Genomic DNA, 137,051 nt, shown 5'->3' on the forward strand with positions numbered 1-137,051 from the left:
GTATAAATATCCATCATTTTATATACACTGAGCTCGTAAAAACAGCCACATTATTATTCAGCTTTGATTCAAAACAGGCATTTATATCAAAAAGTTTTTTGTGGTCATGTGACCTGGCCTTCCTCCTTGAAGATTATTGTTCATAGTTTAAGGTTTTAATAATTGACTGGGTAAATCTTAACCCAATTACCTTCCTTTCAACTATTTCTTTAATCATTGTGTCTTGATGTCGACCAATAATTTGACCCTTCTGAAACATCTTTGCCTGCTGAGACTAAAGAAAAACTCTGAAGAGTCCTCCATAGCCTTATTTGCCATACTTGCAGGAGTTTGGCTCCGCCCACCCCAGTTAATTAAAAAAAACCCAGGAAAAATAGGCAGAACCAAAAGTCCAACGACAAATTGGAACCCACTCAGATAATCTCAGTCATCATAATCCAGCTATTTCATCTTTACTTAGCTCATACTAAGTGATGCTGCTAACTAGCGTTACATTACACTCATTCTGGATACGTCTGTACGAATGCCGTCATTTCTGATGGTGCAACCAAAATAAAACCTAAATACAGGACTGTCTCAGAAAATTAGAATATTGTGATAAAGTCCTTTATTTTCTGTAATGCAAAAATGTCATACATTCTGGATTCATTACAAATCAAACTGAAATATTGCAAGCCTTTTATTATTTTAATATTGCTGATCATGGCTTACAGCTTAAGAAAACTCGAATATCCTATCTCAAAAAATTAGAATATTCTGGGAATATTAATCTTAAACTGTAAACCATAATCAGCAATATTAAAATAATAAAAGGCTTGCAATATTTCAGTTGATTTGTAATGAATCCAGAATGTATGACATTTTTGCATTACAGAAAAATAAAGGACTTTTATCACAATATTCAAATTTTCTGAGACAGTCCTGTTGAGTAGTAGTAGTGGAACTAAAACAAGGCCCGCTGGAGCTCCAACAGGGCCCGGTTAGTCCAACTGAAGGTCCAGGCCAGCTGGAAGAGTCCTGTAAAGTACTTTATGTTGCACAAACTGGATTTTCTTTATTTATGCTGTAAAGTTGGACCTTTTAACATGATGGTCAGCAAAGTCACTGCCTCTAGTGGTCAATGGAGGAACTACACAAACCCGAAGTTTCCCCCTGATTGAGACTTAAAAATCGCTGCAGTACCCTTCTGATAGGAGGCTTTCAACTATTTGCTTAAATAAATCGAGGTGATCAGTTAAGGCTTTCCTTGGGGAGGGGGTGAAAAAATATGGATACAGCTGCCCACATGAACACAGCTGTAGAGTATATTATCCCTTCCCTGAGTGGCCAAATGTCTGAATTAATAGAAGTATATCATAGAATACATTGATTACCTAACACATTATGCAAATCCCTTATCTAAAGCAGTATTGTTAAAGAGGGAGGCCATGGCACGACACATTTACAATGCAAAGACACACTGGAGAGAGCAGTGATGACTCATTTACATCACCGTCATCGGCATACAGGGAAATAAGTTTAAGGTGGTTTCTATTTCCACACTAGACCTGCTCCAAGAAGCGGCGTGGTCAAGGACGACCAGTCCTGGACAACAATGCTTCGAGAGGACTAAATACTGACTGATGTTACTTAAAGCTCATGAAAAAGGGGTTTTCATCTGTGAGAAACGACTAAAAAAAGATCTTTGATCATATTTAAATGAAAACCTCTGGCTTAGTCATTCTTCCTTGAGGAGGCCGTGCGATGGCGGCACGACATCTGAATAAATCACCGAGATGAAAAACAAGAAAAGAAATGCATTCATCGCGCCGAGTGCTTTGGCAGCTAATTAAAGTGACGGCATAATTAATGCTAATTGGGAGAGACGTTACAGCAACACGGGATGGTTTGTAAATGGTTTTTATTAGCAAAATAAGGGAGATGAGTCTACAAAGATCCTCCTTCCATGGAGAAGGTACACATAGGTTGACAGTGGCGGTTTCTTTACATGAACAGATCCGGGACCACGCGTGACGCCGCTATCGTTGGCTACGCAGCGGTCGACAGACCCGACTACCCTCCCGTCATGTAAAGGAAAAACCTTAATCCATCATAAAGCAGTTCCTCTGATCCCAGTTTATCTTAAATCATCTCAGACCCATTCTCAACTTTACAACTTACTTACTTTAGTTTTTTCCTTTCTTCTCTCTCCTTTAAAACACCAAAAACTCCACGACCTCTCCTCCAAATACATTAAAATATACAGTAAAATGTGCCAGATCTGGTCTCGAGTATATTAGAAGCTCAGTGCCTTGACTAACCTCTCTCTGGATGGAATGGGAATGACTCGGACTTTTTACACCGTTTTAAAAACCAGAACCCCCCAGATTTGTGGGGCGACTGTAACAATATACATCTCGGTATTGTACTGTGAGAGCGGTCGGTGCGGCCCTCCATCATCGCCGTGGCGGGGCGGGGCGGAGGGGGCGGGGTTAGGGGGCTGTGGAGGCTACATGTTGGTCGCCATGGAGACCCATGCACCTGTTAGACCAGAGGGGGAAGCTCCTCCCGATAGCTCCTGATTAGCTCCTGTTTAGCTCAGTGTTGTGCACAGAGAAGATAGAAGAGAGACTAACGTCTGAAAACAGTTGAGCTCTTTTTAAAGTCTAGAAACACTTCAGCAGGCAACAGAACAAGCGTCGGGACTACGGCCGCAGGAAAATGCATGCGAAGGCACGGGTACCAACAAACCGGAGTCACAGTCGTGCCCCATCTTCTTCCTGTTGTGATTTATGCTCGGAAGAAAAAAGGAGCTTTTTTTTCCACCGACGGCGAAAAGTTTCCTATTCCAGAAACCGCGGCACGAGGAACAGGAAAAATATTGTGATCTTCTCCTCGAAAAATGAAAAACAACGACAAAAAAAAAACAAAGATTTAAAAAAAAAAGAAAAAAGTGAACTCTGTCTGTGAAGCTTTCTCAATTATACAAACATCCTACACAAATGTGGTAACAATTTCAAAATGTTCAGAGACAAAAACATAAATAAAGCTGTTAAAAGTGGCATATAGTACAGCACTGGTCCGTCGTTGATCCTCCCCTCTCCTCATCCTCCCCTTCCAAGTTGCTCGTGAAGCTAGCTCTGCTGCCTGAGGAGACAAGAAAAAAGGGCACACATGAAAAAGAGAGCAGGCAGACGGAGCGATAGAGGCGACCTTCCCTTTATCCACACGCATCAAAATGCAGCTGAAAATGAGTTGGTTTTTGATGATTAATTAAGCCGCCCTTTTGTAGTCGGCCGCAGCTCTGAACTGCGGGAAAATAAATCATTTAGAGCCGATTCTTTCCCCCCGCTCTCACCGAGAAAACGTGTCGTCTTCGTCGTCGCCTCCCCCCCTTCAAAAAAGACCGCAATCTTTCAGGTTGTTCTTGATGATGACGTCGGTGACGGCGTCGAACACGAACTGCACGTTCTTGGTGTCGGTGGCGCACGTGAAGTGGGTGTAAATCTCCTTGGTGTCCTTCCTCTTGTTCAGGTCCTCGAACTGACACTGGATGTAGGCAGCTGCTTCCTCGTACGTGTTGGAGCCTGGAAAAGACAAGTGGGGAGGAAGTTGAGGAGGCAGGAAGGCACCGCAATGGGGAAAATTAAAAACTGTAATCCAGGTTGAAACAAAGAGAGGATGCCAACTAGGAGCTTTAAATGTGCCAGTAAATGCATTTGTGTGGCTGTGGAGGCCTCAGGTTCACTGACGGCAGCCCAAACGAATGCCACAACAATAATGATGATAATAATAATCAGGGCTGGGGATCGATTCAAATATCAAGAATCGATTCGATTCCAATTCTTAAGATTCAGAATCGATTATCAAGATTTGATCCGAATCTGATATTGATTTGGGTTAGTGTTATTAAAACTGTTTTTTGAGCTGTTGCATGAATTATATGACTGTAGTTATGCAACATATTACTACTAGTATTATATTGAGATTCAACAGCAAGTATTGGAAGCTAATGATGCTGTAAGGACCAATCAGCTCCCAGAATGCTGATAGAACTGCTTTCAGAAACATCATGTGGGTCAGAATTACCAAACAGATCCAGGGCAGCAAACGTATGAAATCGGTTTTATTTTTTAACACATTCCGTTTTAATATTTTCCATGTAACCCCCAAACAGTCTATAAAGTAATAAAATATAGACAATTTATGCAATTATAACTGAAAACTTTGTTTTCATACCTTTAAAGATATTTAAAGGCAAAATCATTGTGTCCAACAAAACATTCTATTTTTGGGCATAAACAAAAAAATACCAAAAGTTGGAATGTAATGATGGGAAAAAAAATAAAAAATAAAAAAAAAAAATCGATGTTTGGAGATACAAATTGATTTTTAGGAATCAATGAGAATCGATTTAGAATCGGAAAATCGATTTTTTTCAACGTACATAATAATACTAATGATTTTCAGGTAACAGAAAGCTGCTCGGTGCACGTCGTACCAGCGTATTCTGGGTAGCAGATGGTGAGAGGACTCTTCTTGATCTTCTCCTCAAACAGGTCCTTCTTGTTGAGGAAGAGGATGATGGAGGTGTCCGTGAACCACTTGTTGTTGCAGATGCTGTCGAACAGCTTCATGCTCTCGTGCATCCGGTTCTGATTGGGGAAGGAAAAGGGGAGTGGCTGATTTAGCTTTTCTCCGTTAAAGCTTCTCATATCGCGCGAGGGATAAAGGCGGCCCGCTCACCATCTCTTCGTCCTCGGCCAGAACCAGGTCGTAGTCGCTCAGGGCCACGCAGAAGATGATGGCGGTCACGCCCTCAAAGCAATGGATCCACTTCTTCCTCTCGGACCGCTGACCGCCGACGTCAAACATCCTGGGAGGACAAAAGCAGACGTGAGAGTGTCGTTCAGCAGTGATTCTGAGGCTGATGAGAAGCTGCTCGCTGCAGCGTTTCACCATGACGCACAAAGCAAACAGAACTTCAGCCATGAGGACAGAACAGAGCATCCAACCAGCTCACATCTCATCAGTAAATTATTTAAAAAGCAAACTACCGCAGCTTCGGGTCTCAAATTAATCAACACTGAAGATGGAGAGCCCACTTCCTTCTGGAGCTGCAGCCTCTCTGGACTTTACTGGGTTTCTCTGAACAATGGCAGCAACGTTGGGCTGAAACTGAGCGGGGCGTACGCCAGGTCACATCTTTTTTTTTTTTCTGCATATATATTAGTGGTTAATACCAAGTTGGTAAAAACCAAAGGCATATATATGCATTTTTAATATATATTTTATATACACAGGACTGTCTCAGAAAATTTGAATATTGTGATAAAGTTCTTTATTTTCTGTAATGCAATTAAAAAAACAAAAATGTCATACATTCTGGATTCAGTACAAATCAACTGAAATATTGCAAGCCTTTTATTATTTTAATATAGCTGATGATGGCTTACAGTTTAAGATTAAGATTCACAGAATATTCTAATTTTTTGAGATAGGATATTTGAGTTTTCTTAAGCTGTAAGCCATGATCAGCAATATTAAAATAATAAAAGGCTTGCAATATTTCAGTTGATTTGTAATGAATCCAGAATGTATGATATTTTTGCATTACAGAAAATAAAGGACTTTATCACAATATTCTAATTTTCTGAGACAGTCCTGTATATATACATTTTTTTTTTATGTGAAGGGGGGGGGGGGGGGGGGGGGGGGTCGGGGTGGGGGGTGACATCCGCTGTTAGTCTAAAACAAGAAAAACACAGGGAAAAGCAACAACGGGCACACAAGCCTTTGAAATCTGTACAGACACGAGAACAGGCAGAGACACAAGCAGCAAACATTTCAGGTCCCTGAGACTAAATCAAAGCTAGGCTACTGCGATTATCTGTCCCCCAAAACTGCGGAGTGAGCACCCCGTCACATCTAAATGATGCAGCCAAGTTTTGAATAATTTACAGCGTGACTTCCTCCTCCCGCTGAGAAAGTTTGCTGTTGTGACATCTGCATTTCTGCAAATGACACGTTCAGTCAGGCTTGACATTTGGGCGTTTCTGAAGTCATGTGTGCAGTCGCAGCTTTTTACTTATTTTAAACTGCTACTTAGTCTGGCCCGCCATGACCTTTCACTCCACAACTTGTCTGGTGAAGCAGATGTGGTACTATTCTGCTGGTACAGAACGTACCGAGAACATAACAAAAGGGCAAGGGGGCAGGTTTTACGTTTCATTCTTGTGTTTGAAGCCTGTTCACGGCTTTTGCCCTTTTGAACTCTACAAGTTCCCTTTGTGTCCGACAAAGAGGCATCATATTTGCCCACTTCAACGCGTTTAACGCCAGATCGAGCTTCATCAAACCTGCACCGGCAGGAGCTTTAAACGCAGCCACTTTCATATAAACAGGAATAAAAAGCAAACACCCAGTGATTATACATCCGAACAGGAAACACCGCTGCATTTTCCTAATTATGATGGAAAAAACTGCACACGCTAAAAGAAAATCGGTTTTGCTGCTTTTAGTAAAATAAGTGCTGAAAGATGTTTTCTGAAACGTTGATCTCCTTTTCTTTTTGTTTAACTGGTGTTATATTTCCTGCTTTGTTGAAGTGTTGTGTTATATTTATATTGGATAGGGGGGGGAACCTTTAAGAGGCCGAGCTGAAGCGGGTCAGCTGCTGCTGCTCAACTGTAAACCGACGACTTCTCCCCATGACTCACTCCTGAATTACATAAACCGAAGGCCACGGCGTCGACGCGGCCGGTTCGTGCCTTTCTATCTTTTTTATTTAATCTGTGATGCTGAATTAAGCTAAAAGAGCCAGCGCGGTGACATCACAGCAGCTACTGCCTCCACTTCCTGTCTGCGTTGTGCAGGCAACACAACTGAGTCACGGCTGATGTGCGCTACACCCTCGCAGACGGTGTCACAACCGACGGTTGCTCAGAGAGCTTTCTATGGGGGGGGAGTGAGTCAGTGGCAGGAAGGAAAGCTCATTAAACAACAAAACAACAAGAAAGACAGCTGTTTCAGGGGAGACATTCTCACTTGAAGTGCAGGTCCTTGAAGGTGAAGTGCGTCTCCACGATGCCGGTGGTCTTGACTCGGGTCCTCAGGACGTCCTGCTGGGTGGGGATGTAGGTGGCCTGGGATATCCTGTCCAGGTCGTTCAGGTAGCTGCGAGGGGGACACAGGGAGGGCGGCGTGAGGACGGGGGACGACACATGAACAGAGGTGTCAAGTAACGAAGTACAAATACTTTGTTACCTTACTTAAGTAGAAATTTTGGTTATCTATACTTCACTGGAGTAATTATTTTTCAGACGACTTTTTACTTTTACTCCTTACATTTTCACGCAATTATCTGTACTTTTTACTCCTTACATTTTAAAAACAGCCTTGTTACTCTATTTCATTTCGGCCTTTAAAAAAAACTATCCAGTTAAATTGCTCCATCCGGATAGAGTGAATTTGGTTGTGGTTGTTTCAGATGTTCTTGTCCAGTTTTGTTCTTACATCCGTTCCCTCAGATTCCTGCAACTAAACTTGGATGTACATTCCAATAAAGTTTAGGATAAATGATAACATGCCTCTGAAGTTTGACTTTTTGCACCATTACAATACTTATAGGCAACTAGTCATCATATCTCCTGCTCTCTGAAACACATGTTAATGCTCAATAGTACACATATATGGTTCTTTTATATATTTGCATTATACTAAGATGCATTCATTTTCAATTCCCAATTCAATTCCCCCTTACATTATTTTTACTTTTACACTTTAAGTAGTTTTGAAACCAGTACTTTTATACTTTTACTTGAGTAAAAAACTTGAGTTGATACTTCAACTTCTACAGGAGTATTTTTAAACTCTAGTATCTATACTTCTATCTGAGTAATGAATGTGAATACTTTTGACACCTCTGCACATGAACGCATGCGCTTACTTTGTGCCACCAACGCCCGTTGTCGTAACGACGGGCGGCTGCAACAGGAACTTTAAAGAGCAGAACTGAGGGAAGCTGCAGATGATCAAATAAAATCATCTCCGTCTGCAGAACCCGAGTCTCTCAGGGAGGGGCTTCGATGACATCACTGGTTCTAGTAAATCGAGGAAAGTTTTGTGGCTCGCCAGGCCTCGTGCTGTGTTCAAAGACTATTTTCTCAGTGGGGTCAAAACAAGTTCCTGCTGGAAGTTTCGTCACTCATTTGATTTCTTCCTCTCCACTGTCGCCTCGAGTTTCTTCAGGGTCATTAGCCTGTTTTTTCTTCTTTTTAATTAAAGTGGAAACGTGTTGGACTTAATAATTTGACTGAAACCCACGGATTTTGTTGGTTTTCTGTTAAAAGATTGAAAGAAAGAAAAGTCTTGATTTATATTTGTTTTAAATAAATAGGGGCTTAAAAAAAATGAGATAATGGGGGCACTTTTATGAATGTCATGGGGTCAAACCTCCACGTGTGGACGTATTTTCTCGTGACACGGCGAGCGCGGCGGAGGCTTTCCTGGAAGCGTCCGTGTTTGTTTTCCAACGCGAGTACTCGGAGAGCAGCTGAAACACTTTTGACCTGAATTACGGCGCCTTCCTCCCACCTCCCACTCGCTTTTCTTTGGCGTTTGGAAAAGCGACTAATTAAAACGTCGCCACTTTGACTTCTAAGATCCAATTAAGAAGCTGCGAACATTACAAACTGTTGCAGCTGCCCAGATTTACGGCTCTGGGAACCTTTTGTTTGGCTGTTTTATTGATATCTATTATGACACAAACAAAAAGGACTAAAACAGATCGGGAACACTTTTTTAGGACACCGTCCCAGACAGATGCTCAACCTGTCATCAATCTGGATTCCCCTCTATTTAAGTATAAAGTGTTAAAAAAAGAAAAAAGCCTGGTTCCTTTATTGATTGTACCTTTAAAATCCTAGAAAATAAATATAGATGTCATTAAAGCTTTGAGAAAAACAAAAAAGGAATGCCTAAGACTTTTACACATAAGGTTTCGGCGGCCTTTAGGAGCATAGCGACGACTAAACTAGTGTAAATGGGCACCGATCTCGTGTCTGACGGGCTGCACGTGTTGTGTTTGTCGTGTTTAAAAACGATCCAACAATATTGTGACTTCTTATCAAAGAAATGAGCAAACCAGATGCAGGGAAACTGACTCCTCTGCTCTGCTGGGCTTCTGTGGCAAATGGTCGACGTTTACAGCCCCGTTAATCACGTTTAAGGCCCACGAAGCTCTTTTACAACTTTCACCCGTTCACACAAGCACTTAAACACATTCTGTTCCTCTCATTTTCGCTCGCTGCTCTTTGTTACATTTAGACAATGCCACGGCGGCTTGGCGGTCGCAGCAAACGGGCCCCGGGGCTTTAACCCGAGCCCCGGTCTCTTCAGCGGGGAGTGGAACGTCTCTGCGGTTGGTGGGATCCCAGCGGGGGCTCCGGCACCTCCCACAACCATGTGCTGCTGAGCTCCGTGTGAGGCCTGTGACGGCCCGGCCATCTGTGTGGGTATCGGCCAAAAAGGTATCAGGACATACCTGGTTATTAATGTTTTTAATATATATTTATTATTAAATAGTTTTATAATTGTATTTAACAACTGTATTTAACAATACAGACAGTTGATGTGTTTATAGTTTAAGATATTGCTTTTGGGCGGCGCCGGCGGCTGGAGGAGACGTTTGTGCTGGAGCTGGAAAGAAGCGTGGCTAACAGAAAGCTAACAACAGCTAGCCTACGCTCAGATAAACGGAGATAATGTCTGAAAGTTTTCAAAAGAAAGAAAAGCTGTCGGAGAGAAGTGACTGTAGTGTTATATAAATGATTAACTGTTACTCGTTAATCATCTTTTGGTCCACTTTATTGACTCTCTGGGATGACGAACTGCTATTTTGCGTGCTGGCGTTACGGTTAAAGGGTCCGTCTCTGAACAACCACACTTGGTTCCTACGCTCTGCGTGACATCATTACAACACAGTGACAGAAAACAGCTGTGATGAATATCTGCTGCTATTCCTTTCATGCTGTTGAGAATTCTGCACTAAGATTAAGCCAAAATGGTTAAGCCAAAATGTGTTTTTTCTTATTGATTGTGAGTTTTACTGGATGTCATTCAACTTTTGAACCTAGGAGGTAAACTACATCTTTTGAAGTGAACTTAATTAGGGCCCGAGCACTTATAGTGCGAAGGCCCTATTGTATCTGTAGGAATTTTTCTTCTTTCTTTCTTCCAACGAAATGAGGGCCTTTTTGCCCCCCTAAACGTGCCCCAAAAGTCACCAAATTTTGCATGCAAGCCAGACCTGGTGAAAAATGTGATATTTAATGGTTTGCATTAATGGGCATGGCCTAATGGCTCAATAGCGCCCCCTAGAAAACTTCGTGCCTTAAGCCCCACAATACGGTTTGACGTACATGCACAAAAATCGGTACACCGTAACATGCACCCAGGTGTGTTATACATCAAAATGTGCGTCTCCATCCTGCGACAACGCGCATTACTTTTCTCAGTCAAACGCGTTACCGTGGCGACGCTAGATGCCAAAAAGCGCACCCCCACTTCATCTGGTTGTTCCATAAGTGATAGTTCCTACTTTCTGCCATAACTTTTGAACGGGTTGTGATAAAGACTTGTGGGTGGTGTCATCGGACTCGGTATTGAGTACTTGACCGTCATTGGTATGAATTAGCCCCTCCCTTTCTTCTGTTTGATCGATATCTGATAGTTCCTACTTTCTGCCATAACTTTTGAATGGTTTGATATGAGTCGTGGGTGGTGTCATCCGCTAAATGTCCAGGCCTGAAGAATCTACATTCAAGTCATACAAGCGCTTCCACTGCAGCACGCCTGAACGTGCACAAGGGTGCGAGGGCCCGTTCATCGCTGCTTGCAGCTTTAAATTATTTTTGTTATTGCACTATTCTGCACTTTTTGTTTTAGTTTACAATTTCATGTTTATACATTTTGTGGCACCAGTGCTGATGAGCTTTGTTTTGATCTAGTGATGCAGATGCCGACTCTGGATCTGGATCAGCCTCGTGACCCTCCACAGCATCGCCCTCCCCTCCCAAAACAAATAAAACCAACCCAGGATCTGCCTTGTGACGATATAATGTGCCACGGGCTCCAGCGCAATACGTGCCACATCAATAAAAACAAAAAACAATGAAAAATTAAAGCTGCAAGCAGCGATGAACGGGCCCTCGCACCCACGGCCACCTCCCCCCATAAGCATATCAGAAATGACACCACCCATGACTTCCTATGTCAAACCATTCAAAGGTTATAGCAGAAAAAAGGGACAACCAATCAGAAGAAGGGGCGGGGCTAATTCAGGCCAATGAAGGTCAAGGACTCCATAAAGAATCTGATGACCCCACCCACGACTCCCTATGTCAAACCATTCAAAAGTTATAGCAGAAAATCGGGACAACCAATCAGAATAAGGGGCGGGGCTAATTAAGGCCAACGAAGCTTAATGGCTCATTACAGAGTCCCATGACACCACCCACGACTCTCTATGTCAAACCATTCAAAAGTTATAGCAGAAAAAAGGGACAACCAATCAGAAGAAGGGGCGGGGCTAATTCAGGCCAATGAAGGTCAAGGACTCCATACAGAATCTTATGACACCACCCACGACTCTGTATGTCAAACCACTCAAAAGTTATGGCAGAGAAAAGTATTCTAGGGGGCGCTGTTGAGCCGTTAGGCCACGCCCATTAATGCAAACCATGAAATATCAAATTTATCGCCAAGTCTGGCTTGCATGCAAAATTTGGTGACTTTTGGAGAACTATCAAATATGGACCAATCACATGAAGGGGGGGCGCGCCTTTTGGCGTCTAGCGTCGCCACGGTAACACTTTTGAAAGAGAAAAGTAATGCGTGGTGTCGCAGGATGTAGACGCACATTTTGATGTATAACACACCTGGGGGCACGTTACGGTTCGGGCTGAATTAACTTCTGAAGGAATGGCATAAATTTCGCCAAAATGACACAATGTATTCAAAATGGCCGACATCCTGTTCGGTTTCGGCCATGGCTCCAAGAGACTTTTCTTTAAGTTGTGCCATGATACAGGTGTGTAGCGATTTTCGTGCATGTACGTCAAACCGTATTGTGGGGCTTGAGGCACAAAGTTTTCCGGGGGGCGCTGTTGAGCCATTTTGCCACGCCCATTAATGCGTGGCAAAATATCATGAAATATCAAATTTATCGCCAGGCCTGTCTTACATGCCAAATTTGGTGCCTTTTGGGGAACTATCAAATATGGACCAATCAGATGAAGGGGGGGTGCGCTTGTTGGCGTCTAGCGTCGCCACGGTAACACTTTTGAAAGAGAAAAGTAATGCGTGTAGTCGCAGGATGGAGACGCACATTTTGATGTATAACACATCTGGGTTCACGATACGGTTCGGGCTGAATTAACTCTCGAAGGAATGGCATATATTGCTCCAAAATTACGCAATTAATTCAGAATGTTCAAAATGGCCGACTTCCTGTTCGGTTTCGGCCATGGCGCCAAGAGACTTTTCTTTTAGTTGCGACATGATACAGGTGTGTACTGATTTTCGTTCATGTACGTCAAACCGTATTATGGGGCTTGAGGCACAAAGTTTTTTCTGTCGAACCAATCAGATGAAGGGTGGGCGCGCTTTTTGGCGTCTAGCGTCGCCACGGTAACGCTTTTGAAAGAGAAAAGTAATGCGTGTTGTCGCAGGATGGAGACGCACATTTTGATGTATAACACACTTGGGGGCACGTTACGGTTCGGGCTGAATTAACTTTCGAAGGAATGGCATAAATTTCGCCAAAATGACACGACTAATTCAAAATGGCCGACATCCTGTTCGGTTTCGGGCATGACCCCAAGAGACTTTTGTTTAAGTTGTCCCATGATACAGGTGTGTACCGATTTTCGTGCATGTACGTCAAACCGTATCGTGGGGCTTGAGGCACAAAGTTTTCAAGGGGGCGCTGTTGAGCCATTTTGCCACGCCCATTAATACAAACCTTTAAATATCAAATTTTTCGCCAGGCCTGACTAGGGTGCAAAATTTGGTGACTTTTTGGGCATGTTAAGGGGGGCAAAAAGGCCTTCACTTTGTCAGGAAAATAATAATAATAATTAAAGCTGCAAGCAGCGATGAACGGGCCCTCGCACTCACGACCACCGCCCCCCCATAAGCATATCAGAAACAACACCACCCACGACTTCCTATGTCAAACCATTCAAAAGTTATAGCAGAAAAAAGGGACAACCAATCAGAAGAAGGGGCGGGGCTAATTCAGGCCAATGAAGGTCAAGGACTCCATACAGAATCTGATGACACCACCCACGACTCTCTATGTCAAACCATTCCAAAGTTATAGCAGAAAAAAGGGACAACCAATCAGAAGAAGGGGCGGGGCTAATTCAGGCCAATGAAGGTCAAGGACTCCATAAAGAATCTGATGACCCCACCCACAACTCCATATGTCAAACCATTCCAAAGTTATAGCAGAAAATCGGGACAACCAATCAGAAGAAGGGGCGGGGCTAATTAAAGCCAACTAAGCTTAAGGACTCATTACAGAGTCCCATGACACCACCCACGACTCTCTATGTTAAACCATTCCAAAGTTATAGCAGAAAATCGGGACAACCAATCAGAAGAAGGGGCGGGGCTAATTAAGGCCAACGAAGCTTAAGAACTCAGTACAAAGTCCCATGACACCACCCACGACTTCCTATGTCAAACCATTAAAAAGTTATAGCAGAAAAAAGGGACAACCAATCAGAAGAAGGGGCGGGGCTAATTCTGGCCAATGAAGGTCAAGGACTCCATAAAGAATCTGATGACACCACCCACGACTCTCTATGTCAAACCATTCCAATGTTATAGCAGGAAATCGGGACAACCAATCAGAAGAAGGGGCGGGGCTAATTAAGGCCAACAAAGCTTAAGGACTCATTACAGAGTCCCATGACACCACCCACGACTTCCTATGTCAAACCATTCAAAAGTTATGGCAGATAAAAGTATTCTAGGGGGCGCTGTTGAGCCGTTAGGCCACGCCCATTAATGCAAACCATGAAATATAAAATTTATCGCCAAGTCTGGCTTGCATGCAAAATTTGGAGAACTATCAAATATGGACCAATCAGATGAAGGGTGGGCACGCCTTTTGGCGTCTAGCGTCGCCACGGTAACACTTTTGAAAGAGAAAAGTAATGCGTGGTGTCGCAGGATGTAGACGCACATTTTGATGTATAACACACCTGGGTGCACGTTACGGTTCGGGCTGAATTAACTGCCGAAGGAATGGCATAAATTTCGCCAAAATGACACAATTTATTCAAAATGGCCGACTTCCTGTTCGGTTTCGGCCATGGCGCCAAGAGACTTTTCTTTTAGTTGTGACATGATACAGGTGTGTAGCGATTTTCGTGCATGTACGTCAAACCGTATTGTGGGGCTTGAGGCACAAAGTTTTCCGGGGGGCGCTGTTGAGCCATTTTGCCACGCCCATTAATGCAAACCATGAAAGATCAAATTTATCGCCAGGCCTGGCTTGCATGCCAAATTTGGTGCCTTTTGGGGAACTATCAAATATGGACCAATCAGATGAAGGGGGGGTCCGCTTGTTGGCGTCTAGCGTCGCCACGGTAACACTTTTGAAAGAGAAAAGTAATGCGTGTAGTCGCAGGATGGAGACGCACATTTTGATGTATAACACATCTGGGTTCACGATACGGTTCGGGCTGAATTAACTCTCGAAGGAATGGCATATATTGCTCCAAAATTACGCAATTAATTCAGAATGTTCAAAATGGCCGACTTTCTGTTCGGTTTCGGCAATGGCGCCAAGAGACTTTTCTTTTAGTTGCGACATGATACAGGAGTGTACCAATTTTCGTTCATGTACGTCAAACCGTATTATGGGGCTTGAGGCGCAAAGTTTTTTCTGTCTGAACCAACCAGATGAAGGGTGGTCGCGCTTTTTGGCGTCTAGCGTCGCCACGGTAACGCTTTTGAAAGAGAAAAGTAATGCGTGTAGTCGCAGGATGGAGACGCACATTTTGATGTATAACACACTTGGGTGCACGTTACGGTTCGGGCTGAATTAACTTTCGAAGGAATGGCATAAATTTCGCCAAAATGACACAACTAATTCAAAATGGCCGACTTCCTGTTCGGTTTCGGGCATGACGCCAAGAGACTTTTCTTTCAGTTGCGCCATGATACAGGTGTGTACCGATTTTCGTGCGTGTACGACATACCGCATTCTGGGGCTTGAGGCACAAAGTTTTCCGGGGGGCGCTGTTGAGCCATTTTGCCACGCCCATTAATGCAAACCATTAAATATCAAATTTTTCGCCAGGCCTGACTTGCATGCAAAATTTGGTGACTTTTTGGGCACGTTTAGGGGGGCAAAAAGGCCCTCCTTTTGTCAGAAGAAAAAAGAAAGAAAAAAAAAAAAAAAAAAAATTCCTACAGATACAATAGGGCCTTCGCACTGAAGGTGCTCGGGCCCTAAAAATTCCTGCAAATACAATAGGGCCTTCGCTCTGAAGGTGCTCGGGCCCTAATAAGTCAGCAGTTCAGCTGACTTACAATTTCTTTGTGTGATTATTTAAAGCAAATGTTCCCGAACCTGAAGTGTGAGGTCAGCGAATAAACAGGCCTTCAATCCGTCCCCCGTTCCTCCGTCGAGGAAGGCAAATATTGACAGTCTAAAGGTCCAGACAGATGTGTGGCCGGCTGCTCCCCCGGCGCGGCTAAAGGTTGGAGCAGCCCGTGTTTGGCCGGTTGCAACAACACGCTGTGCGTTTGCGCTGGAATGGCAGTCATTTGACAGAAACTGGTGTGTTTCTCTCTGGGGGTGACTCACGGCGCGGGCCGAGCCTGCGATCACCGAGCCGGCGGTTGTGTGCGTGACTCACTATGCCGCCGAGTCGTTGAGCTGGTACTCGCGCGAGCGGCTGAAGCAGGCCTGCACGCCTCCGTCCTTCCACAGCCGCTTGATGACGCCGGCCAGCTCGGTGGTCATGAAGCCCTCCTCCGCCGAGCCCGCCAGCACAAACAGCTGCCGCGCGTCGTCCTGGGAGACGGGGGGGGGGGGAATGGGGGTCGGGAGGAGAGCCGGGGGGTCAAGACAAACATCATCAATCAGCCATCAAAGAAGCGACCTCGGCGCGGTACCAGCACCGAGCTGAAACGCGAGCCGCCTGCTCGTAATGACATTTAAAGACCCAGTAAAGAGCTCTGACATCACACATGCACACAATTATAGGCATTTCTTATCTTTAAAGCATTTGATATCATGCTGACCGACATACAACAAAGACTTTCATCAAGACTCAGGAAATAATCTATGTCCGATGCTTCATGCAGAGTAAATAAATTGGCCTCCGCGGTCGCAGCTACCTCCACATCTAAGACTACCTCCCCGAGAGTAGCAATTACAGGACCTGTTTACTGACAGGGTTCCCTAAACCCGAGTTTAACTCCAGGTTTCTACTGGAAACCGCCCAAATGACTCGCCGTCAGCCGCCACTCACCGCTCTGGCCGCGTCGCCGAAGTCGATCTTGAGGCGTCCCATGGCTCTGATGATGGCGATGATGGACTGGATGGTGTTGCTGTAGACCACGGCCTTGTACTGCTTACATTCCTCTTCTGAGTAGCCGGCCTCGTGGATGATCCTGCAGGGAGAGGACAAGATCGCTACCATCAGATGTGCCAAAGGTATTGTCACTGGACCGAACCACATACCCCGTTTTCTCATCCTGACCCATTCTTAAGAGACTCACAACGTTCACGGTAAAGTTAAAAGTAGGTCACAGCGGCCTTGACCAGGCTGCACCTTCTGATTCAGGTAAGGAAGCCTTTTTATTTCCAAATACAGCTTTACTTGGTGGACAAAAGCTTGAAGCTCCAACAGAAATTCTGTTTCAACCACTATGAAGCTGTTCTGTACTAGGCCTGTGTTGAAAAAATCGATTTCCCAATTCTAAATCGATTCTCATATGAATTCCTAAAAATCGATTCATATGTCTGAAGATCGATTTTTTTTATTTGAGTTTTTTTTTTTTTTTTTTTTTAATTTATTTATGTATTTTTTTTTCATCATTACATTACAACTTGGTTATTTTTTTGTTTATCCCCAAAAAAGGAATGTTTTGTTGGACACGAGAATAACTGGTGCCATGTTTTTGCCTTTAAATATGTTTAAAGGTATGAAAACATTAAAGTGTTAGGTTATAAATTGCATAAATTGTCTATATTTCATTACTTTATATACTGTCTTGGGGTTACATTTGCAAAAAATGCTAAAAACCAAATGCTCAAAAATTAAAAACCAAAATAGACCGAAAATGGAACAAATAAAAACGGAATGTGGGAAAAAATAAAACCGATTTCATCCGTCTCTGTTTCCTCCCTGGATCTGTTTGGTAATTCTGATACACACGATGTTTCTGAAAGCAGTTCTATCAGCATTCTGGGAGCTGATTGGTCCTTACAGCATCATTAGCTGCCAATACTTGCTGTTTAATCTCAATATAATACTAGTATTAATATGTTGCAGAACTACAGTCATATAATTCATGCAAAAGCTCAAAAAACTGTTTTAATAACACTAACCCAAATCAATATCGGAATCTAATCGGATCGAATCAAATCTTGATAATCGATTCTGAATCTTAAGAATCGGAATCGAATCTTGACATTTGAATCAATCCCCAGCCCTATTCTGTACATTTGTCACCATTATAACACACAACCACCAATGTTTTGTATTATTTTAAGTAGATTTAAATTCTAACTCTGTAATTGGCTTATACAGCAGGTCCAAGCCCATTATTTTCTGTTGAAGACGCAAACAAGTTTTTCTTAATTCGAGCACCGTGTTTGTTGTAATGAAGGAAAAACTGGCAGTGACGGATCCCAGTAGTAACTGTCAGATTGAAGTAGAGCTGCAACAACGTACCGACGTAATCGGTTAATTTAATATGTCGACCTGCATCGAGTGTGCCGCAGGCTGCATGAACAACGCCCTGACAACGGCGAGTACAAGTAGCAGACATTCATTGAATTAAACTTCTATCTCTAAAAACCAGATTCAAGCATCAAGTTTAAGACTTTTTCAGAGAGAAACCCAACAGAATGTTGCACTGTACGCTCAGTAAAATCTAAATAGCGAATAACAGCAGCACAACCGCCGTGCGTGAGAATCTCAACAGAAAACATTCTGTGGTTCTCAAACCTTAAAGTGAAAACAATATTAGCATTTACGCATTAATTCTAGTTTTTTATTTTATAGTTTTTACACCCAAGTCGTAGCTTGATCATTTTCTGGTGTAAAAAAATTAAGCAATGAAGCTAACAGCTTACTTTTAAAGTAGGTAAGCCATTAGCTTCATCATTTTCTTTTTTGAGCACTTAAAACTAAAGAATTTGGCAATATTGATTTCTATTGAAGTCATGTTTGTGCTGTCTGTCAATATAACAGTTGGCAGTTATACCTCCCTCTCAGTGCCATCACCTGGTATAACATCATTAAGATTAAAAAAGAAACATATTCAAGGCTTGTGATGGAAAATCATTCAGACTTACAACTTTGGGCAGAATTGATGTTAGAATTATGGACTTTTACACAAAGTCAAATCTTAAACAGTGTTTCCACTTTTTGGGCTTTGAATAAGTTATTTTAGATTTATGGAGATTGTTCTGAATAAACCAAATGATGACCTGAGACACTTTTGCTTTGATTTATATATCAATTTTTTTTTCAAAAGTAAAAAGTTGTGAGAATGGTAAAATGTTTTATTTGTTGACATTTATCAAAAAGTGAAAAAAAAAAAATCATCATAAGATGAATCTAAAAAAAATAATCATTGGTGGCAGCCTTACATTGAGGCAGTTTTTTTTTGTGTTTTTATAATCGTGATCAAGAGTATCTTTTTGGTTTGGTCCAGTAAAAGGTGATTCCTCAAAGACGTCACACCTGTTGACGTTTGCTGCCCCGATCTAACCTGTCGTTTTCAGAGCCTGGGCGGAAATGGACCTTTATAATTTACCCTTTTTTGTTTCATTTTTTTAAACCGCGCAGCCATGAAACGGGCAGCTGACAGATGATGAACAGATGTTTACTGATGTTAGGGTTACTACTCATGTAGAGCCACTAATCACTCGGTGACCCACCGTTACAGAGAAGCAGCAGGTCTGTACAACAGGCCAAAACCAGTCAACTTTAGCATTTGTGTGCAGAAACACAACACGACTTTGGAGTTAGGAGACTGGGCTCTTTGCATTTAACAGCCGAATCATTGTTTCTGTTTTTCAGGACACTAAATCTCCCAGCTGCCTCGTCTGTGCTGGATGTGTCCTCTTCGTTCCACAACAATTTTGTGATTATTTTTTTCCTTGTGTCGAGGTTCTCTGGGCAGCCCTGCAGCACATGTTATCTGCACTTGTTTATTCGTTTGGCCAGCGCTTTATGTCTGAAAGACCCAGGTGATTCCCGCGGGTCCTTCAGCTCGCTGGTGTCGTCTCGCTCCTTATTCCCACTCCTCTGCTCGCTCTCTGTTGCACTTCTGGCCACTGATTCATACTTGATGTGTGTCCCTAATCAATTTTTACTTGTTAATTAAACCAGTTGCTGATTTGGTCCTCTACTGGGATTTGGCAGGATCCAGTACAACGTGAGGCACCTTCAACTCAAGGTTGTGAGAAGAGTCAAGATCTTTGTGCTACAACCGACTCAGCCTCGATGGGGGGGCCTAGGGCTGGGCGATATATCGTGATTTTAATAAATATCGATATATTTTCAAACGCGTTATGGTACGAGACAATATCGTTTATATCGATTATTTTAAAAAAAAGATATATATATATATATTTTTTTTTTTTACAATTTTGATATAGCTTATTTTGTGACAAAGTGACTTGAATGTTTTATTTGAGATTTGCACAAATGTTTTGTCATTTGCACAACTGTCAACCTCAGTGGAAAAGTCTGCCTGTTACTGTCTACATTGTATTAATTGCATTGTATTTTAATTTAATTGTTATGCAGGAAAGGGATATTTGTTTTATTTTATTCAAGAAGCATTTTTATTCTATATATGCAGGCAGTTTATTTTTATTTCATTTGTTTTATACATTTTGATATTGTGCAGACCTCTGTTAATAAAGGTACGTGTGACATTTGGCACAAGGCTTTGTATTAAAACTGACTGTTTTTTTAAGGGTTTGCCTCAGAAAAAAATGAAGCTAACAAAGATGCTATGCTATAATGCTTTGGGGGAAACCCCAATTATGGCACAGAAAAAATATCGATATATATCGAGTATCACCAATCAGCTAGAAAATATCGAGATATGACTTTTGGTCCATATCGCCCAGCCCTAGTGTGGCCTGATATGTTTTAGACCCAAGAGACACGCCCATCAAAATAAAAACATTTAGAGATAGCGCACAGTTAAGTGGTAACTTAAGGAAGTTGTACTTCCTTAAGCTAGCTCCCCAACACCACTGAGAAAAAATGGACGTTGAACGCTGAGTTGTGGGTCGCTGCTTCAAGAATTCCAAGGAAGGTTTGTGCTTAGAGTCTGCACCGTTTCAGGATGCATTTGCTTTCTCCTGTGTTTTTCAGACGTGTCATAAGAGACAATCTTTCTCAACTTCTGAGGAGACCAGAGTGTTTCCAGCTCCACTTGAAGCGTAGCGCTCTTTCCAAGTGTGGTAGAGGCCGATTAATCTGTTTTTCAATTAATTGGACCCAGTGCTGGAAACTTCTTAAAGTGGCCTTCGGATGGTTTATCCATCTGCATCAGCTCCTCATCGATCACCTGAAACAGTAAACCTTCCTGAACATGAGATGTTTGGCTTAAGTGTCTTCTAATCGGCTGAATATTCTGAGGCTCGTAAGTTTCTCCCGACCAGACAAATCCTCAGCAAGCTTTCCGTGAGGAGCGGTTGAGCCAACGAAGCTTTGGGGAGGTTATGTACATCCTGGTCAATGGTGTATGCAGAAACTCATCACACACACGTTTGGGCCAGAATCTGGTGTGGAGTAAGAAACGAAGACGGTAACGTCTGTGAACGCTGAGTCGTCTCAAACAAAAGTACATTTCATCCATGTAACAAAACCAAAAGCCGAAGCTCATCACTCGAACGCAACGTCCAAACACAGGACGACTTCATTCTGGATCCGTTTACATCGATGAAGGTACACGACCTCTTTAGTCCATGCAGGAATCGTAAAACTTCAAATAATAGTCGAGTCCCAATTATCCGCCGGGTGTAGCAAAATATTTTTTATATTAAATGCCCATCCCAAATAAAGGCCGGGTCAAACATGTTTTTTCTGGTGGCCCAAAAATATTCTACCATATGCAAATATAGCTGACCTAAACACAAACAAATTGAAAAGTGTGTGACTATTTATAGAATTTTAGATTGACCTGACTGGCGTGTTATGAAGTTGAGCGCTTCGTTCATCAAAGAGAGAGAAAGAGGTGAGCTCGTACCCTCTACCTCTTTGCTCACCTCTTTTCCCCTACTTTTTTGCCTCTCTCTTTTCTCTTAAAGGAGCTTGAGGCTCCTTTTAAGAAAATGAGACTCTCTAGCGCCACCCTTCACCACGACGGCCGTCGGGGGTACTGCAGCCAACAGTGAAGCCGGCACGGGAGAACGGGGAGAACGTGCATGCAGCGTCATGTGACGTCACATCCACAGGACAGCGCGGGAAATTCAGGCCTGCGGGCGCGGGAAATTGCAGCACATTTTGCAGCACACAGCCTCAAGGCAACAGAGAGATACACTAGAGGGCTCATTCTTTTTGGTTTGGAACGCTTCATCTGACATTATTACTAGAAAACTTAAAACGTATACGAATTTTTTTCATAAATCCTGCCTCAAGCTCCTTTAATTTGGATACTCCACAGGCTAACCAGCCACCAGCGTGAGTAGTAGAAGATTATAGGAGTGAAGGGAAGAGTTGTATCAGACCAAAGCTGACAACGAGAAGCCGTTGGCGGCTAGTGCTAGCTGGCTGGATCATTTCCTGAAGAGGAACGGCTTCAGTGTCCAAAGTACGATAAGTTTTGGCATGAATGGAGACACACAATTAATAAAGGGAGGTCCCAAATAAACGCCTGTTTGAATTGAGCAATTAAGCAAATAAAACACCCGGGCCTTTATTTGGTGTTTTACAGTAATGATGTCATTAACTGAAGTCCCAACAGTCTTGAACCACTGCAGCTCAGAGGAAACGTGGCGTTTATGACCTCATGTGTGCGTCTGATGACCGTATACCAAAGAAGAAGTTAATGTTTTATTTATTTGGAATACAATTGTAGGGATTGTGGATGAAGTAACGGGGAGGGGTCTGGTCTGAGGTTTTTTGGGGGGGGTATCCTCGTGTTCCTTGCACCTCAAAGCCCTTAAACATCCCCAAAAGAACGGCCACAAAAGCATGTTGACACTCTGTTTTGTGGAAAATGAAAACTCCTGCTGTGTCATCATGCTTATCTGATCAGAGACGTCAGCAGGGGAAAAAACAAGAAGAAAAAAGCTCTTTTAATTTCTGAGTGTGAAGAAAAAAGTGATGTTTGCAGCAGTGCGACATGAACTCACTTCATCTGCTTGACGATCGTGCTTTTCCCCGATTCTCCAGCACCTGAAAGACAAGAAGAAACAGTTTATCAGAGCGTGTAAACGCTTAAGTCAGCTGTGGTTAAATCCGCGGCGCGCCCCATCTCCGTCCTCGCGTGAACCCGTCCTCTCGCCACATCCGTGTCACTGTGTTTGACTTTTTCACAAGTCATCGGAACGCTTGCTCAACGGCACTAGGCGTCGATGACCTTTTCTAGAGGTGAAGCATCTTCTCGTTTCAGCGTTGAACCAAACTGACTCTGGAATTTTATCAGCGACGGCAGGTCGCGCTGTTTGGGTGCGAGGGGTCTCGGTGGACTTCCAAAACTAAGAGGGGGGCTGATTATTGACAGAAACGTGAACTCCAGGGGAGGAGTGATGTCAGTTCATCAGACCTACGGCTGTTAACTCCCTAAACGGCTCACGTTTCAAGTATTTGACCTCATGGCGACTGTTCTGGTTGGAGTGTAAATGTTTCCAGCACAAAGTCACCACTCATTCACCATCATGACCGTCTACATCTTATTCGTCATGGGGACTGCAGTGAAATTACTTAAAAGATGCTTTTTCTCTCGGGTGGCGAGCACTCGCCCTCCCTCCTCCACTATAGTTACAGTTCAGGTAGAGCATCGTTCGCTCACTCACCTACATACTCACTCCGCAGTTTTGGGGGACAGATAATCGCAGTAGCCTAGCTTTGATTCAGTCTCATTTCCTCTTACAGATCTCAAAGGCTTGTGTGACCGTTGTGCGTTTCCCTGTGTTTTTCTAGTTTCAGACTAGCAGGGGATGTCACCCCCCCCTTCCCATTAAAAAAAAAAAAAAAAAAAAATATATATATATAAAATAATAATAATATATATATATATATATATATATATATATATATATATATATATATATATATATATATATATATATTTATTAATATATATATTTATTAATACAATAAATAAATATATATATATGATATATTAAAATATAATATATTTATTATATGTTACAAATGCATAAAGGACCGTCGCAGAAAATGTGAATATTGTGATAAAGTTCTTTATTTTCTGTAATGCAATTAAAAAAACTAAAATGTCATACATTCTGGATTCATTACAAATCAACTGAAATATTGCAAGCCTTTTATTATTTTAATATTGCTGATTATGGCTTACAGCTTAAGATTCCCAGAATATTCAATTTTTTTGAGATAGGATATTTGAGTTTTCTTAAACTGTAAGCCATGATCAGCAATATTAAAATAATAAAAGCCTTGCAATATTTCAGTTGATTTGTAATGAATCCAGAATGTATGACATTTTTGTTTGTGTAATTGCATTACAGAAAATCCCAATATTCAAATTTTCTGAGACAGTCCTGTATATGCCTTAGGTTTTTACCAATTTGGGATTAACCATTAATATATATGCAGACGAAAAAAAAAAAATGCTCTTTTATACTGTCAGGGTTCACTAAACAGTCTTACTAAGAATGGATCATGTTGAAGTGATGATGCTTTAATATTTGTGGCGCCCGGGCGATTCCTCGCGGCTGTTGTGCCACCGCGGTTGGCCGTTTCCCTGCAGCTGCATATTTGGCAGACGGCCTTCGTCCCGTCATCGCTCAGTTTTAAAGTGTCACACCGCTGAGCTCTTTGGCCTGTTGTCTTTCGTTTAACACCTAAAGGCCCCGCAGCGCGACCGTGGGTGGCGTGCACGGCCGCAGTCTGCTTATGGCCAGCCAGAGACTGTATTCAATTATTATTCCCACCTCAACAACAACAACAAAAAAAGGCAACACATTTATTTTTCCAGCAGACTATCTGGACACCGAAACAGAAAAACCAGAGGCTCAGCTCATGAACAGTACCTGCTGCTCTTTTTCTCCTACTGTATTTGGTGCCTGCAGCATCGGGCGCTCGGCGGCACCCGCTGATCGAAAATAGCTTGTTAACTTATAAAAGCCATCAGTGATTTCCTCATGAACCACATTCATTAGCCGCACTCTCTGACGGGCACGGCCATCATCTGCATTACGGCTTCTAATTTGCAGTGGACGTCCTCATATTACAAGTAGCGGAGACTCGTTTCCTGCTAATGCCCCACTCCCACTAGAAGGGAGCCGTTGGGCTACTCGTGAGTGGGCTCTTCTCCCAGAGATAAAAAACCCCCCCCAGAAAAGTAACGGCGGCTTCTCTCTCAGATCCAGACACAGAACTGGGGAAGTGGAATAGTATCATGACATCTACCACGTTTGCCACCTCGTGATCCTGTCAAGAGACAGGATGGCTGGTGCTCTTGCACAACGAATTGTCCACCTAGCCCAGTTCCTCTTTCTCCCGTGGGTTCAAGAAACAGAAATACAGACAGACAGAGAGAGAGAAAGAGAGAGAGAAAGAGGCCCTTTGACACAAGTCTCTTCTTGTTGAGACTTGGACCGGGTCCAGCAGAGTCTTGTTTCGTTGAAAGAACCGACAAAACTGAACAGAAAATGAGTGAGAAAGGTTCACTTCTGCGAAACTCACCTGAGAGCACATTATTGTAATTACACTTCCCTGCTCGGGAGGTCGGCGGCCCCTACTCTGGCAGCTCCCTGAGCTCCGAGGCCAAACGCCTGGGCGCCGCCCCCCCCCAGCGGGGCTTGTGCTGCTCAACGAGGCATGGCTTTGCAGTTGCACCTCTCGGCATGTCCCCAAGCCACTCTCTCACTGCCACAGACACTTTGCATACCGAGACGGAGCCTCTCGGTGTGTGAAGGAACTTCCACTCCAGACAGTGTACTTCTAGTCATCTAGTCAAGAAGTTGAAGCTGAAAATTGGGTTTTTATTTTAGAAATAAGGCTTGTTTTTCCTTTTATTCCAAAAACAGACTTGTTGAATCAACTTTTATGTCTGTGCTTGACTATGGCGATGTCCTTTATATGCATTCATCTGCTCAATGTCTTCATGCATTGGATACTGTCTACAATGGAACACTGAGATTTATCACAAATTTTAGATCTCTTACTCACACTGTTCTTTGTTAGGGCTGCAACGATTCGTCGACGTTGTCGACAAAAATCGATAATCAAAATTGTCGACAATGAATTCCATTGTCGACAATTGTCGCCAGACGTGTTTTTCCCAATGGAGTGAGGCGTCTCACTTCAATACAATCTCTGTCGAGTCGCGCATGCACAACAACGTCTCAGCGCAGCTGCGGGTAATAAAACTTTGATAAAAAATAAAATAAAAAGTTTGGGAGTATTTTAGCCTCGATACGGTGAATAAAAAGATGACTTGCAAGGTTTGCAAAGCCGACGTTGCTTTTCACGGGAGCACGTCGGTAATGCATTTGAAGAGAAAGCAAGTCGGAGTGCTGAACGAAACAGACTCGCCTTGGTAAGATTTTAAGCGTATTGTGGCTTTAAAAGAAAGCTTTAACGTTATGCCTGACAAAGTATTAAATTAAGTCAGATATTTAGAGAAACTGCATTTAGTGTCTGTGGCGCATCTTGGAAGAGAGACGCACGGGACCGCAGTCGGTCAGCAGCTTCTCTCCCTCCACAGCAATGTAATGGCCAAGCGATTCATTTGTTAAATTAATTCGTTTCATTCTAAACTTTGTTTACTTTATGTTATTTATTAGTATTATTTGAGCCACTCACAGCTACTCTCGTTATAACCTCAATCACATAATTGATGCAGCGCGAAAGGCGAAAAAAGGCTTGTGCGATGATGACAATGATGGATTTGCATCTAAATTTCAGTCAAGTGACCTATGAACTGTCAATTATCCATCAAACTCCACATGTTAACATTAAATCAGATAGATTTGTCTGGACTTTTCTCTTGCGGGACGCGAGAAGACACTAAATCAATGCATCTCTATTATTGTGCGCCGTGCGGGCATGAATTCATGAGTTTTGCGGGAGTGTAACACACATGTTGCGGGCGGTAATGGTCAGAAATGCAGCGGGAGCAGGATGAAGAAAACAGTCACGCTATAGCAGGGCTCTTGTGCCATCTTTCTTGTGTTTATTATCATTTGCCACCTAATTAATGCAACCTCATACTAAATAAAAAAAAAAAAAGACTAATTATCCGATTAGTCGACTAATCGTTTCAATAGTCGGTGACTAGGGCTGTTCGATTTTGCCCAAAAATAAAATCTCGATTTTTTTCTCTCAAAATCCGATTTTCAATTACGATTACGATTATTTTGTGAATTGACAAAAGGCAAAGAAATGATTTCAAATATGCTGTTTTTTTATTGAACATTTGCCCCATTGGGCTTTAAGTGCAAACTTTGCACTTATTAAACCAAAAATGAATGAATAAAGTGCAAAACTCTGTAAAATAAGTTGAAAAAAAGTTTTAAAAAATATAATAAAATATAAAGTTTTATCTCTGAAAAAAAAAAAAAAAATCAGCAAATCAGCACTTGCAAACATACAGTAAGTTATATTTCCAATTAAATAAAACAAGACATTTTCTAATTAAACTAAACTGGGTCTTTGCATGCTAAATAATAATGCAACCCATGAAGGAGGTAGAGGTGTGTAATGTCAGTCATTACATTTGCTATTCACATTTGCAAGTTTTTTGCAAGGAACACGAGCCGGTCTACCCGGTGGCATGTTACAACGCCCCCTCCTACACTAAAGAGCCTCTCCGATGGGGCACTTGTCGCAGGTATTGAGAGGTATTTCCATCAATCATTAATATGTGTGCAGACAAGGTAAAAAAAAGAAGAAAAAAAGTGAAAAATCGATCTTATGAGTTCCACGTTTTAACATCGTTCTAATTACATAATCGCGATTACGATTTAAAATCGATTAATCGAACAGCCCTATCGGTGACTAGTCGACTATTAAAATAGTCGTTAGTTGCAGCCCTATTCTTTGTATGCCCAGGTCGGATGGTCTGCTCTGGCCACCCATAATAATAATAATATATAATAATAAACTTTATTTATTGGCACCTTTCTTAACAAAGTTAGAAAGTGCTTCCCAAGAACAATAAAATACATCAAGATAAAAATACAGTGCATAGTCGACAGCAATAACAGCAATAACCAAGTCTTAAATTAATAGCAATATTCACACCACAATAAAAGCTTTTCTAAAAAGGAATGTTTTTAGTAAAGATTTAGAAGCAGTGGGGGATTTAGCCGACCTGATCTCAGCAGTTCTAAAGTTTGGGGGCCCGGACCTCAATAGCTCGATCAGCTTTGGTCACAAGCCGGGCCCTGCGACTAGACTTACCATTGGCATGTCTTTGTTTATAAGGCCATTCTTGGCCTGATTCCAGCTTATTTGGGGAGGTATCTCTCTCAAAAAAGCCCTGGGAGTCAGAATCTTCGGTCGCAGACTAATTTCTATTGACTGTACCAAGGGTCTGCACTGGACAAGGTAGTAGGGCTTCCGGCTATGCTGCCCCCTCTGCTTGGAATGAGTTGCAGAAAATCTTAAAATGGAATAATCTGGTGTCACTTGATGCTTTTGAGGTTCTTCTGAAAGACTTGGAAGCAAGTACAACTGGCTGTAGATGCTTCGACTGCTGATTTTGTTTGTGTTTCTGTATTTCTGATTTGTTTTTAACTGTCTTGTTATTGTTTATTTGTGCAACTGTGTTTGTGCTGCTGCCTGTCTTTGCCAGGACTCTCTTGTAAAAGAGATTTTTAATCTCAACAAGACTTTTTTCCTGGTTAAATAAAGGTTATAATAATAATAACTTGCAAGAACCATCAGCACAGACGCACGTACAGGTTTTTTTGTTTTCACCGTCAGCAAGCCCGGCTGCCAAATCTAAGCAGCTCATAGGCTAGAATTTGAAAATAAATAAACGTAAAAAAAAAAAATAGAATTAAATTTAGTGCTTTAGTTACTATAAGATGTCTCAAGGAGATTAAAGTGACTTTTCTCTGATCTCACAAACAGCCGTGACATCATTTGGGTGTGGTTTTTTTCAGGTTTTTTTTGGTCACAGCCTGGAGGGTTGACGAAGACTAAATGCGGCCGCACTGATTTCCACTCTCGAGCTTCTTAAGAGTTACACGGGACCGCAGTCCTGAACTATCAGGCCCTGTGCAGAGTCATGTTACACACCCACCGCTTTGATACACCCAACCCCAAAACTGCCTTCACAAAAAAAGCCCCAGAACCACCGCAGCAGCTGGTTCCTGTTTCTAGCGGTTTAAACTATTTTCGGAAAATTCAAGCTCACCCTTGCAGTGAAATGTGTGTTTTTGTCTCTCCCTGTTCTCCCAAAGAGAACAGAGCTGCTTCTATCTATCCACGGAAAAAACTCATCCAGCGGTTCTTCTCTGAATGGGAGGGATGAGGAGGAATGTTTTTATGGCAAATGTGCTTAAACATGAAACATTTTTTAATTGTGCTCACACACATCCATATATAAACGCTACTTGGCCTTGTCTTGCATAATATGCAGCAATACAGCTGCCATCTTTGGGGTGGGAGCACAAGGCAAGAAGATATATGTGTGAGGGCGGTTAACGGAGTCCTCCCTGCCACATCCACTTTTTGGTAACCGCTCCAAGGATGTGCTGAACACATTAGCAATGCCACAGTAGCAGCACCAGGGCCATCGACCCCTTCCCCCTGCTTAGTTTTCCACTCTCACTCAGCTGCAAACACCCCCTCTTCTTTTGCGTTCTCTCAACGCCCTACTATCATTTTCCCTTTATGATTTACTGTTCCTCTCACTCAATATCCAATTCCTCTCTCTCTCACTTTCTTAACTCTCTCTCTTCATCTCCCTCGGGGCGGATTTAAGTGTGAGTCACTCATGAAGAAATTCCAGGAGTTGCAGAGTGGTGCTACCCACCAGAGGAAATGACCACGGTTAATCACAGTGATCGATGTGCCAAAAAGCTAAATTGACCACAGTAAGATTGTTTCCACATACAAACACACACACACACACACACGGAAAAGTCTAATGACAGTAAAAGGAAGGCACGTGAGCAATTCAGCTACTTTGTCTTTGCCTGTGATTAACACGAGAGGCCCGCCGTCAGTAGCAGCACAGTTGTCGAGAATGGACGCCAAGTTGGAACCGGACAAGTTCGAACTAGGCGTGCAACGATCAGTCGACGTTGTCGGCAAAAATGGATGATAAAAATAGTTACTGACTATTTTTGGCAAAAAAAAAAAATTAACAAAAATCAACAGAGTGAGGCATCCCTCTCCCTTTCTATCTCCGAGTTGCACATGTGCAGTAGAGTACGGTGACGGGTAAACAAGTTGGCGGCAGCCGATGAGACGCCGCTGCGACTGGCAGCAAAGTTCAATAAAAAGATGTATTTTTGAATTAAGTGTCCATCTTTCTTATCTTTTATTGTTAATCAGCACATCGTTTAAACAACCTCAAGCAAAATCTAAAAGCTGAGTAAGAGCCACTTAACTATTATGAGATTCATCATCTGATTAGCAGACTAATTGATCAGAAGAGTTAGTTCCAGACCGAGTCAGAGTCGAAGAACCACGACCGTCTGTTTACACAACCCCCCCTTTGCATAGAAATCATTGATTATGTTTGGTTCCTCTATTCTGCACGGAAGACTTCTGATTCTCTTTAAGCAGGAAAAACCCACCAGATTCAGTTTTAGTTTAAGAAATATTTGATTCGTTTTAAAGGGTAATCTGTAAAAAACCACCCAAAGTAAGTTTGGACCCCTACAGCATCTGTCTATCTCCATCCAACGCCTTCAACAGCACTGAACTAGCTCGAGGAGCTTCAGAGGACATTATGGCAGAGGAGACTCAAACTGAAAAAGTAACAAAGGAAGAGAAAATGAAATAATAACTAACAAAGACACTGAAGAAGACCAAATCTCAGAAGGCATCTTCAAACTGCAAAGGGACTCCCCGAGCTAAAATCTGCACAAAAGGACCTTTGTTAGAACTACAACCAAGAGCAAAGAAAACCTTATTCAAGGGTGAAAGATAGCAGAGGCTGCAGGTCAACAACAACAAAGAGTAAGGGGTGAATTAAGTTTGTAGTCCTAAACAATGTTGTGTAACTGTTCTTCCATGAGTTCTTTTCACCTTTCACGTTGTCATTTGCCCAAATACCATTTTTTGGGCTTCGGTGCTTGTGCAAAAGATTAAAATGCTTTCTGACAGATGGGGGGGTCAACGTATTGAGGGATCCTGAGATTACAAAGGTGCTACAACAGCACGTTTTTTGACCACATCCCCTTTACATTTACAGAATGTAGCAAATGTGCCTGAAACCGAGATGAAAGCGGAAATGTTCCCGTGCGGAGCCGTACTACACTCGGTGGAAAGTAAACTTGTTTGCCAAAAAAACAAAAAATATCTTTTCTATCAATAAAAGTGATGGGGAAGGAGTTTATTTTCAAAATTAAAGGTCAATTATTGCTGCATGTGTTCGCAACAGCAGTAATGTGGAAGTTAATAAAATATAATCCAGATATACAGACTTGCGCCAACTTGCACCCTTTGATGAATACAGCAGAAAGTTACAGAAGCTGCACCAAGTTTGTCGTGAAAGGTAGTCGAGGAATGCTCTGTAGCTATTAGTTTAAAACTTACGAATAAAAATTCGGCTTTGACGAGGATCATTCGTTTTGCTTCTGATGAACATTTCCAGTTGCATGGAGACCATGCGGAAATGTGATGCAGTATTTTGGTGCTTTGTGTACTACAGAAATGTCGTGTATGTCTGTATTCTTAAAACAATTGCATCTGAAGCAGCAGCAGACGACGACGAGACGAACCTTGTGAGCAACAGATCTCAGGTCAGTACAATCGTATTACCAATGAGCTCAAGATACGATACACATCACAAACTTTTTTTTCATCACATACTTGAGTTACAATACAATATTGCGATATCCAAATTTTGCTATATATTGTGATGTTGTACATAGTTGGCTGAAAACTGTGAAAAGCATTATGCGTCTTAAAATCTGAGTTGCATGTACATCAGATTATAGGGATAATTCATGGGACAAACTGAGTCAAAACAATGTAATTCAAATGATCCATGCCGTTTAATTGTAACTATACAAGCTAAAGTTACAACATATTTGCATACGTTATTCATATAATTTACATAATATGAAATTAACTGACATTATTTAACCCCATGTATACAATAAAGTCGTACTGAACCGTCTGAAACATGATTTATTATTTGAAAGGAATAAAATAAATCGATTTTCAAATTTTGAATATTGAATAGCCCATAAAAGTATCGCAATATATATTGCCAATATTATATATCAATATTATTGACCACCCCTATTGTGAAAACTCGGTGAAATGACAGGAAACGGATGTCTGAGGTTACGTGAATGACTTGAATGACACACTGGGGATTCCTTCAGTCATGCTACCCTCTAGGTTTTTACCCAAATCAAATCACAATTACATGACAAAAAAAAGGTTACTAAAAAAAAAATCAATCTAGTTTGTTTCATAACTGTTGAAACTTCCACATATTTGCATTATTACATGCAGTCTCTCCACGTCTCGCTTTAAAGTACAGAGGGAACTTTCACTATGAGTCAGAACTGATATCAACAAGCAGCGTGGTTAATGATGGCGCTATTGATAAAACTCCAATGACACATGTCTGACAGAACAATTACTTCAATACACGCCGGTCGCATCAAATACAGAAATAACTGAAACAGGAGCAATGACATAACTCAAAAGATTATTAATACATCTTTTTCCCAACAGCTGTTTGACAGCTATAGAAAGAGTAATTAGGCTGAGGGAGATTGTAATCTATTTTAACATGTGGATATGAATAGGAGGATAATTGGGTCCTGGAGATGATGGGAATTAAATGAGCCAAATGAAGACGAGAGCTTAATGAAAAATATATTCAGTTTTTAGAGGAAAGACCAACTGTTTGAAAGACGCTGTGTCCAGCCTCGACATGCGTAATCACATCCCTTTCTAGGTAAACGTGGACTTTTGTGCCATGACATTAACCTATTATTTATTATGTACCACGCACAACAACACTGCATCAGATCTAGTAACTGGACATTTTGAAACTCTGATCCCAGGACAGGTATGCACATGTAAAACACACATTTATATGAAGGAAGTTAATATGTTTATACAGAGAACACACAGATGTACGCCTCCTGTTCAGTTTGGAAAACCTCCCATAAACTTGGACAGTTTTAAGACCTAACTGGACGGACACTTGTATGGCCACCAGCCTCCCTACGTCGCTGCTCTCCCTTGACACACGGACACACAGACCTGACCAAAGTATGTTGGACCCCACCGTGAGAGGTGGTGATGGTATTTGCTGTAAACTTGTTAATATCGAGCTTTTTAGGTCAACTCGCCAAAACGACAGGTAAATATCAGCAAGGATGTGTTTATTCCCTTCCTCCTGCTGACAGGAAGGAACAGCAGCGAGTGTTAAACTAAACACACTTGAAGCTTCGTACATTTTGTTCATCCTGAAATCCATCCCTCCTCACGCCTTCATTTCTCGTTTTTTCCTCCTTCTCTGCATTTCCTCTCTCCAGTTCTTCCCCATCAAAGCCCGGGGCAGGAGCTGGAGAGCCCCGGCCCCGGGCCATCGCTGTGCCTGACAGTCTGTGGATTCTTTTATTGACTAATCGACACGTCAACGATTACTTCTGCCATGCCCTCCACAGCGCTGCTGAAAAACGGTCCCGGCTGACACATGCCACTCCCCACCAGCACGTGGACCACAGAGGATCTGGGAACAAGATCCCTGATGCAGCCGGGAACCGCAGCAGTGAGATCATAATCATACCAACATAATCACACAGGTCGCTGCAAAGCAACAGGACACCTGCCAATTAGGAGACAACGTTCATTTGCTCGCTCCCTCATTCCCCGTTTACATTTATCCTCTTCTTTAGCGAGCTACCCACTACCCTCCGCACTTCCTGCTGAGACATACAACAACTGAATGACCCCTCTGAGCGGTCAAGAAAGACCCGTCTGTCCATGACGTTAAACTATATGATGTGTTGATACTAAATTAAACGTTGAATTGTGATGACTGACTACCTTGACTGTAACAACTGCTTCAGCAGCATCCCGATAAACACAGACTGTATAAAAAAGTCTGGACAAAACCTCTGTGATGTCACCTGTAGGTTTCAAAAAGAGTGGGGTTTTTTTCTGTTTTTTTTCCCGTTGGCAGGAAGTGACGCTGCCCAACCTCAGCTTAAAAAAGAAAAATGGATAAACAGCTAAAACGTAGCCACCATTAGCTTGGCTTCCACAGTTTAGCTATTTTAGCTTGGCTGGCTTATCTCAAGCAGACCTACGATGCTAACGATGTTATCTCACATTCACTCTGATCAAATCTGGCCATAAATCCTCATTTTAGATGTTGCTACTAAAACGACATCCTAAACAACTTCTGCCACACCTAAATGGAGGACTAGCGGTGCTTTGATGGGAACCGCAGTCGCTCGGCCGCTCACGACGGGCCGAGACCCGTCTAAGAGACCTGAACAGGTGCACAAGTTTGATCATGAGAAGTTCAGTTTACTTCAATTTCAGTCACATCAACACGTTTATGTGCATTTTAAAACTACAATTTCAGTCAGAGTATTGCAACAACAAGGTGATTCAAAAGTACAGTTGACTTTTATTTATTTTTAAGGCTTTTATTTCAAAAGATTCCACACTATCGAAAGTTGTTTTTTTTTTAGACCATTTTTTCTTGATTTATTATTTATTATCAGTTCATGTCTCAATCTTTGCCACAGGCTTTTAATGTTTCCTGTTGCCTGCTTATTAATGTCCACCAGATGTCCAAAATTATTAATTAATGTCCAAGAAAAATATCCAAAACTGCATTGATATCGTGCTTGTGACAGGAGGAAGAGCCAGCACTACTAAGGACGGCGCTCATGTACAAGGACGTGTAACATAGAGGCCGCCGTGACAACATACACATACATCTTCTTCACACGCTGCAACCGCTTGTAAATCAGCAACCTCAAAAAAAAAAAAACTATCTGCGTGGTAAAACAACAACAAAAGGCCTGGCTCTGTCCGTCCTGCTTCGCTCCCGTTGGACTTTTTCATTTTTAATGTCCGAGTCATTAGCCGCGTTCTCATCTTACAGCGTCCTTCTACCTCTCTGCATGCTTGCCAATCCATCTGCATGACGCTCGGGGCAGTAACCTGAACAGGCCGAGCGGGTTACCTGGCGACCACGCCGCACGGATCAAACACGAGTCCGAGCCACACGAGCCGGCACAAAAACATCACGACTGACGGACGGTTTTTTCTTCTCCTTCCTTGGACGGAGGGGTTAAGCAACGAGGCATGGTTTCTGTCAAAGCGACGGCTGATGAAAACGCATTTTCCAGCCTTCAGGAACCATAGAGAAACTTGACCTAACTTGTTTGCTTCCAATCAACAAGCCCCATCTGGCCTCAGAGCACACGAGGAATGCATTTACAGTGCCACTCGTAAGAGGATATCTGCATTCTTGCTCAAACATAACAATAAAAGCATCTCTAATAAAACCACCTCCCCTTGAAATGACATTAAACTATTGCAACAATTATATGTTTGCAGAGCTGTGCAAAAAAAAGAAAAAAAAAGAGGAAATGCTGTTTATCCTTCCCTGGCTTACAATTATGTCCAAAGAAAAAAACACGCTACACAAAGCTCTTATTATGCGCCTTGTGTCAGGTGTTTGCCCGCTACTGGTGCAGGCCTCACACTCTGTGTACTGGTAACCCACATGCCGTGTGTGCATGTCAACATTTCTGAAAAGTTAGCCACCTACGGGCCAAGTGGAAAAGTTTCACCTGTGTCCTTTATTTACAAGCATTCCTGTGTTTTAATACTTCATCTGAAGTCGCACGACTCGTTTTTTAAATGCACGAAATTCACTGGAAAAGCTGACAAGTAGGAGCAAGAAATGACAAAAACAAGGAAATGAAAGCAGAAAATCACAAGGAAGGGCATTTAGTGGATTAAAATTATACCTGTTAAGTTCATTTTAAAAAGGATATACTGTATGTATGTGTATATATATATACACATATATAAAAAATATATATACACACACACACACACACACACATACATATATATATATATAATATATATATATATATTTTTTTTTTTTTTATTTATTTATTTATTTATTTTTTTCAAACGGTCTACTTTAAAGTTTTTCTTATCCTGAAAAAGACTTCCCTCATGAAAGGTCTGATACCCCTCCCATGCATAGCCATTTCCACTGGTACAGAACGTACTGATCCAATTGCAACGAGGCAGGTTTATACAATGTCTCACATGAGAGCACGCAAAAGCCACTATTACAACTACCAAGACGGCTGCAGGGTTCAACTCAACTAGCTTTCAGTGCAAAACCGGCATCCATCGTTCGCCAGGGTTCCTCCTCTTTTACAGTTACTAGTATGGTTGTCGCTCTGTCATGTCTCTGATTGGTTACACGCCTCTCTGCACCTCTTGGGAATCGAACTCAAATCTGCAGAAAACGGGACTCATTCTTTGCATTGAAGAGGAAAAAGGACGGCTCACCGCGTCACCGGGCTTTCTGCAGGCGGAATTCAAACGGTCTGAAAAGCGGTTTGGATACACAAAGGCCACTCTAAATTGGCTATTGCTGAGAGTAATGGAAGGTCATGAGGGGACTTTATCTACATCAGAGTGTGATGTCACACCACAGTTTGGTTCATTCGAGTTACATAATGTTAATCTGGTTTCCATACTCCTATTTCTGTGACTTGTAACTAAATCAGGCTTTAATTTGACCATGTCATGAAGGTAATTTGTGACATTTGTTGCACAATATGCCCTTTTTGGGCAACATTTCTTTCCATATGTTGTTAAACCTACTTGAGATTTGAGTAAAAGAGAGAAGCAGGGTATTTAATCTTCAACCCTTCGAGTTTATCTCGTAACAGAAATAAAAGAAGCCGAGGCGGCAGACACATTTGGGCCTTATCAGCTACTTTTGCCACCTGTGGCTCACTTTGCTATGCGGCCAGGTCAGGTGTGTCCTAAAATCCATGAAATGGGCCAAACTTGGGTTGTTGTATGAGCCAGATGTGGCCTACGAGGAATTGAGCTATGATTGGTGGGTATGTGGCCAGGTTTAAGCAGACACACTCACCCCGGGACTAGGCAGTCAGTAAAAGCCCAAAATGCTGACTGAAGAAAAACTGCCAACATGGGCCGGGTTTGGGCCAAACATTCTTTGCCATCAGTGCTGGCGCTGAACCGTGAAGCAAGCACACACAACAAAAAAATGATTGGAGGAAACAGTTTTTAGTCCGAATGAATCAGGCTTGGGCCCCTAATGAGCCATGGGCCTGCACAAGGAAATGTGCCATTGTTGAAAGATTAAGGCTGATTTATGGTTCCGCGTTACACCAACGCAGAGCCTACGGCGTAGGGTGCGCGTCGCCGCGTACCCTACGCCGCAGTCTCTGCGTCGATTTAACGCAGAACCATAATTCAGGCTTTAGGCAAGACAAACGCTCAGCTGAGGGAGAGAAAGGGAGAGATAGAGAGAGAGAGAAACTAACCAGTGGAAAAGGACAAAAAAAAACTTGATGCTAATCCAATTCAAAGCCATATGGCCCCTCTGTTAATCTAAAATTACACTTAAATTGACATAAAGTGATTATAGTTAATGGTTATTAACGTTAAGTATAAATTTTGAAAGACATGTTGCATTCACTGACCCGAGTTTATCTGAAGTATCACAGATGGACACAGACAAACAAAAAAACTGCCATTTAAACTTATCCGTTTTTAAAAATGAAAATCCAAAAAGCTATCCCGGGGTGTGTTTTTGGTTTTTCTGGCAGGGTTGGGGCAGGTTTGTGCAGGTTTGGCAGGTTCTCACCCAGCAGCAGCAGCTTGACCTCCCGGGCCGCCTTCTCCCCGTCGTCCCGCAGGTTCCTGTCGATCATCTTGCTGCGCTCCACCGCAGCCTTGTCCTCGGTGCTCAGCGTGCATCCCATCCTCCAGGTGGTACAGTCGGAATACAAATAAATTAATAAATATGTGGATCAATCTAAAACACCGTGTGTGCCCACATCAATTGGTTACAACTGCCTTCACCCCCCAATCACACACGCCCTTTTTTCATATGACTGGGGAAAAGGAAGCGAGTCGACTTGAGAGAAAAATTATTCTTTTTTGTAAATTTATATTAAAAAAAATTTAAAAAAATCTCCAGTTTCCTTCACTCGAATGAAATGAGGTCGAGTTCAAATCCTTGGAGCATCTGTGGGAGAGTTAATTGAACAGTGACAAAGATCCTCGGCGGTGTCCATCCGTTGCGGTGACTGCGTGATCTGCGCGGCTGAGAGCAGCTCAGCTGCTGGAGACGCACCGCCGCTTCCGGTCCGGCTCTTCACAATAAAAGCCGCAATGTTTTCATTCACGTCAATGTTAACTCAAAATTATGATGTTTTTTCTTTTTTTGCAGATTCAGAAACAGTTTCTTCCCCCAAACTGTCTGATGAACTCTCTTCACTCAAAGAGTCTCAGAGTAACACTGTGCAATAATACAAATAATTAAAGCTGCAAGCAGCGATGAACGGGCCCTCGCGCGTGCAATTTTCACCTATAGAGGTCAAGGACTCAAAACCGAGTCCGATGACACCACCCATGACTCTTTATGTCAAACTATTCAAAAGTTATGGCAGAAAATAGGGACTATCAAATATCGACCAATCAGAAGAAGGTGCGGGGCTAATTTGCACCAATTAAGGTCAAGGACTGAAAACTAAGTCCGATGACACCACCCATGACTCTTTATGTCAAACCAGGAACTATCAAATATGGCCCAATCAGATGAAGGGGTGCGCGCTTTTTGGCGTCTATCGTCGCCACGGTAACGCTTAACTGAAAAAAGTAATGCCCATCGTCGCAGGATCTAGACACACATTTTGATGTATAACACACCTGGGTGCACGATACGGTTCGGGCGAAGAAGCGGCCGTAGAAATGGCATAAATTGCGCCAAAATTACACGATTAATTCAAAATGGCCACTTCCTGTTCGGTTTCGGCCATGGCGCCAAGAGACTTTTCCTTAAGTTGCGACATGATACAGGTGTGTACCGATTTTCGTGCGTGTACATCAAACCGTATTGTGGGGCTTGAGGCACAAAGTTTTCTAGGGGGCGCTGTTGAGCCATTAGGCCACGCCCATTAATGCAAACCATTAAATATCAAATTTTTCGCCAGGCCTGGCTTGCGTGCAAAATTTGGTGACTTTTGGGGCACGTTTAGGGGGGCAAAAAGGCCCTCATTTCGTCGGAAAAATAAAAACGAGGAAAATAAAAACGAGAATGAGAACAATTCCTACAGATACAATAGGGCCTTCGCACTGTAAGTGCTTGGGCCCTAATAATAATAACCACAATCATATACTGTAACAATGAATCTTTCAATAACCATGTCTACCTCATACTGCTGCACCTTTCACTTAAAAAAAATGTATATATGTTAATAAGAGCTGTCATTTGACTATTTACTGTCCATCCATCCATCCATCCATCCATCCATCCATCCATCCATCTTCCAACGCTTATCCGTTCCCGGGTCGCGGGGGCAGCAGCCTCAACAGAGATGCCCAGACTTCCCTCACCCCAGACACTTCCTCCAGCTCTTTCGAGGGGAGTAGGGTCGCCAACCGTCCCTTTAAAAACGGAATCGTCCTGTATATATTAACTAAAACTGAAAAGGGACGCACTTTGTCCCGTATTACTGTGGGAGTCAGAAAATAGTAATAAAATGCCAATGGAAAATGGCATTGAGCTGTGAAGTTCAGAAGTTATTTTTTCTGTTTTGCTACAACTGTAGCCTACAGTCATGGCCTTGGAGGCACAAATATGTTTACAAGTTTTCTACAGACTTTCTGTTTTTACTTTTGTTATAGCACTAAAAATGTGCAGAACAGAATGGATGTGCAGTTACAGAATGGATGTTCTGCTTTCTTTCTATGGTTTTATATTAATTTATACAATTTTAAGTTAAGCAGGACAGGTTTCTGTTTAAGAAAGATACTTATTTTATTCAGTTCATTTTGTTATTTTGTATTAAAGTGAATTGCTGGATAATAATGTGTTTTCCCTGTGCAGAACAGAGGGGCTGTGGGGCGTCAGTCAGTGTACAATAACTGTGCAATAACCAGGACAGTGCAATAACTTGTGATATATTACACTTTTTCTATCCATATAATTCTTTTTATGGTACTGCACTTTTTATTTTTATTTTTACCTTTTATTTCTATTTTTATCTTTAATGTTTTTTTTTTTTTTTTAATCTTTATATGGCTGTTTGGCTTTTGGGGTGTTTGATTTGTAAATGACAGTGCTGTGTGGGTGAGATGTAGATGTCAATTTCCCCGAGGGAACCTCCCAAAGGGATTAATAAAGTCATCTGAATCTGAATCTGAATGTATATGGCTGGTCAGGCTACATTTACACTACACGTTAGTACTAAAAGTAGATTTTCATGCAATAATACTCGATTACTGGTCTGTTTATGTTTCAAACCTCAACTATGGTTGTGAGCTGTAGGCAACTGAAAGAATGAGACCCCGGATACAGCAGAAAAGAATTTCCTCCGTAGGGTAGCTAGACTCTCCAGAGATGTGGTGACAAGCTCTTCAACATTTGGCACCTCCACATAGAAAGGGAGCAAGTTGAGGGAGTTCAGACATCTGGTTAATTCCTCCTGGACTCCTCCCTTGTGAGGTATTTTGGGCCCAACTGGATGGACACGGCCAGTACATCTCCTGGCTGGCTTGGGAGAACCACAGTATTCCTTTCCATTACATTACATTTATAAGATGCTTTTATACAAGCTGGTGTCCAACCAAGAAGAGAAACAAACATTAAATTGCAGAGTAAGTGCAGTTAAAAGATAATCTAAGTGTGTTTTAAAGAGTTAAAGAGACAAGGTTATTTAGGACAGGAGACTCTCTCAGAAAAGGAGGGTTTTCACCAGCTTCCCAGTGAGCGACGGCTCTGCTCATCTGGGAACTAGTATCCTATTCCAGTATTGCAGAACCATGAGAAACAGTTCTGACTGAGATTGCCTTTGTGTGAAGTGAGGGCAAGACCAGTTGATGTTTTTGTGTTGAGTGCACCACCCAGGGAGGGGTATTAGCTGTTACAATTGAGTTTAAATAAGCAAAGCCACTTTCTAGATGGGTGTCAGCAACCTCTTTGATTGCCCTGGAAAACATGGGGGAATTAGTTGAGAAAAGGGGGGTCTAGACCTCTTTGCTTAGGCTGCTGACCCTGCGACCTGAAATATGATAAGTAGAAGTTAAGGGATGGATGGATGGATAAAAGAAGTTGTGTAAAAAGAAAAGACAGAAAATAACTATATAAAGTAAAAAAAAAAACATCATTCATTAATCATCACTAACCAATAGTCATAATCCCAACTCGCCATCATTTGTACTAAAAGTGTATCTTCAAGTTCTCATAAGTTCAAACATGACTAAAATACTAAGGCTTGCATAATGGTCTGATACTTTTATTTTGAAGGTAGACACTCTAACCGGAAATGTCTTGATAGGGGGTGCATTATTAACCAGCACACCTATTGCCTGCTGCTGTTCCGAAGCTCATAATTTTAACAATTTACACTGTGCTTTTTGACAGTTGCTCACAGCAGTAAATAACCCAGCCCCCCCCCCCCACACACACACACACACTTGTTAATATTATGGACAGATATTTAAACAAGTCTCTGACGTGTGACAAATTAAACTATAATGAACATATGCCATAGGTAGTTTTTTATGATCCGAGTTCTAAATCACACTGCATCTGTTTGGCTAAACCTGAGTGAATATTCTTCGTCTCTCACGAGTCGTCCCCATGGGAACCAGTCCGCCAACAAGAGTCACCCTTTATCCACCCTGCACTCAGTTGTCCTCCACCCATTGTTTGTGGTTTAAATAATTTAGCCTGCCAAAAGAAGTCAGGTGTGAAAATTCAAACTCATTTAGCCAGTTTTAGGTTTCTGGAGCTAACTTTAACATTTTCCTCCCAAATCTTTGCTTTGTAAACGTCACCCCCCCCCCCCATGAGTCTCCATGCTTTTTATTTCAGACGAGGCTTTTTGGGAGCGTGTGTGAATACGGCATGTTGACCTTTCCGCTCCAGTCCTATGCTGGCTGAGGGTTTTGTTTTGTTATCCAGATCCACTCAGCGTTTGCAATAACAAGAAACAGTGTGTGGCCTCTCAACAGTCGGTAAAATGGTTGTCATTATATGGACTCACATTTAAATAAATAAATAGATAAATAAATAAATAAATAAATAAATAAATAAATAAATAAATAAATAAATAAATAAATAAAATTACATTGTTCATTTTTGTAAAAAAAGATCTATGACTGTTTGAGTCTTTTCTCATTTTAGGAGTCATAAAATCCCTTTCATGGCTCTGTTTTGAGCTGTTAAGTGTCTATTTCTCATGTGGGTGTAAGAGAATCCCTTTTTCAGAATTGCACATAAATCATCTGTATATAAACCACTGTCGCTCTTATGTGCACAGTGATTTATTAGGAAAAAACATGCATTTTTGCTTGTGGTGTGCAGGGAAACAGGAACTGGGTGAATCTGGAAATCTGGGTGGATCTGTACATTGGGGAGGGGGTTAAATAAGAACAATAAAAAACAGCGTGCATAGAACGAGAAAGCCGTGTCTGGCCAGCCGAAAGCTGTATTTGCAAGATAAACAGTAAAGTTAGTCAAGTGGAACAAATGCTGTAAGAAAGGACTGTTTAAACAGTGAAAGGTGTTAACTACATTGTGTAAACAGTACTGAGCATGAAGGAGACAAGTGAATGGTGGTGCTGCCCTCGAGTGGAAGTATCCTGCAACTTCAAAGCTCTCTGTGGAATGAGAACAAGCTCACCGCCCGTTGCATATATTCATAAATGTCCCGTTTTAAAAGGGTCACTCCGCCAGGTTTGTGCAAAAGGTACAAACGCAAATGTGAAATGCAACTGGTGAGGTGGAATGTGTTGGACATCTGCAGCCTGCAGACGATCCAGGCGCTCGCTTTGAGCAAACTACTGTGTGGAGATAATGACTGTGGTTGGCCCGGCAGGGAGTGTTGGATCCAGCACTTTGGAGTTTTTCCTTCCTGCTTGCTTTAAACACATTTGTTGAATATATGCCGTCACGTCCCAAAACTGTGGACATAAATCCAAATCCAACCTTTTGTGGGCCATTTCTAGCTTTTTGGGAGCGGATATGAGATTCTGTTTGGGGGAGTTCATATCTTGTAAAATCAGCAACAAACCACAGCATCTCCCTAGTTTCTTCCATGATGAAAAAAAAGAAGAAGAAGGAGGATGATGAAGAACAGATGAGCTTCAACTGCTAGGACTGGACTGGATATAAATTACAGGACGTATAAGTGGACTTCATACACTGTTGAAAACCTGCAAAGACCTGGTGTGTGTCATAATCACTCTTTAAAAGGACACGATACGCCTCTTTTATTGTGAGCCTTTTATTCTGTACTATACAACCAGATGTAGAGATGCTGATGTTTGTCACCCATTATATGTATTAGTCTTAATCTAGTCCTGCAAGCACAGATGGGATGCCATAACTGTATACTGTCCTTTTTCTTTTAGAATTTTTTGCAGCTCTAGTTGCCTTTATTCAAGGTGTAGATAGGAAGGAGGTAGAGAGAGAGAATGGGGATGACATGCAGCAAAGTGTTGCAGTCTGGGACTCGAACCTGCAGCCCCAGAACATGGGCAGTTCTTTTAACCCTTGTACTGTCTTTGGGTCAAAATGACCTAATTCTCCTGTCCTTCTTTCCTCCTGCTCGCTCCTTACTTCTTCCCTTCCTCTTTTCTCCCTTCCTTCCTTCCTTCCTTCCTTCCTTCCTTCCTTCCTTCCTTCCTTCCTTCCTTCCTTCCTTCCTTCCTTCCTTCCTTCCTTCCTTCCTTCCTTCCTTCCTTCCTTCCTTCCTTCCTTCCTTCCTTCCTTCCTTCCTTCCTCCTTTCCTCCTGCTCTCTCCTTCCTTCCTTCCTTCCTTCCTTCCTTCCTTCCTTCCTTCCTTCCTTCCTTCCTTCCTTCCTTCCTTCCTTCCTTCCTTCCTTCCTTCCTTCCTTCCTTCCTTCCTTCCTTCCTTCCTTCCTTCCTTCCTTCCTTCCTTCTTTCCTTCCTTCTTTCTTTCCTTCCTTCTTTCCTTGTTTTCTCCCTTCCTTCCTTCTTTCCTTCCTTCTTGCCTTGTTTTCTTCCTTCCTTCCTTCCTTCCTTCCTTCCTTCCTTCCTTCCTTCCTTCCTTCCTTCCTTCCTTCCTTCCTTCCTTCCTTCCTTCCTTCCTTCCTTCCTTCCTTCCTTCCTTCCTTCCTTCCTTCCTTCCTTCCTTCCTTCCTTCCTTCCTTCCTTCCTTTCTCCCTTACTTTTCTCCCTTCCTTCCTTCTTTCTTTCTTTCTTTCCTTCTTTTCATTCTTCCTTCCTTCTTTCCTCCTTTCTTCTCTTCCTCCTTCCTTGACCCGAAGACAGTACAAGGGTTAAACAACTGTGCCACCCAAAGACCCAATACTGTCCTTTTTACAAGAATGAGGCCAGGGAGAAAACAAAAAGTATGTGGTCAATACTAAATATCCCCAATTTGCCTTTATAGGATCTAAGTCGGTCATTTCCAGCCAATTACAGCAAATCATCAGCCTTGAAGAACTCATCAGCAGGTCTCCAGATCCCACCCGTGCTTTCAGGTGTGTGTAAATACAATCCCAATCGGGAAAGTCATAAGCAATTGTTGGCTCCACATCTGGAAAGCAGTATAAGACTGCTTGCTAACGTTTTGGGCTTCAATGTTCTACAGTGAGAATGAGTATTTACAAGGGGTGGGCATTGTCACGGGTCAGGAAACAGAGGACCTGATTGCAAAACAGCAGGTTTTAATAACCCAAACATCCAAAGAGGAAACTCAAACAAAGCATCAAAGACAAATGAACTGGGAACTGAACCGAAGAACAGAAACCAGTGGCATGTTCATCAATGTAAAATCACGCGACCCATTGGTTTCTGACGACCAGTTTTGCAGCCCAGTTCTCTTTGTGGGGGCTGCAGTTGTGTTGCTCTGCAGGCCGACATCACATGTCAATCAAAGTTAGCTTTGTCTGGCGGTGCCTTCAGTGGATTGGTGCTCGGGCAGGATACGATAGAACAGGGAGGGAGGGACAGACGAGCAACGGGACGTAGGTGCAAATGATCAGGCAGGATTGAGTAAAGGAACTAAAATACGTCAAAACAAACTAAAGACAGAATTTCAAAATAAGACAAAACTAACCAAACCCAAATCCGTGACAGATATCCCATCAAATTCACACCAAGCTCAGACCATGCAACATTTATAGAAAGGCACAAAGTCTGTGTCGTGGGTTACATGTCATATCTCCCAGGTGTCACTCATCGAATGCTGAAGTCCATGTCAAATCGATAAAACTGATTTAATTGGACCTGATTGCCAAAAGAAAACATCCCCTATCTAAAAAAAGAACAAGGAAGCACAACTGACACTGTCATGCACGGCGGTGGAAGGGGCATGATTTGAGGTGGTTTTGCAGCCACTTGCAATCCCTGAGTCAAGCGTGAGCTCCACTTACATAGCATAGCAGATAAACCAAGTGCTCGTGCTTGGTAAAGGATTTGTGGTAAATAATGCACAGTCAAAGATAAAAATGAGGATGCCCTTGAAATAGACATTTTAAAGCCCATAAGCAATAAAACTGAATAAAAATAAACAATAAACTTAATCTCTGAGCGGCTTTCAACCTTTCTCCTCTGCTGATGGCTGTTATCACCTGGTCAGGGAGTCTTTACGGATGTCCCACATCTGACCTTTAGACCTCCCTTGTCGTTATGTAAGGTGGGTATAAGAGCGTCCAGGGCTCCGACGGGAGGTGTGTGTACCTTTACCTGGCCTCAGCGGCTCCCTCAGCTCCTCTGGTGGTACAGCCTGACTGGGATTTTGCCGGGACGTGAAACGCAGGCAAGTCACACATACGAGCACACACAGCGAAGACAGACAGAGACAGGAGGAGATCAAGCAGGCAGGCAAACAGACTGACGTACGGTTGGAGGGAGGCGAACGCACACCACCATGGGCTGCTGTGACAGAAGGTGCGGGCTGATTGCCGGAGCTGTGCTTGGAGCTGTGGTAGCCACCCTGGGAGGCATCCTTATTCCAGTCGGGAATAAAATCATCAAGGAGACAGTGGAGAAGGTACGGAGCTCAGTTCCACCCTGGCATGGAGGGCAGGGAATGTCAAGAGCGCGTGAGTTTGAGCGTATGTGCATCATATGTGGGGATCAAGGTGAATCAGGAGCAATGAGACGGAAGAGGCGAAAACGTCTTTGGAAAGCTACTTCAAATGGTAAAACGAGAAGCTGTGCAGAGAGCCAAGTGTGCCCTGCTTTCATCCATCAGAAGATCTGTGTTTGTTATTTTTCTGGCACCGTGGAGAAAAATTAGCCATCATTTATTTAGTTCTTCTGTTTTCACAGCAAAGCATCCACCTTTTTCTCACGTGTCAGGAGAGCTGCTGGCCGGCAGGCAGTCTTGAGGCATGTTAAAAATAGCCTGTCTTGTGTGTCTGCGGGGTCTAGGAAGCTGTCATTGAGCCTGGAACAAAAGCCTACGAGAACTGGGCGGCTGGAGGGGCACTGGTGTACAGGCAGTTCTGGTTTTTTGACGTGCAAAATGCACAGGAGGTCTTGCAGAATGGCTCGGCCCCAGTTGTAGTAGAAAAAGGACCCTACACATTCAGGTAAGGTGCATTTATTATTATTATCATCTGGTGTTTAAAAAAAATGCTTTTATAAGGATTAGTCAATGACAAACAAAAGATACTGTGACACGTATGAGAGTAAATTCATGTTGCCCCCTTTTAATTCAAGATCCGACCTCTAATCGAGTTGAATTGAATTTCTCTATTTCAGGACAAGATATCTTGCAAAAACTAACATCACATTCAACCCCAATAAAACTGCTGCCTTCCTGCTGCCTCAGGGTGCCATATTTGACCCATCCATGTCGGTGGGATCAGAGGAAGACCAGATCACTACGCTCAATCTAGCGGTGGCTGTAAGTTCCAGAGTGAATTTGTCCTTGATTTTAATCTCTTCAGCAGTTCATCTCTCTCTGATGGCAAGGTTGTTTCAAGCTGTGCTAAAGTAAGCTGTGGTGGAATTTTGTCTCTCGTGGCTGTTGACATTTGGTTTACGAGGAATTTCTAAAGAGGGATTTTACCTTTCTGGCTCAGCTACTCCGTTAAGTACCTCTACAGAGGAACACTCTGCTGAGGACAATTGCTTGAGAGTTTCTGCAGTGATACTGTCTTAGTTTTTTTAAATCTGAAACCCAAATGTTGGCCCAGTAGCAATATTCCTAGGTAGAGCATATTTGATAAAACTTTGCAGCAAAAGTTAGCAATAAGTTAAAAAAAAGGAAAAATACTTGGTCTCCATGCCTAGATTTCTTATCCATTAAAATCACATGAAAGTGGTTTTTTTTCTGTTTTGATCAAATTTGTTCAGTTTTGATGATTTTTTTTGTTATGTAATTACTTTGGCTTCTTAGCTCTACTATAGCCATTCAGTGAACTTCTGAGCTGTTAATTAATACCTAAGATAGCATCATAGCTTTGATTTTAGAGATAATAAACCTTTTGTGCTGATATTTAGCCAACAGGGACGAGCGGCTATGAGCCACCTGGCGGTGCCGTGCCTAGGCTAGCGACAGATGGCTGTGGCGGGAACTCTTGCCTCGCGTCATCAAAAGCTCGAGCCTCAAAGCTTAACATGAGCTAAAAAGTTTAAACTTGGCGAGCCAAAAAAGTAGCTCTGAGGTGTTTGCTTGAAATGCTGCTCATAATTCATTTTCAGATTTTTTTGACTATTTTTTCTTGCCGCTTACTTGCCTACCTGGTACATTTTCTCGTAGCTTTATTGCACAACAAAAGTTCAGATGAAGTGGGAAAATGTCTGTGCTCAGCAGGAAAAAACAAAGCTTGCTAGTTATGCCAGAGCAAAGCTAATAAAAGCAGCATGTTTCATAACCATGATAGGAATTACACCCCTCTCAGGATAGAAGCGTTTAGTGCTTTTATTGATGCAAAGATTGTGTAGTGTTCCAAGACCATAAAGGCCTGATAGTTAGGGAAAGTTAAAGAAATCATAAAGCTATACATGCTCCCTGAACATACACGCAGCTTGTGGTAAAGTTTCTGTTGTATCATCCATGCAAGACCCAAGATACAGGAACAATCTACCACAAAGGCCATGCCAAAGGCCACCGCTTTTGCCTTGAGACATATCACATTATGTGACGTTGAAAGGAGCATAAATTATTCATGAATGATAGCTGAAGCCGCAGAGACTTCTTTGTTTGTAAGTGTTTACACAATGCTGAGAATCTATAAAAAATACCAGTGGTCATCTGATTTATGACCTCAGGAAACATCTCCATCATGAATTTGTGGTCATAATTACTATCTTCATTTTATATATAGGCTATATATATATATATATATATATAACAGAACATGTTGTCCATTTTCGATTTTCCCCATTTAAGTACAATGAACAATGCAGCATTAGGTATACACCATCCCGTTGGGGGTACAGTGTATTGCTTACTCAGTACTTCAGGATTCAAGGTGATACCCAAAAGACTAAATTCAAAGTTTAACTTAAGGCCCTAAAGCCTACTAGAGACAATCCCGAAAGTACAGAAAGGTACAATGTCTTGGTTGGCCACTACGGGCTTACTCAAAAAGTAAGTCAATTGAGCAATTTGTATCCAACTCATCAGGGTATATTTATATAAAGTCACAAACATATACATAATTAGGGGTGTGGTTGTGAGTGACGCGACTTTGCAGTCTGTGGTGTCAATGGTTAGCTGCCATAACTTAAGCTACTTAGTGCTTAGCCTTTTAAGTGCACTTGACATCTAAACTGATAAGCAACCAGTTTGTGGCCTTTAACTGGGAGATATGACGGCTGCTGGGGGCTGAGCAGGCATCCGTCAAGGCTTCAGTCTTATATTAAAGCTAGTACAGGTTGTGCTGTTGAATGTAAACATACTGGTGTGGGATGGCACGGAAGGAAAGGTGGTGAAGTTTAGCTATCCACCAGTCACCGACCACTAAGCTTTGCCAGCCCTCTGGATGGTTCAGAGGTTAGCATGAGCTAAGCCAGGCTAAAATATCTAACTTGTGCTAACTGAGGCAACATGGGCATGCTCCAACTGGCTTTCTGGACTGCCCGGTCCACCCATTTGCCCACTTTTTGATTACCCAAGGTTGGCTAGAATTAGCTCCCACCAATATGGCGCCAGTATATCAAGTGGCTTTCTGTTGTCCTCACATTACAAAACTGCAGTGGAGACCCAAAAATAATACTTTAAGACTGATATCATAATTCAAGTGTAAATTGAATGATTCAGAGCGAATCTGAAGCATGGTTTTCCAGCCAGTCATTGATCCTTTCATCTTTTCTAACTTCTCTCAAAAGCCCTCTGCATCAGCTTCCAGGAAACATGAGCGCAAAATCAATCCGAGCTAGATGGCAGAAAGGTTGCAAAAAAGACCCATTTAATAAAAAAGCTGGAGATAGGTTCATCTGCTGTCTTATCTCATGGAAATCAACTATTATCCCAAAATGAGCAAAAAAGATGATTTAAAAATCATCTGTCCGATTAAAGGAGGAGGTAGCAGCCAACCTGAGCTGGGTATTAACATACTAACATAGTACTGAGGTGTGGTATTAAGTGGGGTGTACGAGCTGCTTTGGAGAATGGAAATTAGCAAATATATAAGGTCACGATTCAACAAAGCCATCTGTCTTTGTTTTTCTGAACAGATTTTTTGTGATCTCTTTTCAAACTTTGGAGATGAATGTAAGAAAAACTAGCAAGAGCCTCTGATTGTCATTGAGGAGTAACACAGTCATAAAAGAGGATTGTTTTCTGCCTTATCTCCAGCGGCAATAGCTGCATTTGTGTGCACAGCAAGTTTATATGTTGTTCATGTTTGCATGAGCTTTCCTTTATCAAGCCCTTTAAGATAAACCAGATTTAAACGGTTTGTTGTTGTTTTTTTTTTCTCTTTCAGGGAGCTTATGCAGTGGTTCCACCAGCGCTGCACATCTTTTTACAATTGCGGATCAAAGCAACCAATTCGTCCCTGTTCCAGACCCGCAGTGTGAGGGAACTGCTGTGGGGCTACTCCGACCCCCTCCTTAAAGATATCGTGGGCCTGTTTGCAGGTGTAAGTGGACGACCAGCTCAACGACTCGCGCGGACATTCTTTGCTTACATCAATATCATTAATTCAATCTATTTCCCCCTAGTACAATGAAACCTATGACGGCAGCTTTAATATCTTTACCGGCAAGGACGACATTTCAAAAGTGGGAAAAATTGACAACTGGAAAGGAAACAAGTGAGTCCAAGGAGGAAACTGCAGAACATTCTGAGTGTGGAGTATGAACGAGCTTGACGAGTTCTGTTTTGTACCACAGGAAATTACCTTTTTGGAATGATCCTTATTGTGACATGCTTAATGGGACAGGTGGGTTATCTGTACCCTGCTTATATTTCTATCGCTTCAACAATATGTCACCCACATGACAAGATTTTCTCTCCTGTCTGTGTCAGATGCTACATCCTTTCCTCCCTTTTTGGACAAGGAGACACCCCTCTATTTCTTCTCATCAGACATCTGCAGGTGATCAAAAGGTTTCATCTTATTTGTCAAGTGTGTTTTACTGTATAATGATAGAATAGTTGTGACCTTTGGACTTTTTTTCCTCTCAATAACCACCAGAGGTCATAGTGTTTTATCAAAGGCTGTCCCGTGCGATGTTGGACAATGATGCCAAAGATGATATCTCCCGAGCTTCTAATCACGGTTCACCTCTGTACTGTTTTATCGTCAGATCTGTATCAGCCAGCTACGAGGAAACAGTTGACCTGAAAGGGATTCAGGTATACCGATACTCCCTCATCCCAGCCACCCTGGCCTCCCCCGTGGAGAACCCAGACAACAGATGTTTCTGCAAAAGCATGAAGACCTCCAAGAACTGCACCCTGGCCGGAGTGCTGGAGTTAAGCGCCTGCCAACAGGGTCAGTAACTGCGCCACCGGAAGTTGGTGCATCCCATTGTCTCACATTAACAACCATTTTGAGACGCATTTCTGTGTTTCCCTTTCGAACAGGAAGACCCATCTTCCTCTCTCTTCCCCACTTCCTTCATGGTAGTCAGTCACTGCGGGAGGACATACTGGGCCTCAACCCCAACGAGGAGCAACATAAAACCTTCCTGGATGTGGAACCAGTAAGAGCCTTTGAGTGACACATTTTATGTATTTGTTCATTCTTTTTATGTGCGCATTTTTATGAAGGAGCAGAGTTAAACGTTTTAAGGGAGACATGGTCACAAGTAACTCAGGAATACAGTACGACAGCTCCGCCTTCGACTGTGTCCCCACAACTCTGCTCAAACCAGTCTGTTTTAGGGGGTAGAGTCAGGCTGTCGTGGTCTTTTCATAGTTCCTTAGACCATCAAATAGTAAAAGTTTTCTTTTTTTAAATTAATACATTAATTTCTCTGTTTTATTATTCCACCAGACCACTGGGTTTACGCTGAATTTTGCAAAAAGAATTCAAGTGAATATGATGTACGGACCATCAAAGGTTATCACGTAAGTTTCTGACTGTTTGTAACTTTATTTTATAGCTTGTTTTGTAATTAAAAAGGCCAAAGTTTCAACGTCTGATCACCACAACAATGATAACTGCCAGTGTTTTATGAATTCATCATGACAATGATTTGCATAATTTAAATGTAAAATGACCTCCTGTTCGGCTGTGCAAGTGGAGGACAGACTGTAGTTCTCCTTCAAAATAAACGGGACACTGGTGTTTTACTGATCTGTTTGCAACATGTCACTAGATGTTTGGTACAGTTGTGCTTTCGGTCAGCATTTAAAGGTATAGTCTGTAATCGTATTAAAAAACATTTATTGTTATACTGGGTGAAATGGTCCTTCCATCCTGAGAGTAGCCAGTGAATAATGTGTTCAGAAAAAGGAAAGAAAAAAACCCGACCTCTCTGACAGCTTTAATCCTGTAAAAATTCTGACCAATCTGTATTTTGTGCACCGAATGGCACGGATTGGTCAGAGGACCAGAGGATTGGCAGGGGGGAAAGAACCAATCAGATGCCTTCATTTTAAGTCCCGCCCACACCCCCCTCTGTCCCATGCGCGCACTTGTCACGTCAAAAACCTTGCCGGAAAACTTCACGCACTCGAGTCACGTTTGCTGAAGAATGGCGCAGAAAACGAGAAAACGCAGCCAAAAATACCACCTCCCCAGTATGTGGGTCCGTGGTGATGGAGGCGTCTCCATCCCGGCGAGGGCGGAGAGCGCCGGTGAGGGTGGCGGTGCGCTGCGGTGCCGTGCAGGCTCGGTTGCCACGGCTACGCCGTAGCCTACGGTGTAGGGTACGCGGCAACGCGCACCATTCTGCGTGGGTGTAACGCGGAAACCATAAATCAGCCTTCAGTGTGTGCTGTGTGTGCTGTTCTGAACTTCATTTTGCTGGGACGTCTGGTCCCTCCGCCGGAACAACTTTTGCGGTACGCGTTCATTGTTGTGCCTAAAAATGACGCGCAGTGTCCACCCAATCAGAAACGGTACAGATATTCTGTGATATTTTTTTTATATTTATAAAAAATTAAATTATAAAAAAATAAAGGATCCCCATAACTTTGATTGAGTGGGCAGGATGCACGTTTGGGTGGGCACAGCCCACCCCTGCCCCCCCCTAAAACCGGCCTAGCTTACAGGTGAATGAGACTTGAGGTAGTTTTGTTGAAAATGTGCTGTCCAAAATGTCCTGGAAAACTCGACTCCTGCAAATGCGCGTTCCCCAAAGTTTGTGGGGGCGTGGCTTTGGAAGGAGCGCTGACGGGAGGGGGATGAGGGGTGGGGCTTAGAGGAGGTGCCACTTTCAAATCTTGCTAGCTCTCCAACATTACTGACTATACCTTTAAACTTCAAGCCTAAAGAAAGTAACAAAAAACACTATAATTTACATTAAATAGCACATATGATACTTTATCTGACTTTTAAAGGCTCAAAATTGTCTTAAACTGTCACATACCTCAGTTGTCATTTGACGAGGTGCACAAATGATCAAATAACAACTAAATGCTTTTGAAAGAGCAGTTTTACCAACAACTTCCCCAAGCAAAGTCCTTCAGAAACTCTCAATGATTTTGCAGCTGCTGGGATACTGGAGTTTAATGAACCACGCCTTTTAAAGACACAGAAACAAAATCAAAGTATTTTACACAGAAAAAAGATATAAGATGAAGTGGCTGAATACAACAACTTGCAACAGGGTAAAATATAGTCTCTTTAAAATGTATTGCTGTAGTTTTAAATGGTTTATGTGTTGGAATTTTCTTCTTTTTTTTTTTAAGTTTTTTAGTATACTTTTATATGAAAGGTAAATCTAAGGATATTTCAAGTGTAAAAATATGCAAAAAACAGGAAAAGTTTAAAAGAGTATCATCCTCTGCCTGTCAAGTAATGAGCTCTTTCCCCAACAGAGTGCTGAAGAAAGTCAAAGACTATACCACATTCCCTCTTGTATGGATGAATGAGGTAAGTTGGAAAACAAATAACAACAAACAAACATAACAGTCATGCAAAATATCAATCAGATACTAACTCTCTCCTCTCTGTCCTTGCAGACGGCTTCTGTGGACGATGAAACGGCAGAAATGTTTAGGACGGAGCTCCTATCAAGTATCGAGATGTTGGGTATCATACAGAAGTCCCTGCTGGGTACAGGTGTGACCGTCTTCGTCATTTGCCTCATCTCTTACTGCGTGGTGAGGAGAAACGAAAGCAAGATTGCCTGAACAAATCCTGTATTCAACCATGTGAGAAAAGCACAGTGCATTCAAGCTGCTACGCGACATCAACCCTTTTGATATAGACTTGCACTTTTTTGTAATTTTCACTGTTATTTATAATGCGATACCTCCTTTTCTTTAAAAAAAAAAATGGGGGTGAAACTGTGATTTTTGTAAAGCTGGAGACCTGAATTCCTTCAGTTAGTTGTTTTTTTTTCAGCTGCAAACACCGTAACATGAATACAATCAGGGATTTGTTAAGCACAAAAAACGTACAACTCCGCTCAACTATCACCAAGCCCTCAGATCTCTGAGGAGAGAAATGAGTTTGTTTTGACATTGTAAGACAGAACTATATACTCATATAAAAACAAGTCTAATATGACGCAAATGTTCATATCCTTTGCTGAAGTACTGTATTCAAAATGAATAAAAGCTATAAAAAAAAGAGTTCTACATCAGGTATCCTGTTTCTTTTTTTTTATTGGTCTTCCACTGCAGCAAGTCACTAAGACCCATCATACGGCTCGGTTCACTCGATCCAAATCCAAGTTTCCAAGTTTTAGCATATTCAAAATATTACTATATAAATTACAGGAACACATGAACAATGAGTTTTTTTCTGATCGGACTTGAGCTTGTTAGAAAAGTGGTTTCAAATGCGATTCCACCAGGATGATCTGCATACTATGATAATTTGAGTGGTCTGCTTGTTAAAACCGGAGGAAACATTGTCGTTGGATTTTGCCAACCATACGGAGTAGGTGTGACTGACGGATTCCTTTGTTAGGCCGCCCTAGCTGTCCGTTATCTAACAGGTAACCGTCCTGGACCCTCGAACCCAGGTGTACTCTCATACCGGCAGAGATAGGAGCCCGAAGATAAGCAGTACAGTAGTTGTGTAGAGTAGGGTGGATTACATTTTCTGACTGGACGCGTTGAAAATTGGATTTCAGGTGGTAGTGTGAAAATTGTGAAATGGTCGTGGCACTCGTACCCCTCAATGTACGAAACTAACCTCAACGGGGTTGGGGTGGGCTTTGGGGGATGACTCACAAACACGCCCGCCGATAGGGGGGGACAAACGGGTCGGTTGTCCCGGGCCCAGGGTAGCGGGGGGGGGGGGGGGGGGCCCGAAATGAAAAAAAAAAAAAATAAATAAATAAAAATAATTTTATTCTCATTAAATTATGGAATAATTTTTCAAAATGTTTCAAAATATGCCTATTTGTGGAAAAAATATGTAGTATTTGAGTTACATAAAAGCTTGTTATTTGTTTTCTTCCTAATTGTCCTTGTGGTCAAGAACCCCCAACACAAAAATGGTTTGGCCGCTGATCAAAATTTGATGTTATCATTTAATTCAACCATTAGAATGGTCAAAATGTCCGGTCAGCACAAGTCCGGTGCTCAGAAAAGAAGAGAAAAGAGAAGAAGAGAAGAAGAAAATAGATGCCTCATAGATTCTCTACACAAATATTTTAAAAAGGGTAGTGACGGTGAAGGTAGAATTAATAAAGTCAGCATAGAGCAAGGTAAGAAACAGCGCAGCCAACGTTTACCAACCTTGTAACTTAACCTAACTGGCTAGCTCTAATGGTAACGTCCATTAGCGTGTATAAAAACCTGAAGAGCAGAGGGAGAGGAGAGGGAGAGGGAGAAGGAGAGATCCGGGCGCAGGGGGGCCCATCTTAGATTATTTTGTCCGGGGCCCCGGCAAGACTGTCAGCTGGCATGCTCACACAGGAGCGTCCAAGAGCCACGATTCAAACGAGCAGGATGGGAGCAGAAATCTGATAACCCATTGGATCAAAGCGTATTAAGAAGTAATCATCAATTGACGTTCACAGGGATTCTGACTAAACTGCACGCCGCTATGGATGCATTTTATTTATGCTAGTCTGGCCGTCATCTCCTCCATTTCTCTCTTGGTGTATGCCTATCTAGTGGCATCCGGAGGGAGTTTCACCTGCATCCATTGGTACTGGCCCCTGGAAATTAAAGCCAGACTTCGAATGGTTGTCGAAAGTCGGCAGCTTGACCATAACTAACATCCCCCTTGGCTCAGACTGCCCCAGTTCTGACCCAGATTTCTGCACTGCGGGTGCTTTCTGCTTTGCTCTTGAATGGCTCATAATTTAAATTGAGTTTCTGGTGGCGAGGTGGGTGATTATATTGTAATTATGAATGGTGCTGTGGTTTGTTTGGTGAGAAAGCAGCATTTCTGGGCAACAGAAGGCCACTCTTTGGTTTTATGGGCCTCATTTGGGTGTATTTCAACTATTGGCTCTGAATCTTAAATGTCACAGACATAAGTTAATGTTTTATTGAGTCTTAAACAGCCAGGTCTCCTTACTACTCCTGCTTGGCAGGGTTGCAAATTGCAACCCTGCAATATAATAGACTACTGTGGAATGATATTTGAAACTTAGTGTGTGAGTTTAAGTTTAAATATCTTAATCCTGCTAGTTCTTCCACAGATTGTGAAAGCTTTTTCCATTTCAGTTCTTACTGTACAACAGTAAATGTCTTTGTTAAACCTTTTTTTAAACACAGAAAGCTTTTTTTTTTCAAAAGTTCCTCAAATTTTTTTAAGAGTTGTATTTAAGAAAGCAGCATGATACTTCAATAATCTTTTATTTTTATCTGGTTTTAAGTTGTGCTGTTAAAAAAAGGGCAAAGATTTGCATCCATCTGAAGCTGTGTTGCCACCGTTACCATCATTCAATATCTCAAAGCATTTACAGACTAATAACTAATCAGTTATTGTCTTTAAACACAACCCCAAAGGTTCATGTATGAATGTGTAGTTTCCCTGGTAATGTAGACGTCATTACTTTAACGCCTAACAACCTGAACCAAGTACTTTAAATAAATATATTTTTTAAGAACAGTAAATGAATGGAATTAATAAATAAAAAAACAACTTGTTACCACAATCCATGTTTTCTGTAAAATGATGATTTTATGTCAACCTTTATTAGTGACACAACCACCAAAACAAGTCCCTGCCTTAGGTTAGATCATTCTGACCGCTGGATAGGAGTTGAAGGTTTTATTCATTGGCAACTGGCAAACAGTGAACACTACCCAGCTAAGCGGTATTGCATGGTAGTTTAATAAGTCAGTGGATCCTACCAGGACAGTGAAAGACGCCTGGTGCTTCCACCACAACGTGGTGTGAAATCAGTAGAGGGGTTCGCAATCCTGGTCCTCGAGGGTCGGTGTCCTGCATGTTGTAGATGTTTCCCTGCTTTAACACACCTGATTCTAATTAATCATCGTCATCAGCTTGTCATCCAGGGCTGCACAATTCTGTAAATGACACAGGCCGGGTTTCCCAGATCAGTTAAGTAGTTCTTAACAGCGAAAGACTTCTTTCAAACCTTCTTAAGGAGCCTGTGAAAGAAAATCGCGTTTCCCAGAGTCACTCTTAGCTTAAGTATCTCTTTCATTAAGAAGGAAATGAAAGATGCTGCTGACCCAGTCTTTACAACCATCTTAGTGAACAAAGACTCACAGATCCAGCCGCGTCAGGCAAATCAATATCACACCAAGCAATGAGATATTAAAACAATGCACCCCACACAAATTTTGATCTATTTTATACTTTAGATTTATATTGTTTAGCATTTATTGGTGACAGCAAAGGGAAAAAAAAAAGAAAAATAAGGAATAACAAGTGTGTTCCTGTATATGCTTTATGCATTACGCACAAATAAAACGATCATCATGAATATCATTTATTTGATAATTTGGCTGCTATACAGCATGTTCTCGCTGCAAATCAACCGCGTCGCCGTGCGCGAAGCAGAACTGTTTTTATGAACGCATTCGTGCGTCAGCACTTCAGTCCCCTGGACGTGCTGTCGGACCGGGCTGTCAGGCAGCCGGGACACCGATCCTCCTGCCCGAGCCCGAGCCCGAGCCCGAGCGGCGCGCACCTATGTGATGACAGGGAAGCAGCAGCCGAAGAACGGAATCCTTTGATGAATCGTTCATTACAGTCTCAAATATAATCAATGGTGTCGGTTTATATTAAAGAATCTTTTTGCCCAGAAGAAAAAAGAGCGAAGACAACGACCCATAACTATTTTCTTCTCTTGAAAAAAACCCACCGCGGGGTTTAGGATAAAAAGACACGAGTCGGGATGCAGCGTCTCAGAAGAGGAGGAATACGTGCGAGGCGGTTCTGATCTCCGCAATTACAAAGCCCTCTATAATTGTAAAAAGAATTTCACTTATCACGGGTTCTTTTTGCAACATAACCCCTGCGAAAAACCAGGGATTGCTGTAATTCCACGTTGCGATTTGCAAAACTCGCCTTCTCTTGGCTCATGTTTTTGAACGCACACACACGCCCACCACGTTTACTCCCGGTCTCTGCGTGTGGGGAAAAAAAGCCTCACTGTATCCAGAAATAACGGAGTAACGCACCGTTTGGATGAAAAAGGGTCATTGAATTATATTTATCATCTTAATTTTTCATTATAACGCACAGGCAGCAGGGAATTAGTTCGTTAGGTAGCAGTGCTGTGTGTGAAAATGCGCTGATAGTGATCGGTGATCGATTTGCCTGGCATCGATTGATTTGGTTTCAGAACCGGACAGCTGCTCCAAAGAGCTTCTGAAAGAGCGAAACTAAAGAACGGTGTTAAGAAGTCATCTGGGAAACACCCGTATCTTAGGGTTCTCTCTTAAGTGAAACCTTCTTTGAACCTCTCTTAAATCCTTAAGAGAGGTCGGATCTGGGAAACCCGGCCACAGTCACTTGTATCATGGTGCAATGAAGCAGGGAAACATCTAAAACCTGCAGGACACCGGCCCTCGAGGACCAGGATTCCCCACCCCTGAGACTCTTCTCCTCCATTGTTCCCCGATGGTGGAGCGACCTACAAAACTCTGTCCGATCTGCAGGGTCTGTACCTACTTTTAAGAGTAAGCTAAAGACTCAGCTCTTTAAAGAACACTTATGCATTGAAAACACTTCTCTGCTCATCACAATTAGTTAGAAGATTTGTCCAGCTCTCTGTATGACTAAGCATGACTAAGTGCTGCATGCACTTATGACAAGATGATCGTATGATGGGGTATTTGTAGATGTAGCTTTCTTCTATAAATGGACTGTTGTGTTGGGCGGGAAGGGAATTATATATATTCTAGCAGCATGGCAGCATCTGTGTCCAACTGGACTCTCAGCAGTCTGACCAACACTGATCCAGTTGGATTTGATTTCTTGCTTGTGTTGTTCTCTCAGATGTAAGTCGCCTTGGATAAAAGCATCTGTTAAATTACAGTAGTAGTAGTAGTAGTAGTAGTAGTAGTAGTAGTAGTCGTCGTCGTCGTCGTCTTTCACTGCAGTAGAGACTCAACGGTTGAAGGACCATGGAAGATGTCAGCCCTGCAACTAATTCAGCCTCTAAGGTTTAATCCCAGACCCCAGTTATCCAAATCCACCTTCAGTCTGTGAAAAAAAATTGGGTTACACTGATTCCTCCTGATGTCAATGTGAATTATTAAGAAACTACTGTTTCTGAGAGAAAAGCAATCAGCTTTGGTTGGGGGAAAACTTTGAACCAGCGTCAGTCACTGCCCTGTCATGTTACCATGGTTACTAGTATGCGCATAAAAGGCAGTGTCCTCTGTAGGGAGGGGCTTTGGATCAGAGCTGAAGCACAGCAGAGAGGGAGGGAGATAAGCTTATTAACTTGTGCCCACAACAACTTTTAAACCAGGTCCTCATTGCTTTTCAAGATTTCCAGCTACTCCTTTAGGGCAGATTGTGTTACTGTTCTCCCAGAGCCAGCACAGTTACCATTAAAATAAAGCTACTAATAAAAAGTAAGGCTAATAAGAAACTACAATCTTTGTATAAAATTGAGATTCATGAACATCTTTATTCAGGCTATTATGACATTAATAAATACAAATACATATGTTTCATAACACTAAAATTACACTGAGCCGAAGTTGACGTGACGCTGCACGCATATTCATCAAACGTGTGGCGGGGATCTGCACGAGGTAAGGTAAACACTTTTTTTTCTCAAAATGAAAATAATACCTTTTATCTCTGCAATTTGCAGATACGGTCATAGTTAGTTGGTGAATTTTTTTGAAATTATATACACGATGAAAAAAACTGTTCACAAAACTTGCCGCAATATTAATTTAAAAAGACTAAAACTATCAAAAGAAAAAAAAAAAAACCTGTACACAAGCATAAATATATATCTACATTATCTACGCTTGGGGGAAGACTATTCACATACTCGGGTCTAAAATTACAGAATACCTAAATGACAATGACTACTTCTGAAAATAAAGTCCACGCTGCAGAAAACAGTTAAGTCCAGGTAAGGATTAAGACTCTTTTACGTTACTACTGGAACATGCTGTTGTGTTGGAAATATGCAAACTGTGCAGCACGATGCGGTTTGATTACAGTGAGGGACATTTTCATACAGCACATGTCTGAGTAACAGAAATAAATAGAGGAGAGATCATGAGAGATGTCTGCTGCCACTTACTTTGAATTTAAACTAGCATTTAGCTTCTTACAGCAACCCGGAGGTACACAATACAACATTGCAAAAGAGAAGAGCCACAGGGAGAGAAAAAGTACAAGAAAGAACACACAAAAGAAATATACACACACTCATATAACTAAAACTAAAAATACAAATTTTAGAAATCCCAGCAAGAAGCAGGAGTTTGTACTTGAAGCAGGATTAGCGGCTGAGCCGGTTAACTTTGGATCCATGTCTGGATTTTCAGCCTCATGAAACTGGTTCACTTGTTTTGAATTCACCACTGTGGCTGAGCTAAGAGATTAGCATTTATAAAATCTGTGATTTTATAAAAAGTGATCTCCCTTTAGCTCCACGGTCCAACGGTTCTGCTCTAGCTCTGGTGAACCGCGGCTACTATTCCAGTTCGAGTGCGATGTCGCGTTCCAGAAGCGGACCAGAGGCGCCCGTCCACTCAGCCAAGGACACGCACAAGTCTCGCAATTATCTGGATAAACTCCGGCTCTTGCCGTGCACAACATGAACGCGCAGCTCCAGTCAACGACAACAGAAGCGGCGGCGGTACGAAGCAAGTCGCTCTGATGTTCAGACACATCCATATTTTCATGGCAGATAGAGCTGGAGGACATTTGCGAATTCTATCTCCACCATAAACAGTTTTTCTTTTAATTCAATGGGATTTATTTTAGTTTTTTTTTTATTTAAAGGGATTTATCACCAAAGAAGAAAAAAGGTTGTTGCTGTTGACTATAGTCTTTTTATTATTGTAAAAGATTCCTTTGGCATTATATCACAAAATGTGTGTCTTAAGTGTATAATACACTCCAAATTCTTCTTTTTCCCCATTTTTAGCTCTCTTACTTGCTTTACTTATGTTGCCTTTGTCATTGCGATTGGTTAGCTGTTGCAAGTTTTGGCTTTATTTTCGTATGAGCTCAGACAGAAATCCTGGCTTTGTAACTGCCGTTGTGACTATTGAGCACATTCGCCGTTGCCGGGGTCAGTTAAGGTGGTTAAACCACAACTGGATCTGTAGAACCTGCTTCATAGTAGACACAAAAACATTCTCACGACACGAAAACAAACCCTAAAGACATGAAATGATTAAAAACGTAAAACTAGAAAAACATAACATTTGCAATAAAATGTGACATTTTTAAACAAAGCAACATGTGATTCTGTTTCTGTTTAAAATTTCGTTTTTCTTATGTGACATACCAGATGAATGCACTGTTGTTTGGCTGAGTTATGATGCAAGAAAAGTCACCTGACCTCTTAAATACTGTTGCATTGTTGTTAGCGCCTACCATCAGCAAAATAAACATATCAGCATCCACTAGACCCTGTTTCATGTTCAACGGTGCAATCAGCTGGACCTGAACTATTGGACTTGAGCTGGACTTTTCCTTGTTTGATTTGTTTTGTGAAGTTCTGCTTGTTTTTTGTTTTATTGACTTTTGCCTTTCACCTCAGGGCCATCGTGGTTTCTATTCAGATAGCGTGAGAGCGGATGCATAGTTTTGTTTGACGCTACCGCAGACAGAACGTTAACATCATGAGCCCATAAAGGCTTCGTTTTCCTGGAACACAGACCGCTATATTTAGCCAAACATTACACATTCAAATGAGAGCAGAAATCTAAAAAGCACACGAGTATCTTTCTTTTCTAATGAGCTGCAGGACTCACTGGTTGTCCTTTTTGTCCCTTTTGTCCCTCAAATTCACAGGACCTTCCCTTTATTCAAAAAAAAAAGGAAAAGGGCTAACTTCCTGCTGGTTCAGATTCCACTCTAGACATGATTTGAAATATGATAAGACAGACGCATGTCAAAGTGTTTTATCACGTGCATTATCTGCTGAGACAGGTTTATTGGTGGCAGTCAGGACATGTCCGCTTCGCTCTGCATTCTGACTGTCACAGCGAATAAGAGGTTCGTGTTCGTAGTTGCCCGTGTCTTAGTGAAATGTCACAGCTGTCTTTCACAGTATACCTCATGCAAGAAAAAGAGATATTGCTAAATAACTCCCCGCGCCCACCTCCTGGTTTTAATTTACATCCACGGTGCAGCTCTGCAGGTGAGATGAGAGCAGGAAAACAAGCATCTGTAACTGGTTACGAGGACGTTCGGATGAGAAGAGAGCGTGTCAGTTTTCTGCAGCCTCCGACCCCCGGCGTCAGACCTCGGGGAGGTGGTTCCGTCTGTTGCGGCTCTTCCTGCGGTCCAGCAGGGGCTTGAGCTTGGCCAGGTCCCCCCTGAGGGGTCCCGGGGACTGGGGCTGCTGCTGCTGCTGCTTCTGCTGCAGGAGCTTGAACTCCTTCCTCTCCTTGCAGTACTGCTGCACGGCCAGGCTCTCTGCCGGACTGAAGGCTGCCAGGAGCTCCTTGGGGTACAGAGAGGTGGCCAGAGCCCAGGGCGACTGCTGCTTGTCCGTCAGCACGCTCACCATGGCCTCGTTCAGCACACGCAGGCGGATTTTGGCCACGGTGCGTTTGAAGCCGTTCTCGGTGGTCAGGCAGTAGTAAAGGCCCTGATCGGACAGCTGGACGGAGCGGAGGAGGAGCCCGTGTTCGGTGGAGAGGACACGGTCACTCAGCTTCACCTGCACAAATCCACATGTTTCATTCAATTAAATGTTAATAAACACTTAATGTCACCACAAGAAGTGACTAAATGACTTAAACAGCAGTGAAGTTACTCTTTACTTAATAGCATGCAGATAAAGGGCCCTTGATCTTGATGAAAACTATTGTTAACAGCTCAAATGACAATTTGAGCCTTTGTAGAACACAAATACAAATGCCAAAAACAGTTTTTTGCCTGTACTCCTCGTAAAACTTCTGTCGTTCCCTAATTCAAGGTTTGACAATTTGTTGAGAGACAAAACAGCAACAGAATCATCAGAACCTCCTCAAACCACAATTGCAAAATCCCGTTCTGCAGGACAACTTTCAGACAGTCAGCCTTCTCCTAGTTAGTAAGTTAATAGTTAGTTAATATTTATTTTGGTCAATCACAAACTATATATACTCCTATAATAGCTGTAAACTCTGGAACTCACTGCTATCAGAAATTAAATCTATCTCAGATTTTAAAATGTTCATCACCAAAACTAAAACCTGGTTAAAGAAAAATCTAAACTGTACTCATCTGTGAATAGTGTGTATATTTGTGTGGGACAGTGGGTGAGGTAGGTTTTATATCATGTAAATGCAATATTGCATCATTGAATTGTATGGTCTTTTTAATGGATGAATATGAATTTGATATTGTACTGCAATGTTGTGGAAGAGCCCAACTGGGGACTGGAGTTGAGAATTAGCACTAGCTTTAAACCCTACATGCATGCTTCTGAACTATTATTTAAAAAAAAACAACAACACTCAGTTATTACAGAAATATTCTGACCCGTTTTACAGTAAGAATCCATAAAAGATGGGTCGCTCTGACCTCAGCAGCCTCTTTGGCAGCTTTATTTAACTTTCCCCAGCCGTCAAACGGGATTCTGCCATTAAAGATCTCAAATATTTGTAAAATGTTCCCCCCACGCCCAAGATCATTTTTGTATCACCACTGCCAAGAAACCTTCAGCACGTTAGTCCTCAGGCGATTATTATACGGTATGGATTCCTACTTTATGTTTTCTGTTTGATGGTGTATCAAACTTAACTTTCGCTGGGACAGCCCTGTTTGGATAAGACGGAGGACATTTAATCAGTTACATCTTCAGGGATTTTTGTTTTGTCCTTGACTCCACATTAGCGCGTCGTAAAGCACTGATAAAGCGGGCTGCAGCGCTGACTTTTGACCTCTGCAAATGTCAGACGAACCTCTTTCCTCCTGTCGTTGTCCCTCTGGATGAGCCAGCGAATAGACGCCTGGGGAGGCTTCGGAAGACACTCTAGGAAGGTGGTGTTGTTTTTCACGCCGTACTGCATCATCTCCACGGCGTTCCTGTAGGCTGGAACAAACACACACGCACACACACACAGACACACACACTTGGAGTCAAAGGAGGCACGTTGGACGTCATTGGCTGACAGACACGAAGCTCACAGATGGACTCAAATCTGTCTCAAGTCTCTAGAGTGGTAATGAAATGTTGGCGTGGAGCTGGCTCTTGCAGCCCGACCAAAGCCCACCCACACTTCTGCTCCTCTGAACAATGCAGCCTTCAATCTTCAATGCAGCTCGCTTTCCCATCATGTCATCCTTGTAGATCTTAAAGAAGGATCATCGCTCAGCTGGATGTATGACATGGACGTGACTAATTGGACGCGGCGACCATATGGCCGGCTCCCCGAGCTCTTGTTCACTTAGAGATGTAAACTGTTCACGGAAATGGGAGACACCGGGGAGCAGATCCGTCTCCTCTCACTAAACTACGCCCATGCTTATGGGCTGGATGTGAGCACCGGGTCTCGTGAACGAATACGCAAATGGTCTGGAACACAAAGAAAACATAAAATGTCCCACTTCAGACCAGAAAAATACATATTTACAGCCCGGTTCAAATGGTTTAGGTCTCAGTCGTTTGATACATTTTTTTTTGGGGGGGGGGGGTTGTTTTGTCCCATGCCAGGAGAGTTTATACCAGGGGTCAGCAACCCAAAATGTTGAAAGAGCCATATTGGACCAAAAACACAAAGAACAAATATGCCTGGAGCCGCAAAAAATGAAAAGCCTTGTATGTATAAGCCTTAGAATGAAGGCAAATGGCGAAAGGCAAAATATCGAGAAAAAAGTCGAAATGTCGAGAAAAAAATCGAAATGTTGAGAAAAAAGTCAAAATGTCGAGAAAAAAGTCGGAATGTTGAGAAAAAAGTCGAAATGTCGAGAAAAAAGTCAAAAAAAAGAGGAAATGTCGAGATTAATGTTGAAGTACAATCTCGAGAAAAAACTCGAAATGTGGAGAAAAAAGTCGAAATGTCGAGATTAAAAAGGAAAGGAAAACGTAAGAAAAAAAGAGAAAAAAAGGAAGAAAGAAGAAAAAAGCAAAAAGGAAAAAAAGAAGAAAAAAAGAGTAAAAAGGAAAAAAGAAAAAAGGAAAAAAAAAAAAAAAAGTCAAACATTTTTGAAAAAGCTCCAGGGAGCCACTAGGGCGGCGCTAAAGAGCCGCATGCGGCTCTAGAGCCGCGGTTTGCCGACCCCTGGTTTATACAAAGCAATAAACTCATTTCTAACAAGACTGATTGACAGTCGGCTCAGCTGGCAGCTAAAGCTGAACAAGCGGTGGGCGTGTTCCCGTCGGCTCACAAAGAAAAATGGGCTCCAGAACTGCTCCTAGGGCACTAATGTGACTGATGCTGTGGCTCGGGTTTTTCTTTTTTTACAGTGCATGGTCTGGTTCAATCCAGGAAATGAAGAAAACCGCAGTTCTTGAACTGACCACTAAGAGCTGGCCCTAAAGGCGAGTCAGAGCATAATCATTTTTATTTTCAGGATTAAAAAATCTTATGTGCCTTTGATTGTTCTAACAGAAAGCTGCAACTGCTTTTGAGAAAGGTGCCCTGGCATCATCTTGTGGGATATTTTGGTAAACTAAAGCCCCCCCCATTGTAATAAAAAGGTGGTCTCGAGAGTCCTAATCGTGATGCTCCCTCCACCATACTTTACCATTAGGGCAATGTTTTCAGTGCTAATCTCTTTGTGCCGTATTCGTGCCAAGTCTTGTTCCCAAAAACATTCAACTTTTGTTTCACCAGCTCACAAGACATTCCTGGTAGCATCGTAGATAACCAAGGAGTTCTTTGGCAAACAAAGTGATGTGTTGGCTTTTGGAGTGCATTAACATCTACTGTGGAAATCTGCCATGTATTTTTATTATTTACTGGACTTCAGGTGTATAAATGACACACCTTTTATTGCCTCTACATGCATATATTAGCACAATTGAAAGCACTAGTTTACAAAAATAAGGTAAGCATAGCATTATTTACCTTTTAAATTGAATCCCTTACACTGAGTGAGTGGATTTCCATGCATAATATCCTGCCTCCTGCTTCTCCTAGAAAGAGAGAGAGAATAACATCACATATTTGGTCATAAACACCCTGAAATGAAACTGTGCAAAGAACATTCGCTGCCAAAACAATAAGAGGAAAATATGACAATGTTATTGTGGCCGGCAGACCACAGTCATTCCTAACAGCTTGAGGGAGAGAGCGTGCAAACAGCTGGCACTTTTCAGAAAAACAAGGACTCTGGGCTTTTGTGTCGGGACCAAACTAAACCTGACCCGAGACTGACTGAATTGCACAAGAGACACAGCAGATACACACACAGAGGTAACAGTTTAGAGGCGAGGTGTTGCTCATTCGTTGGAGTCTGTGTTATGTCTGCACACGAGCAGCGAAACAACAATAGCAGAATCTGTGACGTGCTTTACTCTCGGAAATGGTACTGATGGATCTCAGCCATGACTTGCCCCTCATGACCTGTGAATGATCCTTTCCTTTTCTGGTGTGACATCAGCTGCTTCCCTTCTCTGCAGCTTTTGAAAAAGCTGTTTCCATGAATGGCCAACCTCATCAGTCAATGTCAATGCTAATTAGGTTTCCGAAACTGAACCCCTCGCTTACATAATGTTTAAAAAAAGATGCCAACTGGACACCGAGACGCACCTTTTCCCGGTGGGATAGAAGCGGGAGCAGCTCAGTCCGTCCCAGGCGCAGTAGGGGTCTCTGGCGAGGCAGCAGTCGGCGCAGGCCGAGCCGTAGGCGTGGCAACGATGCAGCGAGACCTGCGAGACCCCGACCTCCGAGCTGACGTACAGCTGTTGCTGCAAAGCAAACAGTTCAAATGTCAAACCCCTTGTTTGTCTTAATAAGTGGCCGCCTGACGGGGAAATGAGGCAGAGTGCCAAAACAATTACAGATTATCACTTCCTTGCCTTTGCGGACGCTTGTGTGCATAAATTGTCCTTGCATTACGTACTGGCCCCAGGCAATGAAGAATGCATTAAAACTGTGCAACTCGATTAAAAATACGGAGCAAAAATACTCAAGAAACTTACTTTTTTGGGGGATATTCTCAAGTTTGTAACAGGGGTTTGTTCCTGAAAAAGAAGCAAAAGAACCACATTCAGTTTCACATTAAAATAAACATTTATAAAGGAATATTTAGGATGTTTTGGGGAAGAATGTATGCACTCATATGGATAGTGAAGCAAATGCTTGATGTGGGATAAACACAGGGAATATGTAAAACAGTATCCTCACAAATAGCGGCATTAAATCTGCTGGTAATGATCACTTGTGTTGTTGTTGCCTAAAGCCCCGTTTACACATAGTATTTACTCTGATAAGAAACTGATATTTCCCCCGTCTACGTTTTGAAAAATACCATAATTTATAATTTATCAGATCATTTTCAAAATCTCTTCATTTACACGAACTCGCATAAATACACTGATTTATAACACAAGGGGTGCTATGAGCAGCGAAACCTACAGGGGGCAGTGTAACCAGAAGCATAAACTCATGCCAGCCAATCGGAATCCTGGAAAAAACATCAACAAATGACACGAGTAACTACAGTGGCCAAACAAATTGTAAACACAGGTCGCACACATGACACCGGTGATGTTTCTGTCGCATAATGTGATGTTCTGAAGCCCAAATGTCAGTTTCCCTCTGTTTACAAGCAAATGTGAAGACAGAGTTTTTGCAAGTCTCCACTTTGCCCGGAGTTTTCAAAAATGATAGTTTTTGACTGTGAGCTTCTTTTTTTTGGGGGTAAATGAACGGCCAAAATGCATGAAAACCCCACCGATTTTTGCTACGTGTAAACGGGGATTAAGGCTAACTACGCCCTTACTGTTTTCATAGGCGTTAAGTGTGCACATCAGGTGCTCCTAATCAACTGTCCTCTGATGAAATGATCACCAGTAGGTGTGCAGACCTCTACAAAAGCTGTTGTTTCTGAAGTTTGCTGGTCTGGAACATTCACGTACTGTATGTGATAACGAAATGCCAAAAAGGAAAGAAATTAGCAAGCTGTTGCTGCACAGCAGTCTGGACAGGGTTATGAAGCCATTTCCAAGCTATATAGAGTCCGGTGTTCGTGGAAGGCAAGTGGAAGGCATTCAAGACAGCTGCCAACTTTCCTTTGAGAGAAGGTCCAAGCAAACGTATATCAAGGTCAGACAATTCTCAGACGTAGACGTCATTGGTCCTGTCAAATGTTAAAGGCCATAATAGAAGAATAAAGAATAAATCCACTTCTGTCACTTTTAAATAAACTGCAAGACGTCTGGAACAGCGTCCCGTTGACAGATGGGAGCAAAGGGAAGTTGTTTGGCATGATGCCCTGTGACATGTTTGATGATGAAGGTTCTTCACCATCAAGCACGGCGGTGCTGGTGATGACCTGAGCACCTTCCCGTCATCACAGTCGGCCATCAATTTCACCATATTTCCCAGAAGCAAGCATTGAAGGACTGCTGTATCCCAGGTGTATTTGAAAGATCAAAGGATGTGGTCACACTAAGATAAAACAACATGTGCAAAGGTTCACTCCGGGCCAATAACCAGACTCTGTTTCCCACCATTCCACGCTGCACTACATCTATCTCATCAGTGCCACTCTGCTTCATATATCTCTTCGCTTTTGTGTTGTGGCCAAACACACCCACCACCTTACCTTACCGCCTTTGAATTTAGAAAAAAAAAAAGATTAAAGTGCAAAATGGGGGGAAAAGTGTGGAATACAGACAGCAGACCTTAAACACTTCCAGCTCCTCCAGGATCAGATCTTCGTGCAGGGACTGATTGCTTGGCAGCACAATCACCTTCTGTATTGTACCTTTGTCTGGAGGGCAGAAAGAGAGGTCATGAGTGGTAACCACAAACACAGAAAGGGCCAAACAGGGAACAGTAAGTGAACTAGGAACCAAATGATGCAGAAAACATAAGAACAAAACAAGTCTGGTTCCTTCTGTCCGCGTTGGCGCTTGAATCAGGCTTCATAGTCTTGTCCGCTTTCAGCAGCAAAATGAACTGTGGCAGCAGTGGGAGTGGGACCTCTTAGGCTCTCGCCAGGGAGGAAAAGTTACCACAAAAAGGGCACGATGCAATCCCCACCACCATCGATACAGCTGTTCCTGTGCAGGGAGCTGGGGGAGGCGAGCGGGGAGGAGGACTTACAGTAACAGCTCCTGCAAACGCCTGATAACGGCGAGCACTCGTCTTCCAGACGAATCAGCGTTTCAGGGGCAGATATGGTTACGAAGCACTGGCTTCTCTTCAGGACAGCGGAGGCTGCTGGGTAAACACAAGCAGCTGTGCGAGAGTCCCGGAGCAGTTTGCTGCATGCAAATGTGCACACAACGGATATGCTGGAGAACAAAATGCCCACGTCACTCTGTGTGCAAGTACACATTACTCTGGGTTACGGGCACAAAAACCGACCAGCTTCCTCTGCACTAAATATGAGCGGGACTCTCTTTGTTCATCATTTAATCTCATGTTCGCCATGAATGGATTAGAAAGTTCCTCTGAGCTCAGACTAATAAAAGTCTCCAGACTCCTGCGGTACACAGAATTCACGAAACGAATCAAGAGAAGCACAAAGCAGCCACTTAAGCGCAATTACAATTTGAGGCTTTTCATGTCCTAGTGTTTGTTTCTGTTCACTATTTGTGTTTCTATGCGTTGTTTTTACATCTGTTAATTGTTTTTTTTTATGTTTTCTTTGGGGATATATTCCCGTATATTCCCATTTTGAGCTTTAGTGTAGGTGTTTATATCATCAAGCCTTTTAACCTATTTTTAGCCATTTTGCATCTGTTTTATGCCATTTTAAGAAATTTTCTTAATTTTTAAGTCTTTTTATTTGGAGTTATTAGTCTTTTAAACCACTTGGTATAAATTAGTCCATAGTGGCTTTGAGTGGATTTATTTTGAACATTTCAACCTTTTTGTACCTTTTTGATCTATTGTAGGTTCCTATGAATCATATTAGTTTCTTTGTCACCTTGAAACCATTTCAAGTCTTTCTACACCTGTTTTGAGTCACTCTGTTTCTATTTTAAACATTTTTACAATCAGGTTTGATTGTAGGTGTGTCCAATGTCTTTGTTTCAGTATTTAGTCATTTTGTAGCTGTTTATAGTTTATTTTGTGTTGAATCTCTTTTATGTAACTATAAGTCATTCTGTAACTTTTGAGTCTCTTGGTTTCAGTTTTGATCATTTTCTAGCTGTTCTGAGTCATTTTAACATCTATTTTTTAGTCACTGTAAATGTCTTGAGTCATCCTACTTCATAGCCGTTTGTAATGGTTTTGCAACTGATACTTTGTATAGGTTTTGCATCATCCTGCAGCTGTTTTGAGTCAATTTGAGCCGTTGCAGATGTATGGTGCATGTTTTTCCAGTGCAATCTCTTCTGTAAATATTTTGAGAGTCTTTATTGCTGTACAAGTTTGGTGGGGTTTTTTTAACACCCTTTTCAGTTTTTTAAAGAAACTTTGACAGTCAGCCAAGACAGTCTTTGGACCAGTTGTTGCATTTTACTCCTAAAGCTCTAATCGCACTCTTAAAAAGACCTTTAAGCCCTTGACCTAGACTCCCTCAGTCAGTCTGATGACTTAGTGCTTTTTAGCCTGAATGCAACGACTTTATTATCTGTTTATCTGATAATGGGCTGCAATCAGCCTCGATTAAGCAATCATTTACTCATGAAACACGGCAGTGACGGTAAACACAAGAAAAGACTGAATCAGCCTTTTAATCTAACATGTTTCCGGATTAAAAGGATAAATGTGAATTACTATTATAGAATTTTACTTAATATAACAATAACCTAATAATACAGAGCAAAATAATGTATTGACAGTATTGCTTGCAGGAGTGACCCAACCTTTCACCTACATCTCCACATTATCCTGTCAAAGGAGCATGTTGTGTTTAATGATGATGCCTCAGAAGCTGTGGCAGAAAAAGAGACAAACTGCAGGACATGTGCTCGTTCACACCTGTTCCCAGGAAGAGGACTTGGTAGTTCCCATCGGCAGCGATGACCTGGTCCACGGCCACGGATGTGTATCTGTAGTCAGCGTTGGTGCGGACCACCAGGGGTCTCCTCCCCACCGGGTAGATGGGGTTGAACATGACCGGGTGGTTCCGGACAAAGTTCACCACCTCGTCTGGGAACTCCTTTGTCGTGTGGATGTCGGGGGTGAAGGCTCCTCCAGGACACTGAGGACACACACAAACATCAGGCTCCTCCAGGACACTGAGGACACACACAAACATCAGGCTCCTCCAGGACACGGAGGACACAAACAAACATCAGGCACGTCTTCGTCTGGATGCAGCAGCATGTGACGAGTGGGGACAGATAATTTGTGCTGATTACAAATAATATAATATATTACGAATAATAGCACTGACCAAAACACCTGCAGAAATACTGCAGGAATGACATAGCAGCAGTTAAATGCAGCCTTCTGTAAGCTTTAAATATCCACTGGGCTTACATCAAATACATCAAAACACAACAATAAAAAACACTTTTCTGAACTTATCAATATGACTCTGTCCTTCACAGGATAAGTAACATGGATCACTGCAAAAACTCAAAATCTTAACAAGAATATTTGTCTTATTTCTAGTTAAAATGTCTCATTTTAGTAAAAAAATCTCATTACACTTAAAACAAGACTCATCACTGGAAAAAACAACAATTTTCACCTGTTTCAAGTAGATTTTCACTTAAAATAAGTAGAAAAATCTGCATGTGGAACAAGATTTTATTGCTTGTAATGAGAAGATAAATCTTGTCCCACTGGCAGATTTTCCTACTTATTTCAAGTGAAAATTTACTTGAAACAGGTGAAAATAGTCAAATAAGTTATTTTTCTGGTGTTATTTTTCTGGTGATGACTCTAAATGTTGAAATAGCAGTAAAACCACATTCATTGATGAAATGACATAAGGGATGGAAAGGGGGGATGGCAGTTTTACAGGGGGGGATGATTGTGACTGTTTTTATTTCAGGGGGGATGCCACCCCCCTCATCTCGAGTACTAATATATATATATATATATATATATATATATATATATATTATATATGCTTTATTCATCAATTTCACCAGTACTGCAGTTTAATGCAGTTCTTTATATTGTCTGGTTCATAAAACTTTGTAACATCTTCTTCTCCTTTTGGCTTTCAGTATAGGATTCACCACAGTGGATGAGCAGTTTTAAAAAGTCGCTTCACCGACTCATGATGTGCATGAGATAGATTTGTGCGTCTGAATCGTAGGACAGTTGATACTGACAAGGATTTTGCTTGATACAGAACTCAGATGTGAATACTTTGGACTATTTCTTTATTATTAGGTGCAGTTTCAGAATGACGACAAGCTCTGTTGGTGTGATGAGGTCGATCTAATTTAAAAAGGGAAACAATGTCGTTCCTGGTTTGAAAAAAAGACAAATAAATCTCAAAACTTTGTAACTTTAATTATGAAGGATTTCTCAAAAATGTACAACCACTTTCTGTAGCAATACCATTTCTGACCACATGGGTGCAGCAAGTTCATGTGTCAGCCCCTGCTCTAAGACCATCTTGTGGTTAGTAGATGTTTTGCTACATAGACTGGCTTTACATCTTTACAATATCTTTAAAGACATATTAAAAAAAAAAAGAAAAAAAAGAGAAGAAAACACAAAACAAGAAAACATTGCAATAATTCTGAAAAGTTTTCCAGATTTAATATCAGAATGTTACTGAATATTACTGTATCTTTTCCATATTTGTTATCTAAGGTTTCATCTTTTAATTATTATTATTCATTTATGAACAGTGCCGCTGATAAAACTTTACACTATCAATTAAATTCTGCAGAAAAAGAGAAAAAAGCCCACGATTAAAGGTAGGGTAAGTCATTTCTGGTTGACATCACACTTTGTGATACTCCCCCATTTCGCAAACTTCCCCCTGTCTGTTCTTTTTCTTTTTTCAACGTACTCATGAGTGCAGCTAGTGGTTGGTATGGAGTTATACTCTGAATGCGACAAAAAAGTGTCCCAGGTTAGAAATATATTACATTCCTTGCATTCTTTCTCAGGTTTGACATGTATAAGGACTTTTTCTGACGTCCTTTAGGGAATTCTGCGCTGAGATGAGTAGTAATGGCTGAGTGTGCTGAAGATGAACTCACAGTTCCTGGCCGTGGGTAGGGAATGCGTCCCTGGAACGGCACCCACTGGAAGTTGGGTCCCTCTCTGTGAGCGAAGGGCCCGTTGAAGACGGTGAGGATGTCTGCCATGTTGTACACACACACTGCAGAGCCTTTAAACACGGAGCTGAGGAAGAAACAAGCACAATACGGATTCAGGCGCCGCAGCGGGAACCTAAATTAACATCTCAGAGACCCACCCAGCAATAACACTGCGTAGCTGCTTCTAAAGGCCGCGGTTTTTGAGGATGTGCAAGTCATACATCCCGGGAGGAACTGCTGTCACACGCCAATGATGACAGCTCACCTATTTCCTCCTCGCTATGTGATGTGGTTTGGCTCAGACCTTTAAAAACAACACTCCTTAACACATAAAAGGGTCTTTGTTGGGGAAGAGAACAGAAGCATATTGTGCAAAGCAGAGACGAAGGAAAAAACACAGAGTGGAAATACTTCTAATATCGAGCAGAGAGACCCGAACAAACCTCAAAATTTGGTTTGGCTGACTTCTCTGAGCCTGGATACACAACTGCAGACTTTCTATGATCCTGAGGTAACAAGTGAATCGGGGGTTTGTGGTGGTCTCACCCTGAGTCACCCAGACGAATGCGATTAGAGACGGGAGCAGATGGATCGTGTCACCATTCCTGCAAACCTCCAAATTCACCACGCGGCCCTGGCGGCTGATTGAAAGCTGTTCAATCACGTTTGTTCAGTGTATTTGTTTTCAGTTCCCACAAAGGTTTACCCAGTCTGCGGTAAACATGTTCTTTGTTGGCTTGAAATGTCAAAAACAATCATGTTAAGGTCATCCCATTGTGATGGTTCAGGTTTCTAGAGTGTGCTCAGATGTCAATGTTGGGGGTTTCCTTTTTGGAAAATAACTTTCAACTCTCCTGGGTCTTTCTTTTCCACGGAAGAGCTTTGAAATATACATTCATCCATTTTTTGTAGCATCTTCATCCTGTTAAGGGTGATAGGAGGTCTGGAGCCAGTCATTAGGGAAGAGGGGACCCCCTGGAAGGGACGCCGGTCCATCATCCAACACATCATTCTTATCATTTATCTCATTTAACGTTGACTGAAAGCGCTTTCCTCAAAGTTTGTCAAGAATGTCACATTCATCATTGCTCATCCCATCGGACCAGGTCATGAAAACCTTAAATCCATCAGGAAAAGACAACTGGACTTTCTTGTGGTTTTTGTTTCGCATCCCGTCCAACAGAACCGTAATCTGCAACTAATTACTAAAATGACGGATCGCGACTTTGGATGAAACAAAACTTGGATCATCAACAAAGACAACAGCAGGAGTGGCAGAGGGAGGTTGCTGGTCATATTTGTGCAACACGATTTGGAGGAAGTCGCTACGCCGATCCCGTTGGTATTCAGCATGGACCCGCCACCCGGCCCATCTCCAGCTCCTGTGATGCTGGTGAAACCACCGAGGTCGGCCAAACAGACAGCAGGTCGTCATGTTACGTAGAACCAGTCGATAACGCCCGATGACTCGTCTTCCCTCCCCTCCATTCGGCTTCGGGCACCGGGGAGACGATAACCCGACTTGCATCCTTACATTGCGCAGCACGTTCTTTGTCCAGGGATAACAACGAGGTCTAATCTGAAAATGCAAAGAGTCTGCAGGTGGAAGCTGGGGAGCTGGTGGGAGTGGGACACATCTGAAGCCATATAAGAGATAAGTAACTTTTGTTGCTTAAACATGAACCAGATGGAGTAAATGGAATAAACCTTGCAGAAAACGATGAAATGAGCATGAAACGCTGCTGGAGACGGCTGCTTGACCAATTTACTTTATAGATTTTCCAGCTTTCAATTGACTATTATACGAATATGCAATACATTTCTGCATCCAAACATCACTTTTTGTGTAATAATATTTCATATCTGAAGGCAAACTTTAGAGCAGGCCTTCTATCAAAGGAAACTGCTATTTAGTAGCCATTAGTTAACATCGGTAACTCACCAGTTGAAATGTATTTCTCTCTGATACTACTAATCTTTGTACTTATTTGGTGTCTGATGCCTTTTCTGGCTCATCTTTCAGTCTATTTAGCATCAAAATGTCTGTGCGGATCTGTATTCTTTTGATTATTAAACGTGTAGCCTGACTACTCTTCTACAGTTGTTAAACAGCTTTAAATGTCATTGTAGCCTATAATTATACTGTTTTTCCTCTGAAAAACCTTGATTTTGCTCTATATTCCTACACTTGGAGTCACAGGCGCTGTTAGCGTGTGAGTTGCCATTAAAACTGTCATTACATCTGTCATAGACTTGTCTGCACACAGGAGCACGAACTTACATCAATGAGCTCCAAAAGAAAAAAAAGAAAAGAAAAATGTCAGATTGAAATTTTCCTTGAGCTCAAAAAACCTTGATGAGAACATTTATTCCACACACTTACAGAATACATCCAACAAAAGAGTTCGTGTCATTCAAACTCTGTAAACACGTAAAACGCAGCAGGAGCTCTGACGGGGACAAAAAAACGTCAGATTGGAGGCCAGATGGTAAAACAACGAGGATGCTGTAACAGATCGCTTATCCCAGCCGCTTTAGAACCTGACATGTGATGTTTCTCGTTAACGGACACATCCCTTCCTGCTGATATCCAGTCACTGATTAACATAACCGCCGAAGCCTGCAGGAATGTTACAGTTGGCTTCATCGGTCTTACCTTGTGGACGTGAAGACTCCGAACACCAACAAGCCCTTGGGTTGATCGCTTTCCAGCAAAAATACACTCTCTGAAAAGAAAAGCAGAAGCGAACGCATGTAAAAAACGTGCACTCCTTTCAGTCCAAATACCTGCAACAGACTTCAGTCTGCAGCTGAACACTCATGAGCACATTGATTAAATAAAAGCAGCATTGATCGATGGAGCCTGATGAGAAAAAGCAGGTCTAAAAATGATGAAAGTTAAGAAAGCAATGGTCTATTGTGCTCTGAAAAAGAGAACAAGATCGGCAAAAACAACTTGGAAACTGTTGTAAAATTGACAAAGAGCTCAAATCCTAATCCAGGTCAAACATAGGAATTTCCGCGGATTGTTTATGGAAAAAATAACCGCTGGAAACCCTGGACCTTAAATAGCAAGCTTTCAAGAAATTCGGATGTCTTTGGTTCTTGGCCATACATGACTTAAACTACCAGAATTCTTTCAGCTTGATTCATCGACCAGCCATGAAAACAAAACATGGAAAAGGAACACAAAGAACAGAAGAAAGCAAGTGAAATGTGTCTCTTCCATGCACCGAGTTCATCGAAGTGAGTCTCCGTCCCATCGTCCTCCAGCACCGAACACACCATCCTGGCCTTGAGGAAGGTGGTCCACTTGTTCACCAGGCTGCGCTGCCCTCCGATGTCATTCTGCAGGCAAAGAGGTGAACATAGAAACTCAAAACCTCAAAACATGTGGCATTGATTCCTCTGCGCACGGACGAAGGCACTTACTGGACAGACCCGGGCGACCATGGTGTGGATATTTTTAGTGTTCCCACTGTTGTCCGTCAACCTCTCGCGGAAGAAGAAGTACAGTTTGGCGTCGTTTGGGTCCGTTCCGTCTGGTATCAGGTGAGCGTCGATGAAAGTTGGCTCTGGATGAAACAGAGACGATGAGGGGCTTTTGCATTTTAACCAGAGGTGTCAAGTAACGAAGTACAAATACTTTGTTACCTTACTTAAGTAGAAATTTTGGTTATCTATACTTCACTGGAGTAATTATTTTTTAGATGACTTTTTACTTTTACTCCTTACATTTTCACACAATTATCTGTACTTTTTACTCCTTACATTTTAAAAACAGCCTCGTTACTCTATTTCATTTCGGCCTTTAAAAAAAAAAACTATCCAATTAAATTCAATATTAAATTGCTCCATCCAGATAGAGTGAATTTGGTTGTGGTTGTTTCAGATGTTCTTGTCCAGTTTTGTTCTTACATCCGTTCCCTCAGATTCCTGCAACTAAACTTGGATGTACATTCCAATAAAGGTTAGGATAAATGATAACATGCCTCTGAAGTTTGACTTTTTGCACCATTACAATACTTATAGGAAACTAGTCATCATATCTTCTGCTCTCTGAAACACATGTTAATGCTCAATAGTACACATATATGGTTCTTTAATATATTTGCATTATACTAAGATGCATTCATTTTCAATGGCTTTTTTCCTTAATGGCTTTTCCCCCCTGACATTACTTTTACTTTTATACTTTAAGTAGTTTTGAAACCAGTACTTTTATACTTTTACTTGAGTAAAAAACTTGAGTTGATACTTCAACTTCTACAGGAGTATTTTTAAACTCTAGTATCTATACTTCTACCTGAGTAATGAATGTGAATACTTTTGACACCTCTGATTTTAACACAGTGATTACAGGACATAACTTATTTATTGAATGAATAAAAACGCATATTAGGAGCCTTTGATGCAAAAAATGAAAAAAAAAATTCCAGTTGGGGGAGAAGGCCAAAACTCATAAAATGTAATAATTTTTCAGTTAGTTTAAGCATTAAGACTGACATGACTGGCTTGCTTGCATTCTTACAAGTTTCTAAATTCAGAATGCATTTGTTTAAAAAAAATAATCAGATTTTCAGTCTTTATAAACTCATATAACACAACTTCTGTCTCTAAAGCTACTCTGTGTACTCTGACCACATTGGAGCGTACTGATATACAGTACAGTAGTAACAAAATACAAACAACAACAGTGACAATACAGTGTAAATGAGTAGGGACGGTCCAGGATGTGTTGTAATACAACTTTGTTCCACTAGAGGTGCACTTTGTTCATTTCCTTCTTGTGATGCGCTGCCCCAGTGTGGTCAGAAGTGGTATATTTAACAGAGATGCTTTAAATTGAGACATTCTGAATACATGAACGGAGAATTGTTTTCGTTTTTTTTCTCTGAATTTTATTCCTCTCAGCCGCTACGTGCCATCGTAGCATTTACCAACGCTGCAGCAGCAGTGAAACGGTCGGCGTTCTCACCGCTGAGCCACTTGGAGTTGTGCTGATCCGTCCGAACGGCGTTTCTCCTGGTCAGGCTCCTGAAGATGGCGGCGTCTGTCCCCATGAAATCGATGTACATGCCGGAGAACAGCTCCTGGTCTGGAAGCACGAGCACAACACAGCAACATTAACGTCACTCATTTTTAAAAATATTTTTATTAGGGGGTAAGGCACAGTAGAACAGGAATCAATGACACATTTACATTGAGTATCATATTATTTCTGTATGGCAATCTATAATATATAGGATATTTGACACCATAAAAATACTGTGCGATGGAATGAGCAAAAGATATAGTCTACCTCCTAGGATGTTTTTTTTTTTATTTAAGGATAAAACATTACACAATTCAACGAAAATAATATTAATAATGATAAATAAATAATTGAAAGTTATTTTAAGTAATAATTAAATATTAAAGCTACACAGTATAAATTAAAAAAATAGATGAATAAAAAGGAAAAAAACAAAAAAAAAAAGTAAACAAATAAATAAAAAGGAAGAAGAAAGAGAGAAAAGAGAGGGGGGGGGGGGGGGGGGGGAGTCCGTCAAATAGGGGTCAGGGACTTAGGCCACTTATTATAAAATTTGTTAGAGCTACCTTTCACTGAATATTTGATCTTTTCCAGCTTCAAAAAAGACATGGTATCGTTCTAGAGCAGGGGTTGGCAACCCAAAATGTTGAAAGAGCCATATTGGACCAAAAACACAAAAAACAAATATGTCTGGAGCCGCAAAAAATGAAAAGTCTTGTATTACAATGAAGGCAAATGGCGAAATGTCGAGAATAAAGTCGAAATGTTGAGAAAAAAGTCGAAATGTCGAGAAGAAAGTAAAAATTTTGAGAGAAAAGTCGGAATGTTGAGAAAAAAGTTGAAATGTCAAGATTAATGTTGAGGTACAATCTCGAGAAAAAAGTCGAAATGTCGACAAAAAACTCAAATGTCGAGATTAAAAAGTTAAGGAAATAAAGAAGAAAAAAAGAAAAAAAAGAAAAAGAAGAAAAAAGGAAAAAAAAAGGTCAAACATTTTTGAAAAAGCTCCAGGAGCCACTAGGGCGGCGCTAAAGAGCCGCATGCGGCTCTAGAGCCGCGGGTTGTCGACCCCTGTTCTAGAGGAGCCTTAGTCGACTTCCAGTGGAGAAGAAGGTGGCGTCTTGCCAGTAAGGAAGTAAAAGCTAAAATGTCTAGTTGAGTTGAATTAAACCGGCTATGGTCCTCTAGGAACCCGAATATGGCAACATGGGGGGAGACTTTTATAATCACTGAAAGTATTTTTGACATGGTGTCAAAATAATTCAAGCAAAAGCAAGAAAGTAGTGGGCAAGAGTAGAACATATGGGTTAAATTGCAGGATGAGGCACGACATTTGTCGCATTTTTCCGTGATACTGGGATAGATTTGTGACAGTCGAGCTTTAGGAAAGTGGACTCTAAATAGTACTTTAAACTGTATAAGTGTAAGACGAGCGCAGGATGAACTTGTGTAAGAGCAATGTCCCACCAGTCATCCTCCGCTGTCACTCATTTTAAACTGCTTAAGACACATTCAACATAAAAAAAAACAAGCTTCCAAGAAAATATGTATACAGATCATATTGATACAATATAGTAATGTTTTTACGAGAAGGTTACTGCTGCTAATAAAAAGGCTTTGTCCTCTCAACCACCACCTCCTGCTTTTCATCATTTCTTTCCTTTCATTTCATCCTCTACAAGGTTCAGACGGGGGGTTTTGGGAGATCTGGAGCGGTTAGAGAGGAACATTGAGGATATGTGGTCCGACCAAGCTTTATTAAAATGCTGGTGTTGACAGGACTCAGGCGGTCGCAGAAGAGGCCAAACAAGTGGATAAGTAGCTGAAACAAAGATTTCATTGAGTCTGTAAACTGGCTCTGATTGTCCTCTGAGGCTGGAAGCGCTGCATCATCGCATGTGACCTCCGCTGCTGGCAGCCCACCTTCCTCCCTACTGGAATAGGTCGCTCCACAATGCCCTCCGCCTCACTCATCTCTGAAGATCCTCGCTGGCCAGCAAAGCTGCTGCTGACATGGAAACACTCAGGCGTTGGAAAGGCGAGCTGAGGGTGTAATGTGTCACCTTTAGCTGTGTCAAAGGCGAGCGAACATCCCTCGGCCAATCAGCTCAAAGGAAGGCTTTGGCCTGATAGACATCAGCTTCAGTGCTCTCTTTGTATTTAAAGCTGTCATCCTTTTGCAAATAACTTGTATGTAAGAAGTTCAACCATATAGCAACTGAAATAGCCTCCTATGCTACGTATGTCCACATACGTAGCATGATGTATAATATACATACAGGTGAAGAATATGGTGTAAAAGTTAATTTATTTAAATAATTCAACTAGAATATGGTGTAAAAGTTAACTTATTTCAATAATTCAACTAGAATATGGTGTAAAAGTTAATTTATTTAAATAATTCAACTAGAATATGGTGTAAAAGTTAACTTATTTCAATAATTCAACTAGAATATGGTGTAAAAGTTAACTTATTTCAATAATTCAACTAGAATATGGTGTAAAAGTTAACTTATTTCAATAATTCAACTAGAATATGGTGTAAAAGTTAATTTATTTCAATAATTCAACTAGAATATGGTGTAAAAGTTAATTTATTTCAATAATTCAACTAGAATATGGTGTAAAAGTTAACTTATTTCAATAATTCAACTAGAATATGGTGTAAAAGTTAACTTATTTCAATAATTCAACTAGAATATGGTGTAAAAGTTAACTTATTTCAATAATTCAACTAGAATATGGTGTAAAAGTTAATTTATTTCAATAATTCAACTAGAATATGGTGTAAAAGTTAATTTATTTCAATAATTCAACTAGAATATGGTGTAAAAATTAATGAAAATACGGGACAAATCGCGTCCCATATTAGTTCAATACGGGACGCAACATATTTTTCTCAAATAAAGGACAATTCCGTATTTTACGGGACGGGTGGCAACCCTAGTCCACTGTTAGTTTGTTTCTTAGTACATCCATGTTTCTTTTGACACTGAAACTAGATGGTGAAGTCATTCCAACTTCTGGAGTAAATGAAAAGCACCATTTCGCTTGAAATGTATAGGTGGTCAACAAAAGTTTAAAGTCTGACTAAAGCGAAATGAAAGGTTAGCTGCTTAAAACATTTGAAAAAAAGTGATGTTCATGAGCTTTGGAGTTCATGGGGTTTTTAGGTCGGGGTCTGATGTCCCAACACCACGCGAAACAGCCGCTGATCCCATCACAAACTGTAATGTTATAAATAGAGCTACTATGATTCATTATCTTCAAACCAGCCAACTACAGTAATCTCTCCGTTTCTGATAACTAGCAAGTTAACTCGGCATCACTAACATCTCTGGATCCTCCACCTGTCTCTTTGTACTGCAGACAAATAACGGGAAGAACTGGATCCAGGTGGTTTGAAAGGGAACAGCTCAGATGTTGGAGGGGCGACACACCGGCTCACAGAATCAGATTTATGTTTATCTAGTAGTGACCTCGGTTGCAGGAGTTTGGTGGCCCGAAACAAGATTTGGTTTGTGGCCTCAAAAACATTTAAAAATCACACATAGCTCTTCACAACTAAATAAACAAAGATATGATAACCATGGACAAATGAATTATCAACAAATCTCATGGGCACACACACACATATACATATACTGTGTGTATATATATATATATATGTATATATATATATTATATATATATATATATATATATATATATATATATATATATATATATATATATATATATATATTAGGGGTTTAACGATACACTAATCTCACGATAGGATATTGAGGTCACGATAACGATACGATATTATAGCAGTATTTTTTTTAACAACCTTGCATGAGGAACATATGACTGGAAAAAATTGTCTTTTATTTGAAAGACACAAAATACAAAATAATACTGTGCGTTTTCCCTATGTTACAGTTTGTAATGCTTTATAACTGTTTAAGTTTTAAAGAGAAAGCCAGGCCAACCATTTTCCACAAACTTAACTAAAAGTAAATGTCAGGTTTGCATTATGCATCTTCAGTTTCATACAAGTACAAATATTTTGCCACAAACTGAATAGTTTCTCTCATGTATGATTTGACTTTTTTCTTTTTCAGAAATTTAACAACTAAAATTAAATAAATAAATAAAAGTAAATAAATACATACAATTTGACATCATAAAAAAGATTGATTCATCGAGGTTACTAGTCAACACAATAGATTAATATTAATAACTAATAACCCAATATCACGAAACAGTTTGTCACCTCCACGACACGTATTGTGACGTTTTTGTATCGCGAAATATCGTGGAACGATATATTGTTACACCCCTATATATATATATTATATATATATATATATATGTATATTCACATTAATTTTCATGAGGTCATGGTTTTGTGGAATATGCTTATTTAATAAATATACTGAACCCCAGTCGGGACCCTTTTGGTCATGTAGCATCTAAACAGGCAGGACAGTGCGTCCTGAGTACCAGGGTTGGGGATCACTGGTACAGACCGTTTATGCCAGGAACCGGCTCTGCGCGGTTGTTAGGGGTCGGCGTGTTTGCATAATTTCTGCCATTACACCGTGGTTTCATTTTGCAAACCCTGCAACACTGAAAACAGAGGACTTGGCACAGACTCAGAGAATTAACCTCAACTGAACGTCCACAGTCGATGGACTGTCAGGCTTTGGGCAGAGCTGCAGAGAGCTGAGGATCGCTGCCAACACCGTTTTTGACCTGGTGTTCTTACGATAGAGTACGGTGCCTTGGCCAAGGACGCTACGGCACTGGGGATCGATCCGGCGACCTTCTGTACTGTACAGATTGTGCAGATATGCTGTTTTCAAGAGTGAACATCAACACTGAGCCAACACTGATCTTTAGGACAAATAAAACGTTGTCATTTAAAAAACAAAAAAGCTTCTAAAATGCTAATATTTAACTAACAGTAAACTTGATAGCATGAGTTATGCACAATTAAACATTTAGTGGCTACCTAAAGGCTATTTAACCATTTAATGTTGAAAAACAGCATGACCTGCTACAAACTTCATCATCTGATCCTTCCAACCTGTTTCACCTCAACGAAGCATACCCAGCATGCTTTGCTGCAATACTGCAAATGATTACGTTTTTAATAATAAAACAAACAGAGTCACCTACTGATCATGACGGAGACTGTGTTCACTTGAGGATTGAAGGAGCATCTTCCTTTCCCGGATTCACTCCTCGAGTCAACGTGAAATACTTGTTCCTGTCAAAGAAAAAGAGAAAGTCAGATATTCAAAGAAAAAGACAAAGTCAGATATTTTTCAAGAACCTTTTCTACGGCATGTGGCTCCACGGAGTCGGCTCTACTGCGGTAAAACTGGCTTTATGAGCAAAGCAAATGTCCCTCAAAGCAGCCCGGGTGAAGTTCTGCTTCCCTTTACTTTTTAGGATGCGCGGCAGCAGATGTTCTGCCGTCTCGGTTAAAAGGCCCAGATGGGCCGGTAAAAGCACATTCCAGTTTGCAGGAGAGGAGGAATGTCTCTGCTGATGTCTCATAGTGGCCATCTCTCCATTTTTCGAGAGGCTCCGCTGCCAAGTTTCAACACCCTCCATGTGGTGGACTTGACAGTCGGAGAGTAACCCGGTTAAATTATCGCTCTTCCCGTCTCATCCATTTAGATCCGGCGCACTGCGGCGCCGCAGCTTCCTTGAATGGAGATGCTGGTTACAGCAGCCAAGCAGCATTATTCCTGGAAAATGAATGTTTACAGAAAGGTGCTGGAGGTGGACAGAACCCATCTGGAAGGTTCTGACATTCATTGAAAATACCTCCACTGCTCGGAATTGATTATTTCCCTCAGATATATGACTGTACAACGGAGTATTAGGGCCAAACAAAAAAGGAAATTACGAGAATAAAGTCATAATGTAATGAGAATAAAGTCGTAAAATTACGAGAATAAAGTCATAATATTACGAGAATAAAGTCGTAAAATTACGAGAATAAAGTCGTAATGTTGCGAGAATAAAGTCGTAATATTATGAGAATATAATTTATGAGAACTCTAACAGGAAGAGCTTCTTCTCCCTGTGTTAAATATTACGACTTTATTCTCATAATATTACGACTTTATTCTATTACGACTTTATTCTCGCAACATTACGACTTTATTCTCGTAATATTATGACTTTATTCTCGTAATTTCCAATTTTTTTTGTCTTAGTTTGGCCCTAATACTCCGTCGTATGACTGCCACTGGGGCAGAGTGAGGTTTTACGTTTTCAAATTAACTTTTAAATTAAATCAGATATAAATATTGTCTTATATCACACATCCCATGGGACTTTTAAAGATTTGTAGACTGACAAAAAGACCAGATTGGATATTTATCATTCAAGAATGAGACCCACACCTTATATCAGATGGAAAACGACTTGCAGCTTTGAAACAGCATAAAAATCCCGGCCACGTTTGGAGAGCAGAGGTCCCATTTCCAGCTCACTCTCAGCGTTCCAGTATGGCAGCGTTTTATACTTTACAGATGTTCTTTCTTCAGACTTTGACATGTTTGAGCTCAGAGGCTGCAAACAGAGCAGCCCGCCTTTCAAACAAAAACCCCAAATGACAAAAGGCACTGCAGCGGGGAGAGCGCCTGGTTTTCTCTGCTTATTAACGTTTGGCAGCAGCCGGCAGTAGTCTGCGGATGAATGTTGTCACGTCAGTGAAGGCTTTTTCCTCCTGGAGGGATTCCCCACACTTACACGGACGGCTGTTTACGAGAGCCCAGAAACGGCGCTCCGTCCCTGACCAGAGACCTCTGTTTACTCCCCCTTATCTCCTCCTCTCATGAGGCATCATAAGGAATACACAAAGACTTGGCAGCTATCAGGCTTAAAATCACTAATTCATTTTATAAAACCATATGGTGATGCTTAACTTTAAGCATACAATCGCATGCAAAAGTTAGAACCATGCTCTTTTGACCCCTAAGGAGTTTTATTATGTGCAAAAACATAAAATAACCTGATTATAGTGGGTCTTATTATCAGGCATATCACAAAAAAAGAAGAAAGAGACCAACATAGTTTTTTTTCATCATATCATTCCTTTAACAAAATCAAAGGATTAAAAAAAAACTAATGTGGGCAATCCTAAGTACCTGTTTACTGCCTTCTTTAGAATTTAAGCGGATTGTTGCAGCTGATCTTCAGCCCTTGATGAATTGATTAGCAGCGATATTTCAAAGTTGCTGGTCAGGAGTGTAGCACCCTATAATGTAATAATTTCCTGATAATGTAATAAAATTTACACTTAACTCAATCGAAAATGTAATAAAACCCAATAATGTAATAACTTCACCAATAATGTAATAAAATATCCTGACTGATATTGTAATAACATTTTTACTGATAATGTAATACCTTATTACATTATTGGGAATTTATTACATTTTTAGGTGGGTCTTTTTTTTTTCAAAACTGATAATGTAATACTTGACAGATAATGTAATATATATGTTTATTTTCAGTCCAGAGTTCAACATTTTGTGTTTTAAGAATCTAAGAATGTTATATACACTGGATGTGAAACACCAGATTGACTATTGGGTTAAATTGCAGACTTTACATTATAGGGTGCTACAAAGAGTTCAGGCATTTCTCCATACAATGCCAAGAAGGAAAGACATAAGTGTCTAAGAGAAGGAACTGTTGCTGGGAAATGGAGCTGCAAATCTTCTTCAGTGGGAAAGATTTTTTCATTTAGTGGAAAACAAGACAGGTTCAAGTAAGCTGCCAATCTTCCCATAGGTGGACATCCCAGCAAAGAAGCTAAATGTGAAGCCATCTGTCTGGCAGCTAAAGCTGGGTCGAAATTCGATTCTGCAACAGGAACCTGATCCAAAAGCACACAAACGTTTAGAGTGGGCCAGTCTCAAAGTCCTGATAACTGGGGGAACCCATGTTCACACCCTTGTACATTTAAGTTAACATGATATAAATAGATATTTTCGTTAGCCTCATAGCATAATTGCCTAATTCTAAGGCATTCAAATACAACTTAGGCAATTATGCTATGACGTTTTATAACTGTGATGTGATGAGTTAATTTATTAAAAGAATTTAGCCTTCTACACAGTATTCATTAAAATGTAACTGATAAGGTAATCTTAAAAAATGTATTGCAAACATGACACAATGACGTGACGCCTATATTTTCTGAAAAATCGATTTTTTTTTCAATTCAAAAAAGGTTTAAATGGATAAAAAAATACCATATATATGGCCTACCTGTCCCACATATGGACTGACTTGAATTTTACAAAAAATTCTAGTTATTTGGGATTTTGTTGTTGTTTTAAGTGTCAAAATGTCACGTGGTGCAACCGTCCGACCATGACTCTTGTTTTAAAAACTCTTTTTGAAATCACTGTAAATGTTTTTAAATCAATCTTCTGCCCGATCTGGCATGATTTCTGAAGTATCTTGTAGTGTGTAAGATTGCAACACATTTGTATTTATATTTCCATCATAATATACAAACAAAATTTGACTGATGATGTCCATTTTATGAAATATCATGTGGCGCGACCATTAAAAAAAACAATCGTTTTTGTATAATACTGAAGGAACTTAAGGAAATGTATTTATTTTAATATGAATCATGGTTGCACCACATGACCTTTTTTTAGGCTAGTGCCAATTCATCTTGACAAAAACTTTTTTAATTATTTTAAAATTGACCTGTTGAAAATCCTTCGTCATTGACCCACATATCTCTGTCCCAACAGAATTGTGTATTTTTACATTCTGACTTTATGAAGACTGACAACAAGTTCAAGAACACCCACAAACCACAGACCTCTTCATGTCATCGTGTGACGTGGCTGCACTGTTTCTAGGTTACTTGGGGATTTAACCTACAATCTTACACTTTGGCATTTGGGACAACATTTCTGCAGATCAATGTGGGACTGATGAAATCACGCAGAATTGACTACTGCAAGCTACTGCTGCTAATGCTGTATCTACATGGGGGTACTTAGGATTGTCCACATGTTTTATTTTCCTTTATTTTATTTAATATTATACAAAAACATCTACATCTCTCTCTTTCTATCATAGCTGTTAATCTGAGGCTGCGTTTGCTTCATACTAAGACATGCCACGATCACATTCTGATCCTTCTTCCCCTTCAGTCATGATTTAAACAGTCACAGGTGTTAAATAGTGTAAACCTTCCTGTTTTTCCATTTTGCCATCATCCTATTAAGGTGGTGTCATTGGACGGACACCCTGAGTGATTTATAACCCCCCAGTTGTGGCTGAGCGGCTGAGTTTCAGGCGGATGTCCCTGAACGGTTTGCTCCATCCGTCATGTCCACCCACCTCTGGTCTGCGGCCTCTGTTGATGTACACACAGACCGGGCTGTACGCTCCGCTGCCACACATGAACAGATGAGTCCGATTGTACGGCTGCACCACCCGGATGAAGTTCCCGCAGCCGTGCTGGAAAGAGCAGACAAACAAACCGAGAAGCACAAGTTTAGCATCTTAGAAGACATTTCCATGAAGGTCAATAGTGATGATTAATCTTTGAAGCGACGCCCACGTTCTTACAAACGATATTTTTCATATGAAAAAATAGCAGTTATTATTGAATTCAGACTGATCACATGTTGCTGTTCCAGCTACTTGGTGTAATATGATCGCTTTAGCTCATTGCTCGTCTGTGGACTTTTTAAACAAATGACTCATCAGAGGATTGGATCAGTCTATAATCTGACTAACTTCAACCAATCAGATCAACAAAAAACAAGTATTTTCAGTGTTTCTTCAAAGAAAAGTAGGCATAATCTAAAACTTCTACGTTATGTGATACATTATAACTTGTATCATGCTTTTATACCTTTGAAACCGACCAAAATAAGTCACTATGTAGATTGTTGGAAATGGCATTGCTTGTGATTCTGTAAGTTGCTTGTATGTGTAACTTTGGATAAATGACCTTTAATTTGCAAATCCAACAAAGGTACAGCCGCAGAAAAATGTTTCAAGCTGCCAAAGACGCAGTGGCGGGTCGATCATACATGAATGTTAACTCTGTGGTGCATCTTTGTGTTCGTTTCCACATAAATAAAGGTCCATTCTCGCTTCAGTGCCTCCAGGATTTAGCTTTGGTGCGTGAACCCAACTGCACCGTAGGTGTGAATGCACCCTCACAGACGGTTTTCTCTTCACCGGCGCCATCGAGCCCCCGCGAGGTTTGGCCGCAGTGACCTGCCTCCTCTTCCAGAAGCATAAATATTGCCCCGTTGCTGCCGGTTGAAACGCTGACCGGTCTGAGTCACTGGGCTCCCAGCGCAGCCTCAACCTGAAACCTGGCGAGATGGGACCTCTCGGGGGAAGGCGACACTCGATCTAGTATAACAAGTACCGTGTGGTAGCTGATGTCAGCTAATCCCACTTGTAGCCACCGTGGTGTCTATTGAGCAGGTGCTAAATACTGCTGCCTGGCGCGACCCTCGTCCATGCCAGTGACATGCCCAGCAGACCTAAATCAACCCGGACCAGCACCTCTCCAAGCCTCATGAAATCTTGCTCCAATGGCCAAGTGGTGCTTTGAATATGGGCAGAAATATGTGCCACTAGAAACTGAATTTGAATAATAAATATTTGAATTTAAATTGCTTTACTTGAATAATTGCATTAAAAAAACTGAATCTGAATCACATAATTTGAATTTGTATTGTTTAATTTGAATCATTGCATTGAAAAACTGAATCTACATTCAGTTCTCACAATTCAAATTCAGTTCTTGCAATTCAATTGCAACGGGTGAAGCCTAATAATTCAGGCTTCACCCGTTGCCGCAAATCTTCACACACTCCTCAGCAGAAATTTTTCTACAAAACGGCAAGATATAAATCTACTTTTTACACTGAATGGAGAAAACACAATAGGTTTTGAAATATCTAGCTCCCATTGGTCGTTTATACTGTTGAAAGAAAATAGAGGTTATAGTAGGCTACGTGAAAAGTAGTTCTTTGTATCTGCACTCGATTGCTGTTCCTGCGGAAGACCCGGATGTCTGGCACAGTAAAATTGAAATTAAATTGCAAGAACTGAATTTGAATTGTGAGAACTGAATGTAGATTCAGTTTTTCAATGCAATGATTCAAATTAAACAAAACAAATTCAAATTATGTGATTCAGATTCAGTTTTTTAATGCAGTTATTCAAGTTGAGCAACTTAAATTCAAATATAAATTATTCAAATTCAGTTTCTAGTGGCACATATTTCTGCCCATATTTGAACATAACTTCTGGATTAATTAAAAAGAACAGCAGAAGTTAAAACATCTTCAGTCATCCTAGCACTTTCTATTTTCCTGCCTCAGCGATGACCCACTGCATCAGACATACCAAAGGAGAGATCTGTTTCCTGGTACAAAGCCGAAGCGTAGACCAAATCCAGAACTCGTTTATCGCTACTGAATGCTATTTCCATATGAGGCACTAATTCAAACTTATCTCGATTGTTATGACGGCTGTAAAAACTTCACAATGAGGCAATCACATATCTGCTATTGAGGCCGGCGGAGAAGGAGCATCCGTGATTTATCTGGGTGAGGCAGACAACTTTGTTTCCACTTTAAACGCCCAGCAGCAGCGGGAGTGCTGCACTTTTTGGCTAATTAAGCTCAAGTTTTTTTAGAAAGCGAGCGGCGAAAGAAGAGAAATAAAGAGTGAGGAGAGAGAAGTGGGGAGGAGGAAGAGGGCACGCATCCAGGGAGCCGTCAGGAACTTGGCCGTGGCAGCGGAACTGGCAGCTGCTGCGGCTCCACTGAGAGCCATCAGCCAATCGCAACTGAATATTTCCATGTCTCACGCCCATCTCGGTTATTTATCCGTCTATTCTTTATCTCTCTTTGTCGGCCCTGCTTTCCCTTATCATTCATTTCCAACACGCCCACAAGAGGCCCGGACCCATATCTGACATGAGCCGTACAGAGCTACGCACATGCGGCGTGACCTTCCCCTGTTACATGACCCCAGGTGCAAAGTGGACCTCACGCCGAGTCTTTTGAACGGTGTTCTCTGGTGTGGTCGCTCTCAGGGGCTTGAGAGCTGGAGAGAGGGAGCTAAACGTGCACAGATGTGGAGGGATGAGACAAAAGTCCAGTGAGGAAGCTGGTGGCGTGTTGGAAACCACGACCAGAGAAAGGAGGAGAAACAGTCAGATGGAAAGTGAAAGGGAGTTGTAGATGACAGAGGAGGGACGGAGGCGTTCCACGGGTCGTCACAGCGCCGCTCACCCACCCAAGTCTCCTGCAGCAGCTGTGTGATTGCTCAGACTCGTTGCAGAAGCCGTTGCAGAAATAGAAGAGAAAGTGTTTCCACTTTCTCTTCTATTTCTGCAGCGGCTTGTTTTAAAAACATCCTGGTTCCGTTAACCCTGCTGGTGTCAGAGGATGGAGCGCTGAAGCAGCACCGGTGTCAGAGGGAGCCCCGCCCCCCGCGGTCCTCTGCACTCCGGTATCTGCAGGGGGCCTGGAAATACTCGCCTCAGAACAACCCACTTACAAGGAAAGCAGATGTAGCGGCATCTTCCTGGACGCCTTCATTAAATCTTGGTTACAGTGAACAAGGATGCGTCTCAGAATCAGACCGGCTCATTAAATCTCCTCTTCAGCACGAAGCTCTGACTCGGGTTTATTTTTATTCAGCAGAGATACACGGCTCTAATTAATCCAGTGGCTCGGCCCGGGAATGACCAACTGTGCCGGTCGCTGACCCCGACTTGTGCTGCAGACACACATCTGAACAGCACCAGGACTTTCTAGTCAGTCTCGTGAACTCGGGTCATCAGGTTCTCTTTTCTGGGTCCAAAAAGCTGTACTGGACTGATGTCCCCGCATAAAAAGAAAATATATTTACCACCGGTCTGTGGGAAACCTGGTTTATCAACTCAATCCGAGAAGAAATATACAATATTCAAATTTTTCTTGAACATTTTGTTTAAGTCGCTTTAATATTTTTAGATAATTTATTTTTCGGAGGCATCCAAAGTCTGTTTAAAGATTCACTTAAAACTAAATATGACACACAGAACATAAATGCTAAAGTTTAAGCTCGCCAAACAGAAAACATTGAAATCCTCAAGGCAACTACAAACGCATGGAGTGCTGCTGGGTGTAAGAAAAGTATACTTCAGGTGCTCTTTGGCATGGGGATCCAAAAGATTCAAAAACAATTTGGAAAAACCGAGACACTCAAGAAGTTAGAAAAATTAAAAGGCCTTTATTAAATCATGGCTTAGAAAAAGTTAAAATGCCTAGAAAAAGTTAAAATGCCAACGTGTTTCGGCCATGTAGGCCTTCCTCAAGGCAGATAGCAAAGACGATTGAAATCCTCAGATCAGGGTTTGTATGTATATATTTATGTATGTGTACCGGTATGCATATGTATGCGTATATATATATATGTATATATATTAAATATAGTAATAATGCACATATATATACCTTTGGTTTCTACCTTCATGGTATCAATCATTAATATGTGTGCAGACAAGGTAAAAAAAAAAAAAAAAAGAAAGAAGAAAGAAATCCTCAGATTAAAGTTGTTAAATTTGATGGAAAAACAACGTAGATAAAGTAAAGTGATAAAGTAATAAGTGATATAAGGTGATAACCGGATGGATGTAACTGCATCATCGTGGTGTATTCCCTGATGTGCTGAACCGTTCATCCTATCTAGGTCATGTTTTCTTTACTTTAAGCTCATTTCACAGCAACGTCTACGTGCTTATGATGAATCAATGATTTTAGTCTCCTCGTTGGTGAATCTAATTATGCTCATTTGATTAGGTCATCTGTTAGGACTGTCGTGGTAATATTAGCCCTCCTCGTCTCACGCGGTATACTTGTATCGTTTAATTTTTGAAAGCAAAAGCATCCGCTTCTACTTTTGTTATTATCATAATATCCTAGAGGAATTCTGCATTTGGCCATGAAGATGCAACGAACAAACACCTCCAGCTTTTTCAGTAGACAGGAAATGGAGACAGCAGCATGTTTGCTGCTGCGGTTCCTCCGGACGACAGACCGGATTCTGGCTCCAGCGTGTCCAGCTGGATTCCTTGACTCATCACTGTTGAAAATGTCAGTAATCTCTCAAGGTTTCGTTTATCATAACTTGAGTGTTGTGTTTCATTCCCGAGTGACGTCAGTTTTTGTGCCCCCGTTGGAAATTCATCAGAAGATGCTTAAAAAACTGCTTTAGATGTGCTGTATGAGGGTGTGAAGCTAAGATGCAAAATAGCTGCAAATGTGTGAAAGTACGTGAACAAAACAGCAAGAATTTTGTACAGTATTGTATTCATTCAGGAAAAAACAAGTCTAAGTCTGAGATAAGTGTTTTTAGAGGTTTGGTGTCCTTACTGTTGGGTCCTTGCCTGCCATCTGACATTCTTCTATCTTGCTTGTAGAAGCAGGCCAAAGCAACTGGAGGTAAAAACAACAAAAATAGCAAAAGAGAGAAAAGATACGGTGACAAAGAACATAAATAGACTCATTCGGTTCTAAAATCCTGTTTACGCAAATGAATCGCGGGGAAAATGATTACAAACGCTGCAGCTTTGTTCCTGTTTCGGTGATTACAGCGAGCCGTCGTCACTGTTTTCAAACCCCGCAGAGGGGTTTAAAGGTCAAGCTCGGTAAATACATCATGCAATTTACAGCTAAATAAATGGAGGCTGTGCAGCACTCTCTGGGGGGCTCTAAATGCTTCCCCATCTGTTTGTGCACTTCGCGTCTGTCAATTTAGCCGAAGATAATTTCTTCTCTGCATTTGGAATCAGTTGTAAGAGAGCTCGAGCAGCTTTACAGCTTTTATGAATAATCCTAAATCTGTACCAATCATGGCAAATTTAAGGTAATTTACATATATCATTTGTTAGACTGCAATACATTTTATGATAAATACGCTTCAGTTCTTATTTCCCTCTATCATCATGTACAAGAATTAGGGCTGGGCGATATATCGAGATTTTAATATATATCGATATATTTTCAAACACGATATGGTACGAGACAATATCGTTTATATCGATTTAAAAAAAAAAAAAAAATTTACATTTTTTTTTTATGATTTTGATATAGCTTATTTTGTGACAAATTGATTTGAATGTTTTATTTGAGATTTGCACAAATGTTTTATTATTTGCACAACTGTCAACCTCAGTGGAAAAGTCTGCCTGTTACTGTCTACATTGTATTAATTGCACAGTGTATTTTAATTTAATTGTTATGCAGGAAAGGGATATTTGTTTTATTTTATTCAAGAAGCATTTTTATTCTATATATGCAGGCAGTTTATTTTTATTTCATTTGTTTTATACATTTTGATATTGTGCAGACCTCTGTTAATAAAGGAACCTGTGTGACATTTGGCACGTGGCTTTGTATTAAAACTGACTTTTTTTTTAAGGGTTTGCCTCAGAAAAAAATGAAGCTAACAGAGATGCTATGCTATAATGCTTTGGGGGAAACCCCAATTAAGGCACAGAAAAAATATCGAGATATATATCGAGTATCGCCATTCAGCTAGAAAATATCGAGATATGACTTTTGGTCCATATCGCCCAGCCCTAACAAGAATAATAATAACCATCTGCTGACCTTAAGTGTGCCATAAGTGATGTTATTGAAGTCCATGGACAGAATGTGGTCCTTGCAGCCCACATACATCCTGTCCTGGTCCTCGTCCATGTGCAGAATCCTGTAGTCCATGGCCTTGTCAGATATGCTGTAGTGTTCAAAGGACTCGGAGGCCTGCAGGTCTGAGAAGCACACACAGAAGAAAAAGCTGAGGAAAAAACTTGCGAAACAAGCCCTGTGACCGCGCCGCGATGAGAAAAGTCTCTCCTAATTCTAGCGGGTTAAATCTTTAACAGAAACAAGTGTGAGATCCAAAAAGCAAACCCGCAGCTGCTCTTCAAACATGCCTCAGTTCTCATCCAGGAGGAGCACAGCTGCCACGGCGTATTTACACAGGCCGGGAGGCGATTTGCAGCTACAGCACCCACACTACACAATAGTTCACAAGGTTGGAAGAAATACAAAAACAAACCTTTTTGTTCAGTCAAGTCCAAGCACTTGATCTCTGCTGCGGAGTTGGAAGAACAACGAAAACGAATTCCTGGTACGGACCAGCCTGTAGTCATGACCACTTACGGTTATTCCTCGACAAGATAACGTTTTAGTTTGCAGATCAGCTCAAGACTCAGTTCGAGACTGAAGCCATAGAAATGAAGCAGAGCATCTAAAGCTTCTGAAGCTACTGTCTTACCTTTGTAGCGAGAGTCAACAGAACGTGATATAACTCTGACAGCCCAGTGTGGATCTTAGGATTTAGATGTTTAAAATTTTATATTAAAAGTGGCGTATCATTACCTAAAATATTGTGATAGAACATACTAGTCGATTTGATTTAAAAGGGTGAAAAGTTCAACTTTCTTAAAGGGGTACGCCACTGATTTAATGCTCTCCAGCCGGGACGCAATGTGAGTTATGATAAAGGAGCAACAAGTTCAACGTTTGTGCCGACGATGCATTGATCAAGCATTCAACACTCTGACAGTAATGCATTTCAGTGGAGGTTTTGCAGTTTGAGTGGTTAGGGTTAGGGTTAAGGTTTTCACCTTGCCGTCGATCATTGAGTGAGTGAATTGCGAAGTACCATGAACACAGCACCGTATCTGTGGTTGAGACGGCTCTGATCCACCACAGTCTTTCCACTAAAGAGCAGGCATCCATCAAAAGAAGGATCACAATGAGGTTAAAACGATTTAGACGGGCCGGCCATGTTCCTACAAAACAACTCAAAGCATTGAGAACGTTGAGAGTATGGACTGTAGGTCTGGGGATCGATTCAAATGTCAAGAATCGATTCGATTCCGATTCTTAAGATTCAGAATCGATTATCAAGATTTGGTTCAATCCGATTCAATTCGATTCCGATATTGATTTGGGTTAGTGTTATTAAAACTGTTTTTTGAGCTGTTGCATGAATTATATGACTGTAGTTATGCAAAATATTACTACTAGTATTATATTGAGATTCAACAGCAAGTATTGGCAGCTAATAATGCTGTAAGGACCAATCAGCTCCCAGAATGCTGATAGAACTGCTTTCAGAAACATCATGTGGGTCAGAATTACCAAACAGATCCATGGCAGCAAACAGAGACGGATGAAATCGGTTTTATCTTTTCCCACATTCCGTTTTTATTTGTTCCATTTTCGGTCCATTTTGGTTTTTTATTTTTGACCATTTGGTTTTAGCATTTTTTGCAAATGTAACCCCAAGACAGTATATAAAGTAATGAAATATAGACAATTTATGCAATTATAACCTAACACTTTAATGTTTTCATACCTTTAAACATATTTAAAGGCAAAAACATGACAGTTATTCTCTAACAAAACAAAACATTCCTTTTTTGGGGATAAACCAAAAGTTGTAATGTAATAATGAAAAAAAAAAATACATAAATAAATAAAATTAAAAAAAATAAAAGAAAATCGATCTTTAGACATATGAATCGATTTTTAAGAATTAATATGAGAATTGATTTAAAATTGGGAAATCGATTTTTTCAACACAGGCCTAATGGACTGTACTGTATAAAGAGAGTTACCCTTTTTTTTAAATCTTAGTTCTTTTATCTGATATTCTTTCTGACTGAATCTGTCCTAATTTCTGACGTAGAGAAGGTAACTACTGAGATGACCCTGGAAACAAGGGCTGCCAGAACCAAAGTGAACAGTGCTCTGGCTGAACTTTTCATCCACCTGTGGCCCAGGCTTGGCCCAGCGATGTCCTCAGGCACGAAAAGGTCCTCAAACGCAGCAGTGATTGGCGTTGAAGGGTCCAGAGTCTGGAGTCAAAGGCAGGCAAAGCTATGACCAGGTCGCAGCTGCTGAATCGGCCCCTGGCCACGGGTGTCCATGGATGTGAAACCACGCGATGGAGACCCAGCTGAAGACAAGGCTGTAAAGACGCTTTATTTGAAGTGGTCAGTCAAGGAACGTCCTTCTTCTGTGCTTCCTTGATCAAGTATGACCAGCTAGTCCCTGGATTGTGACTAAGATTGTGACTGCTAATTGTTGTGATGGGATCAGTCTTCATGTTTTCCTTGTCTTAGCCACGTTGTTGTGATTGCCTAAACTTAACCAGCTGGTCTGAGCGCCTTAAATCTAACCGAATGGCACGTGAAAACTAAAATGACCAAATGAAGTCTAAAAAGTAAGGATGGCAGACATAATCACACCTCTGGAACAAGTTATGTTTATAACACAACTGCTGTACTGTATTTAAAGGAAGACTTTTTACTCGAAAACTGAATCCAAATAAATACAAATTATACCCTCCAGGAATCCGCAATTCCGTGATCGCGGAAATTTAAGCGGATTTCACGGCTGTCCGTGGATTTACAGACCTTCCATGGATTTCAATGTCTGGTGCAGAAAAATCACTTTTACTGGGGTTAATATTGCATATGTCCGCGCTGAATATGCGAATTATGCGGGGCTCGCTTGATTTCACCGCATCATCGCCGCACATTTTTGCATAAAGTTTGGAAAAAGGGGGGAGTGTGGGGACGTGCGGGACCCGCCCGGGGACCTCCGCACCCCTCGCAGAAAACCGCCACCCCCCAAACAGCAGCTCTCACCCGCGGGGGTGAGAGGAAAAAGAGAGTGCCGTCTCCGCCAGTGGTGGACTCAGGTGCCGGTGGACACAGGATCCGCGCTGACCGCGTACCACTGCGGGCTGGAGGGAGAGAGACGGCCGGCCCCCGGGCTGCCACCGCCTCTCTCCTCTCCACCTGCGCTCTCCTTTTTTTTTCTCCTACGACCTCAGATCAGACGAGACAGCCTGCTGAATTTAAGAGGGAAGAGCTCAGCGCCGAATCCGCAACTTCCCACATATTCCGCAATTTCACCGCATAAAAGCACATAAAAAACCTGCACATTTAATCGCATAATCAATTATTTTAGCCCGCAAAATCAAGGATTTTAGCCCGCAGAATCAAGGATTTTAGCCCGCAGAATCAAGGATTTTAGCCCGCAGAATCAAGGATTTTAGCCCGCAGAATCAAGGATTTTAGCCCGCAGAATCAAGGATTTTAGCCCGCAGAATCAAGGATTTTAGCCCGCAGAATCAAGGATTTTTGCCCGCGTTTTTCTGGAGGGTCTAACAAATGCTAATTAAATGGGATTCTGACAGTTCCTGCCGTGCCTTTGCCATAACAACCACTTTTCTTCCTGTTTTCTACACAAATAGGCTGCATGTTTTGAACCAGCCGTAAACATCAGTAGCTGTAATTTGATTGGCTGAAAAATATCCAACTTTTGATCGAAGCTGCCACCGTGACGCACAGAAGCGACAGCTCAGTTTGGAAACACTTGACGTCACTCGCTTCAGAGATGCTCCGAAGAGGTCAGAGTCTTGACGAGCTTTAACAACCAAACTCTCGTGTCTTTGTCATTGTTGTAAATAACTGTCTCCTTGCTCGAAGCTGGTCTTTGTGCAAACAAAATGGTTTTAACCGTCGATGAGCAAGCAAGAGTTTAGTAGATAGTAAATTAATCATCCTGGGAATTCTTTCGTGACACACAAAGTTAACTTTCTCAGACAGTTATTTTCAGCCTATTTGCTCCGGACATAAAGAATGCTCAACCTCACCCTCAAAGGCCTTCACTGTTGAAACCAGACTCATGCATATTTATCACTTTTTCAATCTGCGCTGAAAGCAGGGGTTGGGGGTGGCAACGTACATCTACACCCTCCATTTCCTTCCCTGTATTGACCCTCTCTGAGCTCTCTTTGTATTCCCTCTTCTAATCAACAAACAGGTTGCCCGCGCTGTGCCTCAATCCCTTGGGCTAAAGTCACATTTTCATTATGGTGTGGCGTATGCTTTTGAGGCTGCAGCCTTTCATCTCGAAGGAAAGTGGCTTTTCCATGGCACCCCTCACTCTCATCACAGGCTGCTGGTTTGGAGCGTTCACCGCGTAAGGCTTGGAGTGTTTAACTTTAAATAAAGACAAGTTAACCACTTCAGGCGCAGGCCGAGGTTCCCACGACTCTTCGCTCTCTGGTTTGACTGTGTTTAGGTAAATTGCTCTACATCTTGAAGCGACAGGAGGGTATTTTGAGCGCCGTTTTATCCAATGCAACCGCGTTGGCCAGTGTCTAATGGTGAACATGCACAAAAACAACATTAACATTGAAGATATCCTGCAAAATAGCAAGTTCCAATGCTTCAAAACTGCAGGAAATAAAACGAAGAATCATTTTAACGGAAAACAATAAAATAAACATATTAATTAAAATGATCGTGAGAGATACATCATGGATCTGTACTGGGCTGATTTTAATCTGAAAGGACTTGGGACATGCACAAACCATAAAGGATGACTATTTAGGAATTAAGTAATTACAAAAAAAAAACAGGTCATGGTCTCGTATAAGATTTGGCAAAACCCAGTACGACAAAACTGGTACTCATTATAGCAATTTTAATGTAAACACATTCTTCTAGCTTTTTTTCTTTCCCTTGAGAATAAAAGCAGCCGTCATTAAATGAGCAGCTGTTTACAATAGAGGATTGAGGCAGAGGTTTTAATTTCACTGTTGCACATTGCAAGATACTCAGGCAAGAAACAGGCTAGCGATTTCATGGCGAAAGGGAAATTATGTGGGAAATGTCATAATGAAGAGCATTTCAAAGGAATGGGATTAAAAAGAAAATGGATAAAGGCGCCACCAATAAAACATTTTCTAGTCTGGTGAACATTTTATTGTTTAAAAAATATCCTTTTTTTTCTCTTCACCTTCTGGATGTATGCAGTTACATTCATGCCAAATATAGAGAATGCAATAAAAAACAAAAACAACACATTAAATCAGGCCATACGTTACATGTGAGGGAGTTGTTCTGTGCAGGGAAGGGTCTGGACTAGCATCTGTCATTCAGACTCGCACATTTCTGATGTTAATGCAACTTCTTTCAAGGTGCATAACCACCAGGTGAGTGAATATATGGATATATAGCTCACATAAACATGAGTAGCAGTTCACACAAACTCTGGCACATTAATCTTAAAATGTATATGGCTGCAGGTCAACAGGAATAGTCATTTCTTTTAGCCATGGGAATGGCTTAAATTGTAGGAATTTCTAACGGCATAGACGGGCACGGTTCAGATTTACGCTACCTCAGAGGCGGATAAAGTAATTCATGATCCGTAAACTCAATGAAGTCTTGTGTTGCTCATCTATATCATTGTAGTTTATTTTAAATCTTGGAAAAATGGATTTAACTCTGGTACTTTTGATTGGTAATGTTGTTTAGGTTGTATTTCCACAAATGGTATATTACTCATCCAGGTACGGTTGTTTTGTCTACATTGTGTTGGATTTTGAAGTATTGATCCCAGGCTTTCAGCACCAGCTCTGTCCAGTAACTGTCATCACTCCTGACTCTGGCTGCAGCTATGAAATTATTAGTTATGTGTTTTATTACATTTTGGTGAACTCTTGCTCCTTTTCTGTCTCCTCTTATTGACATACGCATTTTTCATGATCGTCAAGACAGTACACTGTACTAAGCAGCTGTTGACCTCATTAGTCTGTGATTCATGTGCTCTAATATTAAATCAGAAGTCAGGAAATTATGCTTTTACTTATAAATGCAGCAGATGGATCCTAAAAAAAACACCCTTACTTGTGCTATAGTTTATTTCCCAGCCTGAATTATTGTTCTTCTCTGGCCTAGTGGAGGATATTGTCCTCTCAGGTAACACTGCTCTTGAAGTTGAAGTGTTCTTGCCAAAATCTTTTTTTATTTTATTTTACTGTTATTACATTTGAGTCAGACGAACATGTTGGAATTGTCCTGTGTCTTCGTCCGTTGATGTGAAAAGGGTGCCGATCTTAACTGTGCATCAAATTAGCAGAATTACTTCCGTCAAAAGTTGGAAAATTTCCAATTTTTCAGGTTTCATTCTTAAAAGGAGCTTGAGGCTGGATATATGAAAAAAAATTGTATACGTTTTAATTTTTCTAGTAATAATGTCAGTTGAAGCGTTCCAAACCAAAAAGAGTGAGCCCTCTAGTATATCTGTCCGTTGCCTTGAACAGGCTGTGTGCTGCAAAATGTGCTGCAAGGCTGGGGCCGCTTTTCCCGCGCTGCCCTGCGGATGTGACGTCTCATGACGCTGCATGTGCGTTCTCCCCGTTCTCCCGTGCCGGCTTCACTGTTGGCTGCAGTACCCCCGGCGGCCGTCGTGGTGAAGGGTGGCGCTAGAGAGTCTCATTTCTTAAAAGGAGCCTCATGCTCCTTCAAGGTCGCAGCTATGTAGCAGCTGTCTAGCAAAAATTTGACCAAGATATGTTAGAAACACGACCCGTTGAGTTTTAACACGACAATGTGGTGTGAGCCTGTGGTTACAGTATGAAGACGGACACCAAGTGACTACATCCAGCTAGTTGAACTGACTTGATCCCACAGTAGCCTACAATAGGAAGTGCAGTTCCTCGACTGACCACTAGGACCTGCCCACAACAGCAAGTCTCACATGCTAAAATGTCCAACTTGGTAACAGAAATAATTGTGTTTACAGCCTGGTACAAAAAAGGATGTTGGTCCCCATGGCTAGATTTTACATCCACGACAGCTGTAGAGGGTATTTTTATTTACCTGCATTCATAGGTGTATGGCTTTTTGAGTGAAAGTAATCTAGGGTGTTAACGGATAACTGTCATCACTTTAACTAATTAGTGCTCAGCATTTTCGCTGAAGTTGACATCTAAATTATGAATTTGAATCCAAGAAAGTACAACCCCCCTTATTCTAAATACATGGTTTATTGTACTGTGAAATGTACTAACAGACTGTTGCGACGTGCTCTGCTGTGATTGGCTGAGCATCGCTCGGTCACCCATATGCTTGATCCCGGGTTCCAACAGGGCTCCAAAAGTTCCCGCAAAAATTTAAAAGTGCATCAAAACATAAAGACATAATATAATATTAAAAAAATACAACAAAAACAATTTGGTGTGTCAGACCGAGCGCAGATTCATACAGACCGGTGCATCATTTACCAGAATTTCAGTTTATTTAGTGATTATTAGTAATTATTTGGGGTGGCCCCTGGGGTCCGCTCACAATTCTATGATTAGACCTACACGTTAGCAACCAATCTTGCTACATCGTGTTATTTTGTACAGCATGTGTACATAAAGGTGGGTATGTGTGAGATATGGATATATGTGCATGATATAACGGTAGCACCGGATATGATCATGCGTGCATGACTGTAGTGTGACACAGAATCATTTAATAAGGTCACTCAGATATCAAAAAATATATTTTTTACAAGCGAAAGCTGCATTTGTGGACAGACAAAAACTTGAAAACACCTGTTAAAAAGAACATTGCTTAAAAGAAGCAAAAAAAATCTATTTCAAATATTTAAATAAGAGAGAAAGAGCTCCTGTTTCCAGAACATTTGAGAGGGGAAGCAATCATTTTTAGGGGCGTGGTGGGTGTGAAATAACTGCTTAATATTATCATGAACTTTGTAGTGTTTTCCCGGTGGGGGTAAAAAGAAGACTTTCATGCTCCCTTTTGGAATTGGGGGTCAGTTAAGCCCAGTGCGGAGAAGAGTCTCCGCAGGGGTGCGTTGCATGGATCCAGCTTATTCACGGAGACACGAACTGAAACCCTCCGGAGTCCACATACCTCTGGATCCAGTATCTGCTCAGCGCTCTGCTTTCTGTCTCATACAAACATGCGAGTCAGGCCTGCACTGCTGCAGCGCTGCAGTCCAGCTTGCCAGATGGTGCACCTGCTCCGCTAACAGGGCGGAGGAAGAGGGAGGGGGGGGCTGTCCTGGTGTTTTCAGAGTCTTTTAGTGCATCCAGTCTGCACAGAATCTCATAACCTCCACATGCGGCGGACTAATTTGGCCAGTTGCTGAGTCCAAATTAAATATCTGACTTCATCTTCATCAATTTTATTTGACAGCACAAATTTGCAACCTTCTCAAGCTTTCTGGAATATGATGTCAGACATTTTAACAACGCAAAACAAGAAATTGGAGCATGGCTATTTTGTTTCTATCAACAACATGAAGAAAAAAATATATCCTCGGACCAGATGTAACTCGTTAGTCATGTGTTTATGTGCATTCCTCGTTGTGGAGATCACACACCCCGTCACAAGAAGGAATGTCAAAACTGAGCGAGCGCTTCATTACAGGGGGCATTGTTGGAAATCTTGTTGTGGTTTCAAAGTGCACAGTTTTATTTCTGCCTACAATGAAGGGTAGGATAATGACAACATGGTCCCGACCTTGCCCTTGTGTGGTTTGGAAGGAGGTCTGAGATTTTAAAAGGATGCATTTCTTTTAAAGGCGGGACATCACTTGTAAAACAAGAAAGAAGGCTGCAGTAATGAGACCGATGAAAAGCTTTTGTTATATTTGGTCTGAAGTGGAAAGAGGCAGAAAAAAAGAAGATGAAGAAGAAGAAGGAGTGTTTGAGTATGACAGCTGGTGGGTTTTCTATTATGGATGTGGGCAGGTGGACCTTGCACCTCCCCGTGGACCTCACAGCAGTCTCCTGTGCCTTGCCTTTGACTTTGAGCTTTGACCCATAATGGCCCGCTGACCGACGGCCATCCACTAGTGAAACAATCCCCCCAGATCAATGCAACGGACAGTGGAGGTAGCGGAAAGGGGTGAGGTCCCGGCTTGGGAAGGGAGAGTTTATATCTTTGATGTGAGGTGTGTTAAGTGACCGAGGGAAAGAAGCACAAAAGCCTTTTGTTGGCTCAAGAAACTCATTCAATATTAAACAACACATTGTGTTCTCTGCTGAGAGAGATCATATAAACAGAAAGCATTTCCCATACCTCTGTAGATGGGCCGGAATGCTTTTTAATTAAAAAGACGGCGTCAGGTCAAAGCAATAAAAAGATTTTTAGCTACTTTGATAATTACATTTTTTAATGGTTTCCAAAATCCTTTTCTGTGCTTCAGTTAAAATAGGCATTGTGTTAGATAATATTGAAATTATAGCAGCAGAGGGATGAATATTCGTACTTTTAGTCCTCAATATTCCCTTCTATTGGACAAAAACTGGGGAAGTTTCTCAACCTCGACCTCCATCTCATTATAATGAGACTATGTCTTCAAAGAGGTCCCTCGGCGTAAACAAATGAAATTATATAACAGATTTCATTAGGCTATTAATAAAAGATCTGTGTCTAGAATTAGTTAGGGTCCTCTTGGGGTCAACCAAAGCTCCTCATAAATGTAAGGGTATTCAAACAGGAGGTGATGTATTCAGTACTGATGTTAGCAGGATTGTTTTTAAACCCGCTTGGCCAATTTTCATGAAAATTGGTGAAAAACAAAAGGAAAGAAAAGCAGGAAGGGTAAATTCTTTAGAGGTTTGCACACACTGTTCCTTCTTGCCAGGGTTTAAACTATTTGTGTCTGTCAGAGCAGTCCTGGAGGCTCTTCTGAACCGCTCTCAAACTGGGAGGGGCAAGGGGGGGGGCTTTTAAAATCAACACAGAATTGGGCAAGTGTGGGAAGAGCCAAGATCAATCCAAATATCTAAGAAAAAAAAACAACTAGAAGGTAACAGGTTTAGCACAGGGAAGCTGGAGTCTAATTTTAAACCATTTGTTTGGTTATAAACAGAAACGGGACCACAAGTAACAGAATACTGAAAAACTGACACTTTTAACCTTCCTCTAACAGTCCAACACTGGACAAAGAAGCCAGAGCCCATAAGTGAGTGATGATCACTTGAAAACAGGTCTGGGGGGCACAAAGTGCACAAATGAGGGATATTTCAAAATAAAACTTCCTTTATTGTTTTGAAAGCAATTTAGATAGTTGCCAACTGCTAACTATAAACAAAGAAAACACTTTTTTTAAAAGAACATCCAACTTAACACCACAAGTTTGTTTAACTAATTAGAGTTTTGCGACTCGTAGCTGCAGACTTACTTATGCTAATTAAAACCACATGAACTAACCCAGTAGGTGGGTTTTTCAAAGTCAACTTTAGTGTTTTTCGGCGTAACAAACACCAGGTTAGAGGAGCATTAAGCACAACAGCACCAACCACTGAAGAAGTGGATTCATGAATAAGACTGTTGGACTACGTGGTCGTGGTTTGTGTTACATTTGGAGATGGAGGTACCGGAAGAGTCTTGTAGTCAAACTTCAACTTCAAAGCTTCATATAAAGTCATGTTTTGTAATCTTGGATTTTCTGCCACTGGACTTTGGGAATATAAAAAATTAGCATTTTTGCAAAAACATTGTAAACGATCACCAAAATTGATGGCAAAAATCCCCTTTTTCTTACATTTTTACACAATTGTGATTATTTAATATTCACCCTCTCAGTACTGTTAAAGGATTTATCAAAACATGATTGGCACAACGATTAAGGAACCCATTTCAGAACTAGTAATAAACAGACAATATCTGAATTGGGGAACAGTCGTCAGCAGAATGATGTGACGTTGTGATAAACACACATTTATCCTTCATGTTGAACATGCCAACTGCTTGGACTGATGTTTTTTTCAAAGCAAAATCAAGCCCTTTGGGTTCATGACAGCATTTTTTCGTCGTCACTGCAGCCTGGCAGAACTTTGAGGCAACTACAAGCTGTGATCATCGTGACATAGTTCATCTGTCTCTTAATCCTTTGGGAATTGATCACTCTGGAGGCTGTAGAACATAATAACCCAGTAAGGCAACAACGAAGACATCCCACGGAGTAAAAAAAAAAAACAACAAAAAAACAGAGCAGGCTTTTTTTAAGTGACTGTGGTGACAATAAGAGAGCAGAAATAGAAAAGGAATATGTGGGAAACTGAAAGAAACTTATCATACTGTGCTTGTATGTATGGCAGCAATTAAAGCACAGCACTGTAGCACTCAAGGCTCATCTTTTTTTTAATTTTTTTTCCCATCGTGATTATACAAAGTAATATACTTCAGTAAATCCAGGAGAGGAAATGCAACAGCCACAATGAAGCCCTTCTCAGGTTTTCACTCTTTTCTGACCGACTTGGCCCCCAAAATTGCTTGCATAATCAAATAACCCAGTTTTACCGCCTTGCCTCCAACAGTAAACAACGCTGCCATGGTTCGGGTTTGGGTTGTCAATACAAGGAGTGGCTTGTTGTGACGCAGCATTGTGAAAAATTTGAGATCCACAATGGCTAGAAAATATGCAGGATCTTTAAGAGGCAACTGTACTTCTGGAGATCGTAGGAGCCGTTGCCAACAGATTGACTTGCCAACAGATTGACGGATTGACTTCAGCGATTTTAGGAGTCTTTGTCCAGTTTGATGGGGGATAACAAGAGGTAGCAGAAGGGAAACAGCTGTGGGGATTTAGCTGATGAAATTTCAATGGTAGGTGCTTTTCTTCCAATGTGAAAAGGTGATAAAAATCAGCGTGGGGGAACAATATGGGATTATTTTGTCAAAACATGGGCTTAGCCTTTGTAGTGCAAGGATAAAAAGCTTTCGCGAAACTAACAGGGTGCCTGGAGTGTTGGTTTTTTGATCAATACCACTAGTGTCTGAGCATAAGCCAACATATCTTTGCACCTAATTAAAAACACTTCAGTGGGCCAATTACAAACCAACCTTTGTATTTCCCATGCAAATCCACCCTCATCAATTGGCTTTCTACCTGAAAGGCCAGCATGCATGCATTAACTCTGTTAATGAGGCTGGCTCACCACTGAGTTCAAGGAGAACCTGTTCTGTGGTTGTCAGGGGCAGCTGGTGGGAGGACCCCAATCACCCATCTTGAGAAATTTTGAAGCATCAGCTTATATCCCACCATTGTGGTTCCACTCTCCACTCAAGAGGGTATGGCCTCATTTCAGACCTGATGCCAAATACCATTCCTCTTTGTCTGGACAATGCTACAAGCTCTCGAGTTTGTTTCTATACGGCTTTGCTTACCTAACACATACCAACTCACACATACTGGGCTAGTAAAAGATCTTGTTCCGGAAAATGACAAGAACCCTTTAATTGTCAGAACATTAGGTACAGTGTCTTCTAAGGGATTCACCCTTTTGATATACAGCGACGACTGGCATCGTATAAAATGGCAGAGGGACAGGTCAGGCGTCAATCCACTGGAAGAAGACCACCCAAGGCGCCTTTAGTTGGCTGACAGAGTCGTCTGATTGTCTGTCCAGCAGACACATTCTACATTCCTATGCAAGCAGCTCTCTGCATTTAATTTTCAAAAAGCGTGCTTAAATGTATCATATTGGAGCTACTTGTCATGGAGGGAAGCCAAAGTTGGCCCAGACAGGGAAGACTTTTTATCTACCACGTCTCATTAATTTCCAGATTTTACGTCTGTTGCCAATTATCTATATCCAGACATTCGTAATGGAAATCATATGGCTGCACATAATGGCGTGGTTCTCATGTCCCGGCCTCCCAAAGCAGCTGCTGTATTTGAATATGACATGTGAGACGAGTGTATTTTCTCCCTTGGTTTTATCGTTGAGCCTTCGTGCAAAGTGAGGCCAACTAGCACGAATGTAAAACTTCAGGTTTCATTGGACGGCCAACCTCCTAAGGTGATGGTTAACATTCCCAGTACTACTTGAAACTCGAGCTGACATACAGTACGTCCTGGTGCCTCAGCAGACGGCTAGTTTGCGTTCCCACTCCCCCAGTTGGCACCTGGCCCCTTCGCTACATGCCACCGACAGTCAGTAATGCTCCAACTGTCAACCACCATGCCTTTTAGCCTGTGACCTCTCACCTGCACATCGGGAGTCCCTGGTTTCCAAACACCTCCAACAGACAGTAAATCTCAACCATTTTACTGTAGCAGATCCCTCGTAGAGACTATCGCAGCAAGGGGTTGCTTGTTAGAAATATTAGCTGGAGGACTTTGAAAGCTGATACAGTATGTTTACTAGTAATAAAAGAGAGCTAAGGGAAAAAGGTGGAGGTCCTCCTTCCTTTAAATTTCTGCTCAACAGGGGATTGTTGGGATTCGCCCCATGATAATGTGAGATCTTGACCTGACACAGCGTCTGGACCTGAAAGATTAAGTCATGATTTACCGCTAAATAAAGTCAAATGAACTGCATCTTCAAGGATGAAATAATTTCACGCTTTAAAAAGGTTATTTTCTTTTCAATTTGGCATTGATGCAGCTGATGTCAATGTTGCAGAGTGAAGGTCAAGATTAGCTGTGAGGGCAACAATGACTTAAGCATGTGTTGAAACTTCTGCAGCCCATTCTGAAACCCAGAGACTGTTTTCACATTCTTTATCCTCATGTGCTCAATGAAGTGGCATTTAAGTTGTAAAATATGTCCAAGAAAGGAAAAAGAATCTGTGCCGTGATAAGTACGGCTCAGTCAATTTAAAACCTCAAACATGAACGGTTATTCTACAATTACTTTACGATTCAAGCCAGATGCCAAAGGAAAACAAACAAACAAATGTGAAAAGAAGCTGTTTTTTTGGTGATATTTGAATGACTTTCAGTTGAAATAGTCTTTAAATTAAGTGATAATCTTCCAATATGTTGCAAAGAATAATTAGGGAAAGTTATCCTACAAAATTTCTAACCCAAAACTCTTTTTATGCCATATTCATTGTATATATTCTCACCATCTGCTAGATGCTCAGCTCATGAGCATACTGTTAAAAAAGTTTAAATATCAGCAGATGTGACATCATCCAGAGATTACTTACCATACCTTTTAAGAAATCAATGAACACAAAGATCCTCAAACATTTCACACACTGTTGAGCTTTCATGTAGGAAAGTGTCCAGGCTGCAGCTCGGGCGCTTACATGGACCACTTAGGCTGTATTTTCACTGCCAGCCCTAATTCAATTTCTAGCATATCCAATCAGAATCTGATCGTTGCGGGTGGTCAGATGCGATCTGTGTGTCTTTGCCAACGGTCCTTAATCCTTGTACTTGCTCCAGCAGTTTACCCGTGTAGGATGTATACAAACCAAAATTAAACATGGAGAAATTGTTTCACAGCTGTTGCGAATGGATATGTAGAGGTGTTAGAATAAAAGTGGCTGAGGCTGAGTTGGCCCCTGTGTGCATTTCAGGGAGCCGTTTCTGCTGGGATGTTAGCACAGCCTGGATGCATAATCCAGGCAGGTTAACTGTTAGATAACAGCCAGTTTAAGCTGCCAAATGGAAGAATCCCCTCGCCACTTGCACCACTTTGTTACAAGATGTTATTGTGTTGTATTGGGAGTGTAAAACAAATTGAGCAACCGGACCTCTGAGACGGACCTGTCCAAATGCAATTGAAAGCACATTAGAAACCACCTCCGTTTGTGATTTGAACCTGTCTGAAGACAGTCTGGATGCGCTCAACAAAGTTTATTGCTGGTAGTTTGAACATAGCCTGAGCAATATCACGCATCACTTGGTTCACAGTCGATTGCAGCATGTCTGTGTACGTCACTGTGGACGGCTTTGACAGACCTCTGATTCACCACGAATGCCATGGATAACAGAGCATCCCTGAATTCACCTCACAGGCTTCATTGTTTTCCACCCTGTGCAACATGATGCTAACGCCCAGCTTTAATGTAAAACAGAGGCAGGAAGCAGATCCGGATTAGCAAAGAATTAACCTGCTGATACAAAGAAAAGCTTCCCACTTTGCTTCTGGCTACCTGTCACCGCCGGACCACAGATACAATTTCCTGTCTCAGCCTTGTGTACGCATCTCTGGGTGGTCATCATGTCTATTTCACAGTCAAAATGTTTATGAAAGGACATAAAAAAGACAAGTTTTTTTAATGAGCAGTTAAACCTCATGCTAAAGAAGAAAAGAAATAGCAATCTTGAGGGTTTTTACGGATTTGTGTAGTCGAGGCGTCCACCTTGTAGAATAGCTTGTTGGACGTGTTCATAACCATGATGAAAAACTATAAAACCACATAGTTTAGATAATAATAATTCAGTTAAAAGGTTATCACTTAAGTGCAAGAATGTACATTCAAGCACGCACAGACTATTTCTCAGATTTATTGACATGCGGGCACTCCCACAAAATGCCTTTCAACAGTGGGACATAAACCTTGTGTGTAAGAACAGCGTCAGTTCTGTGAGTTAGGGCTGATGATTAGAGGCAGTAATGAATCATGAAAGGGAACTGGTGTATCCGCTCCCCGACGGCTGGTTTCTGATCTCCACACCACTTTCCCTCTGGGCTGTGGTCCGGGTTGCTCATACTGGAGAGCGCTCATTAACCCAAAGGCATTATTTTAATCAGTGTCTCCGACAGGCTCTGTGTGCAAAAATCTACATTAACCTCCACAAAAATAAGTGCAGGGCCCTCTCACTTTTAAACAAACATCTTTTCTGTGTTCACATACCCACTGTTTATATGTGTAAGTTAATTTTGGATTGAACATGGAGGATTGCCAGAACAGCACGAGACTGTTGATGAGGTGTAATGATCCTGATCACAAACACAGACCACTGCACAACCTGTCAACCGAGGGGATAAATGAGGCGGGTTTTCTGACCCAACTCCTCGCAAAATGCCATTGCGGTAACAGCTGAGTCAACCTCTGGTACAGTAGCAGAACCAATGAGCGGTGTAATTTGTCCAACTAGCGTCTCCATCATATGATACGAAACACTCACGTGTCAAATAAAAGCCAAAAATGTTTAGCCTTTGCGGTCTGAAATACCCGACTGTGTTTTTACTGAACACAGCGATCACACATTCACATTTCTGGTGGAAAAAGAAGGGAGTCCACGGACTAATTACTTCTGCTAGTTGGAGTTGGTAGTTTGTACACCTGGAGTCCAGGTTATGGAAAGGGCAGCGCCAACCCATGGTTGCAGCCTCAGGCACCTGTCTACCATGTTTTTTGAACTCTTGGAGAGGCTGTACTGGAAAATCCATTTCCCTTTAGGGATTAGTAAAGTATTTTGAATAAAATGAGTTTGGAACTGAGGTTTGGAGACACTTCAATTGACATTTTAAGTATCTTGTTCATAAGAAGCATCTGCTGATATTCCCTGAACCACGCCATGAGAAAGAAATCTCATGACATACAGTACAGTACAATCAAAAGTAAGTGGGTCTTTGGAGATCAAAGACTCTTTTCCAAGTGTGGAGGCACCCATCAGTTCACAGTTGAACTGTCTATAAATGAAGATGGATTAGTAGCTTGCTTACTGATATCAGAAGTGGGTGCTGAGACAAGATGATGCCAAAAGGTACAACACATTATCCTCAGTGAGGCTGAACAAAACCTACAGTAACAGTTAAAGGCTTGAAAACATCCCTGGAATGTCAAACATCTCTGCTCCTGAGTCTGCCATACATAAATCACGAGCATGCAGGTTGAATACAGCATGATACGACGAGGAAGTGCTCCAACAAAAACATTGCTGCACGGCAGAGGTTTGCCAAAGTGCACCTTGGCAATCCAAAGTGGTGCTTGGAAAATGCTTCGCAGAGTGATGAAACAAAAATTGAATTATGTGTACTGAATACTTAGCACTGCGTATGGGAAGAAAAAAAGAAAAAAAAGAAAATTACAATCTTAAATCTGAGCAATGAGGTATGGTGACAGGGGTCTCATGGTTTTGGCAATAATTGCCTGCCACCATTGAGGGGAAGATTAGTCCCTAGGTTTACTAAAATATCTGACAGGTTAATGTCAGTGTGGTCGTCCTCCAGTCGGAGCCCAGTAGAAGTCGAGTGATGCAACAGGACTACGGCCCTCAAATTTTAGACTTGTTTAACCATTTCTCTTATCATATTGGCACCAACAATTGTTGGTCTATTAGTATGTTACGATGCTAACAAGTATGGGTTGCCTAGGTTAAACTTCAAATAAGATCATAGGTTAGGATGCTGGGACCATCTGCTTAGGTCTAGGTCTCGACCTTCAGTCCCCCTTTAGTTGTTTTAAAGGGTCTAGGCCTGCAATTACGCATGGGTGGATCAAGCCTGGCGTGCTAGGCGACAGAGCAACAGACAGAAAAGTTTGCTTGGCTGTAGCAAGAGCAAGAGCCTGACCAAGTGGCATCCTCTGGTTGCTCAGCAGACTTCAGCCAGAGGTGAAAACGGATGCTTCAGGCTCATTTGTTGAGCTTTGCTCTGAAACCCTTCCAAGCCAACCGAAAACCTGCTGAAACAGTCTCATAGTACAGTTAACACCGCAATGCGCCAATAATGATCATATTCTGTTGGTTCTTTATTCACAGTTACAAGTCAAGTTCACCAAAGGTGTTAAATAGCTGAAGTGACAGTGTAAACTTAGACTATCAAAGAACCAAACACTTAATTGGGCGGCAGTAGCTCAGGTGGTAGAGCGGGTCGTCCAATGATCGGAAGGTTGGCTCCGTCCCAGTTGCTGTCGTAGTGTCCTTGGGCAAGACACCCTACCCACCTTGCCCCGTGTGAATGCGTATGAATGTTTGGTGGTGGTCGGAGGGGCCGTTTGGCGCAATATGGCAGCCACGCTTCTGTCAGTCTGCCCAAAGGGCAGCTGTGGCTACAAAAACGTAGCTTACCACCACCGGTGAGAATGTGTATGAATGAATAATGGTCTAAGTGTAGCACTTTGAGATTCATTGAATGTAAAGTGCATTACAAGTTAAATTCATTATTATTATTAATTATGCTTCATAAAATTTTACTCGATGAGCTCCATAGAAAATTCACTCCCTGTACAATTATCAAGCGTGTAAAGTCTGTCTATGGCAATCTAAATAGTTTTTTGAACCAGGCTATAAATGTAAGTATAGAGATGGAAATGAATTTGCTTCTGGACCCCAGTCCCTGGTGGCCAGTCGAAGTTCTACAATTTTCTTTCCCCTTCAATTTGCCTCAGCAAGATACGGACACATATGCAGAGCATAATGGCAGGTTTTCTGAGTGAAAGGGTACTGCTTTACGACTGCATTTCTATTAACAATCGCGTATTTGATCTGGGTAGCCATTGTCCACGTTGTGTTAAAGTATTCATAGGGAAAGATGAAGATAAAAACTGCCTCCTGGATAGAAGTTTTCATAGCGAAGCAGTGGCGGCGCCTTGGATGAATCACGCATTATAAAATGGTTGAAAGGCTTCGTTAAATTCCTAAGTAAGTACAGCTTTTCGAAAGAGCTAAAATTTCATTTTATGAGTGAAAAACAATCACTTTCAGTTTTATTACTGTATAATGAGACCGAATCTATGATAGTACCACTCCAAAATTTTATCCGCAAGTTGTTTGATTTCTTAATTTCTCTTTGAAATGTGTGTACTGTTAGCATATCAGCCTCATTCTGCCTCAGAAAATACATCAAACCGCCCTGAAACACCCCAGAATAAATGTGGAGCGAACAAGAGACAATTTGAAACAACAGAAGGGGGATAATTATCTTTTATCACACTAGGAATCCTGAAATAGATTAGCTGTCAGGAAAGGCCTGAGTTTATTATCCGAGGCACGGCAGTGAAAAAGCACCACTTGAGAGTTTATTATTTGGGTTAGCTGCATTTTACACTGTTTACTATGCGGTTTTAATTGCGGTCCTGCAGCATTTGCCTCCAGAAAACAAGAGTAAGCAGACTGAAAGGGAGAGGAATGTTAAAGACTGCAACTTTCTAGCAAGACCAGGGGCTTCGCCGGGAGATGTCCTTGGATTGAGTTTCCACTGCGACATGAACATATTCAACCCTCTATGATCTACAGTGCTGCTTCGTTTTCTTGGATTAATTTGCCGCAGCTCATGTTAATGAGCAGCTCACATCTGGGAGCAACACATCCCAGTTTAAGACCAACATTTATCCACATCGAACAGATGGCAAACCACCTGCACCCTCCGCCGCCATTTTCCCATCATCAGTCATCTTCTACAACTCTTCATTCATCAACTCTGGCTCCTTCAGCCTGATCTGAATTTGTCTCCTGGCAAGGACTTACAGTGTTTGTGTAAGAAATGAACCCCCACCTTGGTCTTTAAGAGTCTCCGTACATCTGGTGCTCAACCACGCCAAACTCCTTTCAAGAGATTGCAATGAATTCGGACTGAAAAACAAAAGCTGCATCCACTCCCTGACGTGCTAAATCATGGGCGGAATGCAAACTCGCACCTGATGTTGGCTCGCGCCGCTTGAACAAACAGCCGCCTCTCAGCTGGTTACCCGCTGCTCTTTTCTCATAAATTTCCCCTAATGTGTCAATTACAGAAATGTAAAAAAAACACACATCTACTTTATCATAAGATAAGAAGTCATTAAAATGAAGTGTGGAGCTTGCTAAAGGATTAATCTGGGAGGTCGGCCTCCATTTATGATCTTGCCTGCAGCAGGAGACACTTACAGTCAGTAAGATAGAAGTAATTTAACCCTGACTTAGGAAAGGACCTTAGCTTCTTCCAGGATTATTGACTCACACATTAAAAGAGCTTCTTGGATGGAAACACTGAGGAGAAGAATGACTACGGAGTGGTCAAAACCAAAGATCAGACAGGTTTTTCCTTCTTTTAAGAAGGTATGAGTTTTAGGTTCTTTCCAAGATGACTGGCATAATAAACAGCTCAAAGAAGTTGGCAGAGGTGGACAGAGTACTCGACCCCAGTACTTGAGTAAGAGTACAAATACTACTGGTCAAAATTTACTCCGTTACAAGTAAAAGTAGCTCAGTCAAAATATTACTCGAGTAAGAGTAGAAAAGTACTTGCTTTTAAAGGTACTTAAGTATCCAAAAGTAAATGCTTTTAAATTTACTTTAAGTAAAAGTAAGAGTAAGAGTAAATTTCTTATTTTCCACATCAGTAAATTACTATATTTTTTCTAAATTAATTTAAGGGTCTTTTAACTCTTGTTTCTGAGAATTAACTCTTTGAAACCAGCTGCACTGATGTGCTGCTTTTAGAACCACAATGTTATATAAAACCTGCAGAAACACCAAAAACAAATCAAATGAATGGGATCATAAGAGGACAGCAGATGATGATGTGATAGGTCTCCTCCTTTGACAAAAACAGCTTGTGTCCAATAGGATTTTAGGGAAGAAGAAAGAAGAGCAGACCTGAAAGTAACGAGTACTTTTCAGCCTTCCTAGAAATTTACTTGAGTAAAAGTAAAAATATTTGTCTTGGAAATGTATTCAAGTAAGAGTAATAAGTACCAAAGAAATCTAATACTCAAGTAAAGTACAAATCCTCTGGATATGTACTTAAGTACAGTACTCAAGTAAATTTACTCCGTTACTGTCCACCACTGGAAGTTGGACACTGTTCCATATGCTTGAGACGAAATACTGACAGGGAAATGGGTTGGGAAAAAGTATGGCACAAATCTAGACCTTGGAAGACCAAAAGACAACAGCAACTCACTAATGGACAGCTGAAAGCTGACTGATGGACAACCTCAGCTGCTCTACGCAAACTAATCTGTAGTGAAAGGTGATCAAACCTTTGCTTCAGCATCATTACACAATCCACCCTGACACCAGAGACCTCGGTGAGACGCTCCACCATCCACAAGGACTCACGCAAGTTTAATCGGCCCGTATGCTCTCATTTCAAAAGAGCATCAAACGCTCATTAAATTGTCTTGTCCAAAGCTTTTTTTTTTTAAAAGGAAAAAAAAAACAAGAAAATCTAATCCAGAGGGAGTAACAATGCCCACTGGTCTGCAGACCACAGGGTTGGCTGATTAAATATTAACTATGAACAGATTTGGGGGTATTCCTGACAAGCTGTGCCACCTCCTGCCGAGGCCTGACTTCTGGCTGACACACAGCAGGACCAAGAGTGGATAAGGATGGTGTACAAGTGGGGATTCAAGGCCTCGGGTGTGTGAGGGGGGGAAAAAAGAGACAAAACTAAACAAAGTTGCTCAAAATCCACAAGTTAAGCCATATAAACCCCTGTAAGTATGCAGCCCCTTCCTCGGCTTGATTACCAGCTGTTTGTCTACATGCACACTCAACACACGGCTTCAGGGCTGAATTATTAAGACGTTTCTTCTTACCTTCAAAGGAAAGGAAGACTCTTGGCACAGGTTGAGGGAGGCTGGAGACCCCGCTGAAGAGGAGCCAGGGAGCCAGGAGGGAAAAAAGCATAGCTGACACCAGAGGTGGCCCGGCCGACCCCTCCGGTCTGCCCATAGCTGCACCACCTAGGAACCGCAACCACTCGCTGCTGCCTGTTGGAGGGGGATCAGAGACAATGATGCATTCTGAGTAAAGGTTTCCAGTAGAGCAGAGTCACCGTGGTTGTTTTTTCTGTTTAACGTCACCAAGATGGTACCAATCATAACACCAGTCACCTGTTTTAATGCGACACAGTCATGAGTTCTGAATTGTGCTAATTGCTTGACCTTCATTCTTAATTTGTGCTTCTTTGGAACACAAGGCGTTTTATGTATAATTAAGTTCAGTTATGTAATTTTATTCTTCTGATTGGCAGACCTCCGAAGAACTGTCCTTACCAATATTTTTACTAAAGAGAAAAAAGGAAATTATAAAAAGTGCCGTCAGATGTAATGTGTCATTGTCGAGCATTCAAAGATGACAAAAGTTTCTACTTAACTCCCAACTTTAGAAATGATATGCTAATGTACTGGCTTTGTCTGTTCCTGCTGACAGGCTAGCTTTGGTTTTAATTAGAGATAAAGCCCGTCCAATTAAATGTGCTGCATCCCGACTGACGAGGTGAAGCCCACTGCTCAGTTGTGTCTGTGTCCATGGAGATGGCGGCTAAGAAAAGCAAGGTGGACGTTAAGAGCTATTTTGATAATGAAGACACGATGAAAATGTGTCGTCTTGAGTGGCAGGGCTGTTTCTAGCTTTTTTGGGGCCCTAGACAAGAATCTTTTTGGTGGGCCCTATTTTGTAAAAAAAAGGGATGGAGGAGGTAAGACTTGGTATATATTAGTGGAGATCCCATTAATGTACCCCACTTTAAGAGGAAAACCAGTTACATTAAGTTAAAGTTCTACTTCAACTAGCAAAACAAACTTAGGGTAGGTTAGTTTAAGCCAGCTAAGGCGAATTTGTACCCAAATGACAAGGTCAACCTTGAGGGAAATAAAAAAACCTCTCTCCATTTGTAGTTCACTGTAAGGAATGCGAATAATGCCTCAGATACGTGCTGTACTGTGGGGTTGCCGCCCAAAAAACATTCAGAAAAGACTTTCAGAGGATGATTGTTTGCAGGTGTAGACATAGTTTTGCATCTAAAAATGTTACATTATTGAAACAAAGTATCACTACTGTAGCTTTTCACTTTGAGTAATTTTGTTTCTTCCACTCTCGCTCAACACTCCAACCCTGACAAACATCTGGCAGCTGAATGCTCAACTTCACCGAACTGACAGCCGTTAACTAAGTTTGTGCACAATTAAGGCTGAACATGTGGGCTTTAGTGGTTAAAGCAAAGGTTTATTGTTGAAAATATAATTCTGCTGTAAAAATAGCGTTAACTTTGAGCAATTTATGTCTTTGGTAGAAATTTTAACATTTGTTCATATTAAAATAATATTGATTAGTTTACCATCACACAGTAGTCAGATTATAAAGGAAAACTTTATACCGGAAACTCAAATTTAATCAAAATTGACTAATTACATGAATGTTGTGGAAAAAGCAGCTTTAACCTAAATATCTCCAGATCTTTGACCTTATCCCTTCGTTTTGATATGGTATCTGTTGGTATGAAGATAATTGCGTTAACAAAAAGGTACTGCAGTCTTTATAATACAACATAAGACTGAACATAAAAATTGTCCAAGGAATGCTCATTTATAAAGGAAAAAAGTGCACAAACCACAATAAATAAAAACCCAGATGAGAACACGACACGTCACTTAAATCCCATCACTTACGGTATCCTTGCAAGTGTATCCCTCTTAAATATGCATGAGGTAAATGTGCACAAAAGAGCTGCTGGAGAGGCACTCCTCTTGTTCTCTTTAAATAACAGGACAAGAGCCGCTCAATTATTGATGGATGCAGGTAGCGTCCTGTCTGTCGGGCGTCAACTCCCACAATGCAAAAAAAAACTCCTGCTGGAGAAAGACTTTTAACCACTCAAACTGACTGTTACACCACCTGTGTTGTGGAATACCAGAGCACAAGTGACCTGTTTGCCTGCAAATATATATATATTTTTGTTTTCACAGGAGGTCTGGAGGTCTGATCTTATGGCTTATTGATGTGCAATGAAAAATTGATGGGTAGAGATAAGAAAGATACATGTTGCTATGAAAATGCCCGTTTGTGGTTTAGCACTGAAAAATATTGAAATGGCGTTATTTGGTTGATGGAATCTGATGTCCTGCTGAGGAGGAATTCTAGCGTTCAGGTGCATGAGGATAACACATGGAAAACTGAAGAAGACTGAGATCTTTTTGGCTGCGCTTGAAAGCAGTAAAACAGCGTGGGGCATTTCCAGACGGTCCCAGCCGGTGCACTGCAGCCCCGCTCCTGCTGCATCATCCACGCAAACCCTCACACACACACACACAAACACACACACACACAAACACATCCGCCCTTCCTCCATGGCTGAAGTCCCGTCCTGGGCTTTTGTTTTGTTCTGGCTTTTGTCCCCATCTTTTAAAGCTCCATGCCAAGGTTTCTGTCTTCATTCCAATTCAATGGGAGTGATTAGGGCTGTTTTCAGCCTTCAAAAGGAAAATGCATGTCACTTGCAAGTCTTTCATGTTGCGGTGAAATGGTGCGATTGACCCTTTAAAGCCAGTGTAAATGACAAAAGAACTACTAGTCCTTTGGAGGCAGCCAAGTTGGATTTCATTCCTACCTGATAGTTATTAATACGATTTCTATTGCATTCATTAATATTTAGTCACAAGCCCCTTACTTAATATCAGATTTTACGCATAACCAAATTCAATCAAATGTTTTGATTCTGCTGAATTTTTATACCCAGCTAACAATTTGTGGTTCCGTGAATGTTCTGGGAACATTTTGTTTTGGGTTGTGGGGATGTTATCTGAAGGTTAAGAGTTTTGTTGTCATGCAAAGTTTTCCTGGCATAAATGTAACGTTCGTATTTGGTTGCATGAAACGCTCCCTGAACATTTTCTTAATGTTATCCTAATGTCTGCATCGTGCACTCAATCAGCAGCGCTCGACGGGTGGCGCTCCTGATGTATGTTCGCCATACTGTACCATAAACAACCGGACAAAGTCTTGCTGCTCGCTACACAGATTAATCACGCACATTGAAACTGTACAATTTCTTGGCTAGCACTAAGTTATGTAGCTGCAATTTGTTCTCCAACTTTTGACATATGCAACCAACGCCTCAGTTCAGCAACGCTTGATGTCACACGATTCAAAGTGAATAGACAGCAACTCTCAGGACGCTTTCATTGCACACATGGGAGCATACGTTTATCCAACCACTGCAGAATGTTGCAATCTTCATGTCGCTATCGCATTCACTTTACAGCCAGGCTGAAGGAAGGGGAACTTCGAGCTGAGATAAAAGTGTTTTTATCGTAGAATAGACTTTTAATCCTCCCACAATGGTGAAATATACAAGAGCAGCAACGACGGAGACACAAGACCTCAGCACTCAAAAGAGGAAAGTACAAACAAGATATTAACGACAAATATGTGATAAGTTACAGGAATGTGCATCTAGATATACTTAATATTTACAGATTGCGTTCTGATGGTGAGGTATCAGCGTCATGTGTGGGAGAAGCACATTTAGTTTAAAAATTGCAAATATATTAGCTAACATTATACTATGCTAACATAGCATTAGAAGAATCAAATACTAACTCTTTTTCACATAATTCGCCTTCCTCATTATTGAAACAATGGTAAAGATAACTTTAAAGATCTACTTAACTGTAACTTGACCAACAATATTAGCTAGTTTTACTTCAGAGCGAGCTCAGTATCGCAATTTATTGATAAACCAACTTTCATTGAGTTATGCCGAAAGGGTGAGCTATTAACGGGAAAGAAGATGGTGATGTCACCTGCATGTATCTTTTGTCGTTGACCATAAATTGGTGCAAATTACCCTTCAAATATGCGTTAATACCAAAAGACCTTCAACAAATACTGTACTAACTGCAGCTAAAATAATTTGATAAATCCAGCCTGGTCCCCCCACCCCGCTGTTTTTCACCTTCCGATGCGACTGACACAAATAATGACACAAAATTGGCTGATGTAAAGTAACAATGATAATTTAGCATCAGAGAAGTCGAGTACCTGGAGGACAAATCCAATTTACAAGTTGTGCATAGTTCTAAAATGTAAAACTGCCTTTTAAAACCTTAGTTTATAGCAAAAAACCCCAACTACTTAGTGTAAAAAACAAGTCAGGACTTCACAAACACCTTATTATCATTATTCCTGTTTTTGCTTTTTTCCTGGAATTTATAAGGCTAGTCTTAAATATTTCCATAATTAAGTCCAGCCCCAGAGCAGTCATGCCCTTTCACTATGGCTACTGGTGAGCATGCAGCCCAGACAGACTGTAAACTATTGGAGTCTCACTTAATGATGCCAAAAAAAAGTATCTGGGAATCCTGGAGTCCGTGGCCAATGAGGAAAGCATTTTCTTATATCTTCGATGAGGTGACCCCTTGAACCGTGGGGCACCATGCTTGCTCGCAGGGATGGTGATCACCCACGGAGGGGCTTTGCCATGGAAATGTTAGTCTCACAGCTGCTAAACTCATCGTCAAGGAAGTCTGTGTCATCCCAGAATGTCAGGTTTAGACACTTTTGTTTCACCATGATGAAAGGCATGACTGACCCCTGCTAACGCTCTTCCTCACCCTCCGTAAAAAGGTGGGACTGCCAATAAAAAGGTGCATTTCCGTTTGAACAGAAATGATAAATGCTCCAATTAATTTTGTTCGGCACTTCAGCCCAGAAATTCCTTGGCTTAGTCTGGCAGGAATCCCTGCAGCAGCAATTAAATGTCCCCCAACAAAGGACGGCCGGTGCAGTGCTGTGCTTCCAGTCGGTGGTGTCATGATCATTGTGTTTATTGTGCTCATTCTTGGGCTGGCGGCCTAATGAATTTTAAATTCTATCGTTCAAGAAAAAAAACGATAAAAATGAATAAAATGAAGAAAAAAAATCATCACTTTACCAGCAAATCGCATTTCCCGTACTTTACAAACTAAATCTGCGTTTAAGCTCCCATCTGGTTCTGGTAGTACTTTTAAAATATTCAGTCCCAACAAATGGGGGGGAGATTGTCCTCCCATCTGTACTGAGTTTTGTTTTAACTGGAACTCATGCCTAACTGGAGACGAAGACTTGGCCACGGTAAACAAGTTGCTGTGTGTCCCGGCTGGAGCAGGACGGCGTGCGTGTTCATACCACACCCTGCCAGTCAGTTGTCGGCAGCTCCGTTACAAGCACACGTTCCTTCACACACATGACAAGCAGGAGCAGCTAAGGGGTATATATTACAACTACTTCAGCTCCGGACCAGCGGGTTAGATGACATGTGAGTGTTTTGACAGAGATGACCTCCTTAACACTTTCAGATGAGAGGAGAAACTTTTTAATCAGTAGAGAAGGACCACTGTGACAAAGTCATGACTCACTGTGGAAAATCAGAAATAGACATGTAAAAGCATGTGAGGAAAATAAAACACTGGCTGAGGAGAACTGATTCTTTTTTCCTCATTTCTGATTGGTTTGGACTTGGCACCTGTTATCTTGGCACCCACCAACTCCTCTTTGCATCCCGCTGTTGGAGCTGCACCGCTGCAGGGAATGACAGTACAGAGCAGCAGGAAAAGTGCCCTCAGAGCCAGGGTCACATCCCAACCTGGGACAGGACTCACCTTCCAGGAGCTTCCCTTCAGCGCCGGTCCCAGATGAAGGAGAAGGCAGATCCACTCAGACACAGAACCCTGGATCTCGTCCCGTCACCTTGTTTTCAGTCTCCTCCAGTCTCACCAGGGAGGGAAAAATGCAGCTATTCCATATAAGTGCTCAGAGAGCAGGCTTGACTGAGAGAGAGAGAGCACAGGAGTGAGGAGAGAGGAGAGGAAAAAGGGAGGAGAACGAAAAGACAGAGCGAGCTGGTGTCCTGTTACATACTCTCCACTGAAGCCCCCCCCTCCTCCTCCTCCTTCTCTTCTTCCTCCCCACCCCTCCCTTCCACCATCGTCCTCCCTCCCTCCGTTAACTAGACAGCAAACAGATCACTTTAACAGCTCAAAGCATCAGAGAGACGAAGAGACTCGCACCCCACACACGGAGAGGGTGAAGCCCGAAAGGTCAGACACATTCATCACTCGCACTGCTTTTAATCTGTGAGATGATCAAATGGCAAAAAATATTCGGCTTTTGTCAGAAATCTCAGAATTTAGAATTATATTTTGATTTCCATGTCTTCAGAAGGTTCACCACAATAATAAATCTTCTTCTCTTCGAGTCCGTTGCAGTCTCACAATAATAAATAACCCTGAAAGTATCTCCAACAATTTCTAACAAAGGCCAATTTGAATAATGGTAACTTCGTACAGACATCGATGTTTACTGCACTGCTGATACACTATTTCTCCTTTCAGACACACGCACAACTGTCCTGTTACACATCCTCCACTGACAGCTTCATCAGCTAACAAAGGAGCGTTTATTCAGGGGTCAGATGTGGTCGTTGGTGGCTCCTACACGTCCAGGGTTTCCTGAGAGGTCCAAGTTTGAATCCTGCAGGAATCTTGTCATCTGCTTGTGTTTATCCACGGACATCGCTTGTTGACCTGCAAACCAAATGTTATTCCCATCAACCTTGGCTTTTTCTTGGGGCCCATTCCATTTGTACTTGGAAGTTAACGGCTAAATTTACTGTTTATAACAGTTCTGGCTTATGTTATTGACTTTTTGTCCGATTTGCCCGTGGTACTGTTCTCTTTTTACAAGTGCACATGTTGCTACGCTAATTGTATGTTCTGTTTGTTATGAATTAGTAGTGCTTTAGGCAGAAATGACTTTAAGGTAAACATCCACTTCAGCCCAGATGGGGTTCTTTTCTTCAGTTTACAAACCTGTTAGCAGAAGTGTTCACTCAAGTGACATCACTGGCGTCAACGGTGAAGTGTAACTGGTATTCCTGAAGAACTCCAGTACAGTGAGTGTTTGACCTTGTCTATGTTCAGCTCGTGAAACAAGCATGACTTCTAAATCAAGAATGTTGTAGAAGGTCCATGTAGTGAAGAGACAAGTGTGTGAATCCACCCAGGTAGAGCTGATGACGGCACTGCATCAGGGAAAAGGCTGAAGACTTGGAAAATCCTTCTTTTAAACATTTCTTGGTACGAGTGGCCTTTATTCAAAGTAGGTGGGTAGGAAATGGAAAGGAAACGTTATTATCAAACGGTTCTTCTTTTCTAACATTTAATTCTTTTCCAAACTTCTTCCAAACTACTTGACTTCTGGGTGGTGAATAAAGATAAAGCAGATAATAATAAGTCTTATTTTAAAGATACTGTGGCTTTTGGTGCCGTTACGTGCACAAAGAGACCTCTCTGATCGATTTTGGATTGGTCTGGAAGGGTTTGGGGACGAAGGTCTGCATTGCAGGTATCGTTACCTCCAGTTGAAGACTAATATATCTGAGGATTATTTTTTAAGTAGGAGCATCTGACGTTAGAATTTTTGGACAGATTTGACAAAAATGAGTATTCTGCATTAACTTGGGTTGGAAAATGTCGGTCCTTGCCAACATGGCGCTTTAGAGTAAGACACTCTCCAGGAAACCTCAGTGGGTTTGCCCAGTTCATTTTATACTGTTGATGGTTCAACCTGACAAACTTCTGTAAGGGAGAAGTTTGATTGGCTGTTTCTTGTTATGAGCATAAGCATCAGCAAGGGAAAACCCAAGGGAGTGTTAGACTCAGCCACTACCAAGCGTTGCACCTACTGCTTTCTGCATTATATAATAAATATTCTGATATTGGTCCAGCAGTTGTCGTTAGTTCATGGTATGCTGCCATTTTAGCAACCATGCTATGGCATAACTTGGAAGCAGTTCATGCAACCGCTGTGCCAAGCTTCCGCTGCAGTGGCCAATTTCATTATGGGATACAGTATGTGGGGTTGAGGGGTCGGTTTTACACTGGAACATTTTCTGGAAGTAGGAAACCATCCAGTTTTTTTCTTTAATACTGTAAAAACTATGCAATTGCTGAAATAGTACATATCAGTGTAGTAAGAAAATGATCACAAACCTTTTTGGAGCATGCGTCTTATTTAAAAAGTGAGTCATTATTCTTTTTTTTTTGCTAATGCATTCTTCCTTGAAACAATGAGTGCATCTTTGATAACTGTGGCCTCGAAGGACCGATTTCAAGATCAGAATACATCGCCAAATAATAACACAGGATATTATTTATCCATTGTGGTCAACAGAAGCACATGTTTTCTGGTGAAAGAGGCAAGTCAAACCAGAAGCATGCAAACTCCATTAGCAAAAGGAGATATCATGTTCGACCTTCTCTCAAAACCAGAGAAAAAGAAAAAATAAATTACAGTTAACACACACTGGTGCTTTGAATGAGCTCATTTGGGGAACGCTTGCTCAGCACGTGGAGCTAAAGAATGCCATGTTGAGTAAGTAAACCATGCCAAACCTGCATAGACACGGATGCTTATCCCAATACAAATTCTGTAGCTTCAGCAGAAGCACAAACCAGAGGAGTCAGGAGTCTAGGAAGCTTGGCTGCATGAATGATCGCTGAAATCTGTATTACCATGTGTCACTAGCAAAATGGATTTGATTGATCTACAAGATGAGCTCCACAGAGATGTTGAGATCCATTTGCATTTTGTTCTCCCAGAGTGTGCGTGTCACATGTCACATCACTGCAACGCAGAGTCTAGATGTCAAGGATTTTACATCGATGAACATTAGATTGAGGGAACACTCCGCACCCCCTTCGTCGCAGACACGGATGAGAAAAGAAGGGGGGCCTGGCTCTTTAATAAAAGTGTCTAGGGGAAAGAAAAAGTAAAATAGGAGGAGGAGAAAGGAGGGGATCACTGGTGACTCAGACAGGAGGAAATAATTACCCCTCACTTTCACAATGGAGCCTGATTTACGCCTCTCCAATTAAAGTGTCAGGATGGCTCACTAAAGCGATGCAGGTTTGTCATTGGTCCGTGAAGACTCAATTGCATGGTCTTTGTAAGTAGTGAAGAAAAAAAAAAAGGAAAAAGGTGGGCGAGCACAAAAGTGAGATGAGGCGTATCCCTTAAAATCCCTTCGAGTGGGGCACGGCAGTAAATTAACTTTGTGAGAGCTGTGAACAAAACAAGAGTCAGGTGTGGCGGCTGCCATGAGGGATGATTACACGGGACTCCAGGAAGTGATCACGTACGAGTTATATCCTTTTTGCCCAAAAGGTCAGCTGTGCAGTATTCAGTGGGTCGGGTCACATCAGTTGCAGGTGAAGGTTGTGTTGAGTTCGTATGGTTGTGTTGAGTTCTGGGCATTTAAAAAAAAAAAAGCTGCTCTCACTTAATCTCTTGCCCGTGCACACACTCCAGATGTTGCACATTTGTCTCATTGAAGCTTAGCTAACCAAGGTCAGCGGAGGCCTCCGAAGACGTTCACCATAATCACACGGAGACATGCAGTTGTGGCCAAAAGTTTTGGCATTGATAACAAATTTCAGCTTCTGCAGATTTTGTTGCTTAAGTATTCTTAGATCATTCTGTTCACCTGTTTCCACAGCATGCTGGAGAACATTTATACACATAGGGCCCGATTTACTAAAGGTTTGCATGTGTAAAAACGTGTGCAAACTTGACAGCACCCGCAAACCAAAGTGCCAGCTGATCTACTAACAGCGTGCAAAGAGGACTGCGTCTCTCAAATGCGCAAAATAGCACACGCAATCCATTTAGTACTTTTGCCCTGATGAATAATCAATATGGGGCGTACCCGCCAGAAATCGCTAAATACTGGGAGGGAAAGATGCAAATTGGTCCATTTACCACGCGCAATGAGATTTACCAAGCCTGAAAGTTTTTGCGTGGATTGTGATTGCGTCTGTATTTAATACGTTCGAAAGGAAGGTGCTAATCTCAACATGCAAAAGGAGAAATATTTTATTTGAATGTTAAATCGAGTATTATTCAGCAAAAGGTTGCCACAGGAGGCACATTCATTTTTTTATTTGTGATAATAAATAAATCACGTGTTTTCATGGAGAAAAAAGTGTTTCTCATTGTGCGCCTATACTTGTTCTGCAGTTGTCATACCCCGGTGTTGTGCCGTATTCAGCACCCCTGCTGTGAAAAGCACCCCCTCGTCTGACAAAAATGATATTCTCATTCCGTGTCATGTTCTGTTTAGCGTCCAGTTTTGTGTTAATGATTCATGTTTAAATGCGCTCATGGATTCGGGTAAAAAAAAAAAAAAAATCGGGTAAATGGTTATTGATGTCATTCAAGTTGTTTATTTCTAGTAGGATAAGCCCCTTGAGTTGTAACAACTCGTTTACGAGGGGGTCCTACACAAAAAACATCAAGACATAACACAATTCAGCACAATACAGTGAAAGGAGACAAGACAATACAATACAATACAGACAGGGAAACAAAACAAAAACAAACAATCAAACAAAACAAAAAAAAAAACAAAAAAAAAAACAAGACAGACATATACAAAAATCACTTCGACAAGATTGCAACCAGAGTTTGAACAAATATTAAATAAGAAAAAATAAAAAATATAAAAAAATATTTAAAAAAAAATATGAAAAGAAATATGGTGACAGAGTTAATGAAAGCAGGAGCAGGGTGTTTCAAGGTAGGTGGATAGGACTTGATTAAAACAGATTAATGATTGCGATGATCTGATAACTACAGGTAGATGGTTCCAGTCGTTTGGGCCTTTGAACTTGAATGCTTTTGTACCCACTGATTTCCTATTGTGAGGCACTGCAAAGTAAGGATAAATAGATTGCCTGGTTTGATAATTAGATGTAAGTTGTAAAAAATACTGTTTTAAATAAGGCGGGTAATCATAATGAATACATTTAAATATAAATTGAAACCAGTGTGTCTGTCGTCGAATATGAAGAGAGGGGAAGTGAAGAGACTGGTACATTGAACAATGGTGAGTATGATAAGGACAGTCCAGTATAAATCTGCAGATTCTATTGTACACTTTGTTAAGAGGAGCTAAAACACATTTAGAAGAGGAAAAGTAAACAACATCACAATAATCAAATATCGGAAGGATCAGTTGCACAACCAGTCTCTTTCTAACACGATTTGTGAAACATTTTCTGGATCTATGTAACATGTTCATTCGACAATTCACTTTCCGTACAATACTTTCAATATGTGATTTAAATGACAAGGTGGGATCCATCCATACACCAAGATATTTAAATTTATCGACCTTCTGCAGAAATGTGCCATCTTTACAGAATATAGACATTGAACTTGATATAGATTTCAATTTCAAGTTGGAACCAAAGATCATAGTGACAGATTTATTTTTGTTAAGAAGTAATTTGTTGCACGAGAGCCAGTCTTCAAGTCTATTAAAGTCAGATTGAAGAATGGCCTGCACTTCCAGTGGGTCAGATTTTGATGTATAGATGACCGTGTCATCAGCATACAGTTGTACGGAAGAATTATTGAAGATGCATGGTAAATCATTAACATATATAGAAAACAGAAGGGGTCCCAAGGTGGAACCTTGTGGCACTCCTCTTTCCTGGATCAGACAATCAGAAAATTTGCCATCTAAAACAACACATTGTTTTCTATTGTGAAGAAACGCACTAAACCACAGAATTGCATTTTTAGATAGACCTATATTGTACAGTTTATCTAATAACAAATACCGGTCAACAAAATCAAACGCTTTGGTTAGGTCAATAAATATTGCACCAGTGACTTCACCATTGCCTGCAGCAGTGAAGATGTCATTTGTTATTTTCAGCAATGCAGTGGTTGTTGAATGATTGGATCTGAAGCCAGATTGAGCAGGTGATAGAATATTATTAATCTTGAGATAATCTGTGAGTTGAGAATGGACCAGTTTTTCAAAGATTTTTGCAATTGAACAAATAATAGATATGGGTCTATAATTATTACAGTCAAGAATATCACCAGCTTTGTGGAGCGGTGTGATTCGTGCCAGTTTCCAGATGATAGGTAATTCATTTGATGAAAATGAAAGATTGAACAGATCCGCGAGAGGATACATAAGAACATTGGCAGCTAATTTAATATATCTATTTTCTAGTCCATCAAGTCCAGCGCTACTATTACCATTGGATTCTTTAATAGCATTCAGTACTTCGGTTGGCATGATTTTTCTGAATGAAAAAGATGAACTGACAGCAGGTGAAGTGCTGCCAAACCATTCATTGGTTTTCGAGACAGGAAGAAGAGTAGAACAGACAGAAGAAAAATGCTGATTAAATGCTTGGGCAACGGATAAAGCATCATGCAAAATATTACCATCAATTCTTAGTTTGTTACTTATATGCTTTTCTTTATCATTTGTAATTGATTTCATCTTCCGCCAAAATTGTTTTGGATTTTTGAATTCAGAGTTCAAACATTCATTATAATAATTAGACTTGGCATTACGAGTTTTAATTTTACTCTGATTTCTAAGTTGTCTGTACACTTCCCAGTCAGCATTATTTCTCGATTTCCGATAAACCGACCATGCTTTGTCTCTCTGCCTGAAGAGACTAATAAGTTCTGGGGTAATCCAGGGAAGATGTTGACCTCTGACCTTGATCATCTTCCACGGAGCATGTTTATCCAGCACTTCGTTATATTCAGTGAAAAAATAGTCCCAGGCATCCTGAACGTTGGGTATCAACTGAAAACGGTCCCAATTTATATTAATTAAATCGTTACAAAATAATTCTGGATCCATTTTCCTGTGTTGCCTGATCTTGATCAGCTTTGGTGGTGATTTGGGGAGCTTAATTTTCCATATACAGTAAATGATCGAGTGATCGCTAAAGCAGTCTGACATAACTCCAGATTTAATAATCCTGTCAGGATGTGAGACCAATATCCAGTCCAGTAGAGAATTTGTTTTTTTGGTGACCCGTGTTGGTTCATTTATTAGCTGGGTAAGATTTATGCCAATGAATTTCCTTTTAATTGTGTCGGATGACTTATCTAGCCAATTTCTATTGAAATCACCCAGTAAAATGAGTTCATTCATGGCAGATATGGATGTTATAGTTGAAATCAAATTTTTGAAAGAGTCCACTGGAGAAGAGGGTGGTCTATATATACTACCTATGTGTAAACTCTTATTAGTATGTAAAACAATTTTAACAAAAACCGACTCAAAACCCTGTGGAGCAATAGAGGGAGTAATAAGTTCAGATACCATGTCGACGGAAACATAAATAGCCACCCCTCCATGCCTAGTGAGTCTATCTGCCCTATATAATAAATAATTTGTTATGCTGATTTCGTTATCAGAGATGTCACTGTTCAGAAATGTTTCAGAAAGTGTAATGATACTTGGTTTGTGCAAATAAACCCACGCACGCAGTAAATCAATCTTAGGTACAAGACTTCTAATATTTAAGTGAATCACTTTTAATCCTTTAATATCATCCATTGTATTTTTTGATGCTATCAATGCCGTCACCAAACAAAATAATTAACACTAAAATGAGGTTGCAGTAAGTCAAAACACACATAAAACACACACAAAACATACACTCACAACAAAAAACAAAAAAATAAAAAGACAAATCAATAGAGGATGCCCAAGCTTTAACCCAGGTAGCATCAGGTTCCATGGGTTCTATAGCCCAGGGCATACCAGTAAAGATTCACTATGGACTCAAAATGCTCTGTCTGCTTACAGAGAAAGGGAGAGAAGAGAAAGAAGAGAAAAAAAAAAAAAAATACACACTCCCATGTTCATACATAATCGTAGCCTGCAGAGAAAAACATAAACAAAAACCAAACAAACAAAGAACTACAATATCTGCAGTGAGAAAAAGAGAATAAAAAAATAATTATGCACAGGCAGCATCATGGCCTACCCATTACAACCACGAGGTCCTCTCACAAACGTCTATAGGGGAAGTGACGCATTTGTTCTGCGACAGTCAGAAGTAAACAAACAACAATGTGGAAGACAAATGCCTCCCGATCAACACAACAGCCAGTATATAAACACAAATATAGCAAAGCATCACTAATAGTCCCCATTTAAAGCAAAAACTAAAACAAAAGAAGAGAAGATGAGAAGAAGATTCAGAAGAAGAGTCAATCAGCCACTGTTGTCCACCAACTCAAGCCACCGGCACGATACAGGTTAGCAGCTGAAGGCTAACCCAGCGCTAACCTACACGGGGCCAGCAAGCTTCAACCACTAACACATACTATCAGGAGAGTTCGGTGCTGATATTAGGGCAGCCCTTGCCATCTTAGGACAATTAAAGCGCTGTTCTTTGCCATCAGTGGAGACACACAATGTGCATGGATATCTGACAAAGTACTTGATCTTACGTTCACGGAGCTCACGTTTGATGCCGGCGAAGCTCTTGTGTCGTCTTGCCAAGTCGGCGCTGAGATCCGGATTGAAGTAGATGCGGGACCCGTTGAATTCCACTTTCCTTTTCTCCCTGGCCAGTCGGATGATTTTCATCTTGTCTTGAAAGTTGAGCATCTTCAGTATAATGGGCCTGGTTCCAAGCCTGCTTACTGTGTTGTCTTCCATAATATTTGTAAATATATAACATAAAATCCTAAGTATGTGTTTGTGTGAGTGTGTATATATAAATATATTGAAGTGTCAGTGTGTTGTTTTTTTTCTTGGTCTACTTATCATTGAATATACGAGGGGGTGCTTTTCACGGCAGGGGTGCTGAATACTGCACAACAATTTGCCTCTTCCACTAATATCTCTATAACTCCAACTCGTCAAATTTCATTTTGCGCTTGCAACTATATCCTGCTTTCCATCCACTCTCCATGGCGCAAAGTTTGCGCCGCAAACCGTAAGACACGCAACACCTCATTTAAATACTGCTGTTTGCACCTGTTATCAATTGCGCACGCAATCTTAGTTGATCACCCGCAAAACACACAACAACAGCACGCGCAAACTTTTTCAGTGCACACGCAATTTAGTACTCTTTATTTAGGATCTTAGTAAATCGGGCCCATAGTATATGTTTTTAATGCTTTTAAAAGTACAGTCAATGAGTTAATAATGACAGTGTTGGCCCTTCTTCTTAATTTTTGCTGGATAGCGCTTTCCAGTTTAAAGGGTTACTGGGGGAGATCGATTGTTTTGTGCTTTCATATGAACATAATTTATAATTTTTCTACTTGTCAACCTGCATTTTAAGGTTTGACCACAGGTCTTTGATGGGATTAAGGAGTTTCTAGGACACAGATCCCAAATTTTAATGCCATAATCTCTGAGCCATTTTGATATCCTTTTTGCCGTGTGACACGGTGCTCCATCGTGCTGGAAAACTGATCTAATAGGACATTTAGATACGGATCATTATTCACTGCAGCGTTTTTAGGTAGAGTTGTAAGTGAACCTCCTTTTGCTAAGAAGCAACCCCACACATTGGTATTGTCAGGATGGTAGCATTTGCTTTTTCTGACTCGTCTCGTTTTTCCAATTTACAGTTGATTCTCTGTGACTGTCCAATTAAAAAGAAAATCTTTTATAATTTAAGTCTATCCTGGAAGACTTTTCCCATCTTGACACCAGGCTGTGCGCTGGTGGGACATGATTCCTTATCTGAATCCTCAAAGGAAAACAATGTTCCCTGGACACTTTTGAATGTCCTTGAAGCTTTCTTCACTGCAAATGAAACTCTGTCTGTGAATGATAAAAGATTCTATCATGTGTAATACTTGAAGAAATTTCCTGAGACCATTTTGATGCAAGGTAACGACAGACGCTTGCGTTTCTTTGGAGATACAAATCTCTAACACTGGAGGACAATGCCTTTGTGACTTATTTCCTCTTGTAGCAGCACCCTTGCTCTTTCTATCCAGTCAGATCGGTAAACTGGTTGCGGCTGACTTGTATCTGTTAAGAATTAGCCCGGCCCTGATACTTGGATATTGAACAACAATCTAGAAACACTGTGAATCACCACCACAAAGACTGAGGCAGAACAATTTGTGAAAAATAACATTAGTATTACTAAGTGTGTTTCCATAAGCCTTAAAATTACTCTCATACGCAAGTATCACGAACAGAAATTATGCCTAAGAAACACAAAAGAAAAAGTCCCATTTGTTCCAAAATGTGAGCTCTTGTTCTGGTTTTTCTGGCGATTAAAAAAAAAAAGCAACATTTTGCAAGACTTCCGAGGAAACACTGTTTTCCATGGACAGGTAAAATGATGTCTTTAGAAGGGTCACACTGACTTCCTTGGGCATGATGTAGCCTTATCAACAGCAGGGGTTGTTGGCCCACAAAGTTAAACTTTTCCTTCTCTTGCAGACAATGATTTCCCAAAAACCCCTCAGTGGCCAATTCCACAAAATTAGGGCTTGCCTTGTAATTCATTACAGATGTTTATGTTTCTCTCAAGTAAAAACAGAGATGGTTAGAGTAGTTGCAAAAGTACAAAATCAATCTTCCAAAATCAAAGAGGTTTTGGACACCCTTGGATTTATTGCCAAGGTCCAAAACACAACTTTGTCGGATGATGTCAACCTTACCCATGGTGAGTTTTAGAAACAATATCAAGGTCATAGACAAATGTTTACAGTCAGAAAATCTCATTAGGGTCGGGCCCCGCTCACGTGGGTCCTTGAGGTTAATCTGCAGTTTAAAACTAACTTTCACACTCTAGTGATGTGACAAGGTGGTTATTTAAAAAAAATAACACTGAAAGATTTTGCAAAGTCATCTTTTGTATGTTCGGGAAATCATTACTTAAAGGAGCTTGAGGCGAATTGAGGCAGGATTTATGAAAAAAATGTGTATACGTTTTAAGTTTTCTAGTAATAATGTCAGATGAAGCGTTCCAAACCAGAAAGAATGAGCCCTCTAGTGTATCTCTCCGTTGCCTTGAACTGGCTGTGTGCTGCAAAATGTGCTGCAATTGTGGGGCTGAATTTCCCGCGCTGTCCTGTGGATGTGACGTCACATGACGCTGCATGCACATTCTCCCCGTTCTCCCGTGCCGGCTTCGCTGTTGGCTGCAGTACCCCCGACGGCCGTCGTGGTGAAGGGTGGCGCTAATGAGTCTCATTTCTTAAAAGGAGCCTCATGCTCCTTTAATGGGAAGTCACTCAATTCATCATCAAGTTTCATCAACATTTTGAAATGTCCCCCAAGTTTTAGACCAAAAGTGTAATTTAAACAGCTGGCACATTTGTTTTTAACACAACCTCATACACTTCAGGACAAGCAAGTCACAGATTAACAGTTTCACCACTCTTGGGATTTTCCTATTTTATTTTCACATCTATCATGGAATTTTTCATTCTTTTCCTTCAAGCTTTGTCAAACAAGATCAACAAACGATGGGAATTTTGACAACAAAGCTATAACACACTCCTCAGTTTCCATGATTTATTGTTTTAACTAATCTGAAGGCGTGAATGTGTTTAGCTCTGTGTGGCCCTTTGATGGGCTGGTGTCCTGTCTAGATCATCCCACCTCTTATATCTGGGATAAACTCCAGCTTCACCCTGCAACCCTGAATAAAGGCGAATGTAGACAATTTATAGATGCAGAGTATGAAACAATTATTTTCCGACATCAAAGCAGCCGCCTCGGGTTTAGATTCATTCCATCTGTTCAGCCATGGCATATGAACGCTGACGCTTCTACTAGCGAGCAACAACAAAAAGGTAGAGATGTGAATGATGGAATCACTAATTAGCTGCCAGGCATCAGAAAAAACATCTGATAAAAGGCTAAACAGGAAAAGGCAGAATCCTTCACGTTTAACAGCTCATGTGTGACTAACTTTGAGTCTTTTTTCATCTTTTTTTTTGTTTTTCTAGGCACCCCGTGGAAAACAGATGAAGGAAATCTGCCCGAGTCATGCTTTGTTTCCAAACAGCTCAAGAGAAACGTCTTCAAAGTGCTCCCCTCTTCTGAAATCATCTGCTCGAGTCCATAGGTTACTTGACAATGTGGAATTAGATGGTTTTCCTCCTTGACAAGAGGACGTGGATAGAGCATGATCTCACCCTGCAGATTAAACAAGCTCCAGCACTGACTGGCACAGAAACAGGGGAAAAGAAAAGGGGACAATAGAGCAAAAGAAAGGGAAAATATTAGCGAGCTCATTAAAGTGACTCAGAACTAGTCCACATGTTTTCCGCTCTGTTTAATCCAAACCTGGTTGATGGAAAACCATCCAACAGCAACAGTGATTCAGAACCCTGTTCATTTTTTTTAAGTTAAAAAGATAAACCCTTTCTGAAATAAGAACATGTCATGGAGAAAGTGGCAAGCAAATAAACCTAATCAAATAACAGCCATAGAAAGCGTAAATTCCTCACCCCTTTGCCTTTTTTCAGTTAAATGTACCGCTAAGCTTTAAAGCTGTCTTCTGTTCCATGTTGATGAATTGGAAAAGAGGAGATTACCTCTCTTTTTTCAGACTCTGTCCCCCAAGGACAGGTAAGAACATTTGAGTAGTGTCCCCTTTTGACCAATTTTCAAAGCTATGTCTAGGTTATAAAATGAAACAAAATAATACGTGTGTTTGCACAATAACACAACTTGTCAAATCACAGCAGGACAGAGTTACCGGTACACAAAGTTACCAATAAAATGCTGCTGGCTAATGGCAGTGACTTAAGGAGCACAAAGGACTTTTTTTCCATAGTAAATTATTATTTTCAATTTCATTTGAAGAGATATTAGATTACTTTTAGGAAGCTTTGTCTAGCTCTCGTTGTCTCCTAAGCTAATATTGGCACAAAAAGAATTTAAAGCAACTTTGGATTTCCACAAAATAACTGTCCCTTTTGAGGTGACTTTGATTTCCAGGAGGCGGTACCGATGGATGCAAGAGGAGCTGCCTCTGGATGTAAGTGGATTAACATACAACCAATCAGAGGATCAAAGCATGTAACCTCAGCAGAGTGACAAAAATATTAGCGTCAAAAAACATGCCCAAAAGAGAGCGTATGGGCATAGGAATGACTTGCCAGTTTTGCAGTAAATACATGTTGATGCAAGGTGTTATTAGCAATTCTGTAGCCATCTTGCATGCTCCAGTGTGAGTCATTGCATAAATCCCACGCCCTGCTCCACTGCGATTTCTCGGAAGAATTTTAAAGAAGCAAATAAGTATGACTAACCAGGTTATATCCCCTAGGTCTTTTAGGGCAGCTCCGTATCACTTTACAGCACTGAACATTGAATATGATAAAAGATGCTCAGAGGGCTACAGTAGACGTCGATGCAGAGGTGACTAAGAGACTCAAGAAAGTAATGATGGAAGAGAAAATGACACTGACCGAAGAAAAGCCAAACCAGAGTAGATCTTGGACAGTGTTGTTAATTGCACCTTCACGCGTTTAGGGGAACCCACTGATCTGTCATGAGTTGGTAGAGGACCCAAGCGCAGGAGAAACGGAGGAGGCAGGAGTTCCAAAAAATGTGATTTATTGACAAAAATAAACCAAAAGCGCTGCAGAGCAGGGTTGACAAAAAACACAAGAGCAAGAATCCAAAAGCATGACAGGACACAAGTTGGGTGGAAACAGTACGGACCAGCAGGGAGCAAGAGAAAGACGAGACCAGATATACACAGAGGGGTTAACGAGACACAGGTGCAGACAATCAGGGCAGATGGGAACAAGGAAAGTCAAAACAGAACTGAAACACAAAGACACTGGTTTCAAAATAAAACAGGAACTGACCAAACCGTGACACTGACCTAGAAATTGCAAGAGGTCCTTCTTACTACATTGGGGTGAGAAAGATTTTCCTTTTTTTTAATAGAATATTCTTTTGCTATTTTATTTAATTAAAAGAGACCCCCATTATACATCAGTCAATGTGCCCTTTATTCCTTTCTACCCAGTTTCTCCTCACATTTTACACAATCCCTCCTGAGATTTTTCAAAGTATGATTACATTTCATAAAACGTTAATGGAATGACTCTTCAACTGGTCCACGTTAGAATGTCAGTGCTGTCTGCTGGTTGTGCAACATTCTTGTCTCTTAAACGCAGGATTGGAGTTTTTTTCAAACTTTGGTTTGAAGCTTGCTACGTGTCTTCAGTTTCTGTTTACATCTACTTTCAATCCCTATTTGGTTGGGTACAAATACTCGAAACTACGTGCTCAGTGTTTGGAATCTAAAATGAAATATTTTCAGAAAACATCATAGTTTGGGTTTAACTGAAATCTCCTTTCCCTGGATTACCAGGTGATGAGTCCCAGCTTCATATCAAAACCCAAGACATCTTGTCATGAGACAAACTATACCTTTAGAATGGAATATGCTTCCCTGATGTCCATCCTGAGATCAACACAGTCTCACTCCCAGCGCGTCAAAAACCGACGCTTGGTCAGGGCCCTTAGGCGTCAGTTTCTGACGCACAAGGTCGCCCTCAGCGTCATGCACCGACGCAGCGGGCTCTCAACAGATTCTAATGTAACCCGGCGGCGTCGCTTCAAGCCGCACACAGAATCAATCCCATTGGATAAGTGAGGACCGGCCGCGTCGCTTCCAGCCGCTGGGCGCATCAGTCCCCCATTGGATAACGGAGGATCGGAAACACGGAAGTATTCTAATTACTGTCCGTTTTGACGTTACGGCGATTTTCACAATGATATCTGTAACATTTCTTAAGGCAGAAACACAACATTAGTGGGTTAATTTCCTGCACATCAATGTTCATGTTCTTCCCTTCATTCTGAGAAATAAAGAGTTGTTTTACGCTGAGAGCATCATGACAGCCAATCAGAATCCTGGAAAAAACATCAACAAATGACACGTGTAACTTCCAGGCTGATTTATGGTTCCGCGTTACACCAACGCAGAGCCTACGGCGTAGGGTACGCTCTGCGTCGATTTAACGCGGACCATAATTCAGGCTTTATTCTAAAGGATGCAGCGGCAAAATGTTGCAAGGATGTCTTTGTGGTTTCCATTCGGAGCTATAAATCTGTTTTTTCCTAATCTGCAGGTCAACATATGAGACGTAAAATGGTTTTACTGACACCGGTACTGTCGCTGCTGCTCTCCTGGGCTGCGGCGGAGACGTGCCGGGGGACGCGCTGCTTCGGCGGGGGCTCCGGAGACCCGAGCCCGGGCAGCAGAGCCTCCAGACCCCCGAGCACCATGGGCAGCACCCCGGGGCAGCACCCAGGGGAGATGGGCGCACCCCGCCGGGGCGCAGCAGCAGGACGCGCAGCCGCGGATTGCGACCGCCTCCAGCGCTGCCGGCGCTGGAGGATGCGCCGGCTCGCACTGCTCCAGCTCGGGGAGACGCATCCCCATCTCCATCCAGCCCGCAAACGACACCCGGGACTGCCGGGGGATAGAGTGCAGGCTGCCGCTGAGGATCGGAGCCAA

General features: G+C 41.5%; 3 protein-coding genes across 3 annotated transcripts; 1 reads left to right on the forward strand and 2 right to left on the reverse strand.

Annotated features, from left to right (window-relative positions):
• Positions 1-1,883: 1,883 nt before the first annotated feature.
• Positions 1,884-37,959, reverse strand: gnai1 (guanine nucleotide binding protein (G protein), alpha inhibiting activity polypeptide 1). Its single transcript, XM_061715164.1, has 9 exons — positions 37,510-37,959; positions 22,616-22,658; positions 16,536-16,677; positions 15,918-16,075; positions 7,027-7,155; positions 4,726-4,855; positions 4,481-4,634; positions 3,338-3,566; positions 1,884-3,126 (listed from the first exon to the last, which is right to left on the reverse strand). The coding sequence occupies exons 1-8, from the start codon at positions 37,625-37,627 to the stop codon at positions 3,376-3,378; spliced, it is 1,065 nt and encodes a 354-aa protein (XP_061571148.1). The 5' UTR covers positions 37,628-37,959; the 3' UTR covers positions 1,884-3,126; positions 3,338-3,375.
• Positions 37,960-45,554: 7,595 nt separating this feature from the next.
• Positions 45,555-54,061, forward strand: cd36 (CD36 molecule (thrombospondin receptor)). The gene is made up of 12 exons (XM_061714749.1): positions 45,555-45,895; positions 46,279-46,439; positions 46,612-46,756; positions 49,788-49,943; positions 50,026-50,117; positions 50,197-50,246; positions 50,333-50,402; positions 50,614-50,801; positions 50,894-51,012; positions 51,306-51,379; positions 53,297-53,351; positions 53,441-54,061. The coding sequence occupies exons 1-12, from the start codon at positions 45,773-45,775 to the stop codon at positions 53,609-53,611; spliced, it is 1,404 nt and encodes a 467-aa protein (XP_061570733.1). The 5' UTR covers positions 45,555-45,772; the 3' UTR covers positions 53,612-54,061.
• A 6,801-nt stretch (positions 54,062-60,862) lies between these two features.
• Positions 60,863-121,549, reverse strand: sema3c (sema domain, immunoglobulin domain (Ig), short basic domain, secreted, (semaphorin) 3C). The gene is made up of 18 exons (XM_061715312.1): positions 121,347-121,549; positions 115,524-115,697; positions 94,078-94,238; positions 92,839-92,901; positions 87,782-87,901; positions 83,567-83,657; positions 78,344-78,463; positions 76,798-76,940; positions 76,599-76,713; positions 76,022-76,091; positions 73,306-73,450; positions 71,111-71,333; positions 68,857-68,945; positions 67,150-67,191; positions 66,758-66,915; positions 66,074-66,141; positions 63,965-64,095; positions 60,863-62,736 (listed from the first exon to the last, which is right to left on the reverse strand). Exons 2-18 carry the CDS (start codon positions 115,657-115,659, stop codon positions 62,311-62,313), a joined length of 2,301 nt encoding a protein of 766 aa, XP_061571296.1. The 5' UTR covers positions 115,660-115,697; positions 121,347-121,549; the 3' UTR covers positions 60,863-62,310.
• Between the last annotated feature and the right edge of the window lie 15,502 nt (positions 121,550-137,051).

This window comes from Cololabis saira, chromosome 23 (assembly GCF_033807715.1).
Source record: "Cololabis saira isolate AMF1-May2022 chromosome 23, fColSai1.1, whole genome shotgun sequence".
NCBI classification, from domain to species: domain Eukaryota; kingdom Metazoa; phylum Chordata; class Actinopteri; order Beloniformes; family Belonidae; genus Cololabis; species Cololabis saira.

What these genes read in the sequence shown, in the direction of transcription:
- gnai1 (XM_061715164.1), bottom strand. Translation starts at nt 37,627, where the DNA reads ATGGGATGCACGCTGAGCACCGAGGACAAGGCTGCGGTGGAGCGCAGC. An exon ending in TTCAAGGACCTGCACTTCAA is followed by an intron (nt 4,856 to 7,026) that starts GTGAGAATGTCT and finishes TTGTCCTCCCAG; the next exon opens with GATGTTTGACGTCGGCGGTC. An exon ending in TGGCCGAGGACGAAGAGATG is followed by an intron (nt 4,635 to 4,725) that starts GTGAGCGGGCCG and finishes TTCCCCAATCAG; the next exon opens with AACCGGATGCACGAGAGCAT.
- cd36 (XM_061714749.1), top strand. Translation starts at nt 45,773, where the DNA reads ATGGGCTGCTGTGACAGAAGGTGCGGGCTGATTGCCGGAGCTGTGCTT. An exon ending in CCTTCCTGGATGTGGAACCA is followed by an intron (nt 51,013 to 51,305) that starts GTAAGAGCCTTT and finishes TTATTCCACCAG; the next exon opens with ACCACTGGGTTTACGCTGAA. An exon ending in GGACCATCAAAGGTTATCAC is followed by an intron (nt 51,380 to 53,296) that starts GTAAGTTTCTGA and finishes TTTCCCCAACAG; the next exon opens with AGTGCTGAAGAAAGTCAAAG.
- sema3c (XM_061715312.1), bottom strand. Translation starts at nt 115,659, where the DNA reads ATGGGCAGACCGGAGGGGTCGGCCGGGCCACCTCTGGTGTCAGCTATG. An exon ending in AGTCTTCCTTTCCTTTGAAG is followed by an intron (nt 94,239 to 115,523) that starts GTAAGAAGAAAC and finishes TGTGCTTCTCAG; the next exon opens with ACCTGCAGGCCTCCGAGTCC. An exon ending in CACAGTCTCCGTCATGATCA is followed by an intron (nt 78,464 to 83,566) that starts GTAGGTGACTCT and finishes TCGTGCTTCCAG; the next exon opens with ACCAGGAGCTGTTCTCCGGC.